Here is a 127,154-nt window from a genome sequence, read left to right as displayed (position 1 = left end):
CCTCAATGTAGCTAGTGGTTATTAGCCACAGACTGTATAAACAATGAATGAGCTAGTTTGACTTTGTGTTTCCCACAGAGGAGATTCTGTTTGTGACGGTGACTGACTGCAGGTGTATTTATCAGACTAAAGGACTTGCGGCGAGCCGACATGTGACAGGAAATGTAAAATAACCGATCTTCTCATCGCTAAGATCTGCTGTAATCTCTCCGGGGAAAAGCCAACAACTCCTGACTACTATTTATTGGCCGACGATTAAATAAATGTTTGATAAACACTGAACAGGCTAACAAGCAGCTAAAGCGGGCACAGTATACCTGCTACTTAGTGCTAAAAACATATTAATACAATTATACTTGCATTTAAGTCACCGAAAAGCTGGAGCTCAGACTTCTTGCACGACCATAAAGTTCCACAGAGACAGATTATTTGTCCAAACTTTGAATGAAACTGCTGTAATGTTATTTCTTGTTTTATGGAGCCAGCCTCGAGGAACTGCAGTTTTTTGCACTTCCGCATTGGGTTCATTTTTCAACACCTGAGGTTGCCGCTTGGTCAACATTTGTTCTTGGCTGCAGGCCAGGTTTGGATAAATTGGTGGCAGTATCGCCAGTGTCAGTGTGCTATCAGGGTTGAAGGTAAGATAACATTGTGCTGTGTGTATAGAATGAATGATAGTGTTTATATATTTATTAGTAAGATATAGCAGACGTTTAGTAGTCGGCCTGACTTTCCTGAATATTACATGAGCAGGCTAATGTTGTTGATTATAATTATTTTTATTTGAGCAGCTTGAATTCCCAAAAGGCTGCACAGTGGTGCAGAGGTTAGCCTTGTCGACTCACAGGTAGAAGATTCCTGGTTCGAACCCCAGTGGTTGGGACGAAGTGGGCCTTCCTGTGTGGAGTTTGCATGTTCTCCCCGTGCATGTGTGGGTTCTCTCCAGGTACTCCGGCTGCCTCCCACAGTCCAAAGACATGCTCGTTAGGTTCATTGGTCACTCTAAAAGTGCCTATGAGTGTGAGCATTAAAAATTGTCTCTATGTGAGTTATTTTTACTCAGCTTTATTAAGTAATTACTGTAAAATCCAGGATATAAGACACAGCCTGTTTTGGGGGGTATACCAGAAGAAAAAAGGTTTTCTATAGCTACTTAAAAACTAGTTATTTCAACACTATTTCAATTTATTTTCATTTAAAATCAGCAGGTAATAAGCTTTAGTTGCTGTTGCAGATGTGAGGCAAATATGGCCTCAGGCTGAAGATACTTTGGGGATGTTTATTCACCGTCATTTAGCTTTTGGAACAATATTTCTACCAGCGTTTATTTTAATAGTGAATGCTTTTTCTAGGAAAGCAACAGACTGCATCTTCACCTGACTAAGCAGGGTCCCTTGTTTCTGCATTCTGCGAGCATTGCAGGTAGACAGTTCAGTTAGTTGAGCTCCAAAAACACCCACGTTAGTCTTGCTAATCAGCACATGTGCAGCACAAAAGAACGACACCATTTTTGAGAGGGTTGTTTTATGATGACTTTTTTTGTACAGTTATTATAACGCTCGACTTCACTGATTCATATTTGACCCACAAAACTGCTGAGAGGGAAGTCTAAGATTTAACAGCTTTTCTGGCGAACTTTCCCCTGATTTCTCCCCCTCGCTAAGCACTGCGATGATTTATAACGTACTGCTCGATATCCCTTTGACCGAGCTCCCCGTAATCCCCTCTGACACGTTCCACTGAATGCATTTTTTTACATCTGAGTTGAAGTTATTTTTGTCTAGGCTCAGAGGTTGCAGAGGGTGACATCACATCACATCTGCGGCTTATTCCCCCTGAATGAGGAAACGCAGATGCACGAGCCTGAAAAGATGCAGGATCACGATCCAGTTTTCATCATTATGCATTTAGAGTTTCATCTATTGGATCCATACATTTTTGTAGGCTTATCCTCCCCTCTGCTGGCATTAAGCAGTTTAAAGTCTCTCACTGTTTGGGTTTTTTTTGTAGCAAAGGTGGAAATGAGCTGCAGCAGAGCGGGGCTCAGTAATCCTGCCCTCTGTGCCTTCCAGCCACACACTCCTTATTTACTCCTGACAGCTTCAAATTGAAACTGTGATCACATTTTCCACACTGTTTCTCAGCCACGCTCACTTCTAGAGTCGACCAACACCACACAGTAAAGCGAGTTGTTTCTCTCCCTCCTGATGTCTCTCTTTCCTCCCATCTCTCTCATGCGGCTCAGGCTTCCTCGCTGCCTTCAGGGATTCATCAATAGCTGACCCTGACATCGTTTGTGTTTTCTCCAGCCTCTCTCTCTCTCTCTCGCTCTCTCTCTCTGTGGATCCAGAGGACAGTCCATTTGTTAAGATTGAAGAAGGAAAAAGACAGAGTGGATTTGAGATTGGATTAGGAGAACAGAGAAGGGGAAGAGGTAGATTAATCAAGGCGAGTGTGTTTGCCGGGTGACAGCTACAGACAGTTCTGTCATTACCGTCTGATAAGATGGGAGCAAAGGCTCCTGCCGGGCGAGTAAATACGGGCTGTTTGTCTGAACTCCCTCTCCTTGAAATAGACCTTGTTTGTACTTAAAGTGAGGAAGATTTATCTGAAGAAGGAGGCTGTGATTTTTTGAAGAGATATTGTAAGAAAAAGTGGTTAAAATCTATGAACACACTCTCAGTCCCTCCTTTTAAACTGGATTCAGTTCATTTTACTGGCGTGCTTGCACATAATTTAACTTGAAGTTATCATAAGACTCCAGTGTTGACAGTAAGGGAGGATTATACATTAAAGTTATAGACTGGAACAGATGGCTCCGTCTGAAAATGCGCCCACACACACTTAAAGGGCACCAACATCTATATCCAAAAGCTAACGAAAGAAATCAATGTCTCCCTACCTATTGTTTACTCGCCCTTAAATGCACAGCAGATTGTCTCAGTGCCCTCCAAACACTAACACTCAAGTGTAATCTCACACACATCCCAAAGGTCATTTGTGTCCATTCACATCCTCGCTCTTAAGCATGATGGAGAGCCCACCTAAAGCCTGCAGCCGGAGTGCACACACACATACACACACGGGTGGTGGCCGTGACAGCCCGGCACTTTGTTAGAGTTCGAGTCCTGGCTTTGTGCCCAGGCGTGCTCTAGCATGATGCTGTGGGCAGCTGATCGAGTGCTTGGCTGGACTTCACATCGCTCATTAGCTGCCCCATTTGCACCCAGGCCAGCAAACACAGAGGAACACGAGGGGCCGATGCTCGGGCACTAATGATCGGAAAGACTCCTCTTATGCACGTGCGCTCATGATATGCTGTAGGTGAAGATCAACAGGACACGACCATAGAATGTTTCCAAAAGATTCGATGGGATGCACCACAAGATATTGTATCTGTACATTAATAAAGCAGGTAGAGTTGGAAATAAACCAGAGTTAGGAAGCTGTGCAGATTTGTTAAAAATAAAGTGGCGAAAATCTATAAATGAACCACTCCAACTTTATATATTAGCAAGCATTTAAAAGTTTGGGTGGTTCGAGTGACAAAGTTGGAAGATGTCCTTCACGGTAACAAAGGTTATTTGCAGAATATGTTCAATAATAATAGATCAATATCCCAAACTTATGTTTAGGGAGAGGAGGGAATCCAACTTGGACATTTCTACAGATGAAGACCTATAATCTGACCTTTGTCAAAACAGGATATTATTAACAACTATAAATGCCAGATTCAAACTCACCAACTCTACCTTGCCCCTCAGAAACAACACAGTTATAATGCTAACATCTTAAAGCTGTGCGTCAGCTGTGCTATCACTGAGGGCACAATGATCCATTACACATGGAAATGTACTGAAATAACTTAAATTGTGGACACACCAATCCAACCAGATCCACAGATCTGTCAGGAAACGTGACGAGCCTGAAGTTAATTTTTATACGTTTGTGTTTCTGTTAGATTAACTTTAGTTTTATTGATTACAACATTTCTCATTACTTCTGAATCAAATATTCTCATTGAGGATTGTTCTTGCAGAAAAAGACAACAAAAATATGCAGAAAAAAGATGTTTTGCTCGAATGATGCAAAGAAAAAAAAGTTAATGTCACTAATGTTTTAACTTAGGAAGAGTTCATAAATCAATATTTGGTGGAATAACTTGAATTTTAATTAAAGCTTTCATGCATCTTGGAAGACTTTCACATTGCTGCTCTGTGACCATCCATCACATTCTGGGAGGGTGTTCAGATCTGGACTGTAGCGCCTATTGTTTCCAGAAAAGTTAATTCTCCATATCAAACTGTTTGCTGTTAGAGAAATCACACATGTCCTGAATAATAGACATGATGTATTTAAAAGGATCTGTCAACCATTTACTGAATGCATGGAAACATTACCTCAAGAAACTGTGCACATGCTTTAACCTTAAACTGGCTCCACTACAGGCTAATCCTAACATCCAGTCTTAGTGAAATCCAGTTTGTCTTCTTATTCATTTGGTTGTTAATGTAAACTTGGGCATGTGTGTGTGTGTGTTTATACCGATCAGTCAACATCATGACCACCTGTCTAATATTGTGTAGGCCCCCCTTTTGACGCCAAAACAGCCCTGACTCGTCGAGGCATGGTACATGTCAAAGTAATATCCACATGAATGGCAGAACCCAAGGTTAGCAGGTCATTGCCCAAAGCATCACACTGCCTCCACTGCATCCTGGTGCCATGTCTACGCCAGGTAAGCGATGCACATGATGTAAAAGAAACGTGATTCATATGACCAGGCCGCCTTCTTCCATCGCTCAGTGCCCATTGTAGCTGCGTTTGGCGGTGGACAGGGGTCAGCATGGGCACCGTGACTGGTCTGCTTTTTCAGCAGTTTGAGCCACAGTAGCTCTTCTGTTGGATCGGACCACACGGGCCAGCCTTCGCTTACCATGCGCATCAATGAGCCTGTCGCCGGTTTCTATGGTTTTCCTTCCTTGGACCACTTCTGGTAGGTACTGACCACTGCGGACCGGGAACACCCCATAAGTGCTGCAGTTTTGGAGATGATCTGACCGAGCCATCACAATTTGGCCCTTGTCAAAGTCACTCACATCCTTAAACTTGCCCATTTTTCCTGCTTCTAACTCATCATCTTTAAGGACAAAATGTTCACTTGCTGCCTCATATATCCCACCCTGTGCCAGGGGCCATTTCACCTGTCAGTGGTCGTAATGCTGAGGCTGATCGGTGTATATAAGTACCCTTTTTCTCTCGACATCAGTATCTCTCCACAGCCGGTAGTATGAACACAGAGTGTGTTTGGAGGATAGAAACAGCCAGTGTTATTCTACTGTGTGTATTTAACAGAGGAGGTGCGGTGTGGATCTTATTGAAAAGCCTGTGTGCCGTGTGTATCAGCAGGAGCAGATGGTGCAAATAACAATGCAGCGAAGCCGTGTTTGAATTTGCACAGGCAGAGGCCAGGCGTCTCAATTTCACCTCTTCTAAAAACACGCCGGGCCGCTGAGCCAGATGTATAGAGGCAGCGTGCAGGAGGATGAAGAACAGGCGTGTGGGGAAAAGATGAATCTATAACTGACTCTTACTTTGAGCTGATATCTCCTGCAAACTTTCATTTTTAACAATCATTCCCTGGAGGCAGCGAGGAGCAGCGACCGCTCTGCTAAAAGTCCCATTTAGCAGAATGTCAGGCTTGTAGCTCTAATAATGACAGAGGCTTGTGTTGCCACGGGCGAGATAACCATTGTGTTACCCATACACATGCAAAACACGCCTGTCAAAAAAAAGAAAAAAGCAATTAAAAGCAGCTCCCGGTGCCTCATTTAGAACTAATCAGCATTTTGTTGTCATTTCCCCCGTGTATAAACATCATGCCATCTTCTCCCTATTCAGGCTCTGTGGACCCGAGCGCTCCAAATCTGTGAGATTAGAATGAACGCCTTTTCGTTTTGATCTGATCCATGTAGCTTTGAATTAGGCATCCAGCTCTGCTTTATTGGCTAGATATGACAGATATAGTGTGTTATGTATTAAATGGGACGTATGAAACAGGACATATGAAACACACATGTATGCTTCGGCTGCCTGCTCAGGCTGTGAGAATGACACACACGGCTGCAGACGACCTGAGGCTGTCAGTCTCTTTAAGCCCTGCACAAATAGTTTCCGACATGACTTTGACGTCGTATGATGAATACATAACTCAATCTGAGGCTGTTTATTCCGTCCCTTCCACGATCTTAACATTCACGCAGCTTCCTGTGTGCTGCCCCGTCTTCCTCCTCCGTCGCAGCCGCTCGCCTCCCCTCACTCCATTCCTGCCGACCTCAGCTTTACTGAGGCACAAATTCATGAGTGATTTCCACCTGCTCCTTCATTTGCTGCCTCAGCTCGTTCCGGGCTAAAAGCTTTGCATGATGGATAATCTCAGCTGTTGTGTATTCTCCTTGAGCTGCGGCCATGTTTTATGTACTATTTTATTTCAGTTATGTTTATGTCACCCACAACCGCGCAATCTCTTACAGGCCTTTTTCCACTAACAAATGTTCCTTTCCTTTCGCTAACACTACTTACCCTCGCTCTCCTCTGCATACATCCGCCCCTCCTACACTCGGTTTAAAATTAAACATTAATTTAACTTTATGACTGCGTTATAAATAATTGCTGTGATTTAATTAACGAACCTGGCAGGGGAATTTACTCTCATCTACAGGGTTTGGTTTTGTCCCGAAGCCTTGACTTAATTAATGAATTCATACGCTGCCTGAGCCAGAGTCATATACTACGAACTGCATCCACACACACATGCACCTGCTCCTTTCTTATTGCCAGGCAACGATCAATTATTTACACATTTCATGGAAGCTGCCTGCACGGCTCTGGATCTGTCGGTCCCGCTGTCAGACACGCACACTTCTGCTGGAGAGAATTAAACACTATATTTGTACGTCTGTGTTTAATCAGAGATCTGTCACAAATGTGTCTCTGTCGCTTCCTGTCCCTGCTGTCACTGTGGGTGTCTGTTTTTGATGCCCTGTGTGTCCCTGACATTGGCAGGAGGCTGCTGGGGCTTTTTTCTTCTGACTCAGTGATGTGTGCAGGCGGCTTTGGGGAGATATTCCACGTCCCTTTTGGGAAGCGATGACCCTCGACACTAAAGGCTGAGACTGTCCTCAAGAGCAGCGCCAACCTCGCACTGTAACAGGACTGACTTTGACCTAGAAACGCGCAGTTTGCAGTCAATTTTATGTCATTCTGTGTGAGTGTAGTAGTAGTAAAAAGGTGTGTGCAGCTCGGGCTTCTTCCTTAAAGGCTTTTACATTTTTATATTCCACCCCTGCTGGCTCTGACTGCAGCTGTGGAAAGAATAGAAAGCTTGGTTGGTATGCATTCTCAGTGTATTTTTCAAGATGTATTACTGAATAAAAACATACATTTAGCTATAAACTTCCCAAGTGCATTCAAAAAGCAACAGAAAACCTCATAGAAAAGCATATTTATGTCATTATTTGGATGTTACAATTTCATTAGCAGAAGCTTTTGTCCAAAGCGACCTCCGTCTGAGAACTAATGCAACACAAGCAACGATCAAGACAGGAGGGAACAAAGTCAGTAAGTCAATATAGTCATCATCATCATAATGAATATCCTAATCAACATCAACAACATCGCCGATGTCGTCATCATCAATATCATTAAGGTCAGAGGTGTTCATGAAAGAGCTGGGTCTTTAGCTTCTTCTCAAAGGTGACAGGGACTCTGCGGACCGAATGCACCTGGGGACTATAGAGGAGAAGAGTCTAGTTAGCAACTTAGGGCCCTGTCCTGATGGGAGTACCAGGCGCCTTTCATTGGCAGAGCGTAGTGGGCGGGAAGGAGTGAAGACCTGGATGAGGGCGTTCAGGTAGGCAGGAGCGTTTTTTGTTGCGAGCTACAGGGTTTTGAATTTGATGCGAGCGGCGACTGGGAGCCAGTGGAGGGATATGAACAGTGGAGTGACGTGTGCTGTTTTGGGTTGATTAAAGACCAGTCGAGCTGCTGCATTCTGGATCATCTGCAGAGATTTGAATGTGCATGCAGAAAGGCCTGCCAGTAGGGAGTTGCAGTAGTCAATGCGTGATATAACGAGAGCCTGTACCAGCAGTTGTGTTGCATGCTCCAACAGGTAGCCTCTGATCTACTTGATGTTGTACAGGGCAAATCGACGTGACCGAGCAATCGAGGCAACGTGAACCTTAAAGGTTAGAAGGTCGTCAATTATGACGCCCGGGTTCCGGGCAGACTTAGTGGGTATGAGCTCAGTTGGTCCGAGCTGGATATTGATCTGTGGTTGCATAGAGGGACTGGCTGGGATGACAAGAAGCTCAGTCTTGGATAGGTTGAGCTGAAGGTGGCGTTCTTTCATCCTTTTAGAGATATCAGCAAGGCATGACGAGATCCGTGCTGAGACTGTAGTGTCCTCTGGTGGGAATGACAGGAAGAGCTATCGTTAAGTCGTTATTGCAGCCTTAAATCAGTTATTCTTTCATTTGAGTAGATCTCTGATAATGTATTGAACTGCCTCTTGAAAACAGTAATTAGAAAGCAGCCCTACAGTTATATTGAACTGATATATCTTAGTTATGAAGATATTCTACTCAAGTTTGCATTGATCTGTATTTTCCATCATAAATCAAACTTTAAGAAAGTTTTTTAATAAAGAAAAGATGGTGTAGTAAAGTATCCCTTTAAGGCCTTACCTCCTTAGATTCACAGGCTCTATTTTATGTCTTTTCTTCATTTTAAACACCAGCATCTGATCTGCCTTCTCATTATCATGCTTATTACAACCACCGACTTGTTTATATGCACTGCTTCCCTCAGACATCCACTCGTCAAAACGCTGTTTTACAGTAACTTGAGGTCAAAACTCCGCAGGGTGCTTTTAAAATGAAGTTCAGCAAAGATTTTTCCAAGTCGGCCTGTTTAATCATCCCGTTACTCCCAGTGGAAGCATTTAAACCAAGCACCTTCGCAGTCCTGGCTGCAAAGATATGAAGGGAATTTTGACGTGATGCAAGAAGTCGGAAGATGCTGGAAGCCGGCAGACGCTTCTGTCTCTGGTCCTGTTTGTGTAAACACGGCTGTAAGAGGGGAAAGTGTGTAATTGTGCAAACACACACACACACAGAGAGTCCCCCAGTCGTCTTTGTATTTACTCGAGCAAATATGGTCTCCTGCCAACATCCTAAAGAAATATGTGTGTGTCTTTCGTCTCCAGAGATCCTGCAAGCTGTCTCCTCTCTCTCTCCTTGCTGCACAGTCCCTGTGGGTTCCGCTAAGCATCCCTCTTTGGTCTCTCCCTTCTTTATTTACTCCCTCATTCCCTCCGATAAGTCTGCAGGGGGAAGGAGATGTCTCCTCTTTGCCTCCTTCTCCTCTTCCTTTGGGCTCCCTGAAGACCTCCATCCTTCTCTCCTCCACTCCTCTCTTCTCCTCTTCTTAGTGTCACCACTAATCCAGTCCCTATGCTTCCTCTATTTCACTTTGTCTTGCTGAGGCTGTGGTGAGTCACCAACCTTTGTCCGGGCCTGCGGGTGTGGGACTGTCCGGCCTACACACACACACACACACATATTAACACACAATAACATGTCACGCATGAAGCACCAGCATATTACTCATCCTGCCTCTGCCTGGCTGCAGCATGGAAATCCTCACTTCAAGTCATCACATCATATTAAGAGGATATTAAGCTGGGAAACAAAGAGTGTTCACGCTTATCAGAGAGACACGTCATTGAGGAGATGATGCAGTCTGAAAGATGAGGACACTGCAACACGACTACAGAGCCCAGAGGAAAGTTACATTTAGCAGACTTTAATGAAACACTTCTTAGCCACCATCATGTTCCTAGCATGAACATAGATATCATGTTTAACGTGGTTTCGGCCTGTATTCAGATGGATCCTGCGTAATGTGTTACACATGCAGCACTTAAATTCTGTCTTCACAGACAGTTTGTCCTCCTAATCGCACAACAGAGTGCACAGATGAGAAATCAGCAGCTCACAACACCAGCAGAGACACATGCCGCCCACGCCTCTTTGTGCGTGTGTTTGTGTACGTTCACACTTGCGGCGTGATGAATCTACTCGCTCCCTGAATATGTCGGCACTGTTAGTGAAGTACATGTGCCACCTCTGAGCTCGCCTCGCCCGCGGGGAGACCGACGCAGGGAGACGAGCTGAGCAGCAACGATTACTCACGCAGCCTTTTTTTTTTTTTTCACAGCTGAAGAGCTAACACTCTGCTTGCATGTCTACACAGTTGCACACGCGTGCACACGCTCTCTCGGTTGCTCTTCTCGCTCCAGCGGGGCTCGGCTGCCTCTCTCTGACCGGTCCAACAGCAGCCAAAGGCCAGATGGGCTCAGCACGAACTCACTGTTAGGCTGCAGGACAAACTCCTGAACTCACACTGGTGTGCATGCAAAGCAGGTATGACACACATGGATGCACAAAAATGTAACACCTCATGCCTCACGCACACTCATTTAGTGGTTTCCGGACTAAGATATGATATCATTTTTCCCAGTGTCTTTATTTTTATTCTTTGTTTAGCACAAAAAGAACACGTAACATTTATGTTTCATATGTACACATACACTTTATTACTGTTTTGTTAATGTCTTGTAGCACAATTATAGTATGGGTATGACATGATGGGTGTAATATAGTGTGATAGGGTTTTTTTCTGTACCATATAGCTCCTTTCACACATGCACTGCACTCCTGAGGATGTCCACACATTCTCCATAGGAGCTGCATGTGGGAAAGCAAATCCATTGATCCGGTCTTTCAACAGGCTTAGACCTGCCGGCCCTCTTGTACGAGGTCAGTTTAACGTCAGAGTGAGCAGACGTGTTAGCGCAGCAGGTAACTGTCCGGATCAAGCGGGCGGCGTGTTGGTGTTGTTCCGCTGCTTCATACTCTTTTCTTCTTTCCTCATTTGCGTGTATTGTTTTCAGTTATTGTGTATCTGTTGCAATAAATGATTGATATGAACAAAAAGATTGTCACCATTACATTGCTCTACACAGGTGGCCCCACACACCTATACTAATTGTAATACTCCAGCAGAAAATGCATCTCACGCTTATAAGTGTTGCAAGGTAATTAACGTCATTAAGTCATTTGTGTTACCAACATTAGGTAAATTAGGTAAATTAGGTAACATTAGGTTAATGTTTCTTCTGGCTTGTCGAGCCTTGAGCTACATTAATGCAGCTACTCACCAGCAGCTTCAAATTCGTTCGAAGGACCGCCTTTTAATTTGGTACACCCAATGATCCTGTTCTGTAATCCTCGGATTTTCCCTCCACCAGGTCATGTTTTTAGTTTAACAGTACTTTGCTTTATTACACAATACTGGAAAAACTGATGACATTCAATTCAGCTTCAGCTGTTCTTGCTGTTTGGTGCTAATAATAAGCAAATGTTTTGCATTAGGGGTGGGAATCGCAGCGTAACTCACGATACGAGACGCGAAACTTGGCCCACGATAATGATAATATACAATACAGCCATTCTGCGATAATTGATATATTGCGAGACAATCACATAATGATACATCACGATATCTGATTAACTGAAGGATAAAAAATGCCCCCAAAGAGGTGAAGAGCAGGATTAATGTGTTTATTCTCTGCAATTTGGTGTCAGTTTCACAGAATTCAGTCAATAAATTATAATTCACAGAACTATTGAACAACTGTAAAAACAAATTAAGACTTTGGATTTGAAAGTGGCTGGTGCATCTCTTAACTTATTTTCCCTGCTGTCCGACATTATCCCACCGTCTTCTTCTTTTATCCTGCTTTCAACTTCTTGAGCCAGTTACTTTCCGTTCACCCTCATTCATATCATACGTGCAACTGTGCGGAGTCACGAAGCAGTGACACGGTGAGTATTCAGAGCGCCTTATATTTGTAAATCACAATATCGATATTCAGCAGCCTGTCGATAATTGTATTGCACAAGTCAGGACCACGATATATTGCTGTATCGATATTTTGTCCCACCTCTCGTTTGACTGCTAACAAGCCAAATTCATGCTGCTGCAGAATCTCGATAGAGAAATGAACACAACAAAACTTTTCTGACTTGTGAAAAACTCTTGAGATTAAATACTTTGAGAAGGGAAAGTGACTCTTTCCTTGAACTCCCTGCACGTCAGTGGCATATGAAACACGGGCGTTTGGGAGACAATGACTCACTTTAAAAGGTCACAAGCAAAAGTTTGGGAGCCTCCGCACAAAACATGCATATCTTGATGTTTTCTATTATTTACAAAAAAGGGTCTATAAAAGCCAAAAATCCAAAGTATCACAATAACTCAAACTTTATGACGTCCGTGTACTCCTGTGCTTTGTTTCTTTCCTCTCTGCGTTCTGGTATAATTACTTTATAAGAAAAGTAAAGTGGACATGTGCCACATCCTGCTCTGCCTCTCTCTGTCCTCCATTCACTTAAAGCAGCTCTGTTCTCTTTGTTTGTGTTTTGTTTTCAGAGAGTGGGTGTGCATTAATGGGCAGAACTGCTTTAAGTAGCCTGAGGCCTTTAGCCTGTTGTTTTCTGTTTCAGTGGGTGAGTGTTGGAGGTGTGGTGAGTCTGTGCTAACGGCCTTCTGTCAAGGTGAGCTGTGCTCGTAGATGTTTAAAGCCGTAGTGCTGTAGTGCTGTAGTAAATAACTGCTTTGTGGTGCTCGTAAGACCGTTGATAGTGATAAAGTGATAATACAGCTCGATGGTGATTTGTGATGTTTAGGGACTATCCTGTGAAATGTCTTCACTCAGCGCTGATAAGAGTCTCTGTGTGATATCTGTTTCCTCTTGCTGATGCAGCTTTCCTTCTTTTTAGATCCACTTTAAAAGCCTAAAGCCAGCTCTTTATTAACACTGACACTTGCACACTGCTGATGTGTATCAGCTTTATATGACTCACTTTCCCACAGCTTTGTTATCATGATTAACTGTTGTTGCCAACTGAAGTGCTGGAGCACTACTGCAAGATTTATGTTGTAAAGGGAAGATATTTTACTAACTCTACAAACTGCTCTGGACTCTGTTTTAATGAGATAACAGTGCATTTATGTGGAGCCGACAGCTCATATTACCATTCCATTTTTATCTTGTTTGCTTGTTTACACATCAGACATCAAAACCAAATCAGACTGTCCAGTAAAATTAAAAACATTTGTATCCATTGTAACTGTTATAATATGGACACAGTACAGATTTGGGCTCTGGTCTTGTCCTCTCAGCTGTGTCACCGTTTTTGTTAACACACTGAGAGTTTGTGTTCTCAATGTTTAACCTTCCTACACGTGTAAAACTAAATCTTATCTGTACTAAGACGGCAACGACATTCATTTCAATAAAAATGTCTGGGGCAAATATAAAGTAACAAAAGAAATACTACTTTCTTTACAGAAAAGGTTATTTTATATTTCTACACTATTTCCCCCGAGGAACCAATTAGCATTTACAGCTAAGGTGACAAATTACCTTTATCAGAATAAACTCATAATGCCAATGAGCATTATACTGTAAATTATGCTGCTTTACTTTATATATGTTTTCCATATAAAGCTCTAAGGACTGAAACTTTATTCATAAACTCAGTGTGCAGCAGGACTTTTTGGTTTCCTCACTTTGATGAAGGCCAAAGAGTGCATTGGCTGCAGTAGCCAAAACATTTCCATTTGGAGAAACGGGCTGTAAATTCAGAAATGATGCCAATTTAAAAAACGCATGCTAAGACCAAAGCAAATGCATCGACACAAACTAAACACACAAACCCAAAAAACAATGTGCGTGCTGCAAATCAACGTGGAAATACTCCAGGCCTGAAGAGGCTCGATGGAACAGCTACATTTTCAGCCGGAGAGAGAGGGAAACACCAGGCCCTGAATGTCTTATCATCAGACCACAAAACGTATCTCAGTTAGCCGTGATGCTAGCTCAGTTGTTGTGTTGGTCCTCTAACTAGCACAGGAGCTTTGGAGCGCCGGGAGGTCAAAATGTGTCAGGCCTGGGGCAGGTGTGGAACTCAGCAGGGAATGATGGCGAAGTATGCTAACTAAGATCTGACGCTAATGGAAGCTACACTTCGCAGCGGTTACTTTAGCGAAGCTATCTTTCCATCAGAAACCATTTCTCCACAAAATATGATCCGGATTCACCAAAATCAGAAACTAAAGTTGTAATATTATTGTGTTAAATAAAGTTGTGTTTTTGCACAGTAGAGGTCGTAAGGTCTAGGCCTTTGAAACAATCCACTCCGGCGTCGTCTTCCATTTGTTATGTTGTCTGATCATCATCAAATTCACTGCCTCGTCTCCATTTGTCTCTAATGTTTAAAATAAAGCTGCACCCCTACAGGCCTGGAGGACCTCCGTTGTGACTCTGGATTAGCAGTGTTTTTTCTTTTACATGCATTTTCTGTGTTTTCACTTTGCATCATTTATGTTGCAGCATGTTTGTCATCAATGCATGTGTTTCTTCCCTTGCAGAGCGTTTCCGTGGTTGCATTAGTTTCTGACTTTCGGGTGTTTTTGAGTTTGCATTGTTTCAGAATTTCCTGCCTGTTCCTGCCTCATGGATTCTTTGGGCGTTGCAGCACATTTGCCCTTGTCAGCCACCGTACATTTCCCCTCTGCAATGCTGTGTACAAAGTGTCGTAAATCTCACAGGGTAAGTACCATTACTTCAAAACTGTACTTAACAACCACACTGACATAAATGTACTAAACTGCATGCTGAGTGCCACGGCTTTGACTCCAAGGACCACGACTGTGATTTCTTTAACTCAACCCCTCACACCTCCACAGAGACAGAGAGAGTTAGCAGCGCTTTCAATTTGACAAATGACTGGAGAGTCCTAGAGTTGATGTAGAGGCTTTCCAACCTGCACAGTAGGCAGGTACATTGCCTTCATGTTTTATGTATAACGTATTTATCAACACCCACACCCTCCATACTTCTGCAGAAACCGTTAAAAATATTCAGCCTGAGAAGCCCCTGGAACCCAGAGCGGACGTGATTTCAGCGCTGCCCTCAGGTATACGAGGCACGGAGGGAGGCCGAGTGATTATTACTGTGCTGTGTGGTATTATTGTAAAGCTGCTGCAGAGCGCCCAGCCAAGTGACACAATATCCTCCAACTCACATCAAAGCCTTTCTCTTACAGCAAACCAAGGAAATGGTTGGGGGGAAAATGACATTCATGAAGGTCACCGAGCTACAGGCTGTTGCAGAACAGCACTTTGTGTTTTAAAATGCAAAAACCGGTGGCAGTGTTCAGATTCAGTAATTAAAATCCACCCATGCCTTTTCCTCTGTTTTAATTTTTAACTCTACAGAGAGGAGCGTGACACTACCAGTCCATCATAGCACAGAGACTGCAGCATAGAGAGACCAGCACAGGAGAGCTCCGTTGTGTCTTGTGAGGACAGACTGCAGATAGGCTGATTCGTGGCACAGTCTCCATTTTCACCTGAATATGACACTCCTGCACCGCCTCAGGCTCCGATTTATGCTCTGTTAAAAAGCGGCAAGTGAAATGTAAAAGATGTGTAAGGATGCCTGAAGGAAGAGTGTGAGTCTTCCCCTCCTGGTTGGCATTAAAGAGTAAAATGGGACTCCTCACACCCAGGTTAAGAATGAATGGAGTGGGAAAAGTGCCCAGTCTGCTTAAAACTTAACTATATCTACATCGTTTAGTACAGTCAGGCCTACTTCCTGTGGTAATAGGATAATATTGACTCTTGAATGCTGAGATGTAATTTGTATTATCTGATAGTCTGAGAATTTAAAGAAACAATTCAGAATAAAAATCTTTATCCCAAACACGCCAGTTTTTTGTTTGTTTTCTGGTATCATTCTCATTGTGTATAATTGACCAAGCTTCAAAATGTTGTGCAATATTTTGCAGTTGCTACAGTACTGTGGAGTTTCTCTGGTAATTTTCAGAGATGTACAGACATCAATAGTAAACGGCATGTGCTCCCATCCATCCCGTAGAGATTTAAAGGGCAAGAGCTCTCTATGAAGCGAAATACAATCCAACTGTCAACACTTAAAGCTCACCAGCAGCCTCTCAGCAGTCCCCAATGTCACCGTAGTGAGGGCAGCTGTTGGTCGAGTGAGTCGGTAGAGTTGGTGGTTTGATCCCCCGATCTTGTTATGTGTGCTGGAGCCACCACAAATTGCTCCCCATGAGCAAACATACTGGAGATTTAAAAATATATACTGTATATTTTGGAAATAGGAGGTTGAGGAGGAAATGGGTACGATGCTAGCTTACTTGCACTGTAAGAATCTTATCATGATAACATGACAAAAGTAAGAAATTCAGAGGGTGTTTTTTGTGTCTTAAAAATTCTTCATTTTGTTAGTTTGATGGAAGTGAACTGTAATTGAACCTTTTCATGGCAGAATTTCCTGGAGGAAAAGCACAGGTCTGAATAATAATGTTAACAAGGGCTCCATTCCATTAAGTGTCAAGTGAGCAGTGAGCATGCTTAGGGCCACAACCCTGGAGCTGACTCACCTAAATGGAATGCAGCCTCAATTAATGTATTTAATTCCACTTGTGCTAAAGTGTTGTCTATGAAATCTGCGCATGTGTGACATGCATGTTTTGTTGATGTTACTATGGGTGCAACCAGCAGAAACGTGTGGGGATATTCCCACAAGGTAAAACATGATAGAATGTAAATGATTTTATCTATGGAGTTGAGTGTGGGCCAAATAAAAGACAAACTCAACTTGGCATGAAAGCTAACGCCATTCAGTGTCTGTCAGTTGTAGCCTAAAAGAAGCTAACACTCATATCATATCGATTTGTTGTTTATTTCTTAAATGACTAAACTGGAGTAAGCTAGCTAAGTTCATTGTCAACTGCCAACCATGTTAGCATATTTTTGGTGTGAGGGCGGGAGAAGGGATGTGTGGAAAGTAGCGTCAACGGCTCAAAAGTAAAATAAAGGAAATCGAGATGTTTAAAAATATGAATAAACTTTTTGAGATTAAACTTTGTACCAGAAATATAAAAGCACATTTTGAGATTTACCTTGTTATTGAATCATATAGCTGATTTTATTTCTATTATAGAGGTAATAAAGGGGAACAAAGTTAAAAATTATTAAATAATGTTTCTTTTTATTATTTATTTGTTATTTAAATAATACTGAATTATTTATTCTACATTTACAGGCTACATTACTGTGTAGCATAGTATTTACATATTTATGAATTGTAAATTATTTTATCTTTTGTCGCTCGTGGACATTTTCATACAGTATGCGTATGTCCCTGCAGAGTAGCGTTTGTAAACCCACCACCTGAAAGCTTAAGTGAGCTGAATTTTTAAGTAGATATCTCGTTTCCGTATCCCCCACAGGCCGTGAATGCAGCACGAAGCAGCCGAAGAGTACGAGAGAGCGAGCGAGCGAGCGAGAGAGAGAGCGGCAACAGTGCAGATGAGGCCCAATGAACAGCAGCCAGGTCCTCTTTTAAACACACACACTCACACACACACACACGCACCGAAGCGCGCTACGCTCCACATCCCACACACACAAATGCCAGCACACTCATACACATGCAATCGAACAACGCGAGCACCGTCAGTCCGAGCTGCCTTCCGCCGCCGGTGGCAGCCCTCTCCGCCTCTCCGAGACACAACGCTGGGAGCCCGCTGGGAGAGGAGCTCCTGCTGCCTTCACAGCACACAGGAGAGGAGAGAGGAGACCCAGGGAGCTCACTGAGGAGGCGGTAGATAATTTAGCAGCAGCTCTTGGAGGAGGAGAAGAAGAAGAGAGGAGGTAAGGTGAGTGAATGCAGTCCAGTCCAGTTGCTGTTGCTTTTGCTGTTGGACGAGGAAGAAGAGGAGGAGGAAGCTCTGTGTGTGGAGAGGCTGGAGGAGCAACATTATCCTGCACAGTCCCAGCCGGAGCAGACGGCCAGCAGTGATCAGAGCACCTCCAGGCTTACAGATGTGGAAGGAGCGCAGTGCAAGTTCTAGTCCTGGGTGAGCCAACTTCACACACATCTTTACCTACACACACACTCATCTGTTGGTCCTCTTAATCTGCTGTGAGACACTTTCACACCTCGAGAGATCTGAGCTAAGGGATCATGCACATGTGGTTTATCTCGTGTTGCCTTCACTTGCTGCCCCTGCATGTGTGTTCCCTTTCATCCAGTTTGCTCTGTGTGTCAGGGTCCTCTTTAACAGATGACCTGCGGAGCGTGAGATTCACCCTGTGATCACCCCGACACTTCTTCATCCCCTCTTTTCTCTCCCTGTGATGGTGCAGTCCCGCCTGATCGATTTGCTCTCTAACTCACATGGACATCGAGTCTCATTTTATCACAGCGGCTGAGCTTTCCTATTGTCATCCTTGAGATTGTGTATCCATGCAAGCACGGCCACTCTGTCTCGCCCTCTCTCTGTGTTACCACTTCTCAATTAGGTTTTAATGATCTAAACGTGGGGCAGAGAGGGGAAGGCAGCCTTTGATCGATCCCTGCAGTCATCTCAGTGAGAGAGGCTCGGTGCTTGTCGTCGGCTTGACACATCTAAGCCCCTGCCTGTGTTTGCTGAGCCCTCTCCCAGCTCTGCTCCTGCCTTCATACGGGCTCTGTTCGGTGCTTAGCGCAGACTACAGTTTGGCTTTAATCTTTCTCCTTGTCTGTCAGGATTTTGCTGTTACAGTGCACCAGTAATTGCATACATGTTTCTTACTGCAAATATAGCTGAGATTTTGCAGCTTTCTTTCAGTTTCTGAGACAAACGTAACGAGGAGATGTGCTATAAAGATCTCTGCACATTTGTTGAGGGAAACAAGCGTTATGGGTTTTACTTTTATCTGTTTTGGGGAGCATTTTTGGCTTGTATTGGAAAGTTTTAGAAAAATGACTGGAGATGAGGGAAATGGATGCAATGAAGGTCCTTTACGGGACTCGAATTCTCCGTTAGGCTACCACGGTACCTCTCAGGCTCTATTTCTACACTGATTTTCATCCTCTGAGTTACAGGTAGTACTTTTAGCAATTTAATTTTTAGCTCCTTAACTGAATGGTCAGTTTAAAGCCAATCACACCAATGCAGCGATCTAAATACCCGGTGAATTGTGCTTCCTTTATTTTTGCATTGCCGGTACATCAGTCAAACTCTACCTTTTTTTTTTGTGCCATTTTTTGAACAAGGTTCACCAGCTTTGTCGACCATCAAATGTAACATCTCAAGCTTTTATTCTCTAAAATGTTACGGTAGTGTGGTAGAATGGGTACACAAAACGTGCGCACAAGAAAGTGGGAGTATGAACCCTGAGGGGGCTGTATAGATCTAATTTTTTTGGCGGCATTTGACCTTGACTGGGTCTACTTTGTCGTTTGATTTCGGCAACTTTTGTGTATTTTAAGTGTTCTTGAATTCGGCCTCGGTCCTATCATGCTATTATGGGGAGCTAATGCCATTATGGTACAAAAAATTCAATTTGGCTTTGTGCATTTGGAGGACTTCTCTGCTTCTCCAATGGGCCCTGGAAAACCTCCACCAGACTACGTAAAACGCGTCATCTGGTGGAGGCCAGGGAGCTTGCTAAACTACACTTCCTCAATCTAGGACGCCCGCCTCCGATGTCATGTCTCGCTCAAAACCGTCAGGTTTGAAATGTAGACTGCAGACCTGAAGATTTTTTAGACGATTTGGATTCTGCACCGCTCTGAGCCATTGCCTGCAGCGAAACAGTAGTATTTCACTCCAGCGTCTCTCGCTGGGCCGTTCCTTTCAGGGGGAGGGGCGCAATGCATGCTGGGTGTTGTAGGAATGTAGAATGGGCGAAACCACGAGCTGTTTGTACAACTTTCTCCACAGCAATTTCAAATATTATTGCTTCTGTGGATTAAAGACAACACCAGCTTTCACATTCAGTATTGTTTATCATGTCATTACGGTGTCATGATGCTGCCTGCTTGTTGAAAGCCACAGTTGCTTTAACTGTCTCAAAATCAAGAGGGAAAAAACAAGCACTGAAGTGCAGGCAATTATACAAAAGCACTTAATGGTGCCCGAGGTGCCACTTAGCCTCCCTATTTGTCAGATTTATGTGTCAGTAATGAAAAGTCTGCTGACAGGTCTGTGTGGCCCTCTGAGTGCTTTGTTGAATCTTGTCCATTACGACACCTACACTTACCTTCCCTTTCTGATCCTTCCTGTCGCACATAAAGCCGTCACCCAAGCTTAATAGTGACATTACCTGCCCTGTACTCTGCCAATGGCCAGCCTCATTGTTTTCAACTCTGGAGTATTTATGAGGGCAGTAAAGCAGAGATGCATCTGTTGTCAGCAAGATGAGGGCATCACTGCTCTTATGGCGAGGAGCAGAGCGGAGCGGAGAACCAGCTTTTAAGTGCTGGAGGAAAAGGAGAGAGTGGATGTCAGATACCTGCAGGCACGCTGATACGTCAGCTGTCTCTGTTAGGATGTCCAGCTGGAGCGATGTTGGGCCGGCGTGTGCTGGCCGCCCTCCCACTCACTGACTGCTGTAATGCCATTATAGGCATTCAGATGGGGCTGTAACCTGGATGCTGAGCTTAGAGAGCATCTGGGCCTTACAAGTCATCTATTTACAAACATGGCTGCTTCATTTGACATTTGTGACTAGGCTGGATGACCTGATTACCTAAGAGCCTTTTTTATCAGATGACATGACAGGCTGGTCAGATGAACGAAAGCAATGATGCCACTTGTTATGATTGTTTGATTTTATATTGAAGTATTACTTAATGCAGCTGAACTGTAAGAGTCAACCAATTATCCCTGGATGAGGATGCTATATTCCATCGCCAGTGACAGTTATTGACCATCATACCATCTCAATGTAGAAGCACTCTCCCCTCTCGCGGGTGCCTGCGACCTCTCTGCCCCCCAGTATTTTTGGTCATGCTGTTTATTCAGTTCAGCACCACACTAAACTCTCGTCGCAGCCTTGATGACCTGTGAGTCACGCTTTAATGCATTCGTCATCTGTGTTGTGAAAACATCAGGTTTCCACACGGTCAGTGAAATCCGGTTATAAAATCCCTGCGTGTCAGATGGCAGCAGAGCACGGTGTAACGTAACGTAATGTAATTACAGTCTGGTTCAAAAGCGGTTTAACCAACTTCACTGACAGTCATCAGTGGAGCAGAGACAGAGGACTTAGGGCCTGTGTCCACTAATGGAATTTTTGTGCCGGCAGCGCCTATTTTCTTTTATTATTCTTTTATTATTTCCAGCGTCCAAATCACTGAAACGCCCTCTGCCTAACCTTTTTTTTTAAATCAAAATCAAGAAGGAGCGAGACTTCTGATGTCAATCCTTTCCATTGTTTTTTACATTACATTTCTTATTGAAGGGCACTACCAAGGGAAGCGGAAGTGCTGTGATACAACTTTCATAAACTAGCAACAGAAAGCGGCGGTGAAATTGAGGTCATGGGTGCTGCCAGCGCAAAGAAAAGGCATTATTGGACAAAGGCCCGTATTATCCACCATTTATCCAATACTTTCAGCTAGCAACTATTTATCCATTATTTGAACTATAAACCATTTATAAATTGCTTGAACAATTTCAATCATTTATTCATTGCTTTTAGCTAAGAAGTATTTATCCATTGCCTTTACCTAACCATTCAAACCATTTATCTGTTTTTCTAAGAGGCCCTTTGAAACATTTATCCATTACGTTTAGCTTACTATCAAACATTTATCCATTACGTTTGGCCAAATATTACCTTTTTAACCATCGCTTTTAGCTAACCATTATCTATTATTTTAGGAGGCCTAACGAGCATTTATCCATTTATTTTAGCAGCTCTTGCATTATGTAGTGTTCAGGTGTAAAGCTGACTCAATATATATATATATATATATTTTTTTTTTAAGATAATTTTTTTGGCCTTTGGCTTTATTTATAGGACAGCTGAAGATAGACAGGAAATGTTGGGAATAGAGAGTGGGGGATGACAGGCACCAAATGATCGGCAGACCAGGAGTCGAAGCTGCGATCATTGCGACGAGGACTACAGCCTCTGTACATGGGGCGCCCGCTCTACCAACTGAGCTAAACAGCGCCCCAAAATGTGGATATTTTAAGTTAAATTAGCTGAGCTACCTATAATTTCACCACCTTGAGCATCATATGAAAGCATATTGCATTCACATGAGAAAAAAACCTGCTCTGTTTTTCCGAATTAACAAGATAATTATCTCGGAATTATGAGAAAAGTTTTCATTAAAAAAACCCCCAAAATTGTTTTTCTGAATTAACAATAAACCTCAAAATCCTGCGCTTGGGTCTCATTACACGGAAGATCGGTTTTATGAAAGCAAGCATGTCCCGCCTGTTGAGTTTAATCCTGTTTTATTTCAGTTTGGGGCTGAGACAGTGGGAGATACTCGTGTCTTTACGTAATATAGATGGTATTGTTGTTCATCAGGCTGATTGGCAGCACCTTAGTGTGAGCACGTGAGAGCCTCTCGCAGGGTTTTGAAGCAGAAATGCAAAACGCTTCCGTAGCATCCCATTTGAATTGGCCTCAATCTGTAAAACACATCTAGTATAGTGAATAACACGCAGGTATATTTTCCTCGGCCTAAGCATGTCCTCACACAAAAGGCTTTTAGTTTTCCAAACCATGCTATCGACATGTATCTGAAATACACTGAAGCTCTCTACAAATAGATATGGCAGAGAAGCTATGAGTGCTACTTGGTGTGCTATTGTGCACCTATATGTGCCCATGTGTGCTATGTTAGATACTCTAATGGGGCCATTAGTAACTGCAGAGCTTTTGTTAAACCTACAGGATTAAAGCCAGAGCAATACATCAACGCAGTATTACAGCAGAGTAATAAACGTGCTCTGATGTTGAGGAGTCAATTCATCTTCACTCAATGTGTTTTTGTTTTATGAAGATGATGCAATTCAGCTCATGGCCCACTCTGAAATGTAATTGTCTTTAAATTAAAACTATATTAGCCTTTATGCATTTCTAGTTGCAGAAGCTATTTATAACTCGTATGGCTCAATAGAGCTACAACAGCATCGAGAACAAGCACCGGGATGGCTGTCTTACTCTTCTCTAATCTGTTTTTTTGAAAGCTCTTCCCGCATTTCTCTCCCTCTCCTTCTTTCGCAGAAGTCATCACTAATCAAATGTGGCCTGTTTTAACAGACAAAGGTCCTGTTTGACTTTACTGGATCAGGCTCAGGAGGATGAGAGCTTCACAAAGCTGAGATACGGAGAGGAAGCTGAGGGGTGAGAGAAACAGTTTTCGCTCTTTGGCTGCTGCATATTTTATGTGTTCGGAGGTCTCCGGATGAAAGAATGTGTGATGAGATGGCCGTAGGATTACATAAGTACTGAAAGCGAAGCCAGGGAATCTCATGAGTGTAGGTAGGCAGCGCTTACACACCTACAGTAAGAGGAGTTCAGAAACTACACCTTTTTATTCGTAGATTAGATTTTTTTTTGTTATTTTTAACAATGTGAGGCAACAGAGACCTCTTTACATTAGCAAAGCAAGGACATGTGTCTTTAAGTGGAACAGAGAGCAAAGCGTCTCGACCCTGAGTTGTGTTATGGGATGAAGAGGAGGTATTTGAGGAGTTTATATACTTGTCGCTCGCTCCGCCTCATTTCATTTTATGTATTTCTATTGCTGCTGGCAGCTTGAAGCGCTGAGACTGGCCAGCCATAAAACAATATTCTCCACCACGGATCGACCGCCATGACTGAGATTGCTTCAGAAAATAGAGTTTAAGGCTCCTGCCTCCGCTCTCTTCAGGAATGTATCATCCTTACTATCACAGGCCATGATTTTCACAGGAGTACAAAGATTACATTAGTGCTGACAGGTGTAGATGGTGATTGATTTTGACTGAAGTAGGCTACAGCTTCTCATGAATAAATCTGCTTCAATCAACAACAACAACATGGCAAGACAGTGAAATACCCAACATCTCCCTCTGAGGGGTACGAGTCAGATTCATCACTATTGTTGCATGTTACACGGTTATTGTTGCACCCACATTTAGAGCCCCACAGACATGAGGTTTTGGAGGCCGATGAAGCAGATTTACAATTTAAAATGTACAGATTATACAATATGGCAGACGGTATTTTAAATTTTGGTGCGGAAATAAAAATAAACCTTTTTATATGTAGATTGTGCAACAACATTACTATGCAAACATGCTCAGAAAGCTGCTTTCCTCTACGACAATTTTCAGCGACTTTAAGACAGTCCCACCCTGAAACTTTCCAGAGTTGCCCTGTCACACATGTCCCTCACAGTAGGATGAACGGGGGAGCTGGGGGTCTCATGAGGCAGGACATGACGCTAAAAGTACGCTACGATCCCCGCAACTAGCAAACAATTTCGCCGCCTGCCCTCACAGCCAGAAGCTCCTGAATCTCTTCATCTCTCCAATTTGACATCCTTGCCGTCTTGTAAATCATCATCCTCTTATGCGTCGCTCTTCTGGTTTTGCACCGGTTGCATGATATAAACGTCCCACTAGCTTGCGGTGAATGTTCCTGACTAATACCTGCTGCGTTCACCATAGACTGTATAAATAATGGACGTAGCCACTGTGACGTCACCCATTGGTTTCCCGACTGTGTAAATGCCCAAATATGGCAAAGAAAAAATACCCAAAAGGCTCCACCTACACAAACAGGTGGAGGTAGGTTCAGTGACTGTGTCTGTTGACGTCTAGCAGACAGCCAGCAGGATCCCCCTGTCACTCAAGTGAGCCGGCCCCAATGATTTAAAGCTTAATATAATTAAAACAGGTGTGTTATCAAAGAAATTCACCCCCGTACAGTTATCTTGAACAATAAAATTTGCTATTTATAACAAAACTGTTTTTTGTATCAGGCTGTAAACATGTTTATTTCTGCTGTAAAAATTGGCATTTTCCCATCTGGACTAATGTTATTTCTTGTTTTCTGGAGCCAGCCTCAAGTGGCCACTCGAGGAACTGCAGTTTTTTTTTTGCACTTCTGCATTGGCTTCATTTTTCACCGGAGGTTGCCGCTTGGTTCACACATCAGCTAGTTGACTTCTTGCTGACATTTTACCAGGAGGCTGGCAGGAAAAAGTCTCACACATTCAGCCCACCCGGACAATCATCGGTCTAAATCATCGCATTAATTGTTCTGTAAATATCAGCAAATATCTAAAAAATATTAAGTTCATATCGATATATCTTTAATGGTCCTGATATCATTGGCTTACCGATATCAGGCTTCACTCACATTGTCTCCTGTAAAAGACAGAAGGCAGGAACTGAAGTCACTCTGGGACAAGTGGACATGAATTAGAAGTAACTTTAGTAATTAATAGCTTCAGTTATAAACTGAGGTTAGCGTGCTGCTCTTGGTATGCAATTCATCCAACTAATACTCGGTGTTTGCTTTGATTGCTAAACAGATTTGTCAATCGAAATTAAATAAACTTGTGAGTCATTATCTATGCTGATTTATAGAGAAATCTTTACTTAGAAAAACAATGATTGACACAGCTGATTAAGCCTGATGTAAACCTCCTCTCAACACCAAAACACTGCGTTCTAAAAAGTCATCCTCATGACTCACCAGCCTGAGCAAACCTACAATATGAACTCATTCCTGTCATGGCGTCACTGTGCACTCTGCTTTGTCCCTGAATGTCCTTTTCCGCCGATGTTACAGACAGTATGTATACGGTGGCGTTGCAGAGATCATCTAATGAGCTGCGAGCTAGAGGAGGCAGATAAACGGAGTAAAGGGCATTTTTACTGCAGTATATCTGTATCAGCTTATGTGATCTCTGTAACACCCAGCACTGTCTTCATTAACACACAACAGTCCTCAGTCAAAGTGTTGCAGCTGCATCAGCAAATCCATTTAATATGATTCTTTTTGATGAATATAACCTTCCTTCTCTTCTGCACTTTAGATAGATAGCGCACACTCTGAGCACTGAAGGGCATGTTGTGTTCATCTACACGATGAAATCATGAGACGTACTTGTCTCCTTCTCCAAATAGTGTTTGAAATGTTTTGCTTCTTCAAATGAAAAATACCCAGATCTACAGAGATGGAATTTAACTTTTAATCCCTGATTTTTTTTAAAAATTCTTGGTGTAAACCAGGTGATGGATTCCAGAGATGTCATTACTTTATTCTTGAAAGGATATCTGTCTGCTATTGAGCTCATTCGCAGCAGCTGAGCCGGGCAGACACGGCTGAGTGTATCTGTGAAGACCCAGCTGTGTCCTGCGGGTCGACTCAAGTTACACACATCTTTCATAGCCTCTCTCTGCGGGCCCCGCACACGAGATAGCTCTTTAATCAGCTCTCTTCAATTATGTCATTATGAATGAAATTAGATTAACACATGGCATGCAGTGTGTATTTCCCTGTAAGACTGGATCAGGACTGAGCTGCAGCACACACACTCACTATTTTGTGTCTCCTCTGCCCTGAAGTGCACATGCTTTTGTGGCATTAGGACTGAAACAGAGTGCATGCATCTACACACACATCTTGCTTAATTGATTTGTAAATACTTATCTTTTCTTTGCATAAATCTCCTCTGTGTCTTGGATCCACCGATGGCTGCAGCTCTAATGAGAACTTCACATGTTGCCTTGACATGTTTACTCCGTGCAAGCCTATGAAGCGCTGTCTAAATTAATCATCCTGGTATGTTCGGGTGCAGTCGGCCGTTTGTGGGGAGATGATGATGCATTTAGATCAAGATTAATGTGACTAGTTGTGCAAAAATAAATGCTCCTCCTGCACAAGAGATCTACGTCTGTTTTGTTTACGGAGCCCTCTCAGGTATTCTCCGCTTCCCGCTCTCATCCTCATTAAAAAATTGGTCCCTGAACCTCGCAAACCTATTTTAAATATCCCAGTGAGCCGTCGGTATAAATGAAGATTAAAGATTCATGCCTCTTTGCATCTTCGTATCAGTCGTTAACCGCTAATGCGCCTCTCTCTCTCTCTCTGCTCGGTGGATCACACCGTCAGAGCTAAAGCCGACTTCTTCTCAGGCGCTCAACATAAAAATAATCAGTTGATCAAATCAATGTTCCTGAAGTGGAGATCAGTAGAAGTGAGGGATGAGAGTGAAGTGCTCCATGAAGCTGTTTGTCTTTGCTTTATTTACCTTCATTTTTTTTAGGTAGCCCTTTGAAAGCTCTCATGTGTGCATGGACGCTTGTTTGCTTCCTGGAAGAGGAGAGGCATGAAACACAGAGCGAGAGCTGGCATACAAACACCTTGGATGTTTCATTCATTGAGTTATCTTCACTATTAAAAATGTTGTTAAAAAAATCTCTTTATCTGGGAGAGAGCTGGGTAAGATCAATACCAGCAACATTCCTGTTTGAGATTTTAAGCGACAGCCAGCAGCCAGTTAGCTTAGCTTAGCACAATGACTGGAAACAGGAGGAAACAGCTAGCTTGGCCCTGTCCAAAAGGAGTTAAAAACCACCAAACAGCACCTCTAAAATCACTAATTAATCCACAATGTCTTCTTTGTTTAATTTGTATAAAAAGCAAAAAGTGCAAAAACAACAATTTGCAGTTTTGCAGTGTTTTATTTGAGGGACTATTTCTTCAGCCTGCTGTTGCGCACAAGCAAATTCTTTGTTGTAACAAATTCTCCCTTCTCCGCAGCACCAGCCGACAGCTACATAACTAGCTAACTGCTCCCTCTGCTAAAGCTCTGCGAGAGATAATTTATCATTCATCATCGTTATTTGAGATTTTCATCACCTCAGGATTTCGATCTCATTCCTCAATACGTCTTCATAAAGTCGAGGTTGCGCCGGGGTCAGAAACGTTCTGTTGTACTTCCTGTGTTCATTAGTGTTTAAGAGCTTGTAGCTGGAAGCTGTTACGACCATCTGCCTGCTGACAAAAAATGTAGCACATTGCTTCATTATTGAGCTCTTAATCTGTTCTGGGTGGGTTTTTTCAAGTGACCTTTTAGTTTGACGGGGAACAGAAGTTTTTCAGCCTGGATATGAGGCTTTGAAGAATATTGAAGTTGGCAGCTTCGAATTAAAGATGATGTTGTTAGTGATCCGAATACAGAGCGTGACTTATTTTGATACCAGTACAGTTTGAATAGATGCTGCAATTATAGCTAATGAAGATTTTTTTATGGAATGTGGTTGGTTTTAAATTGTAGGACTAAAATATTGAACATTTTTCGAGTGTTTCTCTTCATGCAGCCTCAGAGAAGAGCATATTTTTCAAAGCGAACGCCTCCTCCCAGCCTGTTGTTCAAGACGGATGTCACAGCCTGGAAGAACAATCTCCCCCTGCTTTGTTTCTGCATCATTTGAACTAATAAATCTGCAGCTGTATGTGTCCATGCGTAACTGTGACAGATGGATGTGATGAGATTGTGCTTAACAGACTGTGGATACTCTTCCTCTCCTCTTCCTCTCTCTCTCTATTTGGGAACAGACGGATTCTTCTTGCCTGTCAGAAGTGTTTGATCAGAAGTTGTCTGCTGAGAATCTTTGCTTTGAACTGACTCACTACTGTGGCGAGTTACTGTTCTGTTGTTTGGGGCAGCATAGAGGCTGTTCTCTTGTAGAATAGTGTGAAGACTCTGTGTACTCGCTCCATTTTTATGGATAGGGGCTGGCTGCATGCTGCTTAATAATGTGTAATAATGCGTATCTGTGTGTCCATGAATATCTGTCTGTATCTAACATAAACAATTATGAATCTGTTTAAAGACATATTTTCTGATCATAGACTGTATATATAAAAGGGTTGCAGCCACCATGACGTAACCCATCGGTTTGTGGACTACTGTGGTGAAGCCTCAATTTGACATCAAGGCCGTCGCTATCTTGGTTTTTCAGAAGTGACCCTATCTAGACAAGACAGTGGAAGCTCTGTGCTACCCGTCAATCTTGATTGGCAGCTAGCAACTTGTCAACAGAAAGGTACGCCACACCCCAAAGCATACCCTTTGTCTATTTTATTTAGAAAGGGGGTATTATGCTGTTTCACATTTTAAGACATACATATATATATAATGTTACAATAGGGCTTTTACACTGCCAGTTCAAGGTGGGGTTATTAGGACGAAGTCATTCCTCCTCTGACCTGGCTTTGGAGGTAGTAACAGAGGCGAAACAGCGTCTGTGTAAATAGCGTAGCCGGCAGGGCGGAACAGCGCCGTGTGTGATTATCTGAAGCTCGCGCTGTTTGTTTACACCTCGCGCATGTTTTGCTTTCGTAATGCCGAAATGCTATGTAAAAACACACATTGGGGCGGATTTACGCTGCCGTTGCTTGGTCCAATGTAAAATGGCAAAGACTGCATTATGGCAGAGCTTTGTTGCAGCGCTGAGGTGGAACCGCAGTGTAAAAAGGGCTAATGTTGGATGTCCAGACTAAACGTGGATGGCTTCAAATCTGTAGGTAAAAGTGTGTTAGCGTAATCCCCAGGCTTCTCAGCTCAGTCTGCAGGCTGCTGTGAACGCCAGGTTTCACACTGTTTTTTCTACACGCTGCACTTTGTGACCACGAGCGAGAGCTGGCCAATTAGAAGAAAGTGGGCTTGCAGGGGCGGGGTTTCTTAAAGGGACAGAGTCGTTTCAGGCAGAGGCTGTATGAGGGCACAGAGCACCAGTGTGAGAAAAATTATCTTGAGTTATCTCAAGTAAAGTTTTTTTTTAACTGTAAATTATACTAAGCTACTCCACAGGTATCACAGAGTGAAATATGTAGCTTGAACTAAGCGTAATACCCCCCCCCTTTAAAAATGGGAACATAATTAACATAATAAACATCATGCTGTATTCAAGAGTGATTGAGTGATCGATTCACTCATGAGGAAAATGTTTACTGAGGTAGTAAATCAAGTGAGAAGTAGGGTCTTTCTCACTTGTTTTTGCTACTACCGCCCCCTGCTGGCCATTAATCAGAATGCAGGTTGAACGCACTCCAACATTTTCACACCCAGAGGCTTCGTCCACTTCTTATACACACTCTATGTTCCTGATCTGAGCTGATGCCACACTCTGAGGTGAAGAGGACAACCCGCTTGTGGACATCAGGGGGACGTCATGAATATATCACAGGAGCCAGCAGCGATGCGGCGAGAGACTGTCGCAGAAGTCTGACGCCCCTCTCGTCTTCACACGCCAAGAGATGAATTATTCATCATTTGTATTTTTTCTTAGAAAAACATCATTGATCACAGAATCAGGGATCGGCATGCCTTCATGACAGCAGCTGTCAGAACCGGCCTCATCTCTTTCAAAGACAGCCGCGCCTGTGCTCCTCCTCCTCTGTCCCATATCGTGAACACACATAGCTGTCTTTACGAGCAGTTCTTTTTTTTTTTACTCCCACTGCCTCTTGCTTTTGTCTCATGTTGAAACGTCTCATCAGAACCTCTTCCAATGGATCTCTCGGCAGCCTCGGTTTGGGGGAAGGCGGCTTCTGCATGTCAGAGTAAACAGATTCCTGAGAGCCTTTGAATTATTTCTACGTCAAGATGAAGCTGCGGTTGTGTCTGTTTGCACGGACGAGGTTTTTTTTTTTTTTGGTGTGGTGCAGTGTGAATGTTTCTAACTCCATCCTGCATGCTGTTTCATCCCAGTACATCCAGTGCTGAGTTCCTGTGTGATGTCAGAACGGATCTATGTTTAATGTGCAGGCAGAGCCCAATTACTCGGTGCCCATAGCTGTACCTAGAGACTTTAAAGAGGCCCCCTCGCACGCCAGAAAACAGGCCATGATTTCGTAATCCCCTCCAGACTCGGTTGGTGCGATGGCATGGCACAGTGATCCCCTTTTAGGACACTGATTGCTCGTCTCTTACTCTGGCATTGTGGGTAAATTCCCCCCTGAAGAGTTATTTAAGGCTCCTGTTTTATATCACTTTGAAAATTTGAGCTGACTCTGTGAGGAGCGGAGGGAGCATGATGCCACTTCATCCTTCTCTTCCTCCTGGAGGCCTTCAGGGAGAGCAGCTGAGTCACCATCTCCTCCCGCTCTTCATCCTCCTGCTCCTCCTTCCTCCACCTTCCTTCTGTTTTCTCTCTCTAAGCCTTCGTCGCAGGAGCTGACAACCTGGTGTCACCTGCCAGGGTTCACTTTTAACTCCCAGCAGAGCCTGAGCTGACAGTGCATATGTGGATTTTAGCAGAATTTATCTGTGCATACTTGTCAGCCTGCATGCCGTCCTATTAGTCAGAGTTGTAGCATCGGACAGCCGTTGATGGAATCTCTCTCCAGTTGAGATTTACGCCAGAGAGATAAGAGAGCGCGGCTGTCAAACAGCCATCTGAGGACACACACACACACACACACGCACAGTTACAGTCTATGTTCCTCAGAAGTGCCTCACTTTTGTCAAAAACATTTTCTAAGGCTCTCTTCCTTCCGTGGCTCTGTCAAAAGGAATAATCCCTCATCACCTTGCCTGAGCCAGCTCACATCTCTGCTTTCTGTTTTCATCCGTCATCTTGTAAAAAAAAAAAAAATCTCTCTTTTATGTCAATTTCTAATCTAATCTTTGCACGGTCACCTCTTTTCTTACGTCTAATAGAGGTCTGAAGGCGCTTCCCTTCTCTTTTCTTTTCCTTATTTCCACACGGTCAGCAGCTTCCTTTATGCTCTTCTTCTTCTTCTGCCGTCTTCCCTTTGCCTCTCATCTTTAAACGCTTGACTTCTTGCTTCTGTTTCACAAGGAGCTCATTGTTGCATTAGCAAATCTCTCAGAAGACATGGCACAGATACAGGATCTACTATTCTCTTCAACTTGCAGCTATAAACAGGCTTCTCTTTACAGACACACATTATTTAACCGGCACAAAAGGGGGGAAATGAACACATTTGGGTTTAACAAATGAATAATAATGCCTGTAGATTCTGTGCAGCCTTTTCCGTGAGTGCAGGAAACAGAACGTGATATTGATGTTTGAAAATAAATCAACAATTAGCAGCGAAGATGTGCCGTGAGACTCCTTCTGTGCCTGCGTGCCGTGAGAGCAGATTCAGTGCCAGTGTTGTTGCTTGAGATCTTATAATTGCCTCAGAAATCTTCCTGTAATTAACACTCTCGGATAATTACGCCAGAATCCCAGACCTCGCTATTCCCACATTATTAGGCTCGGGGCTGCAGGAAGGAAAACATGCACACGCACATACAGAGAATATGTCCAGATCGGACGATTTACTGCTCTTTTCATCTGTCAGTTCTGTGCAACATAAAGAGAATTCACTTCAGTAATTCGGTTGGTTTTTGTTGCGTACGAATGGGGTCACATTTTAGCCAAGGCTGTTTCAAAATTCAGAGTCTTGACCGCAGTGGAGGAGAGACGGGGAGTGGACGGGGCAGTGTGGCAGCTCCCAGTTGCACAGGATTAGAGGGTGGGACAGTGAAGTAGGCCATACAAACAGGCTGAGCTGAAACATGGACAGCGGACCATAACAAAGACAGAAATGGATGGGCCAGGACATTTCATCAGCATGTCATTACGCTGTAATCCCAGGCCAGCTGATGTACCGGCTGCATGTGGCTGCTCAGGGACACTTGTGGATATTACTGTTTCACCTTGATGCAGTATTACAAGACTCTAATCAGACGTGCCCTATTTTTATCAGACATTGTATTTTGGGGAGAGATTACATTGTGTAATATTCAAAAATGAAGAGTCCAATTCAATGTTTTGTTCGTCTTACGGAGCACAGATTGAGCAGAGGCCTGTGACGAATCTAGACAAATTAAAAAATGCTGGCACCGTGTATCTTATGGTAGTGTAGATTTAGTTGTAAGCTGTGTTGCCAGTTGTTTACAGTGGGATCTTTGTTCGAGCTATTTACAGAGCCAGATCAGTCTCAAAAAGAATAAATGCACACAGAAGGATTCACAAATATATTTTATAAATTATATGTAAATGACTATGAAAAAATATTTTTCAGTGCACACAAAAATATTTGTCTTCCTATATGAATGTAAAAAAAAATTAAAAAAAATAAGATCCACAAATGTATTTCTGACGCACACACAAATATTTCTTGTTTTAAATATGTGTAATGAAAATATATGTATTTAAAAGTATTACATTTTTGGACATTGTGACATTTATATACAAAGCGTTTAACCTGCATTTACAAAGAGTTTTTGGTTTGTGAGGTTGCCCTGTAAGCTCATTTGGGCTGGGCATCTATTAATTAAGCAATATCACATGAGAGGGAGTGATGTACTGAATATCATCACGGCTGTGATTGGGTCGCAGATAATCACAGTCGTGATGATATATTCAGTACAACCTCACAACCTCGAGTGTGATATTGCTTTTACACAACAGTTATACAAATGGCAAATAGTAAACGGTAACAATCAACTACAGATTATTTTTTTGTTCCACCAACTCAAATAGTTCCACAACTGAACTGAAACTGGACTTTTGTTGCCAAGCAACCCAAACATTCTCCTGCACTCTGTGTCGACAGGTTACCACAGATCAGCTGTTTTTATCATGTACATTTATCTGTTTGTTTTATTTTATCATCAACCAGTGAAATAAGAGTCTGCTGTGTGATTCAGAGGTACCAGTTTGATCAATGTAAACATACACGGTCGGCTGTAGTTTTAATTAACAGTATTCAGAACACCAGGCTGAGGCGGAGTGATACACAGAGTGAAAAGTTCCAGTGATGTTGTTCTCTATATCACCACTCATGAAATGCCTCTTGTCCAATCAGATTACTTGGTTGGAACTAACTGTTGTATAATGCAGGATACTACATTGATATCAGAGTGCAGACCCCCATCTGACTATATTTTTGGTGTTGGACATAATTCAGTCTAAATTTCAATGTATTTTAGCACTATATAGTTGTTCTTATTTTCCATTATAACGATATGATGGTCAATTTGAGAATGTGTCAACTATCAGGTAAGTCATTTGAAAACCTGCAGGGAAGTCTAGTCTCGGTTTTAGCCATGCCAGCATGAGCCAGAGTCTAGTCTCTAGTCTCTCTAGTCTTCATAAATCAGTGATCACAAAAAAATAAAAAATCATCTGTTTGAAGTTACAATCAGGCGTGAGGTCTCCTGTAGGTTTAATCTTGGAGTTAAGGCAAAAATTAGGATAATACAAAACTTTGTCGGTTACGGCTTTGCTAGCTTATCCGATGAGCTGACAGCAGAACGCGCATCAGGCACACAGGCATGTGATTGGTTGAAAATAAGGGAGACATCGGATTGGTTATCGATTATTCCCTGTTGACAAAAACGCATTTGTGAATTGAGCCGCGGCAGGGGAGTCTCAAAGTACCCACACACAAACGCTTCGTAAATGCAGGTATTTTTTTTCCATTATTATATAGAAGGACAAATATTGTTGTGCGCATTGAAAAATATTTTTTTAAGAGAGTTATGACATTTATATATAAAGCGTAAAATATATTTGTGAATCCTTCTGTGTGCATTTATTCTCTCTGAGACTGATCTGGCTCCATAGCTATTTGCCATTCAGATATTCAAATAATCTTCTGTATGCACTATAATATACAATCTAACTACAGAATTCACATAAGTTAGATGGCAAATGAAGCGGAGACGGTGACACATATTAAACAGCAGATGTAAGCTCGGAGCAGCTGAGCGACGGATGCCAATGACCCCTTTCAGACCTTCTCGGATGCAGAAGAATTTTAATGAGAGTAACTACATGAAACGACATGAGAGGAAAAAGATTCTTTGCGTTTCAGTGGAAACGATCAGCCCGTGCAATCCACAGACAGGGAAGACAGATGAAAATGAGAACGGGGCTTCGGAGAGGTCAGACATGACAGCAGGCGTCATGTGAGAGTGGGAGTAAGGCAGCTTCAGATTTCAAATGTATCCTGAAAACCGGCATTAATGCCACATTTCATGTTATGCTTCTTGAGCCTCGAGACTGAGTGACACAACATTCAATAAGCTTATCTGCAAGGAGCTGGTGAGGCACGTGTTGCAGGGAGTGCTGCTGTATCATACATTTAGATCTTCACTTTTCTAACCAGAGCAACCCTCTCCCCCTTGACTGAATCTTTTACATCTTTTTTTTTGCATCTGTTCCAAGAACGCCTGAAAGAAAAGTACCGAACTAAAGGAAGAAGGAATAGAGCTGCATTTGGGGTCATTTTTGCAGAGATTTAGATGAGAATATTAAAACCACTCTCATTTCTGTTCAATAAATGTCAAGCTTACAGCAGCTGCTGGTTAGCTTAGCTTAGCATAAGGAATCTAAAAAGTAAAACCATGCATTTAACTCTTGGTTTAATGGAGGGGTTATGTGCCTGACTATTTCTTGGCTCGGCTACCCAGTAAATGCCTGATGGTGTTGAGCGTTTGAGGCCAGGTTAAACAACAATATGCTTTAACTCTGGAAACATGTTTCTGTTGTACCCTTAAAAAGCGGAAATAGAAGTGGGTTATGAATGAGGGAAACACAAACAGTTGCAATGCAAACTGTAATTACCAAATGTACGTATTTCAAAGCACCAACACATTCAGAAACGCACTCAGTTTCATGACCACATGTACCATTACAAGTGTATCTTTTTAAATAAAATATTACACAACATTAATTATGAATTGTATTTCTAACCCTCTAACTTGTTACCGCTGCTATATGAACTAAACAAGGGCAAAATACACAAGTTTACCTCACAGTACAAGTACACAAATTTAACTAGCCTGGCGCTAGCTTGCACATCGTCTGAATTAGCCACAAACTCTTTTGGCAGCAAATAAGTACAAAACATATCTTTCTTTCACATAAAATCACAGTAACACAAGGAGAACTATTGCTAACATGTGTCCGCAAATCTACAGAGCTTTATGTACGCCAATTACCTTAAATAGGGAATTACTAGTGAGATAAGAATGAGGGAAACACACACGCAGCTCTTGCCTCCACTCGTCTGTATAAACTGATGAAGCAGAGAGCGATCTCGCCTCCTGGAGTGGAACCCAGAGACATTACCAACAGATCACAGAACAATTAACCTACTCATTCAAGGATCTAACTAATTATCTGTGTCCCTTCCTCATTATCACTAACTGTGTAACAAATACGAGTGCACATTGACAACAAAGACTGAAACCAAATCTATTAAAGTTAATACTCAAACAACTTCCATAAAGGAGAATTCAATTAAATCAATTACTCTTGTCTGACACATGCAACCTGTCACATATCCAGTCGTTGTGGCTTTAGCCTATTATTCCCTGTATAGACATAAAAGTGGTATCAGTTCTCTCTATCACAACAAGACTGGGAATAAGCACATTTACTATATGTCAAGCTATAATCATCAACCACTGCTGGCATTGGTGCTGTTGTACTCAATGTCAGTTCAGTTCATCCTTCTTGGGCTCTTTTCACAGTTTCCTCCTCACCTTCAGTTCAGGCTGGTGTCAAAACTATGGGTGTCCAACGTGTTTCAGGACAAACCAACATCCCAGACAACCAAAGTCACCTCCACAGTGTACAGTATGTGTTGTCACTAGACAAGCTGTGCTTGTTTCAGCACAGACATTTCAGTAGACCTGTGTTTTGTGAGCAAGTGCTTTGAAGGTGAAAAGCCACCGCAGTAAGCTTTTAAATTAATTTTTTCAGGATATGTTTTGTTTTCTTTGTGAACTCGTTTTGACTTTCAGGGCGTCACATCTCATAATGTCTTTTTCAGATCAGTTAAGCTTGGTGAGTGTTGTTGGTGAGCTGTCCATCATCTTGTCTGTTATCATCAATCGTATTGAATGACTGTGGCGGTCATCCAAACTGTCAGTATCAACTTACTGACGGGAGTTCTGCCTCCTGTGTCCCATAAGTGGGGTACATTTTCAGCTTCAGTATGTTCATCTCGCAACTTTGCAGTTTGTCTGGGCATGACCAAGGTTTTAGTGGCAGACATTTTTCTCAGCAGTTGGTGGAGACCAAAAACAGAGCTAAAAGAGAGTGAATATTGGACTTAGACTAAACAAGACTCTAAATGAATGTTAATGTTGCTCCATGTCTGCTTGGTACATGATTTGCTAAATCAACTTTAAAGGTGATAATGCTGAATCTTTATGTGTTCACAGCTTGTTTTCATTGCCCCAAAGTGGCCAATTTACTGCCGGTTCAAGCTCTTCTATAATAATAAATAGTCTTTCATTGGTCTGGTGAAAGCACCGTAGCGGTTCTGGGCAGTTGGACTCTCTTGTGGTCATTCGAGTAAAAGCTTAAATGGCTCAAATTGGAGGCAAACCGGTGTGTCAGTCATGAAAGTCTTTGCTAGGGATGTGCGGAAGCTGCTTAATTCAACTTCTGACAGTGAAAGTAGCCCTGACAGTGACTCAGTCAGCTAATCTCTTTTGAACCCTGTGGATGGACAGCTGTAGGAACTAATATGATGTGAAATGCCCAGACTGCCAGCTATCTGCTCCATCTGTCTTCCAGCTTTAAACAAGTGCCGTTCTCACCTGGGATCTTCAGCGGTACAGAGGCTGATCTGCCCGATTCCATCAGCGCCTTTCAAAGACGTCTCTTCCTGGTTTATTACACGGACAGAACTTTCTCCACCTCGCTGCTGTCGGGTGATGAATTATGAATAGATGTGAATCCAGCTGCACCGCCGGCCAGGCCTGAGGATTACTTTCAATTTGCACACCGCTTCCCTGGCTCCCTCGCTGGCTCGCACCGCTAGTCAGACCTCTTTCTCAGGGGGCCGTATTAGATTGCCGCCTGAAACTCTAACCCCCGCCAATCATGTAAAAAGTTTGAGAAATGAACCTCTATGGATGCTCAATGCAACGTATATAGTTACACAATGAGCGCTCGTGTTGCTGCCCTTCTGTTTGGCTCCTACACCAGTGGCATTGCTTCTTACAGTAGATAACATTTCTCACTTTCCTTGGGAAGGAAGGGCATGTGTGACTCCAGATAACTGGTTGTAATTGGCCTGCTTGATGAGCAGGCAGCATGCAGTGAAAGGGAAGTAGAAAGGACAGGGATCCGTTTAATGAAGCCAATGAGAAGGACACGGATAGCCTGCAGGCTTCAAGAAGGATTAGAGCAGGCTCCAGCAGATTTAGGCTTACGATGCTTCCACCGGTCTATCAACCTTGAGGGGCGGAAAAAGGACAAGGAGAGTGTCGGGGTCAGGATGTAGAATGAGGGTTTACATCTTTTACACTGTGCGTGGTATCTCCTCCTCTGTTCTACCTCGATCTTTAGCTGCTCTCCATCCTGAGATGTTCATAAACAAAAGGAATTTTTCCTAAAGGTCAAGTCCCCAAGACTCTAACCTTTCCATATACAACTCACACATATTCCTCTGCAGGCTGAGGACTGTGTTTTCCTGTGCCGTTGTGTGCGAATATGCATGCTGTCTGTTTATGTGTCTCGATGCGTTCATGCGTTTTCGTGTGTAAATTAGGACACGTAAATCTGTGTGTTTGTGTTGATGTGAAGCGTGTGATGTGGGATGCCGGCCTAATATGTCCCGTCTCTGCCTCTCTGGATATGGCAGGAAGTGTGAGAGCGACGGAGAGTCGAGCCAATTGGCATGGAAAGAGCCCGAGTTGAAGAGATGGCTGGTGACACGGCAGACGGGCCAGCCAGGCGGGAAATAGATGCCAGCGGAGACACTGATCACACTCACCTCCACCTCTTGATGACTTTGTCTTTCGGGCCCTTGTCGCTGCAAAGCGCCTTTTAACACAGATTAACAGCTGTGCCTGTGCATCTTCCTGAGAAGTTAAAGGTCACAGTCATATACAGGACCCTTAAGTGGTTATAGGAATAAAAATAAGCTGCTAACAGAGTAGCTCATCATTCAAGCTTGTGGAAATGACTCTTATTAACCTTTGACTTTGGGTTGAATTTGTGCTCTGATAGTCATTCTCTAAGGGTGTTTTTATTCACAGCATCTGAAATAGCTCACCTTAAATTACCCAGTATTTGTATTTTCTGCCATAACCACTGAGGCCAGATGATGAATTGTCATTATTTGTACAAATTTACAACCGTCTGGCTCTACTGTGTCCGATCCAGTTGGCGAGGAGAGAAAACAACAGAAGTCTTCTGCATTAAATTGCCCCCAGATCTCTATTTCAGCAGCATAAGGGAAATAAAAGAGAGTGTTATACAGTTATAGCCTGAACAGGTGCCATGCATACTGAGGCTAATGGTGGCGGAGGAGTTGACAACCAGCAATTTACTCTAAAGTTATGATAGTCACAAAGTAATGGATGTTTTTGAGTCATTACATTTAGAATTTGATCAGGGTGCTTTCAAGGACACAAATCTGGCGGTTAAATGGCCCCTGATGCTTTCAAACTTTATTGTGTTGCTCTGTCAACTTATCAGAGATTGCCAGACACAATCAGAGCAGCAGCCTTATAACAAATTCTATTTTATTTCCCTTCTTTTAAAAACAGCCCCCAAAAGATTTGGACAAGGACAAATGAACATATTTATCCGTTCGTTGAGCACAAACAGTCCCTCCGTTCTTTCAGTTCCCCCAATTATGTCCTCTCTTTCCTGGTGGTCTGTCACTTCTCATCCCTGCTGAAGTGGTGTACGTAGCCTGAGAGGCTGCCTGGGGAGGGGGCTGCTAGTTGACTGACACACTCTGATCAGGGGGCTTAAGGAGAGGATGGCCATTTAATAGGATAGCTGCCAGTAGCAGCCTGTCCACATGGCGAGACAGACGGGTGTCTGACTGGCGTCCTTGTTCCACTGCTACACCCATATATTTGTTTCCATAAGCAAAGTGTTCCAGAAATCTCCATATTGCCGTTAATTAATTTAGTTTTGTGCCAGAATGACTTGGCTATCATTTGAAAGGAGTTTCACAAAAATGCTCATCATTTAAAATACATTAACATAATTGCTGTTTAGAAAAAGAAACTAACTAAATGAACAGTTTGATGATTTGGGATATACACTTATGTGCTTGCTTGCTTAGGGTGAGATGGGAATAGCGATGTTGATTAAATTTGTTGCCAGGAGATGCTTGTCAGTAGCATCATTTTTCATTGTCATTTCTGTCCTTGAAGTTGAACCACAATCAACATACAGTTTAACCAAACAGGGTTAATATTGGTGTGGCATTTCCAAGATGGAGAGAGCTTTGTGACGAACTAGGACTGCTGTACAAATAGAAGTTTCGAGTGTTTTCTACTAGCTAGCTTCTGGGGCCGGTTTCACGAAGATAGACTGTGGCTTAGATATAACAAACAGTCAGACTAGATTAATCCTTTTCACAAAGCAGTTTAGTTCTTGACTATTTTAAGCAGGAATATGGTACATTGAATTCTGGGTAAATTAAGACTTTTTTTTAAAACAAAAAAAATGGGAGAAAGAGTAACCGCATCTAACCGCTCAAGTCCGTTTAAATAATGTGTGTCTAGTGGAGAAATTCATCAGTTTTAGGGACATTTTAGTTGGAAAATTCAGCCAAGAAAACCTGATATCGAAAAAAAATTGCAGCAACAGTAAACAGTGTTAATCTGACCGTTGAAAGGACCATCAACGATGTTCAAAATCTGGTGCCACTGGTCAGCAGGAGTCACTGATTGTTACCATGGTAACATGGGTCTTAGAGCTGAGTTAGCCTGGGGGTAAGGTGTCTAATTATTTTGGCTTGAAATTAGTCAGTCTTTATTTTTCTGAAACGGTCTAATTTGCATTAGACTAATCTATGAGCAACATTAAGACTGGCCTAACACTATAGACCAGTCTAAAACACCTTGGTGAAACTGGCCTCTTGGCCAGCACTCTTTTGGCTAACGTCATGTTGACACCTTAGTGGCATAAAAAAAAGAGTATGTGAAACACTTTGTATTTTGTAGGTTAAACCTATATAAAAAATTAAAAAGTTCTATAAGATGAAATCAGATAGAAAACTCATTTGTGCTGACTTTTTTGAGCGTTAGCTGTAAGCTAGTTAGCAAAGGACGCATTTTTGGGTTTGTGCCTGTGTATTTGTGTTCAGCTCTCTGACTTTATTTAAACTTCACTTATTTTGGTCTATTTGACGCCTCCAGCTTCATATTAATTGACTAATCACTTGAGAGTAGAATTGAACTCTTAACTGTAAGTGTGCTGTGTGAAAGATACCATTTGTTTAAAGAGGATTCAGTTGGATGGATTTAATGCTGACCATTAGCTCCATTTCAAAAATCCTTTCAGGAATGTTTTCTCTCATATCAAAGGGGAAATGATTGTTGACTTAGTCAAAGCTTTTAAAGCTAAATGATCAAATATTTGAGGTGAACCGTTAATGAGTGTAATTGGATATTTTTGAATTATCATCAGTCTGTGCACATGGAGCGCTCGGGTCTCATGAGGCCTTGAAATAAATATGCAGGGGGTGAATAAGTCAGCCATCCATGTAATAGACCTAAATTGATGGAGCACAGTGATGAAATAGTGTTGCAGAATGTTAAAAATAATAATGTGTTAGCTTGTATGTTGCTAACATAACCCTGCTGAGGGGACTATAAGCCTCAGCTGACATCACAGAGTGAGTATTTGTGACCAGGGGAAGACATGTCACCCTGCATTACAGTGACATCCCGTGTCCTCTCAAAGACTGGCATCAAACTTAATGTTCTTTTGAGCCACAGATCCCTTTGCGTTAACTCGAAGTGACTGAGCTTGGATTGGTTCGGATTGTGTGAGAGTGTTTGTGTAAGAGTCCAATATTTGCTCCAACCTTCAGCTGTGAACACGCCTCAGTACAAATAGAGAAACAGACGGGTCAGGCCCCGTCAGGAGTAGAAGTGAGACAGTATATCATAACAAACCCACCATTTCTTTAAGGTTATTCTTAGTCTCTCATTTCCATGAAGAAACCTTTATAAAAAAAGAATAATATTATAATCTGTGGTGTGTTTTAAAGGTTTTATTCAGAATATAATATATTTGGACAAAAATCATCATAGCACTTCATCCAAGGTTTACTGCCTTTTTTCACTGGGGTGGCCCAGCTGGTGACATGAAGCAAGGGTCCACACAAACACACACAAATAGCATATATTAACCCTTTTATCTCCATTTATCATATCTACTTTGACTACTGACATTAAAGTATCTAAATTATGTATTTCTGTGCATATTTTTTAACTTAAAGTAAAACAACAGAGCAGCAACATCTACATATTCTAAGCTTATTTCTTTAAGGACTCAGAAAGAAGATGTATATCCAGCAATTTAAAGTGCTAACAAAACAAGCTAGCTGCCTGTTGCAACACAGCCCAAATAGTTGATTTTAACCTAAGTCCCGCCCCTGACAAGGCAATTAGCCAATCATACTTTAGGATTGCATTGTAAGATTCAACGTCCCGAAACATAGACAGTATAAGAGATGTACGACATGACAGCTCCCTAAAAGTGAAGCCAAAACATCTCTTTCGCCCCCTGCTGACTGGCCGCAGTATAGGTCATAAAGCCCGCCTCCTCCATGTTAACAGATGAGTCAAACTATAAAATCCAAATACATTTTTCTCAAATATGGTTTCTGTCATAATAGTTAGTCCTTGTCATGCTGATTTATGTCCAAGTGTTCATTTGTCTGACAAGTTTACTTTTAATTAGCTATTTGATGCTGTAAAAAGGATGATTGACAGCACAAATACGGCTCCTGCAGCCGATCTGTTCCGGATTAGCAGAGTAGAGGAGGATCGGCGAGAGGAGACGTAACTAAAACAATCACTACAGTCATTCAAGTTTCATATCTGTGAACGTCTGCTTCAGACCAACACAAAGAAGCTGTTCTATCTTTGTTGTTTTTTTCTGGTTAGTTAAGTGTGTGTGTTGGTTAGCGGAACTGGCTACAGCGGCTCCACCTGCCGATCTCTACTGTGTCTCTAATGACGTCACCAGCGCAAGATGGCAGCGCCTATCACAGGGGCTATTTTGGCATCAATTTTGTACAATGAGAGTAGATGGAGACGCGTCGTCTATCTTTACATAAAGTCATTGGTCCAAATGCAGAATCGTAAAAAATGCACTGAGTTAAGTGATAACATTTCCATTTAACACATCTAAAATATACATTTAATTCTGGTTTATTGTGGATTATTTCACTGAGGAAAACAGCACCATTTGTAATAAATTGGCCTCTGATGATGATTTAGTCACAAAACTGGAAAGGGGTTTTAACACCTGGTTCCCTTTATTCCAAGGGAACATGAAACCTGACATTTACTGGTGTAAGTTAATGTGATTGAGTCTTACTGAAGCTGATACAAAATGAAATTGTGCAACACTTTCTATCCAGTGTTGTTGGTGCTATAAACCAGAACCAATTACCCAGAGACAGCCTGTCTTATAATGTTTAATAGCAAAGTTTGATTCGAAGAAGGAACCAAAGAAATACGCCATAAATTCCTCTGGTGTGCTGAGTTATAATTTGATTTTGAGCACTGTTGTTACTAAAGAACAAATCCCCTGGTTCCCTCGGAAAGCCTTATGATCTGATCAAACCTACAAGCACCTTGCTGTGTAAAACTTTTAGAAAATGTTCTTAAGTCCTACTTAGGTGCTTGATGGTAAAATCATATGGTATTGCCCTTGTAAGTACAGTCACATGAATTAGAGTGATTAATTGCCTCACAGGTCTGAGTAGTCCCTATGAGAAACGGAGAGGCAGGCGGATATCAAACTTTATATAACATGAGTCTGAAGTTTTCAGACCTAATTTAGAACTAAAACATAACAAAGTTTGACTTTATGCATAAAAACTTTCAGCTCAAATTGAATACGAGCCATCAGTCATGTATGTCCGTGTTGTTTATCAGTGCTGTTGTTTGAGGTATAATGAGTATCATGTGTTAGCTCCTCCATGTCTCTGGTTATGAGGCTATTCAGCCCCCAGTAAGGTCAAAGTCTCCATGTCAGTAGGACATGACCATGCAGTATAACATCGTCAATAATTCAGCTCCTGTTCGTAGAAGCCTTTACGTCCATAAGCCCTGAAACAGTTCTGGCTTATTAAAGATTCATGGCACATGGCAAGACACATTCTGAATCACCCCTTTGTGTCCTTTGGTTTCACTGCTCATGCTTTGCATAGGACACAAGTGCAATTTAAGAATCTCACTGTAATCCATTATTATAATTAAAATCCCATTTGGCATCCTCAGACTAGTGTTTCATATCAATCTGCAGGCAGTGTGAGGGTGTAATGGATATTTTGTTCATATCTGATCGGCTCACTGCGGCACTTTTATTACTTTGCAGGGCCTGAGGACCGAACCACATTACATAGGTGGAGTGTTTGCACACGAGGCCTCTCATCCGTCTTCCTCTGACTTCGGCTGTCACCTCAGAGCCAACAGCTGCTGTGTGGTCGAATACTTATGCTCATGTAAATACGCACTCCTTCTCCTTCCTTCCCTCACGACTGCACATGCTCGCAAAACACACAGTCCAGGTTTTTCTCCTCCACACCAGCAGCCCCAGCGACTGGGTGTCCTTGCCTGTGGGTGCCGCGGCCCCGCCTGTACCAACGATCCATCACCAGACTGCAGAGTGGAAGTTAGGGTCATAAAACTCACTCCTTCACTCTCTCTCTCTCTCTCTTTGCCTTTCTCTCTCATCAGGTGAGCGTGCGTGTGTGTAATGGCCTCTGTGACTATGTGTGTGTGTTCCCTGGACCTTGCACTTGCCAGGGGCTCCAGGGTCTCCCCGCGCGGATTGATGGACAGTGGCGATGGCTTCCCTCGGCGGTGAGGGAATGAGTAATATGTTTGCTGTGGTGGACACACAAACCACACAAACGCAATGAGTATGCGCTTATGTAAAACGCAGTGAGTGGGCATGGGAGGAATGAGTGTGAGCGCAGCCATTTGAGGAGCTTTTTGTGGATGTTGTGCTTCGGCCTGTGTGTCTTTCTGGAGAGCGCTCGACTACACCTACACACTCTTGAGCTCTTCTTGCTCATTTGTCAGCTGTGTCCTACACCTGCAGCATGATTATGGGTCTGCAGTCTCAGTTCTGCTGCGGCTGATTCTTCCAGCCCATTTGCTGTAGATAACAAAGATACACAGTTATAAATAGATACATGAGCTTCTATCTGAAGGCTCTTATATATAGCTGCACAGGGATGGGGATGCTTGGGAACAGTACTGTACACCCTGGTATATTTTAAAGTTCTCTTTCCATGATGTTGAAGGAAAAGTCTGGTGATATTTAACATTTTTTTAATGTCAGCAAGTCCAATGAATTCTCTGTTCATCCAAAGCCTGACATGTTTTATTCCATTGTGCAATGAGGCTCCATTTTTGTCCTGTTGTTTATTTTAAGTCCATCCCACATACACGTTCCTGCTTCCAGAGATGCTCACTAAAGCAGCAAATGTGGTTTAATGCGCAGAAAGAAATAGTCCCCTAAAAATGCACTTCTTCTCCTGTTTGAGTGACATGTGTTAAAAAACTAAAAGTGCGAAACATTTTAAAATGAAAGGGATTTTAAAAACATTCACAGAACTACAGAACATCTCCATCCTCTAACATCCCACATCTCGCCAGATGAGAGCTAAGACATGTGCATTGCTCTACATTTGCATACACATGCCCGGTCTGCTAGCCGCCGGGCTGCATTCAAATCTCTTGTCTCTCCACTCACACACACACATACACACACTTTGAGGCTTATTAGAGAAGCTTTATGCATACATTAATGGGATGTGTGCGTGTTTTATGTGTAAGTTTGAGCCCGGCATCAGCAGTGCCCTCTGTCTGATCCCAACCTAATGTGCTCATGTTGAAACATGTGAGGGCCTCACCATCTATTATTCTGAAAAGCAGAGAAGGACAACGTTTGCGTAAGGCCCATTAGGGTAATTTAGTGTCTTTCAAGCACTAATGGCTCCTGTTTATATAAAAGAGGTTGGAGAGGAAGTGAGGAGGGAGTAAAGGTGGTCTTAGAAATAAATTATGTAGTGGTTTGTGCAGGAAGAGGTGGCGAGAAGAGGGGGCAGAGAGGTGGCAGAACATCCTACCGAGCCCCCTGCCCCTGCAGCTTCACAGCCCACTCCACCGTCTAAATCTGGCTCCGTTGCTATCTAACCTGCACTTGGCTTTTTTTTTCTCTCTCTTAAAAGCAACACTTCTCTCGCGCCCTCCCCAACTCGCCGGGTTTCTGCGGTGTTTGGATGGTAATTGGGCTGCGGTCAGAGAGCAAATGAATTCCGGGTCATCTACTCTGCCATCTGCACTTTACAGACTCGGAGCGCAGGAGCACCCACGCTGACTGTGGATGTGGAGAGGTGACACCAGGCAATCTGAGGAGAACAGGGTGTCTGTAATTGTTGGATGATTTCTTGCCACTATAAATAATTGTGCTTGAACTGTAATGAAGAAGCAGTTAACAGTATCATCTTTTATTTTTAAAGCGCAAGCAGTGAAAGCAAGTTAAAGGAGAATAGTTTGCTGAAGGGCCGCACGATAAATGACACTTTCATCATCCTGATATGAACATGCAAATTAAACACATCGCAAAACAAAGCGTGACTCACAATGAACAGGAAAATAATGTTTTGCCTGGCCCACACTAAACGATTGTTAAAATCTTAACAGATGTTGAAAATGTGAGAGACCCCACACTTACAACAGATAATGATAGAATAAACAGTTTTGTTTGGAGAGCAATGATATGACCGAAAACAGCACACCACACACGAACAGATTCCATTCACCTGGAAATTGGAAATCTCACAAAGTGTCTCGCAGTCAGACGTGACTTGGCAGGACGACAGGCAGGAAGAATTGGCGATTGATAGTTTTTTGGACGTTACTGAGAATTCACAAAGAAAGTCGTGGAGATGGCGTGAACGTGGGCTGTACATGTTACAGTGCGAGTTCTGCCTCCTCCTTCAGGCAGCTTGATTCACAATTGGCTACTGTTTCGTCCCACGTTACAATCCACAGAGTGCGCGCTCGGCTGCCCTCAGGGTTCCCCCCACACATCAGGATAACGGATTGTAACTATTGAACATGTTTAATATTTACGATTTGAAATCTGAGCGGCCCTGATGTTCTTCCGAGCAGATCGGGGGCAGTAAAATCAGTCTTAACAAACCTCACACTACAGGAAAATCTGGCAAGATAATCTTTAGAACCATCAATAAATCTGGACTTTGCTCAATTTTCTCGGAAGGGGGGAATCGGGCCCAAAATCGTCCCGATTATCTTGTAGTGTGTACCCTGCTTAAGCCTTTAGCTGCCCTAAGATTAGCTGATATCAATGTAGAGGCTACCGGCAGAAAAAAAAAGTGCTTTCAAGCTAATTGTAGAACATAAACATATCTTCATTATATCACAATACATAACAACATCACAGTCTATCCTCTTATCATGCTGGCCTGTTCTGCAGCCATTCTTGCAGCTCTGTGAAGCTGTACTTGGGAACTATAGGGCTTTAAATAATTGCTAAAGGCTAAACATCAGCCAACATGCTCACAATGACAATGCTATCTTGATGTTTTGCTCCTTTTAATTTAAATCTAGAAAAAAAACAAGGCATGCAGGGACACGATCAGCCCAGATCGGACACATGTGAAACAATAAAGATAATAGCAACCAATCAGCATCTCTGTTTGCATATACAACAGCCAGTATGTAAAACACATCATAAAAGAAAAGGCGTCAACAGAAGCTCCTCTTTAAGTCTCTTTAATGAAAATGTAACAACATCATACTCTCAGCTGTTTCCGTCAGCTCCTGAATAAAGACGGCTTACTGTTGATACCATTACACTCACTGCATGGGGCTGCTGTTACACACACTAGTACCGAATATTGTACTGGCTGTTATGTGAGGCCGTATGTGATCGATGTGCACATAAGCGGCTGTAAGAGCTGGAGAGCTCTGCACTAAGATTTGATTTGTTCCTAAAAGTTAAATGTGAACTACAGCTGGCTTTCACAAAACGTGTTTACAAGAACATTTGAGAGAATCTCACTGAAGCAACAGGAATCTACTGCTTTTATATGCCAGAAAGACACACTTTGTAAGTACTTGAATGCTTCAGGCATCGTGATTTCATTTCTTGCTGCAAAACTTGTCAGATTAGTATCACAGTGCAAGTGTCAGCCGCAGTTACAAGCACAACAAGAGCAGCCAGCCACAGTATGAAGCCATCATCTTTGATTTGTGCCTGCATTCTGTCTTTCACTGTCATGGCAGCACAGTTTGAGTCTCTTTCTGTTGTACCGTGTGGAGAGGACTTTGGATGGATTTACCTCCGCAGGGACAAAACATCAAATTATCAGTGTGTATAATTGTGCCATGTGTTGGCAGTGCGCAAGCAGGCTGTTGTAATTTTATGAAGATTATGTGTTCGGCTTCTAATTTTTCACAACACGACAGGTCAAACCTAGACATTTGCACTTTTCTTGTGATGCTAACCTTTTTGAGAAAATGTAATTCTTACATTTAGAGGGGTGTTAAAGCCGAAACATGCAGGAAAATATATTTATAAAAAAATACCTTTTTCACTGTAAATATTTTGACGTGACACAAAAGAGAAAGCCAAGTAATCTGATTGGATAAGAGGCCTTCCATGAGCTGATAACAACATCACTGGGACTTTTCACTCTGTGTATCACTCCGCCTCAGCCAGGTGTTCTGAATACTCTTAATTAACATTACAGCAGACCGTGTATGCTGACATTAATCAAGCTGGTACCTCTGAATCACACAGCAGACTCTTCTTTCACTGGTTGATGATAAATTAAAACATACAGATAAATGTTCATGATAAAAAAAACAGCTGATCTGTGGTAACCTGTCGACACGGAGTGCAGGAGAATGTTTGGGTTGCTTGGCAACAAAAGTTCTGTGTCAGTTAAATTGTGGAACTAGTTGAGTTGGTGGAGGCAAAAATATTCTGTTGTAGATTATGACTTTTTACTGCTATTTGCTGCTTGTATAACTGTTGTGTAAAAGCAATATCACGCTCACGGTCGTGATGTTATACTGAATATCAGCACTGCTATCTTGGACCGAATCACAGCAGTGCTGATATTCAGTACATCAATCCCTCTCGTGTGATATTGCTTAAATAAAAGATGGCTGAATTCTTCTGATGCTCAGTAATGTTTCAGGGTCCTGGCATTCAGCAAGCAGGCTCACTGTCACACTGCTATTACTTAATGGGACACTATCAGTTACACACAAGCTTCTCTTGCCAGCCAAGTCAAAATGTCTGCCGTGAAAAGGTCTATTACCCCTCTCACTCAATACAGTCTGATTCTGTGGCTTTTAAGTAAAACATCTTTTAATGCACTTGAAGGCCACAACACACTTGCTGATGCTGCTGGTGTCTCTTTAAGCCCTTTGGCCTTACAAAGTCATTACATAAACGATTTTACAGTCTGTTGACAGCAGAGGAGCCCAAATACATAAAGCTGCCGTGGCTAACAGCAGAACACTCTGAAGAAAGGCTGCAAAATAGATGTTTCAAATCAGTTCACCCCGTAAAGATTATCGAGGCATTTCCAGAATAGACATAGCTTCAGGCAGTAAAGTCTAACAGGAAGTACAGGTTGAGTAAGTTATAATAAAATATTAAGATAAAGACCTCTCAGTATGTACAGTATATACTGTCAATGATTTGTATATGTAATTCTTGTGTTTCATAATGACAGACATCTTCCATAAGTACTTTGTCAGAGTTTTTGGCAGCAGGAAACAGGAAGTCAATGTCGCCAACAAAACAGAAGCTGTGTCTCAGTTCAGGGGCTTCGTCCTTCGAAGGACGCGCTCTGCGAAAGATGAGTAATTCGTAGCCCGTGTGGACCGTTAAAGCCGAACTAAAATGAGACGGTCTGGTCTACAGAGGATTTCCTGTTTGTGTCACCAGTTGTTCCCGCCCTTGTTTTACAATCTGCACGCTATTTGATTGAGTTGAAACCAACAACTTAAACATTTAAAAGTGTATTCCTCTGCCGCTTGAGAGTCCATCATCTCGTTTGAATTGAATTGAATCTGAAGGAGCCTTCAAAATGGGACAGCGTTTGACGCGCTGTGATGCAAACGGCCTTTTAATTTGTCCTTTGAAGGATGCAGCCCCTGAATTGGGACACAGCTATCCAAAGGCAATAGGACAGGTACAACTAGTAAGAGGCAACTATAATGCCTCAAATACTGAAACAGCAAAGCAATATTAACCATGTGTAAAATGCATGAAATTAATACATGCTTAATGAAGAGCCAAAGAGCAATTCATGTGAGGGCAGAGCACAGAGGCAGGAGACTCCCCGAGGGCTACTGGACAGGTGTGTTTCAGCCAAGTATGGGAACAACAGCTATGAGGAGAGTTTGAAGCAGGATGGGAGAAGGGTGGGGGGGTTGGAGGGAGATGTTGGTGCAGGCATCTCCATGACAACATAAGACACATACAGTATTGTCCTTCCGAAGTCGATCCGAACATTGCAGTTTATATCAGAGCTGTGTATTGATTCTGCCTGCGAGACAAACTGTAGCTGCTGTAGTTCAGTCTGCCGAACATCCTCTGAGTACAGCTTTTACATAACTGAACTTTACTGAACATTACTCTGACAGCAACCTCGTCTCTCTGGGCACTTTTAACCAAACTATAATCATCATTTAAAAGATGCACTGCAGTCACTTTAATACAGCAGCTGCTGTAATAATGTTGAAGTGTCTTTAATGCTCTTATTTTGTGCTGCTTCAGAAGGGCTGTATCTCTTTTGTTTCATTATCTCTTTTCCCTACTTGTACAAAATAGTTCAGATGTATAAAAGCATGAACAATGAAGTACAAGGACTGATTGAAAGTGTTTGTCAGTCTCTCTTGTGTCAGAACAAACAGTTCCTTCAGCAGCGCCTTCTGTTACCTGCAGCAGCTGAAGGTCGCCAGGGAAGAGCTCTGTTGTCCTCCTGCTGCGTAATCAAAAATTACGGTGGTTATTTTGGACTGCAGCTTACGACCAGGTAACAGTAGCTCTGTGTGCTGCCGGGGCCCACAGGGAGAGGATCATTCTGTATACAGTAGAGTGCACACAGCTCCATCCACCTGCTGTTGACCTGTGGAGCATTAGCTGTCCGGGGCCCCTCGGCTTACTGCAGAATGACTGCTACCAGATATGGGTTTGGACAACCGATCATGTGACTGGCATTTTAAAATGTGGGGTGGGGGTCGGAGCAGGATGTTTGTGGTTTTCTGTTTCAGTCTCTGTATACCAGCTGTTTATGGAAAGAAAGACATTTAAACTTGTGCAGAAGCATGTTGTTTTCTTAGAGAGGCTGCCTGCCATGCTGATGTCAGACCTGCTCAAGCAAACTAAAGCCAGTGGATGGAGAAGGTTTATTAATTAAGCACATTAAACATTATGTATCATGGGGAAAGTAACTATCAAATACAAATACACACAGAATCTGCCCTGAAAAAAGCAGGCTAATCACACATGCACGTTACAACAAGCAGCTATGGAAAAGCTATGGCTGTGTGCAGCATCAGCAGAGGCTGTGATTTTCTACCAGTAAGCATTTAATGAAATGAAACACATTTTCCTCCATCAGACTTTAGTTTTGAAATATTTGCTGGAATACATCGAGCTCAGTAAGTGTAAACCAAAATATAGTATAAAGCCTTTTGTGGCTCCAGAGGTAACTGCAAAATTATTGTTAATTCAGATTCTGATTGGGTCAAATTATTTTAAAAATCAGAATTCAGGGTTGGAAAGAAAAGAGCTGACAAGTAGCCTGTAGCCTGCTCCCTATCTGCTTGAGCCAACCGCCTCAAGGATACTAAGGCTAGGCTGCTACTAGCATAACACTAACACAACCTACCCTCCAACCAAGCTGCATTGTGGGTAATAGAGGCATCAGGTTTTAGTGAAGATAGAATGAAAGACCCATCCATTATCTATACCGCTTATCCTGTTCAGGGTCGTGGAGGGGTCGAGCCTATCCCAGCTGTCATGGAGCGGGAGGTGGGATACACCCTGGACAGATCGCCAGTCAATCACAGGGCTGATACATATGCTGTGTTCAAAATGCCATACTAGCAGTACGTACTGATTTGGCCAAAATGTAGTATGTAGTGTGCAAACAAAAGCAACATTTATAGTGTGCCAAAAATACCCGGATGTACTGATTTGGACAAGTCTGCCTTGCCTACTGTATCCCATGATGCAAAGCACTGGAAAAACAGTTAAAATAGCGGACAGCAGCACACTCGACAGCTGTAGTATGTAGTATATAGTTAGTATATAGTATGTAGTATGCAGTATATAGTATCCAATTTCGAACACAGCAATAAACAACCTTTCACGCTTACACCCACACCTGTGGGCAATTTTAGAGTCACTAATTAACCTAACGAGCATGTCTTTGGACTGCGGGAGGAAGCCCGAGTACCTGAGGACTCTGGAAATACTTTAGTTGTTCTTTTTTATTATTGTCTGCCTCAGATGCTGGAAGAGCTCCTCCTTTTCCTCCTTTGAACGACACAAAGTTTGTGTGCTGACTGTAAAAGGATATGTGTCAGGCTGCTATTTCTGACATTGTGTGTGTGTGTGTGTGTGGTTGGCGGATGGGGGTGGGGGCACTGACAGCGTGCGTTACTACTAATGGGTTTTCAAAAGTCTGACATTATCATATTTTCTGTCCTAAGTGAATCTGAACATTGTTCTGCTAGCAGACAGTCCTGCTCACACTTTCAGGCAGTTAATTCCAGTCAGTGGCAGGTTGGCTAATGGAAGTATTCATCTCCGAGCCAGGGTGGATTGTAAATTAGAACATTTGTAGAGGTGAGGGACATTAGAGGAGTTATTAAATCATCGGTAACAGTAGAAGGTGGGGATTTAAAACCCTTCAACACTGTTAGTGCTCCTCCAAATGCCAGAACGCCTCCTGTCTTTTGACTGCTTATTGATTGTGGCAGTTTGGTGCGTGGATATGTGCGTGTCTGTTTCTAGGCAGTGTCTAAATAGTTGTAAAGACAGCAGTGACATATATCGGAGATTCTTCCTCTAACTTTCTTTAACATCAGCACGTGGTACCACTTTTTCTACAGCCATAGATATGTCTTTTCGTGGCTTTACAAATGATTGGTGGTGACTTCTCTTGATATGTGTGTGCCACTTTTAGGTATGAACATATTTTTCAGAGACGTAAGCAGCCCATCTCAGACCCCCTGATGTGTAAACCAGCGAGTGTCCTTTCAGTATGTTTTAACACACTGTCGGCCTCCCTCACCACTCAGTTATCATGCTGCTATGGAATATGTTTTCTGGAGTTACTTTCCATCCCACCAGTTGGTATTTCACAATGGGTTTATAAAGAGATTATCACTCTGCTGCCAACATCCACCAGCAGACAGAGCGGTGGAGGGATGGAGAGAGAGAGAGAGAGAGAGAGAGAGAGAGAGAGAGAGAGAGAGACAGGGAATATGTATGCGTGTGTCATATGAAACCCATAGGCAGGTCAGGCTCATGATAAGCCTCCTGCCTCAGAGACTTATGCAGATGATGTGATGCACTGACTTATTGTGATGCACTGAATCGAAGCCCCCTATAGTGCATGACCTTGTCCGGCATTTACCCAAAGACACAAGCGGCTGTATGAACCAGACTGTTTTTATATTGATTGGATTATTTACTTTCACATATTTTATTCAGCTTGTTTAAATGTTGGTGCATTCATTTTATTTCTGAGTATTCTGCCTGCTCGCGCTGCATAAATGGACCATTCGAGTGCATTTTGCGGGGCTATCGAGGCTTCCGAGAGTCTGCGATTGTTTTCCTTTTCCATGCATTTTAAGATGTCTCACATGAGGTCTCATGAATACAATAGATTTTCAATTTTCCTCTTTTTCATTTACAATGCATGAAAAAGTTCGAGAGCAAAACAACCCTCAGATATAAAATGGACTCACAGCTATTAAGGAATTTTTCTTTCTGTGTGTATGCGCACATGATTTGAAAAGCTGGCTGCTCTCGCGGCACAGTCGACCATTGTAAATCGACCGGTTTCGGCTGAATGCAGACACAGTCCTTTGAGGATTATCTTGGAGCTCTAGCTTTAATTTCACTGCTGTGTCGGGTCAATTAGAGTCTGTAATTGTAATTTCACTCATTTAGAGTGTTTAATCACTGCTGTTGAAGGGGAATTGAGTTTAATTAATTTGTCTCACTGTCTGCATCTTTTTCTCTCCCTCTTTCCGTTCCGTCTTCCCATCCTTTCTCTCTCCTCAGGTGTCTGGCCCAGTGATTCAACCCCAGACAGGAGCAGGAGGAAGCAGACGAAACGAGGGCCATGGGGACGGGCCTGGGTCAGGATGTAGGCTGGCTCCTGCCGTTCCTGTTCTGGCTGATGGTCACAGTGTCACCCGCACAGGGCCAAGGTTGTCCTCAGCGATGTGAGTGCATCACAAAACTCAAGACAGTGTCCTGTTATGGTAAACGCCTGTCCACACTGCCAGACGGCATCCCACTGGACACAAAGATCCTGGACCTGAGTGGGAACAAACTCCGCTGGGTGGAGCATGGCGACCTGCTTCCCTTTCAACGTCTGGAGAAGCTGGACCTGAGTGAGAACATGATCAGTGTCCTGGAGCCGAATGCTTTTTCGAGTCTGCAGAACCTGCAGACGCTTTCATTGAGGGGTAACCAGTTGAAACTGGTCCCCATGGCGGCTTTCTCTCGTCTCTCCAACCTAACTTCATTGGACCTCAGTGGGAATAAGATCGTAATCCTTTTGGACTTTACTTTCCAAGACCTGAGAAGTCTAAAAAACCTGGAAGTTGGAGACAATGATTTGGTTTATATATCTAACAAGGCCTTTCTGGGTCTGGTGGGGCTGAGGGAGCTGACTATCGAGAGGTGCAACCTGACGTCTGTGTCCAGCCAGTCTCTGTCTTACCTGCACAACCTGGTGACTCTGCGGCTCCGCTACCTCAGCATCTCCGCCTTAGAGGACCAGAACTTCCGAAAGCTGGGAAACCTGAGGGGCCTGGAGATCGACCACTGGCCCTTTTTAGAGTACATTTCCCCTCACAGCCTGCAGGGGCTGAACTTATCTTGGCTGTCTATCACGCACACAAACATCACCTCTGTGCCCACCTCCGCCCTGCGCAGCCTCGCTCACCTCACCAGCCTCAACCTCTCCTACAACCCCATCTCCGTGCTGGAGTCGTGGGCGCTGCGGGACCTTGTTAGGCTGAAGGAGCTGCATCTGGTCAACACTAACCTGGCAGCAGTGCAGCCGTATGCAATGGGTGGTCTGAGGCAAATCCGCCTTCTTAACCTCTCCACTAACAGCCTGGTGACCCTGGAGGAGGGAGCCTTTCAGTCTGTTAACACTCTGGAGACGCTGCGTTTGGATGCCAACCCTCTGGCTTGTGACTGCCGCCTGCTGTGGATCCTTCAACGCAGGAAGACTCTTAATTTTGACGGCGCTGCCCCGGTGTGTACGACGCCTGTGGAGGTGCAGGGTAGGGCTCTAAATGCTTTCTCAGACTCAGCTCTCTTTGATCACTTTACTTGCCAGAAGCCCAAAATCCGCAACAGGAAGCTGCAGCAGATATCTGCCCGCGAGGGGCAGGTGGTGTCGTTCATTTGCAAAGCAGAAGGTGAGCCGACGCCAGTTATATTCTGGATCTCTCCTCAACGCCGCCGCATCACTACAAAGAGCAGCGGCCGCCTGACTGTGTTGCCAGAAGGCACTTTAGAAATACGCTACGCCCAGGTAACAGACAGTGGAACTTATATCTGCATAGCCAGCAATGCAGGTGGAAACGACACCTATTTTGCCACACTTACAGTCAGCGGGCTGCCTTTAGACGCAGCCCTCATGGCCAACCGCACTTACTATGCCGGGGACCTAAATGACACAAATCTAAACGACACCAGAGTCTTCTTGAAGTTTACTCTGGACCTAAAGACCATCCTCATATCCACAGCTATGGGCTGTATCATGTTCCTGGGGGTGGTGCTCTTCTGTTTCATCCTGCTGTTCGTGTGGAGTCGAGGGAGAGGGCAGCACAAGAACAACTTCTCTGTGGAATATTCCTTCAGGAAAGTGGACGGACCTGCTGCCAGTGGAGGACAGGGTGGGGCGCGCAAGTTCAACATGAAAATGATTTGATTATTGGGATCTGTCTCTCTCATTAGTATTCCTCCCTGTTGCTTTTCTGAGCTCTCCTTGGGGGACGTAAGAGGAAAAGACCCTGGAACGGACCGTTGTGCTTGCAAAACACTAAAAACTATTTGTAGGACATTTTATGAGGACGAGGTTTTGTTATTAAAACTGCTGTACATATAAGGAAAATGAAACCTGTATGGATTTGATATATTTCTATTGCTTTGTTGTGTGCTCACATTATTATGCAGAGGAAAAGCTGGATTATAGTTAAAGATGTCTAGAAATGTTGAATAGACTGTTAAAGGACCAAGCAACAAAAGCACTCAGAGTCCCAGAAGTCTTTAACCTCGATAAAGCTCTTGCCAACGCCGTCCTTCCTCCCGACAAGGAACTCTGTCCTCTTCATGTTTAAAGGACCTCACCTCTCGGCTGATTCCAGCTCTCTATCTCCAAACTCATGAATACATTATAATTGGGTGGTGCTCAGTGAATGCCAAGGACTTGCCAATAAGTATTTGAATAGTTCCAGCTATATACTGCATACTTAGACTTATTTACAGTCAGGACTGTAGAGCACTATAATGACTTAAATATAGAGGCTCTGCCTTTTTGCTGATGCTAGATTTGTACTGAATACATTAGATACTCAGAGACTACTCTCTGCAACACTGCCAATTTGTCCATAAAGCACCATGTAATGTCAATGCAATGCCATGGAAGAGAAAGTCACTTCCGTTTGGATACCACTAAAAGTTGCTCAGTCATTTTAAAGTAAAAATGGGACTCTACAGGATAAACTACCCGATGCACGCCTGTGTGTTGACACAGTACATGCAGATTGCTATTTAGGTTTTCCATTGTTGTCTATTGAGTGTGTAAAACTACCCGATGAAAAACTGTATATAAAAGATGAACGCATGTACAGAGTTGGCTTCTTACGTTGTGTTTAATTTGTACATTTGTTGGGGTGCGAACATCCCAAAAGCTGAACTGCTCTTTCTGAATAGATAAAATAAATGCTGTATAAGATGTATCATATATTTTGTAATCATTGACAAATCATTGTGGTTGTCTGTAGTACTGTTAAGTGAGTTTTTCTGTTCTACCATAATTCCACTCTCCTCTTCAAAGCAGAGATATCCAGTCCAGAGCTCGCACCTTGAAATGTCATCGCATAGATATTGCTCTGAGACGTGCTCCCGGAGCTCACACAACAAATAATGAAGGGCGTTTACGTCAGGTTTCAGTTCAGCCTATTTTCAGCCGTGAGTGACAGCGGGGAAGCTTGGCTGACCAGCGGGGGGAAGGAGTTAAACGGGTTCTCATCAGGACATTGGTGTGTTTGAGACACGCAGGGAGAAAATGCTAATGTGGTAAAGACCTTGCAGACTGGAACAAAGGTCATAATGAAACTGAGCCAGAGAAAGAGAGAGTATTCTAGGAAGACACTGACACTAACATCCAAAGGATGGCTGTGTACATCCTATAAGTCTGAAGGTGATATTATAATTAATTCAGCATTTAATCTGCGATCTCGTGCAGCATCTGCGGTGGTAAGACTATAACGTAGAGCATCAGAATAAGAATTGGGTTTTATTGCCAAGTAGGTTCACACATTTGTCTTTGTCTTATTGGTGCATTAAGGTAAACAAAAATAGAATACAATATGGGAAACAAAGTGAACAGCAGTTTCCCTCATAACTTAAGGCTTAATTTGGAGAGTGAACTGCTTATATTACTCTTACAGCATCTTCATTTTCAGGTTTAGGCTCTGGAACAAATAACACCAGTTCAGAAATAAGCACATCCTGTCCAGTTTCATCGACAGCGCCTCTAACAGTGTGACTCTGCTGCCCTCTGTTGGACACAGATGGAACTGCATCCTACACTCTTACCGGAGTATGTTAGCCTTTACACTTAGAAGCAGGTAATTAATTCAAATTTTTCACATTAACTTTATTAGCTACAATGTGGGATTATTAAAACTGTGAATATATATTACCAGACTGATCTTGTCTGCATTTTAGAAATGTAAACAAACAATCCATTTATAGTATTTCCATTAACTTTACTGAACCCATCCTGTAAATATTGAAGCCATTGTGTCTGCTGGACTGTTTTGTATCGTATTGTTTTATATAAATGAAGCACACTGTTTATAAAGCATGCTGTATTATCTTCTATGATGATGTCTTGTCTCCTGTCCCTGTTTTTTTATAGCAGTTATCTGGTCGCTGGACCTTTATGGTGGCAGTCTGAGAAGTTGATTGAGAGTCTACAATAAACGTGTGACCCCGTCACTGTGAAATTTTGTGTTGCAAACTTGTTCTTTATGTGTCTACCAGGGGTTTGTTTTGTTTAATTTAAGCTGCTTATAGAGCGAAATGCTCTCACTGTATTATACTGTATGAGGAGTACAGGAGGGAGGGGAAGTGTCGAGCAACAGGGAGATGTTAATCACCAAGTAGCTTCAAAAACATCAAAACCTGATCCCATTTTTATCATCTTTAAACCCCCTTCCATGCTAAGATGTATTTTCTTATTGGTACTTCACTTTGATGTTTGACTCTTACTGTGCAGAATGATTATGTTGTTTTTACAACTATTTACTGGAGGAAGGAAGTTGTCTGTGCTCTCCTTCAGACATTTACGCACACCCTAAATACATTTTAAATCTAGGACTTATTTATTAAGCTTCTGGATTTATCACCCATCCATCCATTATCTATACCACTTATCCTGTGCAGGGTCGCAAGGGTTCAATCTACTGCAAGATTATCCTTCATTTGGGACAACAAATGCTGCCTTATTGGTCCAACATCTCCCATAAGGGTCACATTGAAGACCAAAGTACATGATTCATCCATCATTTAGTGACAGCTTAGATAGGACCACCAAGACAGACATGCTTCATAAATGACGAAGGTGATTACTCAGACTAATATCATTTTGCAGTTCCCCTCTCAGGGAACAAGTGACCATGCCAGGAAAATGTCTCCTCACATGTCTCCTCAGAGCGTCACAGAACTGCAGGGCCCCCTCACCGTGGGGGTCAAGTTCACACCAGAACCATTCTCTTGGCACTCACCAAGCTTGCATCCCCACCCACTTGTCAACAATATGGTGAAGAATGACTCATCTGATCCTCTCACACTTGTCACATCTCTGTAGAAAGGTGTCGACAGTTTTTGGCACCTCTAATCGGCCTTCTTGACGACTTAATCTGAAGATTTAGGTCATCTGGGCCTGCTCGGACCACGATAGGGTGCCTGTTGCATCATGCACTACACCTATCTAAGCGTAGACATCTGTTATGATTGTGCACTCATTCTGCTGTAACTCTTGAGCTCTGTGTGATCACAATGAAAGTTTATAGCTCCTCTCTTTCACTTCTCATAAGATGTCTGAAATATTTTGAAATTGGGGCAAGTAAAAAAAAATGTTACACAAGAATTTCCAGTGTGAATTTTCCCGTGTGTTTTCTTGCCACATTTGGTGACTCACTTTAGTCAATGATGTGCTGCTGTTATAAAAAATAACTTCATTAATGCACCTTACACTCTTGCTCTTCCTGAATGCTACTTCCTTCTGACACTAGGCTCTACCTTTAGCTTCCAACTTAGATGTTATGTAAACCTGTTTAAAAGTTCAATTAAAATTGCTTTCTTGTTACAAATCTCTGAATAATTTGGTTTCTCAGTTTGCACATTGAGTAAAACATATGACACAGCCTCCTACTTTATCACATGTTTTACCCTGCAGGGGTGGTGTTATCACTAAAGAGGAATTCAAATGTCAGATGAGCCACTGAAAGATGAGTCATCAACCAGGTAATAGACACCAATACCAGACAGTGAAATTACATCATTAAACATCCAGATGGTTCATTTCATAAGTTGAATCATTTCTTGAATATACTGGCAGCTGTAAACACTCTCAATCACTCTCCTCAGGTATCGCTTTTTTATTTTGTAAAGTATATAAGTATGTAAGAGTAAATCATGTCTGAAAACACTACTATATACTCTACTTCTGCTTCACCAAAGTTATTATCAGCTCTCTGATGTGAACATTGATAGAGGATTGAAGTTACATAACACAGTGCTTGCGTCACATCTATGTATGTGTATAAGGTACGTGTGTGGGTAGTTATCACACATTCAGTGTTACTCTGGTGTTAAAACCTGATGGTTGTAATGGCATAGACTTACGAGCAGAGAACGTGTGCACCTGTCTTCATCCGGGCATTGTTTGCTTGCAATAGATATCCGTAATGCAGTGTGTTTTTCATCTGCTCCCTTTGATTTACTGGCTGATTATGATCACACCAGACTGCAATGATCGAAATGAGTTGAATTTCATTTGACTTTGCATATCATTAGTTTTAGTACTGACTTCATGAGTAATTTGTTTAAACCCAGATGGTTCAGTGATGACTAAAGACGGGCCATTTCAGCTGCCACTTTAGCTTGTTGATGATGGTGTGGTTGCAAACATGTGAAGACAAACAACAAAAGAGTTCGGTACAAAGGTAAGGATGCAGGACAAATGACAATGTCAAGATTGGATGAATTTTTCCTGTTTTACAACTAGAAAATTGTGACCTTGCATCACATTCAAGTCCCATTAAACTATACACTCTAATGAATAACGAATAGGTTTTGAGAACAGCAAAAAAATATTTTTTTAATATTATATTTTATCTTACATTTGCAAAAGACAAATCTGTTATGCTCATCTTCTGTCTGGCCTATGAGTATTTTAACAGGGAACAACACTGGATCAAAGCCATGGCTTCACATTAAAATTCAGTTTTATAAGGAGTATAACGCTAATGGCTCATTGCTCTTGGCATTGTTGGCCTGAGGGAGTATGAGCTGAGGTGTCCAAAGAGGATAGGAACTGTGTTTGAATTTACTTTGAATTAATAACATTTCAACATACGCCAAAGTGGGGCCAAACTGAAAGTTAAATACATTGTCTAGGGTTAGGCTTACTTGGCGAAAAAGGACTGTTAAAACATTAAAAGTAATGTTAATGACAGGGATATTTAAATAGATTATTTTATGGTTACATTTTGTAGCTATAAGAGCCAACGCCATTATCGCTTCTCAAGTTGCTAGTCGGATTGTAAACAATGTGAAAGAGGCTAATGAAGAACGCATGAAAAAATAAATCTTGGCCGGAAGTCCCCTTTTGATAACAGCTGGCTTCACAGCTGCGGTCTACCAGGCCTTCCAAAACACGCCCCCTTTAGAACACGCCCAATATTATAGTTTGTTGGCGGGCTACACTGTAAGCCCGGAGAAGTGGGCCGTCGCTCTTTATGGATATCGGGACTGGGTTCTGGGACTGGGTTCCGAAATTAAGTTTACTTTTATTTCCTCAAGGAACATAAGCCACATGGGCTCACTTCCTGGTTGCCGTATGAGCGAATTCTACTGGTTACATACAGTATAAGGTTGTGGCACGGTAGTAGTATACCTGACCACTCTCACCATTTGCCGTCCCTAAAACACACAGGTAACAGGTAAACATGCTAATGATGCTAATGGAGTCTCCCCAATAGAGTTCATAGGCGGTTGGTTCTCCTCGTTAGCAGAAAAGCAGCATAGTCAATTTGAATTTTATTATTTTTAACGTCAAAGGCAAAAGACCAACATGGACAGCTATTTTGTCACCTTAGCACTTCAGTAGTAAATACTTTGACATCAATACCGGTACAAAACACATGACACATGTTTGCGAGCTAGCTTACCTGCTACAGTGTCAGCAAACTAACTTGTACTGTGCTTAATGCTGAGTTAGCCGCTTTACCTCAAAAACAATTCACAGTTATTTCATAGAAAATAATACGGGGTTAGGTTGGAAAGAACAGATAAACCGAGTTTAATAGCTCAATTTAGATTTTTTTTTTGCTAATGAAATCAGTAGTTTTAGGGCACTTGCACACATAGCACATAGCTAGATAGCTGTTAAAAATCATGATTGTTACTATGGTTACTCGCCGAGACTACCGTGAACAAACTGTAACGTCTAATTTCAGATGAACAAATTAGCTTCGTTTAAGAAGAATAGCGTAGAGTAGTATTATTAAGAAACAAATTGTTAATTTATGGGCTCAAATATAACCAGTTCTTAATGTGAAAACATTTCCCTAATACCATAGTCAGGCTATGTGAGTTTTTGTTGTTTGTAGTCATATTGTTTTTAGTCTTTGTTAATCCTACAGGGATTTGGCTAAATACACTTTTACATTATAATAATAGAAATGTATTAGACTATCCTGACTAGTAATTGACTGACAAAAGTACCATGTTTAGTATTGTAGTATTGATAAACTAATGCACACTTCTCAGTACTTGCTTTAAACAGCTCCAGACATGTTTTATTGTCATAACCACAGTAGCTGCTAAGTTATTGCTTTTCTTGCCCTGGCAAAAAAGTTATTTAAAAAAAACATCCATCCAACCTGTCTGATTGGGGCTTATGTCAACAGTCGGCCGCTGTCATGTCCCTGTGTTGACACTAACTGTTTCTTTGAGTTTACCTTTGAGCCAGCAGGACTGGCTGTTTGCCTAGACAGCAGCATTGTTGCCATAAGCGCTGTCAGGCAAGGAGCCAGCAACCTGTTGTAGTCTGGAGTACTACAGCTGACTCACAAATTCACTGTAAGAAACACCAGAGGCCAGCACGAGAAAGAATGTAACCTAATGCTATATAAGTCCACACCTTTTATCCCCTCCTGGGAATTGTTTTTGTTGAATTTAACTAAAGACAACATTCACAACCTTTTAATGAAACTTTTAATATTTTTTTGTAAAATATATTTAAAACACAATATCATCCCCTAGGTTATTGGAATATTCAACACACTGCCCACAATATGGAGGAAGGTGATTACTTCTGCCCACAGAAAAAACAAAGATACATCATCATACTCCATGGTTTCCATTCATACAGAGGAAGAAGCCTTCAGTTCTGGTAAGTTTTTTTTCTTTTTCTAGTTAAAATATACAATTACACTGGGTTTTGATTGCAATTAACTGTAACCCTGGTTAACAGATATACTTTAGCACCAAGTAATTTTTATCAGACATTGGACACACATCTGGTTCTGTCACAGTTCTTGTCTACAATAATGCATGTAAGAATTCAAGCACACTATGTTTTCACTGCTTGGAGTGGTTAGATAGCAGGCTTCTATAGTAAGGCTGATGATCAGTGAGTCTTGTAATCATATACACAACACACAGTTAAACCTGCGCATTTAGATGCTGAAGAAAGTACACACAGAGAGGAGCTGAAGTAGCTTCAGAGCTCTATTTTTATGACAGAGCAGGGCCTGATGTGAACTTGCACATAAATGGATTCTATTCAAATGCTCGCAAACTTTTTTTTTTTTATCATCTAGGTATTCTTCTTCAGTTCATAAAAATAGAGCTCTTAAAGGTACAGTGTCTGTGTACATGACAGGACTGAAAGAGAAATTAAATGAATACAGCCTGATTATTTTACAGTCATTCTGACACATAATGTCTTGGTGGTGAGTAGTTTCTGTCTCCCCTTGATAGAATTTTGAAAGGTGGAGCAGTGCAGGACGGGGACAGCACCCCAGGGACCTGCTGCTCTTCCTCCTCATCTGAGGTGCCTCCGGTTGGAATGGGCTTCAGTATAGGGGCTGCAGGACGGGAGGGTTGGTTGGGCAAGAGATTTCGAGGGATGAGAAGGGGAACACATCCAGAACCTGCAGTATTGGATGAGTTCAAATATGGATAGCCTCTCAGGGTTTGCAGGGAATATGCAGGGATGAAAACAGGGGTTGACGGTTGGTGGCTGGGAATAACACAAGAGTCTCTAACACCCCAGTAGTAGTCCCTATGCAGGGACGGATGGTGGGTGTTGGTGGAAGTGATTGGCTGGGTGCTGCTGTGGATGTGGTGTTGCAGTGGGTTACTTTGGTGAGAAGTGTAGGCTGCAGAGTGCACCAGGCCAAAGTGAAGCTTCATTGCCAGTAATTCAGCACTAAGCCTGGTATTTTCTTCTTTCAGGGCCATGAGGTGACTCTCCAGCACATAGTCATTCATCCTCCTCTTCTCCCGGGATCGCTTGGCTGCCTCGTTGTTCTTACGGCGCTTCTCCCAGTAGAGGGCATCCTTCTTCTCTTCAGGTATGAACTCTCGTTTGCGACGGGGTCCCTTGCGTGCCAGCTCACTTTCTGCTTGTAAGATGTCTTGGCCACCATGAGAATGTAAGGACATGGACTCCATGGTGGATTAAAATGAGTAATAACCAACAGAGACCTGAAATCAAGAGGAATAAAGATTTAGTCTTAGAGGGTAGAGGTTGAGTAATACAGGTACTTCCTTCTTAGATAGTAGTAACCCTATCTGAGTTGACCTTGTTTTTCTGAAAGTGTATTGATTTTCGAAAAACACTGTATTCAGTCTTAATGGATTGTTTACAAGCAAATATTTAGTTTCTTTGACTGATACAGGCAAATGTGCAGAATGAACAGTAGAGCATAGTATGTTCCTGGGACTGTGATCAGTTCAAATAAGGATCCCACAGTTCTGATTGCATTAAAAGCTAATTTTGTAAATCATATGTTACGTATACAGTGGTGACTTTTTGGTGAAATTAGTTTTTAAAATCACAATATCTTGCCTTGGTTACAATAGCTACATTACAATCCCTGTATCATATTGCCAGACTCTAACAATATGCAGTGCAATATGCAATTGGTATTTCTCTAAAAACTGTATAGAATCGTAGAGCATGTTTTTACCTGTAGCAGAAAAACCACAAAGCTCAGACAAGCAGCAGAGACCACCACACACCCTCACATCTAACATAACGTAATGCTTCCAGTACTTAAACCCTCGTCTCACCTCCTACCTGTGTAGACCACATGAGACACTATGAAGGCACGCAGTGAATGTACGAACAGAAGGTGGACCAATGTGTTAGTCTGATCACAGTCATTCTACAGCCATGACGTTGTGCAGCAGCAATCACACTGAAAAAATGTAGCTGCTTTAAAGTTTTTTTGTCCCAAAGTAAATCATTATGATTTGTGAAAATCAACAAATGTTGAATTTCAGAGTTTCTTTTGCTCAAGGTTTTCTGTGGCTGTACTATTCAGTGTGTGCTTTCCATTCTTCTAGTAGTGAGGGTTTGTCAATTTTGTTGCGGGAGGTAAATGAATATTTTTGGAGAACCAGACTGAGAGAATAGCCTCTCACTGCTGTGGGTTTGTGAGTGGTTTAATGGGAAGCTGCGCAAGAAGGATGAAGATGGTGCTGCAACCACAGTCAGCCCTGTGTGCGTGCAATAGTACGCAGAAACACACATTAAGCTGACAGAGAGGCCTTTTATCTCATTGATGCTTTCCTCACACCTTGTTCTTGCAAACAACACTTTAGCTGATCTGTTCATGTCACATGTTATATTTACACCTTGTAAATGAGCTGCTAAATAAACTGTCACTCAGGATTTCACACAAGAGGAACTCAGTACTCTTTTGAGCGCAAATCATAACTTCACAGTCTATTACCTCAAATTATTATGCAGTGTCCTGTTCAGTGTTGAGTTCTCTTTTTTTTTAATCTGTTATCCACACTTGGAACAACTTCTCAATTCACACAGCTTTATTTTTGACGTGCCAGTCAGATTTAGCAAGAAGCATCTAAACAGAACTTTCAAAGAGGCAATGCACCTTTAACATTGGTGTGAACACACAACAGGTTAAAAATATGCAAGCGTGTGCCCACCCTTAACAAAGGCCTGCCTGTGTGTGTCCGTCTGTGTAAGAACGTGCACACCTTCATGGTTGTGTGTGACACAAAGACTAGGCGTGTTAGACTCTGAGCTGTAGCGAGCCCCAAAAAAGAAGCAGCAGGAAGAGAGCAAACAATAATCACACAGGGAGATGTACAGAGAGAGAAAATAAAAGAGACAGGGTTCCTGAGTGAAATCTCTAGAGGCCTGCTCTATACTGTGCTGCACGTTGCACCTGTTTCTTCTTGACTATTTATAGCCACGCTGCTTTTTAGTAAGGAACTCTCAAACTTCTTCTTTTCGTGTCCATCCGTTTTCTCATACTCCACCATCTGCTGTTGTGTTGTCGTGCGCGCTGCCAGCTATGCACTGTTAAAATAACTACACATCGGAGGAAAAGTTGGTCAGTCCATGTTTTGTGGCTTTTCACCTCATTGTACAGTATTTATGTCTCCTGTTAACTGCCAATGTGGAAATTATGGTAAATAAATGGTCTCGTGGGGGATTAAAAACTTCGCCTCAGTTCTTGGCTTGAATTGTCCGTTAACGCTTGAATTTTTTATAGGGCAGTGCTACTATCTAATAGCACCATTTTCCCTGTGAACTTTGCATATTGTAAATGAAAACATTACATTACATTTTTTGACTGCAGACAATACATGGAAACTAAACAAATTATTTACGGCATCATGAAAAGAGGAAGCAAATAAAGGAAACATTTTCACAGCGCATTAAGATATCGTTACGGACGGACGGTATCTTTTATTTAAAGTCTTCTTTATTCTTTTACTACCATAAAAGATAGATTTACTGAAGGTAGATGATTTGGATTGTGATTACTGGATGTCTCCTGTATTACATTCAACGATACATGCAATACATTATTTAAGCCATACCATTATGGTATAAATATACAGTGCTCAACATTGAAATCATGTTTCATACTCTATTTTATACACAATAATCTATACGTTTGTTGTTATAGATAATAATTAGAAATGCATGTGCTATACATAATGTCCTGCTGAAGTGTGATTTGTATGTAAATTGTACGGAAACCTCTGGCCCAAAGAGAAGAACACCCTGTGTGATGCAGTACAACACAAAAACACTCTGAAAACCTGACTTCAGATGATTATTTTCCTGTTGGTTTAGTTCTGTTGGCTCAACTCTATGATGCTGTTTGGGACACATTATTTCTAATATATTTATTAATATTTATGTAATATTTCTCCCCTCTATCATTAATAGACATTTTCAAAACATCCTTACATTGCAGTGCAATTTTAAACAATAATAGACCTGAACGGTTTGGGAAAACTGCGATTTGCAATTACTTAGTTCAGTATTGAAATAGCGATATGATGTGTGATAAATAAACAAACATTAAAGAGTGCGTATTGGCTCTAACTTTTAGTTTCTAGGTCTATCTAGGTCTGCCACATGTCCTGCGGATCACATCAAAATGGTGGAAAAGCACTGATGTCATACCCAGGGGTAACAGGTGAAATGTATGCGTGCTGAGTGGGAAAGCGTCGCTTGTTTACCAAAAATACATTTCCTTATTCATGCGATAAATTCACACTTTTGCAATGTTTTTTTGTGTGAATGCTCATGGTGCGATAACGACGAAACTTAACACGAAATTGCGACCAACTGTGCAGCCTAAACAGTAAGTGGAGCTTCAGCCTTGAAAGGTTTAATTGAATCAACACTAAACTTTATCAAGTGTATACAGGATTTATCGTGGGATTTGTTAACCAGATTATTATGAAACTTAGCATGGGCCAATTTCAGAGAGGATTAGTATCCAACACACACACACAAGTAAAAAGAGCAGATTTGACTTGAGCAAACATAAATATTGGCCATGGCAGAGGTCAGTGCCCTCGTAGTATCAATAAGATTGAGATCATCTGAATCCACTTCTTTCACACTATACAATACTGTCTTTCTAATTAATTTTCATCTGTTCAACTTCAGTCAAATTTCACTTCTCTCTTACGGAATAAAAAACATTTATTTGTTTCATGTTTATTTAAAAAGTACTATGCAGCATGTAAACTGATGCCACAAAACGCAGCTTCGGCTTATTTGCAGTACTGATGCCTTCATGGGCCTTTTAAATCATGTAATATAAGATCAGATATCTTACATTTAAACGTTTAGTCATTTAAACTTTAAAATACAAAATAAGATATCTTATATTCAACATTGAAATCCAGTTTGGGTAAAAACAAAGATTAAAGACTTGTACAATAGTAACACAGCATGTACAAAGGATGTCTTAAATGATCTTACACATATTTAAATGATAGCAACACTTCCTCTTCCTCAAACAATTCTTGACAGATAAAACATCAACAGTTTCAAGTGCTGCATTAGTAGTAAATTGATTGTGTTTTGATTACATATATGAAAGATTAGAACAAATACAATGACTTTTATCCTAATCCTGTAGTATGAAAAAGAATCATTACTTTATAGCTGTGATGGTCCAGGTTGTATATTTGTGAATTCGCTCTACGTCTTAACAGTGAACACTCAGACTGTAACCTAAATGGTCTGAACCACTTACGATGTAAAGAAAGGGGCATTAGGCCTTACCTTTGAGTGGCACGTGCAGAAAGTCCGCTGTCCACGACCCTTTTCACAGATATCTCACGTACGCCAAGTATGAACTCTGAGCACTGTTCTCGGACACAGTCATGAGATTGAAGGGGGGGGGCTGATAATGTCTCGTTGCTTTCTCAGTCCTCTCACCTCCCTCCTCCTTTCCGTGTCTTTAACTGTTCACCTCTGTTGTCACATCAAGTGTCTGATCTTCAGGGTGTTATATATTTGTGGCTTGCCCACACATGGGGTCTCTCCTGTATGATGCTGCCTTCGATTTCAAACACACAGTTGTTGTATCGCTAAAGCTGCAGAGGGGAACGCATTTAATTTCCTGAATTAACTCATAATGCCTTTTGGTTTACCTTTCCACTGCATTGCTGTGTTGTTAGCTGTACTGTAGCTGCATTATTATGTGTTGTGTTGTATTTGATTGCATGTTTTAGCCACGCAGACAGTAGTATGTGTCTTTCAGATATTCAAAATAGCAAATTTGAGAGGTGTAAAATGATGTGACTGACATCAAGTGTTAAATAATCTTTGGCACCTCAGATTTTTCAAAAAATAAGAGAAGTGTTTGTTTCAGCTTAGATGTGGAAGTTTAAACTACGTGTCCACACATTTAAGATCCTCTCACTGATCTGCTTTTTACACTTTGCTTGCTTCAGAAACACTTATTGTGTGATAAGGGAATCAAGCCACTGGCTGTTGTCGAGGATGTACATTTGATCTCGGCCCCTATCTCTATGTAAAGACACTGTAGCATGTGAGTAAGATTTTTGCTTCCTGTTGTGATACACTTTTTAAGTTCTGATGTCAACGTGGGCCCGAAAATGCTTTGTTGTGGTCAGACGGTAAGGAGACACACTCTAACCTGTACTACTACGAGTGTTTGGGCTGTTCGTCAGTTTTGTTTGGACTCGTAACTAAATCTTTGTGACATCCTTTCTGTCCCATTGAAAAGTTCCTGCAAACAAACATTGACTAAATTTTATATTTATATTTTTTATGTCAAGAAAAGTTCAAGGTAGGCTGCTTTACAAATAATTCCATGCTCTAACACGAAATGTTCAGCATTATTTCGATATCTTCAGTACCTTTTTGGAAAAAGTCTGACTTCCTTGTTGTTTCTGTGAGGGCCACAAATATTCAGGTGTGAATCCTCTCATTAATGACTTAATTATGTTCCAACTAATGTGTGTGTCTTTTTCATAACGTTTTTAATATATTATGTTATATAAAAAGTATAAGTGTTAACGTTATTTAATTTTGAATAGTTTAAAACGGTACTATAATCCTGGAGAGGCAGAAATGGATCTCTTTGCAGCTTCCCAACAGAGAAAACTCCAGCAGTATTGTGCTGCAGCTCCCCCTGCTGGTGAAGTCGGAACACGTGCAGGCAGACGGAGGACGGGGGGGGGGGACACCTGCTACGATGCAACTAGATGCAACAAGAATCTTTTTAATACTTTAAAAATATTTTAATTAAAAAGCCTAATCCTAGTGCCACAGGAAGTTTAACTCGGGGAATAGCTTTACAAAAACGTGATGAAATGTGAAACTGGCTTAAGAAAGCGGTTTAACAGAGGCCATATTTGAGGTTATTTGATAGTGACGGCGCGGCGCCATTGAAGATTTTTGAATTAAAGCTTTTCTACGGGTGTTGACCGACATTTTTTGATGTACAAGCCTAAATTAACATAAATTGCATGATGTTTTGTTTTGGATCATTATGGCATTTATTATGATATATATTTTGTAAAAATTGGTTTGCTTTATCAGGGTTTTTTTTTATGCCGTCTTGGGTATCCTTCTGCACTTAAGCCCTAGAAACATTTTGCACAGAGATGGGTACAGCAACGTATTGATATTTTAATTTAAGTTGTAAAATATGAGCCGAAACGTTCTTTTACGGTTCTAACGACCTAATATATCTTGTTGCAAGCATTAAGTAATTGCTTTAACATGTCTGACTGCAAACGATGAAGCCAGCAGCAGAAGCTCACGTCTCACTAAGCCGCAGCCGCTCAAATAAACGGTTCAATGTTTGTTTTCCCATTGAAATAAAGTGTGCTGGGAAATCACGTGGGGAGGATTGAGGGGAATACCAACACAACAAGCACAGAGTTTCACTGGCTCAGTCGTTAGTGTTTTCCACCGCAAATAAACGGTAAAAAATCACAGACTCTTCTAGACTCATTTCTGTCTCAAATTTTAAAGATTTTAAGCCAGATTTATATTCCTCTTCTTTGATATTTTTAAATTGAACGTATACATTAGTTGCATTTTAATTGCTATTTGCTTTCAAAGGTTTCGAGTCTGAAAGCATTGAAGAGTGCAGAGTAAGCGCTGTTTCATTATGTTAAACACATTTGAAACCACAGAAACCTGACAGTATTTCCACAGTATAAGCTGCATTTAAATATTCTGTATGCATTCTGTTTCACGAGGAATACTCTAACCAATATTTTCCAGGTTTTAATGTCAAGAGAATAAATTAAAAGGCTTGTACTTTTCATTTAGGGATCTTTTTAAGCCTCATTTAAAAAAAAATCATAATTTAAAAACGCCCAGTTGACATTACTTTTCGCAAGACATGAACGCAGCACCGAAAATCAGCTTTCCCTCTGCTTGTAATAAACGCCGTGTTATCGTCTATCAGGACTGAGCTGCAGCCCGAGTGGACTCAGACCTGCTGCTGCACTACTGCGGCGGCTCCTGAACCCCCTCTGAAGGTCTGCCTCCACACCGGGACCCTGGCCTGGTCTGTCCAGCATGCAGAGGGGAGGCAGGCCGGGGTAGACAGCCGGATGGGCCAGAAAGGAGGACCTCCAAGGCAGCAGAAAATTATTACCCGCTGCAGAGGGGTTCACGCGGGGGTGCAGCCAGGTTTGAGGCGAGTATGACAGAATGGAAGCCTGTGGGAAAGTGTCAGATGCGGGCAGGAATGCTCGGATGGAGGAGGCGGGATCTGTGGAGCTGGGGATGTCATCGCTGGAGGAGACCTGTCGCTGGGCCTCCATCTCTGCCTCCGCTCTCTCCAGAACTGCCCTGGGAGAAAGGTAACACGGCCCAGCGAGGGCAGAGAAACCTTGATGTGCGCCACTATTGTGAACGCTTTGTGGATTGGAGCTAAAGCAGGCATCAAACGGATGCACCGCAGAAATTGGATAGCTCTTGCTGTTGCCCCAGAGTCCTGCTGGGAAGAGGGAAGAAGTGTGAGGAGGGCTTGGTGATAAGGGAGAAGTAGAACCCACAGCTGATGTATTAGATGTTGCACAAGTAGGGACAGGGTAACTTTTCTCCGCGCGCAGACTGCTTTGATAATGCAGGCTGAGCACCTGAGCGCGCAGCTGTGAGTTCTCGTCACTCAGAGCCAGCAGCTGACCCTCCAGCATCATGTCTTGCAGCCTCTTCTTCTCCCTGGACCGCTTGGCCGCCTCGTTGTTCTTGTTTCGTTTGTCCCAGTAGGTCGCATCTTTCTTCTCGGTAGGGATCATCTCCCTCTTGCGGCGCGTAACGGGGCTGCTGCAGGCCCGTAAGCGCAGGAGTCGTCGCGTCAGCACGGAGGACCGGGTCACCGGTATGAAGAGGTCAGGGTCCGTGTCGGGCTCCGTGTAGCTGCTGCTCTCGACTGAGGAGGAGGGCAGGCACGGAGCAGCGGCCGCAGGGCTGTTAGACCTCCTGTGGGTGGACATGGAGCTGGCCTGAAGAGTGAAACCTAAAGTTTATTTATTAAAAAAAAAAAAAAATGAAGATCAAAGGTACAAAATTCTGAGGTGCCTATGGAAAAATCATATTTCTCAGGCTATTATATTATATTTCTGTAATAATTCACATTTACGCCCACTTACAAAAGGCAGCTCTTGCATGAAACAATTATTCTATCATAGCCAACAATCAGCTCCACCTGTACTTGATCACATCACTTTTTAATGTTGTATTATTATATAAAGTTCTGCACAATAAGGACTTCTACTTTTAATTTCAAAATGTGTATAGCTATGCTAAGAAAAACAGGAAAACATTTTGAATTGAAACTATTCTCAAGATTCCTCTCGACCACATTTTTTCGTTCACTATTTTACCACTTAGTGTAGTGGAGTATTACGCGCTGTGGTTGCTCTACGCAAAGAGTAAAAACAACATGTCTTTTCGTTTAACATCAAAGGCGAACATCAAGTGTGATAAGACTTTTGTAAAGACCTGATTAATAAATAGCCTTAATCCTTTCTCTTTGCACTTCATGATCAGACCATGACACAGTATTAAACTTTAACCACTGACCTGAATCAAAGGATGACAGCTGTGCGGTGGTTTGGAGGACGTGGATCAACTTTGAGAGCGCTTGTTTTAAGTCTGCAACACACACACACACACACATATACACACAGCAACTATCAACTTTTGAGACTTGGATGATTTAGTTCATTAGATTTACGAGTTTGTGAATGTCAGGGCTGCGCTTACCTGTCAATCACAATCTGCGGGGCGGCGCTCACATGAACTGTACGCACGCAGCCAATCGCGTTGTGTCCTCGTGCTGGCTGTTTAATGCAATGAGAACTGATCAGACAGCTTCTCTTGGAGAGCGGAAGTCCGATAGAAGAGTGTGGTCACGATCAAACCAACAGGTGATACTGAAATGAGTCACTTTGGATCAGCTGCCCCACTTATTGTGCTTTTGGGTTAGTTTCTGCACATCGGTGCGCATGATCGCCTGCGCAGTGCGGCCATACAGCGGACTTTTTGCATTTTAGTAGGCATTATTAAAATCGCACACATAAAACCTAAATGAGAAACATCAGGAACTGTAAAAGTTTAAAAAAAAAATAAAAAAGCGAAATGACATAAAACATTCAGTCTGAACCAAATGTCATTTGCTTGCTCCAAATTTACTCTAAATGTAAAGACCTCGTTACTTCCTGTCAGATGGAAAACCTGTCAACTACTTGGAGCAAAAGAGAGAGCCCTCTTTTTCCAATCTTTGCAGGGAAATGATTTTCATTGACCCCGCTTGACCTGTAATTTCTGCTCCTCTAACTCCGTCTCTTTGAGGCATTATAGCAAATACTGCAAATGTGCCTAAACTCAAGTTAAAAGAGGCACCATTATTGGGAAGACCCACTTGTCAGTCAAAGACGTGACGCCGCAAAATGTATTTTTGAGAACTTTAATTTGATGTTTTGCATTCATTCTTTTTCAGATTTTCTAAATTAGACTGAATCCTTCAGGCGCTGTTGGTTAAACACAATGCCGATTTCTCTCCATTTAGTTGGAGACTCATTTCCCAGTTTATGAAGGGAAACCTTGTTCACATGGATGTTTTAAAGCTACTCCACACAATCTGTCCCTTTGGTTGGTCCATGGATCCATTGTCCAAACATCATAAGGGTTTACACTGACCTTAAAACTAACAAGTTACCATCCGCCGCATCATTAATGCTAAAGATTAGAATGGCATGTGCTCATATTAACCGACTGAACTTAAAGTTGTAATCTCGAAGATTTCAGTTTCGTTCTCTTTGGCGGCACCTATGGCGATAAACGGTAACTGCAGGAGCACACTTCCAACATTTCCAGACAGTGTTGCATGTGTGACGTTCACGGTCGGCTCCGGTTGTAACTCTTGATTTTCCTCGCTGATGGTCGCTTTCCTTTTTAGACTGTTTGCCTTCATCTGAGCGTCGAATTTGTTTCTTTCTGTGCTAATTTTCACTTATTTTTGAAGTTATATCTGTAGTCATCGATCTTTTCTTTATTTGTTCAGCCATAGTAGATTACTGTTTACTCGCAACACTCGCAGACACCGGAAAAGCAGCTGCTTAGCTCCGCCTACCCTCTCTGGCAGACCAACCACTGCTGGTCGATGGAAAACGCATCATTAACTGGGCGCCGCTTGTGATTTTTTTTCTGCGAAAGTCCCCACAGACACCCAGCCCATAATACTGTAAATGCAAAAGCTTTCATCAGTGGGCCATAGGCTCAATCACCATTGTGTTACCTCATTCAGTGAAAGATAGTGACTTAAGAGACATTTATTTACATGAAAATCTTTGAGATTCTATCTTTAAACATAATGCCAATTATGCATTTCATTTGTAAAAGGAAAACTTGTCCACATGGATCTATTACAGCTACTCCACACAGTCGGACAGGCTGTGGAGCTGGGGATCTCGTCACTGGAGGAAACCTGTGTGGAGTAGCTTTGGTTGGTCCACGGATCCATTGTCCAAACATCACTTGGGGTTTTTGTTGACCATAAAACTTAGCCACATCTTTTTTTTTTTTTTTTTTAAAGATAATTTTTTGGGCTTTTTGCATTTAATTGGTAGGACAGCTGAAGATAGACAGGAAATGTTGGGAGGAGAGAGCGAGGGATGACATGCACCAAATGATCAGCAGACGAGGACTGTAGCCTCTGTATATAGGCCAACTGAGCTTAACCAGCGCCCCAAACTTAGCCACATGTTGACAGTAATGCTAAATGTTAGCATGTTACATGTGCTTGTGTTAACAGGCTAAACTTAAAGTACCTGTTAGCATGCTTAGAGGTGTGTGTGAAAAGTGTGTGGTGCCATGCATGTAGTTAGCATGATAAAATGCTTAACATACAAAAGAAGTGTAACATTTTGAAAGATTTTTTTCTCTACTGGTGGAAAGAATCTGTCGTGTTCAAGTTTTATTTTCTTTGTGTATTGAAGCCTCACAAGACCACAAGTGTTGCTACAGATAATTACTCCTGTTAAGATTTGCCTCAAGGTGTATCGACAAATAGTCCTACATTTATTTATTTATTTCTAAGCATCTTTCTCTGTGCCGACAACTACAGCACAACTCAGATATCTGGTCCAGATTATGTCCAATGTAACCTTGGATGTCAAAGCAGCTCTCAGGATCCTCATACGTTTTCAACCCTTGTGATATTTCATTAGAGTCCAGGTGTCAAAACCATTATTCCCCTGTACTATCCTTGCGGTGTCTCGTTCCAAGCTCTGTCTTACTGAATTAAGACTGTGCAAGACACCTGATCTCAACAGCACAACCGCACTAAACAATGGCGCCGAAATGGAAAACCACACTACATTATACAGCACTGTGCAACTTTCTCTGTGGTGTGCTGCGAGTGGGGGCTGTCCAGATCAGGAGGGGGATGTCCTCTAAGTCTTCAGCTCTGTGCTTCTGGAAAACTCCTGCAGAATTTTCTTTGTGACTCACTGTAACCACAGAGGCCACAGGCAGCCGTGCTCCAACAGTTAGTTTAGTCTTTCAGTACAACAGATTTTTAAAGAGGTTAGTTATCAGATCGTATTGATACCTGCAGATAAGTTAAATGGCTTTCAGTGACAGGGTTAATGTATGGTCACACTTACACACACACACTGTATGAAGGGCACAGAGCTGCACACACCACCCAGCTGTAACAAAAAGTATGTAGTTATGAACATTATGTCAGAATAAACACACAGCTAAGGGTGATTTCTTGTATCTGGACTGACACACTGTCTCAATAGATATCACTGAGCTTTAATTATCTGTACTCCACAGTCCTGCCTCAGTCGGCTCCCTTTAAGGACGGCTCATTGTTGCTGTTCACAAACAAGCTCAGAGAGCATTGTGGTATGTCATGGTGGGCATGCATAATTGTTACCACTTTCTCTTTCTCATTGTGTGGGAGCTACCACATCCTGACTGCATGTTGCACATCATTTATCTAAGCATTATAAGCCACGTTAGTTTTATAAAGATTTAGATGGCAGTTTGATGACGACTTTGGAGAGAATCACACAGCTGACTAGTGTCTGACCTGTTTGGATTATATTTCTCTCTCTTGTCTAACAAACACCTTGTTAATTGTAACCCAAATTGAGGATGCATTAAGCCAATGAGACCAAAACCAATTGGTTAGTTTTCATTTGTTCCAGCCTGTCTGTGGCATTTGGCCTGATACTCATTTGTTCCTATTAATACATATATCTTAAAATGGTTCACAAATGCTAGTTTTTAAAGCTGGTAACAATGTAACTAAGAAATACACATTTGGTGGATAACACTGTTTTTACATTTACACCTAATATATATTTCTAACCATACAGTTATGTGTTGCTTTAGCCAGCAGTTTACCTTCACATGTAGCATTAGATGCACTTAATATTACATCGTATTAAGTGTTACGTTTGGTGACACTCCCCCATTTCCTGGTTTATTTGAAGACTAGCTCCAGTCATGTTTCAAGACTTGCTCTGCTTGAAATAATAAATTGTGTCTGATATGTTTAATTTGTGCAAAATACGTTTAATTACCTTGTGAAAATCCTCCCGAGGCATCTCCTCCTGAATCTGGATGGTCCCCATCCACTAGGTACATTTCCAACCATCTGCGCTGTCGTGAAAACAAAACACGTCTCCGCCATCGTTTAGTGGGAACTTGTTAAAACTTAGCTTGAAATGTAGTCATTAGTAGTAGTAACGTTAACGTTAGTAGTCAGAAGTGAGTTTGCAAAAATTACAATGACGATTACAGCTGGCTCGCACATTGCAGAAGTGGTTGCCATAGGTTGCACATAATGATATGCATAGCGTCACCCCGTCCATTAACGGGATTGGCTCCTTTACGTTAGTGACGTCTCAAACCTGCCAATCTGAAAACGTGTTGTTCAGCCTGTCCTTGGTACACTGCAGTTTAAAAGCAGACTAGAAGCTTTTTGTGACAACTGAAAGCTCTTTTTTTAACACTACATGTCAGATTCACCCTTTCACGCACACATTCACACACTGATGGCAGAGTCTGCTATATAAAGTGCCCAACTGTCAATCAGTACTTATCCCCTTCACACACAAATGGGCCACTGGGAGCAATTGTGGGTTCAGTGTCTTGCTCAAGGACACTTCAACATTTGACTGTAGCAGTCAGGGATCACACCGCCAACCACCCTATTGGGAGACGACTGACTCTACCACTGAGCCACAGACATGAATTCAAAGGAGTTGAAGAGAGCACCAACCAACACTGCTTTAATGCTCATGCAGATGTCATAGGCTCCAGAAGTTTACATATACTGTACATATAACCTCAGCCGAGGATCTATATTACCCACGGAAAACATCGTCAGGACATTATTAATGAAACAACGGCGCTTTACGGCCGAACCTCTGACATAACCTTGGTCCCAACCAGGTTAGCTTTGCAGAGTAAGTTGCCATGGTGATCTAGCCAAGTTAAAGGAGAGGCAGCTTTGTGACATGTAAAACTCTGACTCTCGGCTCAACAGAGCAAACTAATCCTTTAATCTCACTTTGTGGTCCACCCCGAAGGCCTGTCTCTATTCCCCTATGGTTTGTTTGACAGGTATGAATCTGGTGTATTTTCACTTGTATTGTTGTGAACCACAACAAATCAACTACTGCCTAGAGCAGGGATCTCCATCAGGTAGCTCGTGAGCTACCAGTAGCTGCCTGGATGGCGGCCTGGATTTTAGTAGCTCGCCAAGAAGTTCACAGACAGAAAAATCTGACAACAATAAAGGCACCTTGAAGGCCTCCTCCCACTTCAATCAAAAACACAGATGTCCCACCCCCTCCAATACAAAATAATAGGATAGGCCTATCAGCTGTCAAAAAACAGTGATGCTCTTGGCAAGTTTGTCAGCATCTGAACCTAACCAATCACAGCAATGTTGCAGCGCCCTCCATCAACAGGTCAGCATACAAACATATTATTTCCACAGGAAGTGGGGAAGCAAGTGTGAGTGCCTCATCTGTGGTACCAACGTTTCAGTCGACAAAAGAATCAACATGGGGCGGTACCAGCGATTACAGCGATGTAATGCAAGTAGCTCTTGGCCACTTTCATTTTCTTAAAGTAGCTCTCAGATGAAAATACCATCATTTCAGATTTCACACCATATGCACTTGTAAATGCATGTTTGTTAGACAGTAAAAAAAAATGGTGATGACAATCACTGGGTCCACCCAGCGGTTGGCCTCATATATACGTGGTATTGTGGTTACCGTCCCAGCCCTGGTCTCTACAGCTCACCTCTTGCTGCAACATGTAAGAACAAGGCCTTGACGTTGTTTCTAGTTAAATCGTTGCCTGTAAGGATTTGGCTGCAGCCATTTTAGTGGCTGCCAGCTGAGGTGATCTGTAGGTGCAATTCTATAAATTGTACCTTTCAGTCATTTAATCCCAAAAACATTTAGAAATCAGACCCATGTTTTTGAATACAGTAATTAAGGGAGTCATTTGTCAGTGAAGAGGCAAACATAACTGATAACTTTTTTTAGTTATCAGTTATGTTATTATTTAGATTTAGTTATCTTATATCATCAACAAAGATGTTTATGGCACACAGGAAAAAGCTATTTCAAGCTGTACTTGTAAATGGGATCAAGTCTTTGTTGGTTCTGGCCTTTGTATGCATTCACCAGACTAATACAGAAATCTTGCTGTGCTTTAATGCAGTAAACGGTACAGAATAATTTGATATTTTCACATGTTTGCACTGTACAAACTATATTCCACGTTTAAGGATTAATATGTTCTGTCCACGGTGAATAATAATGTCTACACTGTTATGCAGAAGGTATACTAAAACAGCGTTTCCTGCTTTCCAACAGGAACAGTACAGCTGCATTCAATACCATTTAATAGGCTGTAAGTACCAATCAAAAGAGGAAAGAACATTTGATTCTCACTGAGATATTCTCTCCGCAGTACCACACTGTCTTATAATACCTTCTAAACCACAATTTTATTATCACTGATGTGTTTCAGTGCGCCCACACATCCCTTTGATCCTTCTTAGTTCAGGTGAAATTCGCTAAGAGGTGACTCATCATTAGCTGTCAGTCTAATCACTTAGTTCCCATAAGCGATGTTGTTGTTGATGTGACACCCCCACTCCTCACACACAAACACACACTCCCACCCGAACGCCACCACGCTCTACTTTCTGCAAGCTGCTGCACACTCAAAGTCCACTGAAATGGAAATACTGCCGCTTTGCTTTGGCTTCATCTTAACCTATTTAACATCTCTTTGCATGTCGAGCCTTTTTGCAACCCTGTGAAGGAGGTCGGTTGTGTTATTGTTTTAAGGGTTTGTGTCTGCTGGCCTGATTCCTGCTCTTTAACTCACAACTGTTAACCACGTTATACAGGAAGCTGAGCTTCAGCAAGCATGGAGGTTATTTCCTCTTAATAGTAAGATGCAGTGAGACTTTATCACACTGCCACATTAAAAACTTTAAGAGTGTTAATGTGGGTCTCTGAGAAATGTGTTGAGACGCTTCCCACAGCAGGGGGCTTTCTCACATTGACTGTACTGAAGTCAGCAGGGTGTGAGGGTCATGCACTTCTGAGATCGTGTGACACAAAATAAGATGAGAACCAAGGGGCTCACATTCAACATGTAATGACAAGTGATGTCCTGAAAGTGACATCTTGCTGTACACATCGATGCTGTGCAGCAGAAACTATAACTGAAAGTTATATAATATGGCAACATTTCTGCAGTACAGCACCCTGCTTCATTAATATAACCATCAAGATCATACTTGCATACTATTTAGAGTATGCATGTGCTAGGGACTACGAAATGATGATCCGTATGCATCAGAGTTTAAGGAACAGTGCTATTTTATTATATACAGTAGTATGTCCAAATTGTATGCATGCTACATGCACAGCGTACATAGCAGTACATAATAGTACGGGCGGCTGCAGTAGCTTGCATTGGAAAAAGAAAAAAAGGAAGCAAATGGAACACAGGGATTATGTTTTTATCTCGTCTTGTGTCTTCCTCCATGTCGGCCATGCTTTGAAGAACACAATCTGTGGCCTGGACATGTTTTTTTTTTCATATATAATTTCTTTGTCAGTTGATTAGTTGCAAGAATTTAAAAGAGGTGTTACAAATACTTGCAGTGCTTGGTCGGCAACTGCCCTGAGATAACAGTATCTTGTTTGTTCCCCACGCTACTGGTAATGCAACCTTTTTAGTTCTTAGTTCTTGGTAGCACATACGACATACATACAACGGGGTTGACTAGACTTTGCTGGGGCAACTTGTACACAAACCAATACCTGTCCAGTGTCAGACATGGTCTGTGGCTGCACATGGGGCCTGCAGGCCTCATCTATAAAGGCACATGTATGCTACCAAAATGGCAACAAAGAAAAGGGACTTTGTCGCTGCTCTGTGCACCACCAGAAATAACTGACTGAAAGTATCTTAAACTACTCCCTGTTTAGTTTACTGCTTTAAGCAGCGACAAACTAGTAGTATCTTTGCATTGTCCCAACTTTTATCTGTGCTGCCTGATATAGCTTTTACTGTAACATTTAAAGTGCACAGTCCCCTTTTCATACAATAACACACTCTATAGTACTACTATGTAGTATTACTAAGCTTCAGCAATCTTAATGTCATAATAATTATTATAATAAATACAGTTATTTAATTTTTTGTGACCCTGGACTCTTTTTTTACTTGGAAAGAGACCCAGTGGATCTGGCTCGCTCAGATTGATGAAGCCTCTATAATATAGTGTATTACCAGTATGTATTTTTGAGCAGAAAGAGGACTGTAGGTGACATTTGAATTGTGTAAGAAAGGGATCTTTATCGCCAGTAATGCACAATTAGAGCAACACATTACAATTTACATAAGAGCAAGTGAGTATCATTTTTAGACGCACTAGAAAAGATGTTAACCTGCTCTCTAAAAGTTTTATTTATCTTCTATTTCTTTCTTTAAGGATCTTTTAATTTGTCATAGCGCTCATTTCTGGTGGCAACATCCAGATGTTATTGAGCATTTAATCTCTATATTTTGAAAAACAGAATAAGGCATTTAGCTCAGATTTATTGTAACTCAAATTAAAAATTTCACTTTAATTTGAAATTCTGACTATAAGTGAAACACAAGGTTTAAAGAGGCCATTCTTCTGCGTGCCGATTGTTGGGCAACAGTTAAACTGTGGTGGAAAAGTCAGGCCTATTGAATGTCATTGTTCGAGGAGGCCTGAGCGCAGCCATGCCATACCACCAGCACCTCACCTAACCACTCTGCTGCACAGCCCAGCTGTATAAATAGATAGGAAAGATCGTCCTAGATATGCACACGCTCTCACATACACACACATATAAGACATAAAATACACACACCTTCAGCTGTTGATATGTGGCATTTGTGGGGGTAACCTCACTTACATAGGGGAGAGAAGGGAGGCAAAGAGATATGAAACCACAAATGGCACATTTAACTGACATTGAGTGGAGCTATATGTTCAGTTACCTGCCTTTTTTTCACATATGCCATTGTTGTTAAATTCACCTTTTTTGACCTCTGCCTGATGCTTGGACTGCAGTGGGTGCTTACCTCCACCAGGTGGCATTAGATAGCCACAATTAGATAGATTGCCAAAGCCCTTAGGTACTGTATATAGGGGATGACTTGAGTTTGTCCAAAGATGAAGATTTAATTGAATAAAATCAACATTTTAAAGACACCTACATGCATGATAAAAACAGGCTTATAATAATGATGACTTGTGTTTGTATAGCAGCTTTCATATATAAAATGCAGCTTAAAGGGCTTTGCATTAAAGCATTGAAATAGAAATTAAAAAGTAAATAAGTTTAAAGACAGCAAAATAAAAGTAAGAAAAAACATTTGACATTAACTAAATACCTGCCCTCATATATAGTTGTTTAGTTGAATTCTTTTCCATAGACTTTGTTAGAAGTCTGGTAGCAAAGATCTCAACAAACTGAAGTCTTGTTAACCTTTTTGGCAGTCCACTGAAGTGGTTATCACAGTAGTAAAACCCAGTAATGAAAGCATGAATCACATTCTCAGCTCGGTCACTTTGCTCATACAGGCGTCACAGTTTAAATCAGAGTGCATAATGACACCAAGGCTTTCACCTCTGGGTTAGTCTGGTGAGCTAGTTTTCAGAAGCCATTAAAAAATCACCTCTCTCTCACATTTAGGACTCAGCAGCAGCGTCTTTGTTTTATCTAAGTTTAGTTTTTAAAGCTTGTCACTCGTCCAGAGTTTAATGAGGCCACGGAGGCAGTCAGAGACAAGAGAGGCCATTTGAAAAAGTGTGGAAACTATGTAAATCTGTTCAGTTGTTGCAATCACTTAGAAGAAAAAAAACATGAAATGAGGGCTGGAGTTTGATGTAGGTCATTCATGTTCGCTCTGAATGCAAAGTTTTACTGCTTTCACATTCCTGTAAACCAATACTCCCAGTGTTGCCGGGGCCTAAAGCAACATTACCATACTGTAACAAAGCCTTTCTTTAACACTGACACAATTTATGTCAGTTCAAAAAAATTGACCTGTTAATGGTATTTCCACAAATGTTTTTGGTTGTCACAGCAGTTGCATAAATGCGACAAACCAAACAGTGATTTATTGTTCTCCAGTGGCGTTGGTTCCCCTCCTCCCAGCCTCTTCCTCTCTCTTTAGGGAAGGTGCACGGGGGAGTACAGTCCGTGATACCTGATCCTTCACCTGGGAGTGAGCGGAGGGCGGGGCCGCGCACATGCCTCACCGGGAGAAAGAGAAAGACACGGGAGGGGGATGGACGAAACAGGTGTGTTATGAAAAGCATCCAAATAATGGTTATGAAAACAATCGTGTTAATCTGCCGCTGCGGTCAGTAGGGCTTTGTGATTGATGGCTATGTCGCCTGGCTGCAGGTGCTAAACGATGGCAGAGGACAGTGCTTGGAAACAATGCAGGCGAGTACATGACTCTTTCTGTTTTATATGGATTATTTATAACTTCTGCTTATTATTAACTTCAACAACTAAGCTTCTATTAATAGCTTCACTAGCAGGATTCAGAAGCAGTTAAAATATAGTCTGACATGATATCGATTACGTTAATCTGCACATTTTTCCATGTTGTTTGATGCAGGTGGATCTGATCCACTTCTGTTCTCTCTCACCAGGATTGCTCATGCGGCTTCCAGCAGAGATTCAGCCCGAAGAGTTGGTACATTTCTCAGTGTTTCATCATATAGAAAACAAACCTTGTGTTGCCTTCAAATCACCTTAGTAACATTTTCTTTTTTTTTTTAAAGTGGCAAATACAGAGTTTATTTAGCATAGCTAAAGCTAGCAGGAGAGTTTGTTTAGATCAGCTGCCGTCATTTATAACCATGTGTATGTTGTGCTATAGTTAAGGTGAGCATGGTAACACAGTTTAATGAGTTACAAGACAATCTGAGAGGTGGACATAAGCAGCCAGTTCACTCTGTTGTCTCTGTTGTTTAGTATAACCAGTGTCTCTAGACGTCTGAGTCCCATCAGCATCATGGCCAAGGAGAGTGTTGAATCTGGTACGTCTCTTTTCATCTCCCTTTTCTTCACCTGCTGCTCACTGTCTCTGTATCTCACTGGGTTTACTGTGATGCATTCAAAGGCGACAGGAGTTCAGTGTTTTTTCGTCTTATCTTTTATCTAGACTAAAATGTCAAAATGAAAGTCCTGCAGCAGATGCCATTGGAGTATTTTTTGCCCTTTTGATGCTCTGAATGGGCTATAAGAGAATCCCTTTGTGATGACTGCATTCATCTGTGGTCTGCTGATGTAAATTATACATTAAATCATTGTGTTTCAATGGTCTCTAAGAGCTCCCCTGTGTCTGACAGGCCTCACATGGGAGGTGCGAGCAAACAGCCGCCATCACCACAAACACAAACAGAAGAAGTCCTTTCTGTGCTTCCGCTGGGGGCGATACGCGGTGAGTCTGTCGCAGGTCGACTTCCTTCTCTCCACATGGTAACACAACACCTGTTTGCAAGCTCAAGCAAAGACAAAACAGGTGACTGTGTTGATATGTATTTCTCCCTTGTGCTTCTCTGTCTCTCTTTTCTTGTTCGTTGCCAGGACAATGTGCTGCGCAGCTACAAGTACTCCCCCCTGACTTTCCTGCCCCTGACGCTGTTTGAACAGTTTCAGCGAGTGGCCAATCTCTACTTCCTCCTCATGATGGTGTTGCAGGTCAGATCAGCTCTTCTCAGCTTTATACTCAATATAATGTTCGAAAAAGCAAAAAAATATATATATACAGTCTATGATCAGAAAGTGGGAGAAAGCAACATTGTCTAGAGTCTCTTACTTTTATATTCTCCTTACACTGCGATCTACATATCCTGTTCCTCTTTGAGATAACATTTTATCCTGTTAAACTTACATTTATATAAAAAACACGTCAATATTCACCCTACCAGCCAGCATTCAACATGCATACCCATGCGTGCTTTTACTTACTGTAAACAGTTTATACATACATCTTCGTACATATGCTTACATCACACACAAGGATTAAAGCTGTAACTTTATACATAAGAACTAGGGGAGTTTACATTTATATTGTGTCCCAAAAGAGGGGAAAAGAGTACGAGTAGTTTGTGGCGTCACACAAAGTCTGCTGGTATTGGGGTAATACAGTCAATCCACTTATTCAAAACGGGATTTGTATTTTTGGACCCTCAAAATGTAGGTCAACTTCTCCATTTTCAGTCATCCAATAGAGATAACGTTTATAAGTGTGCAAAGAAGGGATGGCATGAAGTTTAAAAACAAAACCTTAAAATATTTAAAAACTATAAATGTTTAGAAAAGCCATGTTGCCATAATCACTGTGGCATCATGAATTCATCTTGGAGGGGATCACATTGGTACATTCGAGCATCACGTGTCTTATTTAAAGTTGTAATCTCAAAGATTTCAGTTTCGTTCTCTTTGGCGGCACCTATTGTGATAAACGCTAATTGCTGGAGCAAACTTACCTGATATCCAGACAGTGTCGCATGTGTGACGTCCACGGTTGGCTCCGGTTGTAACGCTTTCATTTTTAGACTGATTGCCTTCATCTGAGCGTCAATTTTTTTTGAAGTTGTATCTGCAGTCATCGACCTTGCCTTTGTTTGTTCAGCCATAGTAGATTACTGTTTACTCGCAACACTTGCAGGGACCAGAAAAGCAGCCGCTTAGCTCCGCCTACCCTCTCTGGCAGACCAACCAAAGCTGGGTGATGGAAAACGCGTCACTAACTGGGCGTCGCTTGTGATTTTTTCCGCGAATGTCGCCACAGACACCCAGTCCATAATAATACTTTATACTGCAAATGCAAAGGCTTTCATCAGTGGGCCATAGACTCAATCACCACTGTTGTGCCTTGTTCGGTGATAGTGACTAAACAGACATTTATTTACATGAAAATCTTTGACATTATAATTACTATTCATTAGAAAATGATTTCAATCTAAGGTCCACTTTTAGTTTTTTAAGCAGAGTAAGGATTACTTTGGAAGTGCTTTGTGCATCCATGAGTTTCATACTGTATGTTTCCTCTCCTTCTGTGTGTATCCATGTTTCCAGTGTGTCCCTGCCATCTCATCCATCCCCTGGTACATCACCATCATCCCGCTGCTTGCCGTACTCTCTGTGAGAGGGCTGAAAGACCTTGCCAACGACATGGTGAGACCACCACTCACTTCATAGCCCCCCCACCATTCCCCGCTCACACTCAAATGCATGAGCTTAATCATGAATATACGACCGGCCTCAGGATGCATTTATGCACCTGGCACTTAAGCATGTACGCACTCTTTTCTCTCCTTCATTGTCCTCATTGACTCCTTGTCCTCTCTTCACTGACAAAACCAGTCATCCCAGTAGCATTAATTTTCTCTCCTATCATTAAAGCTTTTCCTTTTAAATGCAGGCGTGATGTTTTGCATGGAGACTTCTCTGGTTAAGTGCATCACTGAGTTACGGTCGTTAACAGCTCTGGGTGAAACGCTTGCTTGACCCCTCTCTATTGACTAATCATTTAGTGGAGGGCGTAAATCTCCCAGCTGGTGTCACTGTAGAGCCCCATAATGGCGTTTCTCCCTTCTCCTTTCTCCCGTTCAACCTCTCATGGCCACCCTCACTCCCTCTCACACACTCCCCGTCTATCACTCTTCCTCTCCATCCTTGTCCCGCTTCTCAATCTCTCTCTTTCTCCTCTCTCTTTCTTTCTTTTTTGGCGTCTCTCTCTCTCTCTCCATCCCTGATTCAGGCGAGGAGACGCAGTGACTCTGTGATTAACTCCCGACCCTGTGACGTACTCATCGCCCAGAGGTGAGGACAAAGACAGTGGGTTATTCTCTCCGGACTCAGCACAGTTCCAGTTTGAAACAGCCCTCTAATGAAGCTCTAATGAAGTGTGAATGAGTGAATCCCTAGATGGTCCCTTTGTGCATTAGAGCAGAGCAGAAACACACACACGCAGCGTTTTCTACACACACCGTAAGACATGAACTATGACCAACCTCTTGTTCACATCTTCTCCTGTCTTCAGAGATACTTTGCTTTCAGTCTGTTTCTGAGACTTGGATTCTCACTTCGTGATTTAGCACTAACATATGATTTGATTTAAAGGCTTGCCTCTGAATCAAAACTGTAAACCACTGATATAGTCACATGTATAAATGTTCATTTAAAGAGAAAACTAGCATTTCTGATTTCTAAACTTTTATTCTTGATGAAAACAAATCTTTCACAGCTTTAGAAAACCTTAAAAAGGGGTATTATGCATTTTAAGACATATATATACATATATATATATGTATATATATATAATGCTACAATGTTGGATGTCTATACCAAATGTGGGTGAAGTTTCAAATCTGTAGGTAAAAGTATGTTGGAATAATCCCCAGGCTTCTCAGCTCAGTCTGCAGGCTGCTGTGAACACTAGGTTTCACACAGTTTTTTTCTACACGCTGCACTTTGTGATGTCACAAAGTGCAGCCTCAGCAGGCTTCGGAGAGCTGGCCAATCAGAAGAAAGCGGGCTTGTAGGGGCGGGCTTTCTTAAAGGGACAGAGCTGACTGAGTCGCCACGCCACGCTTCCAGTGTTGCCCACAAAAGAGCACATTGACCTGATGCGGTCAGCCACATACTGGGTTTAGACCTAGTCTTGTTTAAACAGTAAATTATGCTAAGCTACTCCACAGGTATCACAAAGTGAACTATGAAGCTTGAAATTAGCATGATACCTTGCTTATTATGACTGAAACCTTGCTTTTTAGGCATATTCTTTTGAACGTTTCAGTCATACTTTTTAAAATATGTTTGTGGATATTTGTTTGCATTTGTTTTACTGATTGTGTTCTCGATGTGAAATCTAGTAAAACATTACTTGATCTAAGAAAAACACAATTATTGGGTATGTATGTATGCATGGTAGCATTGTATATTTATGAGATTTGCACCAGAAGACATTTCAGCGAAGAAAGCCATCGATTATTGTTTCCATACGGTCCCTACTGGTCTGTCCTCAGGTTCAGCACAGCACAGTGGAAGGATCTGTGTGTGGGAGATGTACTGAGGATCCATAAAGACCAAGTCATCCCTGTGAGTTCTTTTTATTTTACTAAACACAAAAATCAACATTACTATAAAAAAACAAAGAGTGTGATTAATCATTGTTGCGCAGGATTGCATCAATCAGCACCAAATACTTTTGGCTGACCGCTGGGGTCAGCCCTACTGTACACATGGGTCTGTATCTGATGACTGACTGACTGAGTGAGTGACAGTACTTTCAGGGCAGAGAGAGACAGTTGTGACATTGCAATGGCGGATCATGGAGCATATTGGACCTCCACCGACGTGACTCTCTGTCTATACGGCTCTGGATACTTTGTTCGGGGAGTAGGCGGGGCTGCTCCTCCGCTGCTCCTCCGCTGTCCTCACCTACGTCAGCAGTGCGCACCTGCTTTCAAACACGTTGTCATCGGCCTCATAAGGACAGTCCTTGTAACACACTGCCCACAAAAGCGCACATTGACCTGATGCAGTCAGCCACATATTTGGTTTAGACCTAGTCTTGTTTAGAAAGTGGAACATTTCAGAAATGCTGCATGTGGCAGCTAAGCTTTTCAAATATTTAATTTAAGACCTCTTCAGCCCTGTTTGTATCCTACAGCATCCTTCTCTCTTTATTTTTCTGTTCTCTCTCTCTCTTTCCAGGCTGACCTTCTCCTCTTGTGCAGTTCAGAGCCTCACAGTCTGTGTTATGTGGAGACAGCAGATATCGATGGGTAAGTTGTATTGTTTCTATCAACTTTTTAAGGGATTACCTCAGTAGAAGCAGTGCATTTTTTATACTATACTTCAAAACTATTTGAAAAACAGAAAAACAACTACTACAACTGCAAAAATGTTTATAGTTATAGTTTAACAATATATAATATAAGAAGTAATAGTATTAATATAAAGTTTTAAGAGGTGATTTAAAAGGTGATATTGATTTTGGAGGCCCAAGCGCCTCCGTCTTCTGGAGCCATCTGGCCTGCACTGCAAAAACCTTGTCACCTTTAAAGGTCTGACATCATTCATAGACTCAGGGACAGTCACAGGGACCTTTCCTTTCTTTAAAGGGTAAAGGTGTACAATACACTCTTGGCATAGTTAAGAGTGCCTTTCAGTTTATGGAGAAGTAATGGTTATTAATGAGCCTATATGTTATGAAAAAAGTGTCAAACTCAAGGCCCTTGACTTTGACACCCGTGGTTGAGAGGAATGTATTTGGCCAATTATATCTGGCCCATGAGATAATATCAAATGTCTATCATAATTGGCCCGCCAATATACAGCGCGCACACTATCAATACTACAAATCCCAGAATGCACTGCAACAGCGGGCGCGCCAATCAAGACCTTCAAGCACCGGCTGTGTGAGTTGGCATTTTTGTGCGAGGTAACGTCTCACTCCGCTGTCCCTCAAGCTTCAGGGACGGACCGTGTGATCATGGACACGTATGATGCAGTGAGAGCTTCACAAATCAATAACAAACCAGGTCTCCGCTGCTGTGTTCCCAACTGCACATTTTGCCAGATGAATTTAGTGTCAAGTGTGCTCAGTTTATCAGCAAAATGATAAACTGAGCACACTTGGCACATGCTCAGAAATGTTAATTAGAACGGCTCAGTAATCTGTTTGAAATTGACGTGGAAAGAGCACCTGTAAACATCCAAATAGGGCTGATAGAACTCCAATGCGATGGAATGAACAAGATTGATCACATTTAAATATTCTTATTTAGCTTGACAGTGTTGTCAATAAAAAACAAATCTTGAGATAATTTTTAATTGCCTGTGATAAAACTTTTTCTGTGGAAATGGCTCAGTGAAAAACTGCTGATAGAGAGGGAGACAAACAAATGAATGATGCTGATGTGTCTTTTATTTGAAATCTGATCTCTCTTTCCTTTTTTCAATACTCTCGGTTTGTTCTGAATTCTTTAAGGTGTCTTAGGAGCAGTTTAGTTAATATTTCTGTATGAATAATTTGTCATAATTAATCAGATAAAAATGTTGGCCCCGTTCGGCCCTCGACTTAGACCCAATTTTTAATTTCCTCCCTCTCTGATGAGTTTGAGACCCCTGCTCTAAACTAGGGATGCACGATATCATCGGCACGTTATCAGTATCTGCAGATTATGGCTTGAAAACTTACTTATCGGCATTAGCAGATAGGTCATTTTTCTGCCAATATTTTCCACCGACAAAACAAAGCTTTAATTATGCCTAAATGCTCGATGATTCCCTTATAAAGCTTTATTCTTACTCTTAACTGGCTAACAGTTAGCTCACTCTTCATTTCGTCATTTTACCTGACTTAACAACATCAAACCAAAAAATACACTCGCTGCCAAAGCCGACGCTAATAGAGTGTAACATAAACATCAGTGCAAAACTAACTTACATATTCCTGGACGCACACACGATAAAAAGAGTCCGTCGGCGATAACTTATGTCGCTGTAGTAGGTGCAGTAAACAAGTCCAGGCATGTCTCCCTCACTGCCGTGTTTCGGGAGGATGCTGCATTCAGGTGCGCTCAGAAACATGAGTTATCAGACACGTAACCTTTTGTACAAGGCCCCTTCCATCAAGCGTGAAGAAGGATGTAAGGCAGTTTATGGCCACTACAATAAGAGTAGGCATGATATTAATTCCAATACAGGGGAGACTTGATGTTCTCTGCAGTTAGATGGAAAAACATGTGCCTAATATATTGGTATCGAAATCGCTAAAAAATATCGGAAAAATATTGGAAAATATCGGATATCGGCAAAAAATCCGATATTGTGCATCCCTACTCAAAACCATTGAACGATATGGAATACCTAATTCTCTAACAAGGAAAATATTCTCTTTTCCTCTTTTTATACATGCAAACTGCACGCTGCCTTGTCTCCTCACATGTATTTCTGATGAATGGATCAAGTGTTCAGTGCTGATACAACTTGTATGTGTTGTCTTTTCTTCACCCAGAGAGACAAACCTCAAGTACCGGCAGGCGCTCAGTGCAACACACAACCAGCTGACCTCTCACCCCTCAGAGGAGACGCTCGCTGCCTTTGATGGTGAATACATGTTTTCTCTCAAGAATACAAATTCAGATGTGTTTGAGAAAGAAGAGAAAAGACTAAGAAAGTACACTTTTTTTTGCTGAATGACACACATGTCCAAAATAAGAGCAAATGTAACTTTTATTTTACAGGTGTGGTGAACTGTGAGGAGCCCAACAACCGCCTGTACACCTTCAGAGGCCAGCTGCACTGGCGAGGAGAGTGTCTTCTGCTGGACAACGAGCACGTACTCCTGAGAGGAACAGTCCTACGCAATACAGAGTTTGCCTACGGCTTGACCATATACACCGGTACATGTAGAAGAATTTATTCAGTTAAATTCAGCCTGGTTTTCTGTTGAAGGATTTTGGTGAGGGGTATGATGATACATTTTTTCTCCATACAATTGGCACTAGCCATATTAAACAAGTCTGATGAGTTTGAAAATGACATTAAGGCAAACTGGAGGAAGACAGGTCCTGATACATGCCCGATAGATGTGTATGACAACAGAGAATAAACTGCTGCAAAATGTATTTCTGTCCAGGCCACATATCCTCATTTCACCTTCTGCTGTGGCCTCCAGTTGTTTCAATGACACATTTTATCATGTGGAATACATTATACTGCTAATTATGAGCAGTACTTAACTCTTGCAGCTGTGAGTCTGTTAACATCGGCCTGATTACAGCCGCCTCCTGTCCTTTAAGTAATCATTGATCGGATATTACTGGACCAGGCAAAGGTGTCATGGATCTCACTCCTGTGACCCTTTCAGATCTGGTGGAGCAGATCAATAGATCAAATTCATCCACAGATGGGTTTTATACCATTCATCAGAGACTGCCTATCAGTGTGACCCCAGTTCAGCCTGATCATAGCTGTCACCCTCGTGAAACACCAAGCAAGAGTCTACTTTTAAATATGAGTGATCAAAGTTGACGTGTTGTTGTAGTTAGATTAAGTTGTTAAGAGCACATTCTCAGTATTTGTCCTTTTTCCACATGCAGCTTTCAGCCGTCTATGTGAGACTGAGACAACATCACTGGAAACATAATGTGATACTTTATTGATCCCTGCAAGGGAAGTACTCTCTTCCCTCTGACCTCTTGGCAGCGGGGTCAGACACCCCAGGAAGCGGTTGGGATTCAGCATCTTGCTCAAGGGCACGTCAGCAGATACTTACTGACACGAGGGCTTGAACTTTCACAGTCAGCGTGATGGTCTCCCAACTCGCCTGGCCGAGTCGCCGCAGCGATAGCATTTTAACAGTTGTCTGTTTTGTACCAGGCGCGGACACCAAGATCCTGAGGAACTGCGGGAAGCTGAGGGTGAAGACGACTCGAACGGAAAAAGTTTTCAACAAAGTTGTGTTGGGGGTGAGTGAGTAAAGGGCAGTGGGGACAAGAGTGAGGCGACTTATGGAGTTGATATAAACTGTGTGTCTGTGTTTCTGATCTCTAGATTGTCCTGTCCGTGCTGCTGGCAGCTCTGCTCCTTGCCATAGGCTGCGGCGTGTTTTCGAGTCGGGTCATGAGCCGAACAGAAGTTCTGTCTGCTCTGGTGGTAAACAACAATCCTGTGTACACTGCGTTCCTCATCTTCTGGAGCTACATCATTCTGCTCAGCCCGGCCATGCCCATAGCTCTCTACATCACGTCAGTGTCGTGTACAACACTGCACATACTTATTATAACGGTATTTGTGTTTATAATCTAACTGTATATGTGTCCTCCATGTGTGTGTGTCCACAGGTTTGAGGTGATCCACACGATCCACAGCAAGTTTATTGGCTGGGATTTGGAGATGTATTGGCAGCAGGCAGACAGACCGGCCCAGGCCAGAAATACCTCACTGAATGAAGAGCTCGGCCAAGTGGGATACCTGCTGAGTGACAAAACTGGGACACTGACCCAGAACCTTCTGCTCTTCAGACAGTGCTGTGTGGCTGGAGAGATCTATGGTGACAATGCACTGAACACATCTTCAGATTTTTTCATCTGATGAACTAATTTTTAATGTTAAAGATTAAAGTGTCACTGCAATATTAGTTACACTACATTACATTTACTACATTACGTTTACTTTACATTATTTACACTCACCCAGTGTAGTTCAATAAGCTTTAGATTACAAAGTTTCATTGGCTGTAGAAGTAGCTGGAAATGACTCTCTCTGTCTTGTCCAAGAAATAACATCGAATTCAGAATTCAACCTGCGCTGGAACTGCATCTGTACAGGACTTTAAACAAATTGTTCAGCTGTGTCGACAGGAAGTAGACTGTCGACTAAAGCACAAAATAACAGATTTCTTTGACTGCTTTGACCATGAAATCAAAGTATTCTTTGTCTACATAGTTAACTCAAATAATATATATTCTTTCTTTTTCCACTTTATAAGAATCCTTATATTAGAGTTGCCTCACTGGCTTATAGTAAGTAAGAAAAGTGGATTTGTTACAGCACCTTTCAAAGAGCAAGGTCACAAAGTGCCTCACAAGAAATCACAGTGCAAAAAATCAACAACAGCAACAATCAAAAAAATGAACAAAAACTCAGAATAGAAAATGCAATTATACAAAATTATGTTACATGGTCAAAAGCCAAATTGAGATGTCTTTAATTGCTTTTAAAGCATTCAAAGACATCCGCAATCACCTTTTGTTGTACACAAGGAACAACAAGTAGGCCCTGGTCAGAGGACCTGAGGGATCTGTTGGGATATACGGATGGAGCAGGTCAGCAATGTATTTGGGTGCTTGGTTGTTCAGTGCTTTGTAGACAAAAAGAAGGCTTTTAAAATGAATTTCTGAATTTTGTTGGGAACCAGTGTAGAGAGAATAAGATGGGTGTGAAGTGAGTTGTCCCGCTGGTCCGAGTCAATAGACTAGCGACAGCGTTTTGGATCAGTTGTAGACAGGCAAGGGAGGACTTACTGAGGCAGGTGAAAAGGGAATTGCAGTAATTAAGCCGGGAAGAAATAAAAGCATGAATAAGCATCTCTAGCTCAGCATGTGAGATAACAGATTTCAATTTTGCCAGACATCTACCGTTGTCTCCCTTTGTCACGGTTGTAACTCTTGATTTTCCTCGCTGACGGTGGCTTTCCTTTTTAGACTGTTCGCCTTCATCTGAGCGTTGAATTTGTTTCTTTTTCTTTGGATTTCACTTATTTTTGAAGTTGTATCTGTAGTCATCGATCTTTTCTTTGTTTGTTCAGCCATAGTAGATTACTGTTTACTCGCAACACTTGCAGAGACCGGAAAAGCAGCCGCTTAGCTCCGCCTACCCTCTCTGGCAGACCAACCACTGCTGCGTGATAGAAAACGCGTCACTAACTGGGCGCTGCTTGTCATTTTTTTCCGCGAATGTTGCACCAGATACCATAGTCCATAATAATACTTTATACTGCTGATCTTTGGGATTATCACTTTAAATGAAAGAAACATGAACTGGTAAGTGAATTAATATGTAGCATAACATTTAGCATAACAAAGATCCCTCTGGGGAGTCGTCCTCACATAAACCTTGGATTTAAAAACAACTCGTTCCTCAAGAGCGAGACAACAGGAGACACTTAAGGTGTTCATATCCAACAGCCACTCGTCCATCTACTAAATATTTAACGACAGCTCTGCCCACTGAAGAAGAACTGTAACTGAAACCTTGTCAGAATCACCTCAACCATATGTCCTATGTCTGAATCACTTCGTGGTTCAGCCCACGTTTTCTCTACTAGTAATGTGCTTTACCTTCATTTCAGATGTTTTTTTGTGATTCATTATGTAAAATAATTTCTCTACTTTCACAGGCGACGCATCAGTCAGGGCAGAGGACACAGAGGTACCATTGAATCTGCATCTATGACCTTTATTTTCCTTTTCATCCCTTATTTGTTGTGTATTTCTGCTATATTTCTGTCTGTTTGCCTGTTTCATGCTATAATTCTTGCTGCCATCAGCCTTAGACTCTTTTCATGTTAGGTAGTCAGTGGTAGGAAACATATACAATGAGTACCATCTCTTTCCCTGTATATTTGCAGCCAATGGACTTAAGCTGGAATTCATACTCCTGTGGTGGTCTGTACATGTCTGCTCCCGGCCTGCTGGAGAAGCTGAGAGGACAGCGGTGTGCGCTCAGCAGACAGTTTCTCACAGCGCTCTCTTTATGTCACACCGTCATGGCAGAGTGGAAGGAAGGTTGTGTCTGTGTGCTTGTTTGTGTGTGTATTTTTTTATTGTGGTTCAGATCAAAGTTTGGTTCTCAACCTCCATCTGATAACATTTTTCAACATCAGAGAACACTAGTGCGATATTTGAGCTAGACAACATGTCATTCTTAACCTTTTGTGTTGACTGCATTCTTCCAGAGGCTCCGGTGTACCAGGCTGCGTCCCCAGACGAGGAGGCTCTTGTGGGTGCTGCCAGGGAGCTGGGCTGGGTCTTTCTTTCCAGGACAAGAGACTTTATTGTTGTCTCTGAGCTGGGTGTGACTCGGCAATATCAGCTGCTGGCACTGCTGGACTTTACCAGCACGAGGAGACGCATGTCTGTCCTGGGTGAGAGGAGGCCCTCTTAATGCTAACAAACCACAAATCTTCAATATTAGGAACATCTGTAATCCTTTTAAATCACCTTTATGCTAAGTTCTCCCATGTCGACTTCTCCACTTGATAAGTTTCCCGTATTGGTTTTGTCTTTTATTGCAGTGCGGGAGCCAGAGGGTGGGTTAAAGCTGTACTGTAAAGGGGCGGACATAGTGATCTTTGAGAGGCTGCAGAAGGACTGTCCATATCAGGAAATGACTGAAAGAGCTTTGGAGGTGAACTGGAGTTTCTACTGAACAATCAATTTTTGTTGTTATTGTTATTGAGCCTTCTATGTGTAACAAACTGTGTTAGTTTCCATTTCATTATGAAGCAGTCAGAAATCACACACTTGTGAAAATGTAGAAATCCAGTAAAGGAGATTTTATAGCCATGTTTGCGCTCTGTGAGGCGCTGTAGTGCCCATGAAAAAACATCCCAGTTATAACAATGCAAATATGCTGATGCTGAGCAGGGGCCTATACTACGAAGCGAGTTCAACATACCCAAGCTATCTTTTCCTGATCTGACTTCTCTTGACCTGACAAAGACAATCAAGCTAAGCGGCATCACAAGATGCTGGTTATCAACTCTATAAGACAACCCAGGGTTTCTATAGCCGCTTTCCCACTGTTCAAAAAACCCACTAACACCCGTTTTTTTGCATAATGGGAGAGGCTACAATCAGCATTCAGACCCGGGTCACATGACTCTGCAGTAGACCCGGGTAATTATCGCCTCAGCTCCGATTGGCATTGATAGGAACACCAAACCCGTGACGACACGCTAATCTCCGCCCCCTTTCCCGCGATGCTATGCTCCGATGGTATCTTCTGCGACTCCTTGTCATCTCGCTACAAATTCCGCCCATCTCTGCCCGAGCAGCGCTCCAAATTTGTCTGTGCTGAGTTTGATAAACAGACTGAATGAGTAATAGATACAATAAAGACCTAACCACCGTAACATCGTCACTGTTTACTAACACTGTCTCTGCCGCGTTTGTGACATCAGACTGACCCAGCAGAAAACAGACCGAAAGGAGTATACTTCACTGGCAATGGGAAAAGACATCATCTGCATCTATAAGCGGGTGTGCCGGGGTCTGAAAACCCTGTGTCAACACGCTACAATTAGGTGGGAAAGGGGTATATGTGTGTGTTCACCTATAAAGGGCAAGAGCAAACTATTATAGTAGAAAGATAGGACGATGTTAATTCATACTAAAATCCTCTCACCTGCAGCGGGCAAAAAAATGACATACTGTGTAAATGCACAAATGAAGTCTATAATATCACTGCTACATCATTAGAGCACAATATATGTATTATAACACCTGTGTATTACATTAGATTAATACTTTGCACAGATTTATTTTTGTTGCGTTAATGACAGATTTAGACTTTAAGCCTCAGCTGTGTCAAATGGACTTATAGAGCAAATAAAAATAAATATAAAACCACAATTACTTACTTTCAAATCAACAAGTACAAAAGTACTTCAGGCTTCAGTGCTTTTATCTATCTCTGTTGTAGATGTACATCAGTAAAGCATGATGAATATCTTCATGAATATCAGATGGTAAAGCGGAAGTGTTTTACCGCTCTCTCCCCCTCCTCCCTCTCACGATCAGCTCTCAAAGCCCCTGAATCAAGAGACCTGATTGGTCAGATAGTGTGTTTAGTAGCCTACAGGTTGATCTCAGGTTTATCTCATACATAATCTGCTCCGGAGCACCTGAAGTACTGAAAAGCCCGGAGTTAACCCTGAAGTAACCTCGATAAGCTGAAATCCTGCTTCGTAGTACACCCCCCAGGTGTTACCTTAAGCATGTTCACTATGTTAGCTTAGTGTGTTAGCATCTTTGGTAGTTAGGAAAGCTATTACATTTATTTGATCATACACTGAAGTAATAAAGTATAAACCTGATGATGGAGATAGTTATTAGATTTATCCTCAGGGACATTAAAGTGGCACATTTCATGACAATCCATTTAAACATTTCAGATGTGATCTTCAAAGCTCCTACACACTATTAATCATCTGAGTTTTTCAGAACCAGTAAAACGTTCCATGTGAGAATGGATAAAGCTCCTCGTTAGGTCTTCCTGATACCGATGAAGCATGCACTCCTCCATCAATAAGGCTCAGTGGAGGTTCAACCTCCTGAACCAGCCAACCTCCGGCCCACTCAGGACTTACACATGACCCAAGTCGGCAGACGGGCAGAAACATCACTGCAGACCTGTCATCCACTTAGACTCAACATGGTCCAGCTTTTCCCCTCTGGTTGGCACACACAGTGAACTGTAGGCCTAAACAGCCAGACACCACAGTTTATTCCCGCAGGCTATCACTGTGATGAACAGTTAACACCAGTCATACACTGTCAATAACCCTGTAACAACAAGACATACACTTATGAACATATCATCATGCACTGTCAAGACACATCCCTCTCAAAGAACACTGAGAGCAATGAAAAAAATAAGGCAAATTCTTTAAATAATTGTATTTACACATATTTGATAAAGCTGGTACCTAAATCTAGACTAATACATTTATCTCTCAAATCTTCACTTCTGCCTGTTACATCACTCACTAGATAATGTGCAGCCCATCAAATCATTTGTTAACTTCTCTTCTGTCAGTTGTTTGCCCAGGCCTGTCTGAGGACCTTGTGTGTTGCGGTTCGATCCGTTCCTGAGGCCTCATGGGAGCAGTGGAGTAAAACCCTGGCCCAGTCTGCTGCCATGACAACCTGTGACCGCGATGCACTGCTGGAGAAGCTGTATGATCAGATGGAGAGGGAGCTGCAGGTGCGCTCTGGCTATATGTTGTTACATATTTATTATCGTGGTATAGCTGATCATTGACCTCAGCATGACCAATAATGTGTGGAATAAATGTGTTGGGAGTCCTATGCATTTTTTTATGCTCTGCGGTAGATGTCACTCATCATCACTTGTTACCTTGTGACTGTTATGCTGCTTTGTTGTACATCCAATATCCTGCGGGAATACTAACTTGCTAACTTGTTTTGTAGCTTGTGGGGGTGACAGCGATAGAGGATCGGCTTCAGGAGGGCGTTCCTGAGACGATTGCTCTGTTAAAACAAGCTGGAATTAAAGTATGGGTACTGACTGGGGACAAAAAAGGTATTTTAACATACTGTGGCAAGATGTTGCAAACGTGAAGTTTTGTCTGTTCTGTTATAGCCTCACTTTGCTCTGTCTCCTCTCTTTCTCTTCCAATCCCTCTCTCTCTTCGCCCTCACAGAGACGGCAGTGAATATCGGATATTCTTGCAAACTACTGGATCCTGATACCAGGTTACTGGAATGGCAGGAGCTGAGGTTAGCAATGATAAAAATACACAAACACACACATACGCTCCCCTTGTTGTCATTGATCTTTGTGCGTTTGCCCCTGCAGACAGATACTTCAGTCCCCAGACCCCGGGGTCAGTTTCTTGAAGGCCAGACAGACGGAGCTGTGGGCTGTAGACAAGGAGACGACAGGAACAAAGACGGCAGTGGTCCTCACTGGGCCTGAGCTGGTAAGCACCGGACACACAGGAAATAACTTACTCATATAGCTTTCACGAGGCTGAATAGCTGGTGTTAGAGCCACAGAGAAAATCAGGTTTAACATATTTTGTCTCATTTGAATAATTTTGTTGTTGTAAGTGATGTAGTCTTTACTTTTGATGGGCATCTTTCAATAATATTTGATCTTTATCTCATATTAATATGATTTTTGTTTATGTAGCGGATTGATATAGATCAACAAATTGATCCTGTTGTCGTAAAGCACAGCTAATTGTAGTAAAAGTGCCATGTGGGCACTTGTTGGTACACGTTTAGCAGGAGACGGTATTCAACTCGGCAGGACAGGGAACATTTTTTCTGACCGTCGGCTCTACAGTAAGGCAACTTATAGAATAAGTTGATAGTAATAGGAACAGTTCATTTTTTTTAATCAACAGTAGATTTCTGTGCAGTAAATCGTCTGAATGTTTCGTCTTTGGATTATATGGAAGTTTGCCTTTTTGAGAGCATGAGTCGGAAACTTCACGTCCTGTCAGAGAGGCAAAGGAGGTTTTTATCTTAAGCTGCCACTACAGCTGGTGTCGTACAGTTTGCAGAGGAATCTGTATCCTGAAACACTGCGCTGAATGGGATGGGAAAGAGGAACTGCAAGGTTGTGCTACTGTTTACATTGTGATAGGGCTTTAGAAAGTAACTTTTTAGACATTAATTAGTTTTTTCTTTTGCCTCCAATAATAGTTTTTATGTGGGAAACAAGCTATACACAATGCTTACTTTAGTTGATACGGAAAACTAAACTAAACAGTTGCATATTGACACATTTAGAAGATAAAAAGACACATTAGCATCTTATTTTGAGTTGTGTTTGTGTGTAATGATTTGACAATAATCAATCTCTATTTGGTTCTGTTGTTTGGTTCTAGTGTCCTTAGCTGCTACATGCTCCACTCTGTCCACCAGCTAATTGCTAAATTAGTGTATGCTGTTTATGGTATTTTTTTTTTTTTTAACGTTTTTCCCCTTTAAACCGCTGTCAACTGCATCTAAAGCAATTGCTGATGACAGATGAGAGACTGATCAAAAGAGCAAAACCAAAACAAAAAGCTAAAACCAGGGCTGTTTTTTTCCATGAATATTCAATGAATTGTTTTGACTACAAAATGTAAAAATAATTGTAAGGAGAAAAAAAAGCTTGTAATTTCCTGGAGGTCTTCAAATTGCTTTAATTTACTCTCTTAAAAGACAAAAAAAGTAGCATAATCGACACCACAGGTCTGAGATGAACTTCAAATCCAGGGACAAATAGTTGGTTGGTTTGTCACTACAAATGACCCCCTTCACGTTTTACAGTCATCTGACCCATTGTTATCGTAAAATTATTAATAACAGCGGCCCTAAAAGAATATACTAGCAGAACTAAAAAAAATGCATCAAAACAAGATTTCGTAAAACGAGGCGTGAAATCTTTCATTTTTGCAAAAGCAAAGGTGTTAGTAAGTGTGGTTATTTTATACAAGTATCTCCTAATCGGAGTTCTTTGATTATGTTGATGATGTTGTTTTCCAGGCAGAGCTTGACCAGAGGCCAGAGTGGGGGTCCACATTCATGAGCCTTGCAGAACAGTGTCACTCGGTGCTTTGCTGTCGTGTGACACCTGGACAGAAAGCGGACATCGTGGCGTTGGTCAGAAAACACACCAACTCGGTCACCATGTCCATCGGGGACGGTGCCAATGATGTGAACATGATCAAGAGTGAGTCATGTTCATTGAAAAGATGACAGAAAGAAAAGAACAGAATGAGAAAATGTGTGTTTGTAGCTCTGAATATTAAAAACCTACTAATCACTTTACTCTGTTTTCTCTCTTGTTTGATCCATATCTTTCCCCGACATCAGCGGCTCATGTTGGTGTGGGGATAGCAGGAGTGGAGGGCGGTCAGGCTGTGCAGAACGCAGACTTTGCTTTGTCCCAGTTTAGATTCCTGCAGAGGCTGCTGCTGGTCCACGGCCGCTGGTCTTACAGGCGCATATCCATCTTCTTGCGCTACTTCCTGTTTAAGACTTGTGGCTTTGCTCTTGTGCACATATGGTTTGGTTGCTTCAATGGCTTCAGTGCTCAGGTAAGACAAACTGGATGAATATCAATGACACAAATAATTAAAGTAACATAAACAACATGGAGCATACATCCTGTATTTACTCCTCTGTTATTTCTCTTTTGCAGTCTCTGTATGAGACATGGTTCATCGCCTTCTACACTGTCTTTTACACAGCCGCCCCAGTCATGTGCCTGGCTTTCTTTGAGCAGGTGATGGATGTTTTTATAAACTCAAAAATCGGAACATTAGAATATTAAAGTTTTGAGTCTTCATCCTGCTTCTTGCTGTCGTAGGACGTGAGTGCAGAAAGCAGCCTGAAGTGGCCGGAGCTGTACAAGTCTGGACAGAGACAGGAGCTCTCTAGCCCGCTCATGCTCTTCTTGTCGCTGCTGTATGCTGTCTACGCATCGCTTGTCCTCTTCTTCATCCCGTTTGGAGTCTTTTACAACACAGCCTTTGACTTCCAGACAATGGCAGTCACTGTGGCCATGGCTGCCATGTTCACTGCCAACATTGAGGTCAGGATCACACTTTTGACCACAGACAATCTGAATAACAAGTCAATGTCTAAGATTCTTATTATCATAGCTTAATAAAGTAAAATTCAATTGAATATTATTTCTTATTCTTGTTTACCTTTTCCTTTTCCAGATGAACTTTACTATTTGGTTGAAGTGTTTGTGTTTGTCTCTCAGATCGTGCTGCTGACCAGATACTGGACAAAGTTCAACATAGCAGCCGTGTGCGTCTCTGTGGTGTTTTTCTTCATCTGCTCCAAGTTCACCCACAGCACCAAACTGTTTGAGAGATCACCCGTCGACTATTACTTTATGGGTACACTTCCTCTCATCTCAGTGCATGCTTAATCTTTTCTTTGTCCGTCACTTGAGTGATGTTGATCCTGGCTTCAGCCTTTTTAACACCCATTACTGTAGGAACTGCTGGATACAAAACATACAACAAAACACGGAAGAAATGTCTAATATTCAATGAAATGTTTGTGATTATTGAATGTATTTTTTTATCTGATGATCTGTCATCATCTGTGTGTGCTTTCCTTTAGGCGTGTCGGATAAGGCCTTCATCGATCCCGTTGTGTGGCTCACAGCTCTGCTCACCGCCTGGACGGCTGTTCTGCCCTCTATGATTGCACTGGCTCTCAATGTCATCCTCACCGTCCCTGACAAACACAAGGTGAGACATTCTTTAACTAAGAAAGAGAAAAATGTATATAGAATAAAAACTACAAATAAAAACATTTTAAACACAAGTAGAAATTAGTAAAGAAATTTTAATTGATAGGACAGCTCAGACAAAATAGCAGCATGGCTCCTTCACATATATTCATTTGCAGTTTCATAAGAGGTCAAACAAACAGCATTCGCCTTATGCAGGTGCTCTAGAGAAAAATCCAGCAGTCAAAGAATATTTCAGTATTTTCAGGGTTCCCACACGTCCTGGAAAACCTGGAAAATCTAGAAATTTAGAGACTAGTTTTCCAGTCCTGGAAACACCTGGAAATTAATTAAAATGACCAAATATCCTGGAAATAATTTCATGTTGTCCTGGAAAATTTAAATTTAATTTAGCCCCACGCTCAGCACAAGTTTGCCGCTTCAACTCCAGTCAGAGCTCCCAGAGCTGTCACATTCACAATCGAGTCCTGCGAGTGATGTAAGATCGCTGCCTTTAGACGCTTTCCAACCAACTGAAAGACGATAGAAAAGTATGACACTTGAATTTTATAATCTTTTTTTTTTTTCAATACATTGCTAAGTCCTTTCAGGTGTAACTTGGATAGATGTAGGCTTAATGAACGACTTCGCTCCATCATTGCGCCTCCGTGCGTTTTACACAGAAGACAGAACATAACAGGTGTAATAATCCCGCCTTGAACTGGCAGTGTAAAAGGGGCTTGAGACACTTCATCGTGAAACCTGCAAAAAAAGGAGGAATAAAACTGGGGTTAAATGTGTCAGTACTAGGCCTACCAGTAAATGATATATTACGTAAAAAGAGTGGGAACCCTGATTTTTCTTTTAAAAAAAAAATCTTCAGTTGTTTGCATCCTAATGAGTTCTGACTGTAAAACTCACCTGAAAATGAAAATATTCATTGTGAGCACCATTAATGCTGAAACTGAGTTGGCATTTGATGCTACTTCTGATCTGTTTGAGGTAAAGCTTTTGACCTACTTCTTTCATCTGTTGTGAAATCCTTCTTTCCCCACTCACCAAGTTAACCATGTTTCATTTGTATATTAAAAAACAAAACAAAAAACCATGCAAAGAAACAAGAGGTCTCCAAGGGTCCCAAATCTCGTACCGAAACCCAAAGAGACACGGAAATGTACGACCCGGAACCGACCGGGATCCATCATTATTTGAAAGCTGGGACCCCAGAACGGGGAAATATAGGCCGGGGTCGAAACAGGCCGGGTCAGCACCGACTGCACTGCAGATTGCTTTTAAGTTACCGTTACTCAGTTGTCAAAACACAACTTTTTGTCCCACCTCATGTGACGTAGCTTTCTCCCCTGTGCCTGGCCGTGCATATAATCCACCCTCCTTGCCTAACTCTTACCTTGCTGTCTCGTAGGTCCACAGTGCCTCCTGTCAGCTGGTGGAGCTCAGGTCAAAGCTGAGAAGAGGAACATCTCTGCGTCGCTCCTCGTACGCTCTCTCTCAGGGAGCCGGAACTGGACGCCTCATCACGTCGGGGACCTGCATCCGCAGCACGGTGCCGACGGTGGCTGAGAAGGTGACTGCAAGTAATATCCCACATGAAGGACAATACGAGAAAATGATGCACAGAATGACTTCTAACTCAACCTGATGAATCCAAGGATCTTACATTTGATTGAATAGAAAGCAGCATAGAATTGATTACATGTTTCATTAATGTCTGTACTTCAAACATTTTTTGTTGCTAATTTTCATGCTCATGCTTTGTACAGTTATAAAATACATGATGAACTATAAGTCTTTTCCTTTGTCTTTATACAGACAGTTTACCTCTGCAGGCACAGCTGAGATCTTTGTTGTTTCAGACTCTTGGTAAAAATCTAATTTCCATCTCCGGCGGTCACCCGGGATTTCCTTTGAAGATCAAACCGACACAATAAACCGACAGCACCGCTTTGTTTTACAATTGTTTTATTTGTTAATTTATTTCAAAACACGCAATTTTTACCCATATTATCCTTTTAAGTTTTTATTTTTCTGTAACAGTTATTACTCAGATTTTTTTCCTTCTCAAAAGTCTCAACTAGAGTGAAACTAAAAGTCCTCCACAGGCTCTCCGGCTTCTGCAGTGGGAGGAGGGAAAAGAGGCTTTCTGACCAGACATTGAGAGTGGGTTTATCCCTCGTTTCTGTGTGGGTGGACGTGAGTGTGTGGGAGTTTACACCAGGGTGTGTGTGTGTTCGTGTGTGTGTGTGTTTAAGTGCAATTGGTGGAATGTCCACATGGCCGGTAAAATCACAGGACCCGTAGAGCAGCCCAGAGAGCTGAACATTGTCTTCTAGGTTTGGTAGCCAGATTGTCGTACCTCTGATTTCATCTTTGGTTTCAGCAAACACTCTCAAAAGGCAGACTCACCCTCTCCAGCATGTGCCTGTGTCTGTTTGTGTGTCTGTCTGTCTGTCCGAGTGCAATATAAGCCACCATCTCCAGACGACTTTGTAAACTTAGGTAAGTACAATGTAGGTGTCTTTGCATTGATTGTGGCCCTTCCTTGGCGCTGGGGAACAAAGACAGTCCAACATTGTAGAGCAATGGAGCCATGAGCGGGGGAGGATCGGCTAGCAAACATCAACATGGACTCCATTTTGATGTCAATGGCAGTTTGGGGCATTTGTGTAAAGCTGTGTGACATCAGTCTGGTGAAACACGGGGCGCTGTAGTGCTCTTCTCTCCCCCAGCCACTCTCTACTGTACCCAGAGTGACCGGGGGGCCTCTCCGCCTGCTCTAGGCTCGAGGGGAGGGAGGGAGCGGGGAATGGGAAAGGTCATGGAGGTCAATGTGTGAGCGGGAGTGTCTTAATGTTTGAGGAGGGAGAGGGGACAAAGGGGGGTTGAGGGTTGTACACTCTGACCCAGCAGCAACGATTAAGATTGGGGGGGTCAGGTGTTTGCATAGTTCTCTGTGCAAAAGCCACCAACCGGAGCCATTTTTTATTCCTCGCGGCTGGTTACATCATCATTAGATTAGCAGGAAATCGTGGTGGGTGATGGGAAACATGGTCTTTGCACCACAGGTGTCGTTTTCTACTCCTGCAGTGCACTACATTGTGGCAGTGGGAGTACGGGTGGGTGGAAAGTGACGGGGGGACGAGAGGGGGGAGTGAATTTAAAATGTTTGTGTGTAAGCGAGTCAGATTAGGCTGCGATGGATGGAGGATGGATGCGTTCGAGGGTCGTCGGGCAGTCGTTTGGCGGTCGGGCACTACAGCTCGTCACTCCTCAGAGAGCCTCTTTTCCCTTGATTTTGTTCTTCCGTCCTCCCCTTCCTCCTCCCCACTGGCCTGCCCTCTTTCTACCTTTTTTCTTGTTTTGAAACTGATTGTCTTCTACCATCACAAAGACACTTGGTTCTGATTGATTAACAGGTAACAGAAGAGGGAGAGCACAGTGTGACTGGGGGTGTCTACATCAGTCCCACCGGCAACCTTCGATCCCACGCTGAAATGTCACACACGGATGCTGTTTGACAGCAAATGCGGACGACATTTCACGTCGGATTCATCGGTTGCCGAGTGGTTCTGCGGTTGGTTGGTCGGTCAGTCAGTAAGAAATGGTTTCAAATTTTTGCATGACAAATATTGCAACCCATAGCAAAGGAACATAAAAAAGAAACACTTTGTCTTCCACATTGGTACAAATGAACACACATACACAGATTGAAGAAAAGCATGTAGACAAACATACAGGTATATTCAAGGCCGCTCGCGCCTGTGTGTGTCCCTCTGATTAACTCCAAGTAAACAGCCCGTCTTTGGAAAAGCAAGACACACATTTCAGGACCCGAGTGCAGACCGCAAGCTGAGGAATGAAGATTGAATGCTATTGATTGGGAGGAGAGGAGTTTGACCTCCCCCAGCACACACTGCCCCCTACTGTCTGGATTTATATACATCAAAGAAACATGGGGAAAGGGGAAGGGTTGCAACAACACATGCACACAACCAGTGAATCCAACAGTGACGGAAATTCTAAAAACAAGGACCCCTCCAACGCCTAAAACCCAAATCCTCCCCACCTTTTTTTTTGTTTTGATAACCAAAATATCCCCCACCCCTTCTCCACCCACTCCCAAGTCTTTCCATCCTCCTCCTCTCCCCACAAAATCACAGGTCATTCCTGTTGGTTTCTATACAGTTATACAATATCCATGCACAAAAAAAAAAAGGCGCACCTTCTTTTCAATAGGAGGTGCTGGTCTTTAATATTCTAAGAACATCAGGAGCACTTGAACACACCCAGGAACCTTCAAAAGTAACTGTGAAAATGTTTTTTTTTTTCAGAGAAAAGACAACTTAAAGGCAGAAGAAAGCTAACAATGAGTAAAAGGTTTTCCTCCTTTGGTATAACATCAAATTTTTGGTTTGGAATTCAGCCAAAATCATGTTTTTGTCATTTCTTTCTTTGTTTTTTTCCCTTGTTTTTTTTCCTTTAAGTGTACCCGCCTCGGAGAGAGCTTTGAACTACACATCTGACGTGAGTAGCTCCTGCCCCTCTCTCTCTCTCTACTCTTGCTCTTCTCTTCTGTCTCTTCTTTTCTCATGTAACCCTCCACAGAAACATTCACAATGTCTTTTCCTTTATGAAAACAGTAAGTACATGCCGTAGCAAAAACAAACGAGAGAACGTACGAGAAAAATGAGCAAACAAATAAAAGGAATTTAACAGTATAAAGCTTCAAGTCACAAGTTCCAAAACTAACTATCATAGTATCATAGTTTCATAATCATTGTTATCATTAGCAGTATTATTTTCAGTCTAAATTACATAAAGTTTACATGAAAGGTTTTTGAGGTATTTCAGAATTAATTGTCAACACACGCCTACCGAGTCTTAGCACTAGCCAGGGGGAGAGGTCGGCTGGACAGACGAAGTGGAGGGAGGAGAGAATTTGTGTCTATAATCTGTCTGTGAGTCTTCCACACTTCTCTAGTGCAGCCTCTGTGCTTGCACGCAGTGGAGATAAAAAAGAGAGAGACATTTCGTGGTTAGATTTTTTACAACTACAGCCCTCCGAGCGCTCGGAGCCTCGGCCCCTTTTTTACCCCCCTCGTTCTCTGTTTCACAAAAATATCTCTGATGTGAGAGAGGTAAAGTGGCTGAGAGTCCGAGCACGCCTGGGCGGAGAGAAAGAAAAGTAAAAAGCACGAAAAGCTGTGAGCTACTAGAAGATCAACGATACAGTAACAAAGACTGACAGATTAAGGAGTAACATATAATTTTGTTTCAAATAAATAGTGTATAGAAAATGTTTTATAGACTTTCTACATGATAAAGTGCTTGTATTCTAGTGTATCAAGATGGAAAGTCAATATGGGAGAAAATGCTGACACAGCCCCCACTCTGTGTCCCTCTCTTTGGCCCCCCTTTCTGTCCATCCAATTATGGGTGCATTGTCTGAGTGTGCGTGCATGTTTGTGAATGTGTGTGTGTCCAGTGCAGTCCCACCCGTGGTTGAAGGGAAAAGGCACTCAACTCTGTCTGCAAGGTAGCCACCTCCTCCTATGTGGCACGATGCAGTCTGACTGCGCTGTTAGTACAAACGTGTGTGTGTGTGTGTGTGTGTGTGTGTGTTATATTGTCAGTGTGTGTGTAACAGTTTTGGGCAAAGAGGGGGGGCTTCTTTTTTTTTTTCTTTTTTCTTTTATTTTATGCTTTGTGTGTCCCCCCCTAGGCAGTTTGGGACCGGTAGGCTGCAGTATCTTTGGTATTAGTGGCGGTTTCACAAACCACTCAGCTTAGTGAGGTAGCCACATTGGTTCTCACTACAAACAAATGTCATTTTGTCAGCCTAATACCTAGCGCTGAATCTAGCTATCTACCTAAGCTCACTGAACTGTATACCACAAATCGATTTTAGCTCATCATCCTTTGGCGACGTTACCTCACTGCTTACAGCAATGTGGAGTTAGTCAGTACCTCTCAGTCCACTCCTCTACAATGACCATCGCTTATCTAATCTGCACCGCTAATCTGACTACATTGTTGGAAATGCTACAGTTGCATTTTTAAGACCATACAGATAACTATTGAGTCCCGAGCTTTTTCCCCCCGCCCGCCCTCCGCTAAAACACACTGAATCAGCCAGGACATTTGGAGGTCGTGTTTTGTCCCCCCCCTCCGTTTGGCCCCGTTTCTCGGGGCTCAGCTGAAAGGGGGCTGAGAGTTACCACAGTTCTGACATGAGATGCCAAAAGAGAGCGAGCGTCCGTCATTTATTCTTCTCTTCAGCAGCTCCCTGTTTTTCTTTTTTGTCTCTCCTTCACATGGTAAATGTCTCGTCCGAGTCTGTATTCACACAGAATGCAAAAAAAAAAATACATCCTTCGTTGGCCTCGGTCCTTGCATCCCTCTTTTTTTTTTAATCCTTTTAAAAAGTCCTTCCTTTTTTGTTTTTGATTTATCAACAAGGTGCCTTACTTATGCACGACAGAGCACAATAGTTACAAGAAATAGAAACTTTGTGTCTATGGTACTAATTAAATACCCGCATCAATATAGAGAGGAAGAGAGAAAGAGAGAGGGGGGGGGGCAATGGGGGTTAGAGGGACAGAGGAGGTAGAGAACCAAAGAGAGAATGAGAGATTTTTCTTCTGCTTCAAAATGTGTCCTTTATGTGTTGGAGACATTTTCTTGTGTGTTTGTGACACATACTGTGTGTGTGGTATCTTTGTCGTTTGAGGTTTGGTTATTGTATGCCTTAAAATCTGATTCTTTTTTTCTTTTTTTTACTACAAAAGTATATTTTAATTCAGTTAAAAGCTGATTGTTGGTTGCTATGGCACACACCGCCCGTCGTCAGTGGGGCGCACTGTAGCTGTGTGTGAACCCTAGTACCATATTCTTTGATTCGCATTAAGGCAGTAAGCATTGGCACTAATTATTGTAGCATTTTGACAGCTGAGTGTGGTGGTTAGCTTCGGGTTAGCTACTGATAACCCTTGTGTGGGAATAACCAGGAGATTTGGTTTGAATCACATCTGTTGAGAGCCTTTTTTTTTTTTGCAAATGGAATGAAAAAGTGACAGAATATGAAGCCTCCCAAAGAAATAATGTGAACCTCGAATGTGTCTGTGTCAGCACTGATACTTGTCTATCCCCTCTCTGTGTGTCTTCTGTATGTTGTGGATTCTGTAACATTTGGATTGGCTAAATTAATCCCTGCCTTTGCTAAATCCCTGCGTTTTCAGCGTTCGCTTCAACCATCCCCCCTCCTCCGGCTTCACCAGTGCTGGTTGGATGAGGAACAACAATAGGATAATGGTTAGCTATTGATCTGCCTTCAAAGAGCTGCGAGGGCCGTGAATGTGTTGTGCCGTGACTTCTCCTCAGCATCTAGTGGCTCTTCCCTCCCTCTCCTCCTCTCCGAGCCCCCTTTTCTCTGCTGGATTCAGGTCTCTGCTCTCGACAGCAGGGGGCACTGTTGCTCTGCCAGCACGGGCAGAACCGGGGAGGGAGAGGTGTGCTGCTGCTGCTGCTGCCGCTGCTGCTGTTATGAGGCCTTTGTGTCCCCATCTCCAGTGGGTTCCATGTGCTCCTCTTACATTCTGCTTTTCATATGCAGCTGTAATGTAGTTGGCCGGCTGCCCGATCGTGTTGTTGTCGCTTGGTTCTCAGTTATTGATCAGAGGAAGAGCTCCCAGCAGAACAAAGAGCACGTCCAGACATCTCGCCCGCCTCTCCTGTTGGTCAGAGAAACACAGACTCTAGGCTCAGGCAAAGAGTAACAATGACATGTCTCCCTGCAGGCCTCCAACATCTGTGCAAAAAATATAGACCTGGGCCTGGAAGACCTGAGTATCTACTGCCGAGCGTCTTGAGTTTCACCTTCAGGAGGGGTCAAGGCCCCGCTCTCTCTGTCTGCATCGATTCATTTTTCAATTCATTAGTTTGCCGTATGATCAGGCCGAGCTGCTCTCTGAAATGGCTGGCCATCAGGGAATACCTTTGGCCGAGGAATGAAGGAGACTACAGGAGAGGGGGGGAGGTAGAGGCGGAGAATAAGAAAAGCCTTGTTGTTGTTTTTTTTCATAGGCTGCGTTTGTTTTCTTTATGACGGCCTTGTGTGTGCAGGACGGGGCTCGGATAATAAGGCTATGTGCTGTTCTGTTGTCAGATTTATTGCCGTTCTTTTCGCCCTTGTTGCTTCCGTGTGCCGGCGTAGAGAGAGGATGAGAGAGAGAGAGAGAGAGGCAGACACAAAGGAGGTGAGTCGGGAGAAGAAGCAGAATCAGTGGCTACTTGGGTGGTGAATGAGGCCGGCGTTTGTCTGGTACCGTCCCAACGAAAACATCAAATCTTTGGTGTCTCTTTACTTTCTCAGATGCCATAAAAATGATTTTCTTCCAAAAAAGACAGAATCAATGATTGTCCTTGTGTGAGTAATGCAGAGTGAACCTGACTTCACATTTCACCTTTTTAGATTATGCTTGTTTCAGGTGAGAGCTTGAAATTCTGACTGACAAAAAAGATGATTGCATGGCACAAAGGATTTCTCAGGCAGAGGACACATTCAGACGGTCCAGAACCAGGTAGGGTTGTTAAACACAGGTTTCACAGCCAGTTTCCCGTGTTGCCTGTCGTTCCAACCTGGTCCCCCGGCCCTCTGAAGGTCCTCTCCTCCTCTCAGGCTTTGGAGAAGGTGGTGGCGGATGTGCCCGGCTGCCCGGGACTGGCACCGTGGTCGTCGTGCCAGCGGTCCACGCAGCGGCGGCGTGCGTTCATGAAGAAGTTGCTGACGGTGCTGAGCTCCAGGCCGAGCTGCTGGGAGATGGTGATCTGCATTTCCTTGGATGGGCGCTTGTTCTCCTTGAAGATGGCGATGAGTGTGCGCCGCTGCAGGTCAGTGAAGACCAGACGCTGTTTCTTGGGCGCCGTGTTGCGGTCCTTGTGTTGCTCCTGTTCTTTGCGCTTGCAGGCTTGGTGTGGATGGCAGCGGTGGGAGGGATGGGGATGAGAGTGGGAGGCAAAGAGGAGAAAGAGAACACAAAGCAAGGTAAATATACAAAAGTGATTGTTTTCCTTATTAAATAACAAAGACACAAGGTGGAGGGAAGTTACTAAATGTATCATTAGCCAACACTTAAACACATAAAAACGAGTTTTTACAGCAGCACAGATTCTACAGCTCCATCTCTATCGCCATATTAAAGTTGATTTAAAGCTAATCCATGCCTCCTGCCCAGTGGGAATATTCCTTCCATCCTGCAGAGTGCAGACAGGGAGCCAGCCTGCGGTGAGAGAAAGATGGGGTGAGGAGGGGGGTGGGACTGGCTGTTGCCTGCTAGCTGGAGACACTGCTGTTTGATTCAATATTAATGCAGTTTGAGTCGCAATGGGGGACTGAGTGACTGTTGCACAAAAGTAAGCATTTTGTGTGCGTGTGTGTGTGTTTGGAAATGAGAGATAGAGGAGGGGCCGACGCAGGGAAAGAAAAGGTTGGAGAGAAAAGAACAGGAAAGGTGGAGGAGTAAGACAAAGTGTGTGCGTGTGTATGTGTGTGTGTGTATGGGAGCCAAAGAGAGGAGCTGAGAAGAGGAGGGAGGGGCGGCGAGTGAAGGAGAAAGAGAGATATTGACCGACTTTGCTGTAGGAATTGGGGGGTTCTCTGTAGGGACTGAGGTCAGAATCCCCCCCAGCAGGTCTACAGTCTGCTACTTCAAACGGAGCCCACTGGAGCCCACTCTATTGAGCTCTGAGAGGGTATTTATAACCCACTCACCCCCCCTCCCCAAACACAAACACTCGAGAGGTGCATGCACCGGCTGCTACGAGCCCCTTCCCATACGCAGAGCAATTTTCAAAAGAAAACACACCGAGTGTACTCTTTTTACGTTTGGGAGGGGGTCCTGGCGGGTGGAGGGGTTGTGGGCAGCGAACACAGAAATTAATAGTTAATCGACTGTTGTATTGTGGGTAAGTGTGCTCTAACTCAAAGTGTTTGCGGGAGACTGGGTGGAAAGCCGCAGACAGTTACAGCCATAAAAGACACAAACGGTGTCCAGAGGTGATGGAGCAGGAGTTGTGTGTGTGGAAGTTGTGCGTGGAAGGTTAAGGCTCCACCTCTGCAGCCACACGTTCCCCTGCTGGCTGAGGATCGAACCCTGCCAGAGCGGGCTGTGTGTCCCTCTCAGCCTCCCTACTGTCTCCATAGAACGAGAGCAAATTGGAGAGAGAGGGAGAGAGAGATGCCATCCCTGTGGGGTCTCCACCTGCTGCCGTTGGTATTGTCTGATACTTTCATACTCGCCTTCAATAATGTCTCACTCCCACGCTGTGTGTATGTGTGTGTGTGTCTTGATGCATTTAAGGACAGAATTTTTTTTTCTCTTATGCTCTACTTGTGTGTGCGCATGAGTCTGCGTATGTGTGTGTTTGGGGGGGAAGGTTGTGATTATGCTGAAGTGGCTGGAGCCAAGCACTGGCGCTGTGTGTCTAATTACAGTGGAACAGAGCCCATTGATCAGCCATTGCAGTCCAATCTGTTTACTACAGATGTCTAACCTGCACACAGGCCCATCCATCATATTCATATTTCACATCAACACTGCAGCTGGATATACATCACACAAACACACACACATGCTAATATGCAACATACAAATTTGTCTTAATGCAGGCTTGTGTTTACAGTGTGTATATCATCATATATAATGCTTTGATTTATGGTAGGATTACAGGCAGGGAAGAGGGCGACGCCACTTTATCATCTGGACTTCAGTTGAAATTATTCACAGCACAGAACATTTGCTAAAATTATACTTCCTTGCATTTATTGGGGTCTTTTTTCAAGACTCAAGCAAGATGTTATCCAGCATTTCCAGGGGGAAATGTCGGCAGCCCAGCTAAAATGAATTATAATCAAGATTATGGACGTATTTGTCACTCAGAAATATGAAAACATATTTTAAAAAACATTCTCGTCTTTAGTTTAATACATAGAAATCATTCATGCACACGTCAATCATTGCTGAGAGACATCCAACTTCTGAGAAAAGCTTGTGTAAAAATGTGATATCGCACTTTTTCCAGAAGTCATTTTGTCAGCTTTTTTCAACTTACATTTATTCTCCTAAAATATCTGATTACAAATTATTGTACACATATTGAGTATAAGAAAGATACAGTGTGTAAGTGTGTTTTATCCTTGTTAAATATATAATGATGCTATCCAGTTAGAAGATTAAATTCAACCAGAAATTAAAACATCTGCGGTAAAAATCATCACAGCCCTGAATTACACTTTGACTGGACGTTTAACGTGTGATTTTCCACAGCAAAACTAACACACTCGAGTTTGCACGGTAACGGTGAGCCAATATATTAAGCTAAAATCTTTACGGAAACATAGCACTACCTGCCTCTGAGAACCGAAACCAGCCGATGCACAACACATGCTTTAGTTATTACAACTCATATGATGGTTGGGAATGCGCAGCATCAATGCTGCTTTTCAAACAGTTTCTTTAATACCAATAGAAGTCTAATTTTTATCATCTACCAAATAATGCCGTAATTTCAGATTTGGGAAACTTGTTGTTTATAAATCGCAGTTTTAATGACGGAGCTGAAATCACAAAGCTTTTGTGAGCAAACATGATTTTACCTGAGGAGGCTCTACTTGTTCTACATTTGGGGACTTGTGCAGCATCAGCTCCCCTCTCACCGCGGAGAAGCTTCTACCGGTTCCCAGCAAAGACGTGAATCCACCCCCCAACCCCCCCGCTATGACTTGCGTGGAAGAGGATCGGTTTCCCAGCAGGAGAAAGATCCTGAACATGCAGAGAAGCTCGAACGCAGCCTGTTTGAAGAGCACGGAGGAGCAGTGAGTAGTGCTGATATTCACAGACACTGATCGTCTTTAGGGACACGAAAAAATGAAAAACGTTTGGAGAATTTTTTCTTATATACATATGATTTTTTTCAGACTAAACACTTTTTTATGTTTAATAAATGTATAATATTTAATGTAATATCACTTTAAATGTGACATAGTATATAGTGATGCAGCAGCATTTTTTTCTTCCTCTGTTTTTCTTTCTGGAGCAGTAAAATTTATGTTATCATCAATATAGATTTATCACTATCTCAATATTGAAGTCCACTCAGAGTTTCCATTTATTTTATACAGCTTCCTGTTGGCTCTCTGGTGCGTGACCTTTTTCTCCTGTGATCTCTCCACTTGTATGACCTTGTACAGGTATGCTTGTAATCACACACACACACGCGCACGCATACACACACTCTGGAGATAACTTTAGTATGCCTTTTCCTTATTATTTAAAAAACAAACAACAACAAAAACACGTTAAATTTCTCCTGTTGTGAAAATGAATCAGATGAGTTTTACAAAACGCAACATTACCACCCTATGTACTTCTCTTTTAACTAGAGAACATTATATTTCACACATAAAGCCTCTCTGTCACTATGTCTATTTACAGGCAGTAAAATCCACATGGATCTATTTAGTCACAGAAAAGAGGATTGTTCCAAAATCTATGAATGGATTTGTTTTAAGAAGCCAACAGATCTGTGAGGTAAAAGCAGGGAAACTAACAGCTGGTCTGTATTTTCAATTACAATTTTTTTTTAAGATTCAAGAGACAAAAATCTGAATTTATACTCGCACAGTCTCTGCTAGAAGCACATAAAACCCAGCCACAGGAGGAGTGTGTGCCTCCACATCAACTTCAGACAGTCCCAGCTTCTCCCTCCTCAGTAAAGTCACGTCCTCCCCCCCTCCTCTCCCACCCACCCACCGCGTGCTGTGTGCAGTGTCGGTCGGCAGGTGTCGCTCTCGCCGTGGCCCCGGCTGCACGGGGCGCCATAGTGCGCTGCATTTGCTACAGGCGCTGGATTTAGTAATCAATATCGATCGATCGGTGAGGAAGGGGGCCCTGATTACTGAACCAAGCTCAGCGTAGAAAAGAAAAAAAATCGATCATTGCAGCTTTTAGAGCTACAGTAGGCACCGAGCAGAGAGACGGACAGAAAGTCAGGCACAAAGAGCGGCCGGACAGGAGCAGAGATCCTGGTTTGGTGTTGAGTGTTTTCTGAGGTGTACACCCTGCTGATCGTACTGCACGTGCACACAGAAATGTGATTTCTATGAGTCACTATGAGGAGCTGTGAGCAGGAGCTGACCTACTTTGAATGCATCCTCCAGGCTCCCCACAAACATACAAAACCTGATTAACAATTACACATTTCCTTCGCGTTTTCTATTGTATTTACATTTTATTTTTGTTAAATTATCTTTATAGGCTAAATGCAAAGCGGAAGTCCAGGTAATGTCAATCAAACATGACCCTCCTGAATCGACTTCCGGGCCTGGCACTCTTTCCTCTTAAACTCTCACATTCCTTAATGAGTGATTCTTCAACTTATCCTCTCAGCTCGGATGAAAAAAAAGGTATAACTCGGGCCTATTTCTCTTCCGCTGATGACATTAATATTCTTTGCTTCACGACAAACCAAGCGAGGTTAAGAGAAAGGCCCTGGGTGTTCAATATCGATCGATAGATTCGTGAATAATTCGTGTGTGAAATTCAGTTCGTCCAATTAATTATGCCTCGGAGGAGGAGGAGGGAGAGGAGAGGAGGAAAGGGGGGAGTGCAGGAGGCCTGGAGAGGAGATTCATGAAGGGGTGGAGAGGAGAACACGGCAGGAAGGAAGCGTGGTGATCCGGATTTCTTACCGGACTAAAAAAAAAATATCAGAGAAGGAAAATAAGCAAACGCTCATCACCTGTTTCTAGGAGTGTTTAGCGCGCGCTCACAGCTGTCTCCGGCCTCCTCTGTCCCTGCAGATGTGAGTCCACCTTGAGCATTAATCATTTATTGATCATCCCTGCCCTTCCTGCTCATAATGAGAAAGTCAAACGGCCTAATATTGTGCCTGTAGTGTTTTATGAAACCATGATTACACATCTGCATCTGAAATCAGCCCTTAAGTCCACTATCTTCGCTTTCCAAACTCTACTTCCGGGTTGAAATCCACTCATGGAGCCCTGTTTGTAAGGCAGAGCGGGTCAACGTCTGCTGATTTAATTAATTTACCGATAAACATGTTTACCGGTTACGGTTCGGCGCCTTTAAAACACACACACACACACACACACACACACACACACACACACACACACACACACACACACACACACTGCAGCCCGGTTTTTGTTGAAAAGCATCCCCCCGTCCTCGCTGCTAATCTATGCAGTTAGCTTGTAGTTGCACTCTTCTCCAGATGCATGATGGGACATTTTGATGTTTAAGTTTCAGTCTGTTTATTAAGTAACGTCTGTGCTGTTTCACACGGACTGTTGCCCTGAAGATTGATAGCAGCGCGTGTATCAGCCTGTGTGTACGGTGGCATTTATTTCATTCTGGCTGCAGGGCAATGCCAATCTCTCTCTCTGTCTCTCTCTCTCTCACACGAGGCCAAAACACTTCCAGCTCAATACTCCTTAATGTAATGAGTGAGAATTGGTGTTAATATACTGATAAAGCGACACAATTTGTTTGTTTGCCTTCTCGCGCGACTCGGCTGCGAGGCATTTCTTCTCCAGCACTTCAATAACACTCAACCTGAACTCAGTTACACCTTCGCCCACATCAAACCTCTGCAGCTCTCCTGCCTGCGAACATTTCAATTCTGCCTTTTTACATTTGCTGCATCATGCACTGGAATTTCACACTTTGCTTTCACAAACACATCACGCAATTGCATGCTCTCCCTTTCAGAGTAAGATGCGCCTGAGAAATATAATTTAATCCAGCTATTTGTTAATAGCAACCAAGTGTTAAAGCTAAGAAATTGCTAAGTAAAAAAAATCAATAATCAGTAAAGGCTGCAGCCTGTGATGATCTCGCTCCTTATGAGGTTTTAGATAATTAAACGCACTGAGCCATTGAGAGAACACTACGGCTGCATTTGAACCTGCATCATTTGGTGCTAGTTTAATAGCAGCCTTTGCTCTGCATGTGCCACTTATTTGTATGAGCGGCCCCATTGTTGGAGTGATACTCTTATCTGCGATTATCATTGATTTCATTCATAATTGCTTTGACCAGTTATGCGTGATAGCGGTAATGATCAGGATGCTTTATTTTGAAAGGGACAGGCGGGCCGCAAACAACAGGTGTGGGCCCGAACGGTGTGTTTTTCCGGCATTTGTGCATTTATTACGTGTTCGGTATAATCTTATATGAAGGGGAGAAAAATAAAATATGATGTTGCTTTCGCACACACAAACATCCCTTAGAAGTATGTCACTGCTTTAAAATTAAATTCACCCCATAAAAAGTAGTCCCGAACGTCCGGGGTTCATGCGGATGTGGAGCCGGGCCAGGACTCCCATTTAAGCTCCTTTTCATTTGCTGAATTGAGTTCACACACTTTTTAAAGCTGCATAAATCTGCCAAAGTCTTATTTATAGTGAAACACAAAGAAACTAAATAATTGTGAGTAGAAATACTGAAAGAAAGGAGGCCTGAGATAGGCATCCTTTCTGATTATCACCAACTTCACAATAAGGGCCGGATAGCCAGAGGTCAATCAGGTCATAGTTTTCCCCCTTCCATATTTACACCATTCATATTTAGGTGAACGGGCTTAAAAAAATAACATCAGGAGATATATCCAAACTCATATTCTTCCTATCCGAGCTGTCGCTCTCACTTGTCGCAGGAGAATCATCAAACTGATCTGCAGTCAGATGATTGTGTTTACTCTGCGGGGAGACGGACAGATTTTCAATATGCAGGAATTTTACAGATTCAGTTCAATACAGTCCTCACTCAATCATGTGAGCGGAGTCAACAGACAGGTTTCTAAAGCAGCGCTTATTGCGCTCTTCTGAGTGCATTTAAAGGGTCTATTTTTTCCCCCAATGCTCAACAAGGTGTATAAAATTTAAAAATTAAAGGTTTATTATCTTGAAGCAACTTAGTCCTTTTTATAACAGGTTTTATTTTTATTAGTGTTTATTTTATAATTAATTTCTAAATGTCCCTCTCAAAGCTCCATTTATCACAAAAAGCGTCTTAACTATCGGAGGCTTTATTTAATTTATTTAATGTCTTTATTTATTATTTATTTACTTAATAATTAATCACGTGTGCGTCACTGCTGACAACTATAAAACGACTGTGGTGTAATATATAATAATATCTATAATGCTAAAATGTATAATAATAAAAAATAGGAAGAATAAAAATAATAATTTATATATATATAAATTATATTTGAGGGTGTTAAACACATGTGTGCAGTAAGACTGCAGATATATATTGCAATCCACATCAACATACACCAGCACACACACACACGTACACACACACGTACACAAACCTCGCAGTGTTTTCTGTATATTTAAAAATCCTGAACTGAAGAAACAACAGTCAGCGTTTTCACCTCGGCTCAGCAAAGCAACAAATTAAACAAATGAATATTTTTCATAATAACCCGCAGCCTGTTCGTTATATTTAATAACATCATGTTGTATAAAGGCTGTTCGCGCGCTCATCGATTCATTCATCAATTGATTTCACAGCCGTTTTGTTCCTTTGTTGATCTGTGTGGGGTTGCCCAACCGGAGTTTCGGGTTGCATCTGTGGGTACGATAAGCTGTGTGTGCGTGCGTGTGTGTGTGTGTGTGTGTGTGTGTGTGTGTGTGTGTGTGTGTGTGTTTGCGGTTTTGTTGTGATCGACCCTGTACAAAGACTTACACAGGTTCTGTACAAACCATCTGTAGGATCTCATTTCAAAAAGGGCCGGAGAGGTGGAGACGTGATTTGCTCGAACATTTCTGTCTCTACCTGCTGGTTTATTTTTACTCCATAAATCATTAAATCTAAACCGAGAATAAATTCCTGTGCTGCGAAGCAAAAAATGTTTTTTACACTACATTTGATCACGTATTGTCTTACAAAATCTTACCTCTCCTTTGACGTGTGAAACAAATTTACAGGAGACGATTTTATTTCAAATAAGGAAAATATTCTCTGTTTTCGTTCTAAAATATTTTCACCTTTTTTTCCAAATTAAAAGTGGAATAATCTGCGTCCACCTTTCTCTGTATTTAAGGGATTTCATGTTTTAGCACCTAACAGGAGATTAAAACACTCGATAGTGTCCAATCGCCGCGTGCCTTCTCTTCTCTTTAATTGCGCGCACATTGTCCTTGCCTTGTGTTCTTCTGCTGCGCATTAAACAAGCCATTATCGGCCTTTTAATAACCGATGGCCTGTCAGGGCGTCAGATAAGCAGCTAGAGTGTGCAGGACACAGATTTATATCCACTCTGCCCAAAAAGTAATCCGTTACTTTGTCTTTACTAAATCCTCAGCCTGCTCACCTTTTTGGAACAGAGACATCCGACACGTGTCAGCAGAACAAAAGTGATGAAATCTCACCAAGTGTTGGGTCAGGAAAATAAAATAAGAGGGGAAGATAACTGCTAGTAAAGGTTAGAGGAGGAGGTGATGGGAAGAGGAACTCAAACTCTTTTTTTTTTTTAGCTGTCAGATCTTTCAAAATAATGTGTAATTCGTTGCAGGGAAACAGTAGGTACTTGTGATGAGTGCGCATGACGCACGGCGCAGCAGACCCAGTTTTTTGGGGCATCCCGGCGTTACATAACACCGACACAGCGCTGATGTGCTCAGGTCAACATTTTAATTGCACAACAAGCCTGCTCTTTGGAACCGTCACCTGCTTCTGCTCTTGTGTAAACCTCTGCAGATTGTGGAGGGTCAAAAGCCACAGTGTGATTTGTTTTTTCAACAAGCATCCTCACGCGCAGACGCACACGCTGCTCTCACCGCATTTTACAGTCAAATCTTCCAGTTTAATTCCACAATAATGACATTTAATTATGGTGATCTTACATTTGGGCTTTTGTATTTTTGCCTGGATATGTGGGACGCACGCAGCGCCATTAACCCTTTGATGCTAGCCGCGTGCATTCAGTCGACTCTGCCAGCAATTTGATTTAAAGGTCATTCTCTCCTATCGATCCGGTTTGGCGAGGGGGCGACGGAGGAGCGTAGGAATTGATCATCTAAAATAGAAGAGACGGGATTCTAGACTGTACAGAGTCCAGACCTCTGCTGCATTTATAATTGCTAAGCGCGCCCCCCGTGTGAATTGGAACGAGGTGTGTGTGTGTGTGTGTGTGTGTGTGTGTGTGTGTGTGTGTGTGTGTTTGTGTGTGTGTGCGCGCGCGTGTGTGTGTAGCTTAAAAGAGAAATGGGTGAGGATGTGGGAGACAGTGCAGGCTCGTGCTTCTTTGGCTAATGTGGTTTCTATTAAAAATACATTATTTAGAATAATCAGTTCGGCTGGTCAGCGCAGTGTGCGCGGGACGGATCAGTGTGGGTGGGATGTATAATGAGCGCAAAGAGGTTAACTGTCTGTGAACTGTAAGACGTCTCGTGCTGCTAATCCCTCTCTATCACAGGAATGGAGATCAGCTTCTAAACCTCATATTTTAAAAGACAGCATTTTGACCAGAGAGCGCGCGGCGACGTGTGCAGCAGAAGAGCGCGAGAGCATGCTAAGTTTATTAGTCATTGTGTTTGTGCGTTTTGAAGGGTGAGCTGTTAATGGGAGAAATGGTGTTGCATGGTGGAGATGGAGGGGGTTGCATGGCTGCATGGCGCAGCTCCAGAGATGGAAAGCAGAGGCCGGGGAATGGAAATCGATACAGATTCAGGGCTCGCCAGATCGGCCTTAACAATGTGGCGCAGACGCACTCTACATCCCGATCACATACACACGGGAGAGAAGCGGGGAGGCGACACGTATGCAGGCTGTGATATGATGCAGTGGTGGACAGAAATCTTATAGGAAGCTGTGTAAGGTGCATGTGTAGGTGTTAATTCGCAAAGGCCGCCATCCTTATGTAACTTACATGGTGCATCTAATAATCGGCGTCCAACATGAAGATTTATGCAAATTTAACATTGAATTAATTGGCTTTACCCTCCTCCACATACAGCCAGCCTCTTACTTTCCGGGCTGCAGATAATGATGCAGGGCGTGAGATGTCATTTCATCTGGTCTGAGCCGCACTGAACCCGGGATTAAAACCAAATAGCCTCGAGGTATAACCTCCAGAAAATGACTGTTGCTCTCCCACCAGAGGATTTCAAAGGCGATGCTTGTACATGCGTGTCTCACTACTTACAGCACACGATGCTGTGCTTAACGAACAACGAGGCTCTGAAACCGCAGCTGCACTGTTTACCCCCCCTATCTTCCCCTCACACATCAATTATTAAAGTCCCAATCGATCATTTCGCAGGCTAACATCAAGCCACATCTTCATGAAAAAAAAATCCTGTTTTAGATTAACCCGCATCAATCACACCGTAATGCCCCATCCAATTAAACCCATTATCCCGGCTTAAATGACCCCAAAGAAGCACCACTCGGACTATTTTCTGTTGCTGCGGGATATTTCTGTGAGCATCCCAAAATAAAACAAACGACCTCCATTTTTTTGTGTGTGTGTGTGTGTGTGTGTGTGTGTGTGTGTGTGTGTGTGTGTGTGTGTGTGTGTGTGTGTGTGTGTGTGTGTGTGTTCTGCAGCTCCCAGAAGGTGTGAGATGAGATTTAAATGGAATCCCCGGCTGGACTGGAAAGTAGGGTGCTGGGCGATGTGATTGACGCGATTGTGGATTGTAATATTGATCGATGGGTGGGAGCTGTTGGATGAAATAATGGTGTTTAGGGCCTACAAGAATGCTATTAACTATGTATTGGTAAAAGTCCAGTTCACCACCTTGAACTGTCCTACAAACAGGGAGAAGATGGTGCAGTTCAGAGAGGTTGGATGCACGTTTCAGCACTCTGGACAGCGCCTATGAAACTCTTCAGGATAAAAGCTTTGCATAGGGAAACAAAAAACTAGACTGGACACTCTTTTTGCACTTATAAATGTATATAATTGTCAGATAATTAATTATTAATAATTTCAATAATTAATTTATACCCTTATTTTTTAACATTCTACTTTTATAAGTCAACCAAATAAGATAAAAGCCTGCATTCAGCTCGAACTTTGACCCTACAGCCTGTAAGGAAGCACAGCTCAATAAGAATATATTTGCAGAGCGGAAACGAATGTAGGCATTGCAGTGGTGCACGCGCAGAGGGGAAGGGGCTCAGTGTGACGGTGCATGGTGGTGCACAGGGAGGAGTATTGCTCCGGGATTAGGCCTGTGTAAACTGCGTGTAGTCCATTGAAACATGAATAGGGGCCTCTCACCCTCATTCTCAACAATGTTTTCCCTGCGTGTCCTGTGGGTCCTGACCTGCGCCCCCTGGCACGTGCTCCGGCCATTCAAATGGTAATAAACCAACTGCGCTTTTTTTTCTCTCTCTCTCTTTTTTTCTGTGAGGGATGCCATGGCACCTCATCACTGTCACAAGGAAAGAATTGGGGCATGTGTGTGCAGATGTTGATGCAACATGCAGACCCGCAATTTGTGAAGGAATAGCAACAAATTGGAGATACAACAGAATATATTCTGCAGCTTCTGTCTGTAAAAGATGTGCCATGCGTGGATATTACACGTACGACGGTGTAACCCAAACCCCAAAGGACAAATGCGTGAGAGTGCATTACACACAACAAATGGAGCGTGATTACAGAAAAGAAAAAAGGTGTTGCAATAGCGTTTTTTTTTTTTATAACAGCTGTCCTATTTCCCCCTTTTTCCGGCCCCCGCCTCCCCCTCCGCTCCGGGGGAGAGACCAATGGGAGAGAGTGCTGAGGCGGGATAATTGATAGATGCACTGGCTATCCTTATCGATCAGGCCTGTATTGACCCGACCAAATACATTGAGATGGAGTGTGGAATTCAACACAGATGCAAAGACGAATTGTTTTCATCGTTAATGCGATCTTTAAATGCCTCGCAAACCTCACTTCGTACCGCGTCTTTCTCACTCGCGCAGCTTTACAATGAAGCCTGCCTATTTATTTATACAGTGGCGGAGTAATACGCGCGCTTTAAGATGCTCAGAAAGGCATCCAGAGGTTAAAGCTTTTAGCTTGGGCCCGGCTGATTGGCTCTGCGTACGGAGAACACAATAGGTGGGGAAGCCTGTGGGTCTTTGCCCTCGTTGCAGTGGGAGATGTTGAGCGTGAAGGGCACACACACACACACACACACACACACACACACACACACACTCTCCCCCCCCCCCTCAAACGGGCCTATCTCTTCTCTGTTTTTCGTTTCAGGGCTGGATTGTCATGTGTGTGTGTGTGTGTGCAGACACTGGCATTTTCACATTAGCTAAGCAGGGCAGCGGCATTGATTTGTGTGACTGTGATGAATTTGGAATAGTAATTTGAATTTATTGATTGATGTGGCCGAGCGAGTAGGGCCCAGCCTCACTTTCAGCATCGCAACCCCCCCTCCAACTCCCACTCCCAGCCCACATGCGCACCGAGGATAATGGTGATTTTAAATGCAATAAGTAAAATGCTGCTCCGTGCATTTACATACAAGTCATTTGTCATTTAGCCCAACTTGATTTTTCTCTCAGACCTTTTGCGACAGCAGGTTGATGCACAATACTTAAAAAGCTTTGAAAATCTGCAGATTCTGGAAAGAAAACATTCAGTAAGTAAATAAAAAGAATGATTAATAACATCTATCGCCACTGGATCAAATTAAGATAAAACAGCGTCCTTAATTTCCATTCTACAACCAAATGCGCACCCACATACACACATCCTCCTGCAGGCTGCCCTGAGCCTGACCGCATTACAATATGCAGGAGGTGTGCCTGCACACTGTGCCACTCCAACATGTCAATTGGATTGGGGGGTTTTATCCTGGTGCCGAGTGTGGAAGATATAAAACCCCACAGCCCAATTAGCTTTAACAGCAGTGGCACTTAAAGAGACAATTGTGGAGTGTTTAAATCTTTATTTACCAGAACCCCACTAAATGCGCAAAGGAACAATTTACATGCCATTAAGTGCTTTTCAATAGGGCATTGACTGGAACTAAAATATGCCACTATATCTGCTTAATTGAACCGTTCCCTGAAATACGACACAGAAGAGCTGATTGACGTTTGGAAGCGCTGCACGTCTAAACGGGGCCTTTACACAAACATCGATGAGAGGGGACCTCTCACTCACATCTCTGTTTTAACCCCACTGCGACGTCTCCCGCCTTCATTTACGTCCTGTTAATCAGGTGTTAGAGGCTTTAAAGGGGGGCGGGAAGCTGGGTTCAAATCACTGGGTTAATGTGATGATCTTTGCGCAATAAAAATCGCAACGATGGATGGGACGAGATGAACCATTCAGGGAGACAAAATGGAGAAAGTGAGGGGTTTGTGTCACAGTTTACTGAACACAAAGGATGGCCAGACAGTTCTGTTATCATGAGCCCGCGCATAATAACCTCACAAACCACAAGACACTAATCCCTCTGTCTCAGGAAGGCTGGAAAAAAAGGCCCCACATTAACTTTGGAGAGAGGAGAGGACATAACACAGGCCAGGGAAAGACGCATCTGTTTGTGTCTCTGTCTTTCAGATCCAAATCGATCATTTATCAGTGCGCTGCTCTGAAAGGGGACGCCTGGACCTGAAATATTGATCCATAGGAGGTCATGCTCCCCAGACTCTCTGGCCAGGCCTCAGACGATCCTTGTTTGCGCCTTATTTGACAGCGCGAGTATCACATCAAGTGTGTTTGACACAAACGAGTCCAAAGTAAAACCTGGTGTTTGCAGTCATCTCAAAGTGTAGATTTGTTTTAGCTCTACAGTAACTGCTGCGAGATGTAATCAATTTCGGTCGCATCCTGCTTTGATTTCCTTTGTTTGGTCTGTGTGTGTGTGTGTGTGTGTGTGTGTGTGTGTGTGTGTGTGTGTGTGTGTGTTTGTGAATGTGTGAGAGAGTGACAGAGAGAGACAGAAGGAGAGGAGTGTGTGTGTGTGTGTGTGTGTGTGTGTGTGTGTGTGTGTGTGTGTGTGTGTGTGTATCTATGTTCTGTCTGTGCGTAAAACGGTGCGTAAAAACAAACACCTCTGTGCAGGCTGCGTTTGCACCTTGTGTGCTTTTATAAGGGGCCTCCTGTCTTTTGTTTATATCACCTCCAGTGTTGCACAGCGTCTGTTTATACTCTCATGGATTGTAGCATCAATCAAAATATAGATTTCCCCCAACATTTAACACCCCAACTGTCATGATGAAGTTTTACTCGATACAATCGACTAATAACTTCTAGTAATGTCTGTTTGAGCAGCTATTGACAGTCTCGCCACATTGACTTCTAATTGATCCCTCCACATCACTCAGGTTGGGAGCTGTCTCCTCACTCACCTGCAAGCCTGAGCGCCGACATCCGCTGGAACTCGGGCTCCTGGAGCCACTTCCACATCCTCCTGAACGTCTCCCGGCCTGACTTGAGTTTACTCCACGGTTTAGGATTCCTCAGCAGGTCGGACAGAGTTCCCTGGGACCGGCACAAGATCCTCTGAGCAAAGATGGCCTGCGGGATGCTGTAGCGCTTGAGCTCTGCTGTTATTCGCTGCGCCACCTCCTTGGTGTTTATCTCCTCCACCTGCCCCGACCCAGCGCCCTGCCCGCCTCCCACCACCGTCTGCCTGTCCCGCTCAGACAGCATGGACCCGTTTGCCTGAGAGTGCGGATGGCTGTGATGGTGGATGCCGTTCAAGGATGTCATGAGCCCGGCCCCGTGGCCCCCGAGACCCCGGGCCAGGTGCTCCTCGCCCCGGGACAGCATGGCCGCGTGGGACTCGAAGCCCCCCGAGGAGATCATCTTGTCGTTGGAGAGGTGAGCACCGGGGCCGTAGGCGCTGAGAGTCTGCTGGGAGCTGTGCAAGGACCCCAGCCCGTTGGACAGCGGGGACAGAGGCTGCCCCATGCCGGACATGTCTTTGGGGTAGTGGCCGTACAGGTTACCCATGGAGGCGAGGCTCCGGTCGTCCCTCATCAGGGTGAAGCTGCCGCTGACGTTCCCGGCTGCGAGTCGCTGGTGCGCCGGATGATGGTGAGCATGTGGGTGCGGATGGTGAAATTTCTCCGACACGGTGGATATGGGGGGCAGGTGCTGCAGCGGCGTCAGCGTGGTGTAGGTGCTGCTCAGGCTCATCCCGGAGTCGCACGACATGGTCATGGCCGGATGCAGGGGCCCAGACAGCGCGTGGTCTGTGCGGTAGTCCCCCGCTCCCTCCAGTATCGAGGCCATGCTGGACACCATGGCTGAGCGTCCGTGCGACACCAAGTTCCGATGCGACGCCGACGACTGGCGCGCGTGCGGGGAGTTCATTAAGTCGCTCGTTTGATGGGAGTGAGAAACACCGTGCAGATTTCCAATGTTTTCCATTGTAAGCTCCATCGTTGAAAAGGATCTTTATTTCCACCCCTCTCGCCACTCTCTCGCTCTCTCCCTCGCTTCTCTCCCTCTCTCACTGTCGCTCTGTCTCACACTCCTTTCCAATAAATTTTCAACGATTTCAAAGCCAAGCCATTGATTGTATTTGCCTCTCTGCAGTCAATCCAGCATGGTTTTAAAAGATCGGGTCCCGGCCGCCACAAACCTCTGCTCAGCGTGTGA

The 127,154-nt window shown here is 42.7% G+C and overlaps 3 protein-coding genes across 3 annotated transcripts; 2 read left to right on the top strand and 1 right to left on the bottom strand.

The window, feature by feature from the left end:
• Positions 1 to 17,698: 17,698 nt before the first annotated feature.
• Positions 17,699 to 58,539, top strand: lingo3a (leucine rich repeat and Ig domain containing 3a). The gene is made up of 2 exons (XM_069680554.1): positions 17,699 to 18,083; positions 54,351 to 58,539. Exon 2 carries the CDS (start codon positions 54,412 to 54,414, stop codon positions 56,239 to 56,241), a length of 1,830 nt encoding a protein of 609 aa, XP_069536655.1. The 5' UTR covers positions 17,699 to 18,083; positions 54,351 to 54,411; the 3' UTR covers positions 56,242 to 58,539.
• Positions 58,540 to 83,964: 25,425 nt separating this feature from the next.
• Positions 83,965 to 110,263, top strand: atp8b3 (ATPase phospholipid transporting 8B3). Its single transcript, XM_069680628.1, has 29 exons — positions 83,965 to 83,989; positions 84,302 to 84,393; positions 84,540 to 84,653; positions 86,037 to 86,135; positions 86,722 to 86,783; positions 87,989 to 88,061; positions 88,680 to 88,750; positions 90,988 to 91,079; positions 91,217 to 91,375; positions 92,355 to 92,443; positions 92,529 to 92,722; positions 92,819 to 93,027; positions 94,876 to 94,907; positions 95,107 to 95,263; positions 95,434 to 95,622; positions 95,773 to 95,885; positions 98,298 to 98,465; positions 98,693 to 98,804; positions 98,926 to 99,001; positions 99,081 to 99,204; positions 100,763 to 100,949; positions 101,093 to 101,316; positions 101,421 to 101,504; positions 101,589 to 101,813; positions 101,991 to 102,129; positions 102,359 to 102,489; positions 103,894 to 104,055; positions 109,869 to 109,996; positions 110,101 to 110,263. The coding sequence occupies exons 1-29, from the start codon at positions 83,965 to 83,967 to the stop codon at positions 110,261 to 110,263; spliced, it is 3,693 nt and encodes a 1,230-aa protein (XP_069536729.1).
• Positions 110,264 to 111,161: 898 nt separating this feature from the next.
• Positions 111,162 to 126,935, bottom strand: onecut3a (one cut homeobox 3a). Its single transcript, XM_069680298.1, has 2 exons — positions 125,897 to 126,935; positions 111,162 to 111,454 (listed from the first exon to the last, which is right to left on the bottom strand). Exons 1-2 carry the CDS (start codon positions 126,933 to 126,935, stop codon positions 111,162 to 111,164), a joined length of 1,332 nt encoding a protein of 443 aa, XP_069536399.1.
• Positions 126,936 to 127,154: the final 219 nt, after the last annotated feature.

Source organism: Semicossyphus pulcher, unplaced genomic scaffold (assembly GCF_022749685.1).
Source record: "Semicossyphus pulcher isolate SPU_LCO1_2020_fin unplaced genomic scaffold, fSemPul1.0.p SCAF_4, whole genome shotgun sequence".
Lineage (NCBI taxonomy): Eukaryota > Metazoa > Chordata > Actinopteri > Labriformes > Labridae > Semicossyphus > Semicossyphus pulcher.
The sequence above is the reverse complement of the archived record's forward strand: the minus strand, read 5'-3'. Positions and strand labels throughout refer to the sequence as shown.

Excerpts from the sequence above, each read along its gene's own strand:
- lingo3a (XM_069680554.1), top strand. The coding sequence starts at position 54,412 with ATGGGGACGGGCCTGGGTCAGGATGTAGGCTGGCTCCTGCCGTTCCTG.
- atp8b3 (XM_069680628.1), top strand. The coding sequence starts at position 83,965 with ATGGCCAAGGAGAGTGTTGAATCTG. Across the intron at positions 100,950-101,092 it reads TGATGTGAACATGATCAAGA|CGGCTCATGTTGGTGTGGGG; the intron begins GTGAGTCATGTT and ends CCCCGACATCAG. Across the intron at positions 104,056-109,868 it reads TGCCGACGGTGGCTGAGAAG|CATCTAGTGGCTCTTCCCTC; the intron begins GTGACTGCAAGT and ends ACTTCTCCTCAG.
- onecut3a (XM_069680298.1), bottom strand. The coding sequence starts at position 126,935 with ATGGAGCTTACAATGGAAAACATTGGAAATCTGCACGGTGTTTCTCAC. Across the intron at positions 111,455-125,896 it reads GTCGGCGCTCAGGCTTGCAG|CCTGCAAGCGCAAAGAACAG; the intron begins GTGAGTGAGGAG and ends ATCCACACCAAG.